Source organism: Python bivittatus, unplaced genomic scaffold, assembly GCF_059951505.1.
Source record: "Python bivittatus isolate LINGU-HERP-01145 unplaced genomic scaffold, Pbiv_v1 ctg000020_np1212, whole genome shotgun sequence".
Taxonomy (NCBI): domain Eukaryota; kingdom Metazoa; phylum Chordata; class Lepidosauria; order Squamata; family Pythonidae; genus Python; species Python bivittatus.
The window spans coordinates 62,869,826-62,999,196 of NW_028277030.1; the positions used below are offsets into that span (position 1 = coordinate 62,869,826).

At 38.0% G+C, this 129,371-nt stretch overlaps 3 protein-coding genes and 1 pseudogene across 9 annotated transcripts; 3 read left to right on the plus strand and 1 right to left on the minus strand.

Moving 5' to 3' along the window:
* The first annotated feature begins 12,072 nt into the window (after positions 1 to 12,072).
* On the plus strand, positions 12,073 to 50,772 carry DCBLD1 (discoidin, CUB and LCCL domain containing 1). 3 transcript variants are annotated; one of them, XM_025169330.2, is made up of 15 exons: positions 12,074 to 12,468; positions 22,811 to 23,023; positions 28,233 to 28,367; positions 29,160 to 29,211; positions 30,367 to 30,436; positions 32,112 to 32,245; positions 32,952 to 32,992; positions 33,498 to 33,713; positions 34,547 to 34,671; positions 37,853 to 38,000; positions 38,095 to 38,211; positions 38,990 to 39,080; positions 42,061 to 42,110; positions 43,078 to 43,197; positions 49,390 to 50,772. In XM_025169330.2, exons 1-15 carry the CDS (start codon positions 12,393 to 12,395, stop codon positions 49,887 to 49,889), a joined length of 2,088 nt encoding a protein of 695 aa, XP_025025098.1. In that variant the 5' UTR covers positions 12,074 to 12,392; the 3' UTR covers positions 49,890 to 50,772. The 3 variants fall into 3 exon arrangements, with proteins under 3 accessions (XP_025025099.1, XP_025025098.1, XP_007432511.1); XM_007432449.4 differs by having other exon boundaries at positions 12,075 to 12,468; positions 30,364 to 30,436; XM_025169331.2 differs by lacking the exon at positions 43,078 to 43,197 and having other exon boundaries at positions 12,073 to 12,468; positions 30,364 to 30,436.
* Positions 33,552 to 82,456, minus strand: GOPC (golgi associated PDZ and coiled-coil motif containing). Of its 5 annotated transcripts, XR_015795980.1 has the most exons (11): positions 81,979 to 82,456; positions 75,275 to 75,439; positions 74,201 to 74,224; positions 70,836 to 71,011; positions 68,482 to 68,647; positions 68,064 to 68,159; positions 67,430 to 67,594; positions 64,773 to 64,953; positions 63,943 to 64,154; positions 40,237 to 40,358; positions 33,552 to 33,687 (listed from the first exon to the last, which is right to left on the minus strand). XR_015795980.1 is itself a non-coding variant. In XM_088139905.1 (9 exons), the coding sequence occupies exons 1-9, from the start codon at positions 82,291 to 82,293 to the stop codon at positions 40,831 to 40,833; spliced, it is 1,311 nt and encodes a 436-aa protein (XP_087996031.1). In that variant the 5' UTR covers positions 82,294 to 82,456; the 3' UTR covers positions 40,371 to 40,830. The 5 variants fall into 5 exon arrangements, 3 of the variants coding, with proteins under 3 accessions (XP_087996031.1, XP_015744288.2, XP_087996025.1); XR_003085181.2 differs by lacking the exons at positions 33,552 to 33,687; positions 40,237 to 40,358 and adding an exon at positions 40,373 to 40,853; XM_088139905.1 differs by lacking the exons at positions 33,552 to 33,687; positions 40,237 to 40,358; positions 63,943 to 64,154 and adding an exon at positions 40,371 to 40,853.
* Positions 82,457 to 89,048: 6,592 nt separating this feature from the next.
* Positions 89,049 to 93,677, plus strand: LOC112541147 (nephrocan-like; annotated as a pseudogene).
* Positions 93,678 to 94,485: 808 nt separating this feature from the next.
* NUS1 (NUS1 dehydrodolichyl diphosphate synthase subunit) lies at positions 94,486 to 115,344 on the plus strand. The gene is made up of 5 exons (XM_025169329.2): positions 94,486 to 95,080; positions 108,291 to 108,413; positions 109,374 to 109,532; positions 113,300 to 113,399; positions 115,118 to 115,344. Exons 1-5 carry the CDS (start codon positions 94,681 to 94,683, stop codon positions 115,206 to 115,208), a joined length of 873 nt encoding a protein of 290 aa, XP_025025097.2. The 5' UTR covers positions 94,486 to 94,680; the 3' UTR covers positions 115,209 to 115,344.
* The last annotated feature ends 14,027 nt before the right edge of the window (positions 115,345 to 129,371 follow it).

Here is a 129,371-nt window from a genome sequence, read left to right on the forward strand (position 1 = left end):
TTCAGGGAGACTCACTATCACCACTACTGTTTGTCATGGTATTGATTCCTCTGTCAACAATACTGAACAAGTCAGGACATGGCTATCAAACATCAAAAACATCTGCCAGATTATCGCACCTTCTTTACATGGACAATCTGAAGCTGTATGGAAAAACACCATTTAAAATGGAATCACTGCTCAACACGATCTGAATATACAGCCAAGATATTGCAATGGAGTTTGGATTGGACAAATGTGCCACCCTTACCATCAATAGGGGAAAATAGTGAAAACTGAAGGCATCAAGATGCCCTATGGAAATAACATCAAGAGTCTGGATGAAGAAGATCACTACAAATACCTGGGTATCCTTCAAGCTGACAACATCAAGCACATTGAAGACAAGAAGAAAGTTAGTAGTAAATACACCATGAGACTGAAGAAGTTCTTAAAGTCTAAACTCAGTGGAGGAAAGACCATCAAGGCAAAACACCTGGGCAATTCCAGTCATTAGATACATAGCTGGAATAGTGGACTGGACTCAGGCAGAACTAGAAGCCCTGGATAGGAAGACCAGAAAAATAATGACAATGAATCATGCCCTTCATCCATGCAGTGATGTTGATGGACTCTACTTACCAAGGAGCATACTGTAGGTAGGCATGGAATGTTGCAAGTACACCAGACAGCTGAAGAAAAAAAAAGGGCATTGGAAGAATATCTGAAGGACAGTGAAGAAGATGCACTGAAGCTAGTACACCATGAAGGCTTACTGAATACCAAAGAGACCAAACTGGCCTATAAAAAAGACCAAATGACGAAGAGAAAAGAGACATGGCAAGGCAAAGTATTACATGGCCAGTACACAAAAAAGCTAGCAGGCAAAGCAGATAACAACAAGACCTGGCAAAGACTAAGAGTAGGGAAGTTGAAGAAAGAAACAGAGGGGCTAATTCTGGCTGCACAAGACCAAGCCTTAAGAACAAATGCATACAAAGCCAGAATCTAGAAGACAGCAACAGACAGCAAATGCTGCCTCTTCAAAGAGGCTGAAGAAACAGTGGACCACCTAGTTAGCTGCTGCAAGAGGATCACACAGACTGACTACAAACAACAGCATGACAAAGTAGCAACAGTGGTGCATTGGAATATCTGCAAGAAATACCATTTGCCTGCAAGCAAGAACTGGTAGGATCACAAAACAGACAAAGTAATAGAAAATGAAGAAGCTAAAGTGCTCTGGGACTTTAGAATTCAAATAGACAAGCACCTGCCACATAACACCCCAGACTTAACAATTGTTGATAAGAAAGACAAAAGAGTCTGGATACTGGACATTGCAATACCTGGAGACAGCAGCATAGAAGAGAAAGAACTGGAGAAAATCATAAAACATAAAGACCCGCAAATAGAAGTAGAACGACAGTGGCAAAAGAAAACAAAGATAGTACCGATAGTAATAGGTGCCTTGGGTGCAATCCCAAAGCATTTGGAGCACCATTGGAACACCATCAGCACTGACAAAATCACCATCAGTCAATCAGAAAAGGCAGCTTTACTTGGAACAGATTACATCCTGTGACAATACCTTTAACACCATCAAACAACAACATCTGCCTATGCCAGGTCCTTGGGAAGGACTTGATAAGTGGATAAAAATGCCAAATCCAGTCTAAACCTCTGGCTGACTGTGCAACCAACAATAGATTACTAAATTTATATGCCGCCTGATTCCTAGTGACTCCGGGTGGTTATGAGGTTAAAAGTGCTCATCTACCCCTCCTTGTGTCAACCCACACAAAAATCCTATCTTAAAATGGGTGATCCACAAATACTCAGGTGTACCAATCATTTATAAGTATACTGATTTTCCTTTGGCTTTCATACCATTTCCCATTAACATATCACCAACCAATGAAGAAGCACTCAATGAAGATGCAGCATGAACTAAGCGGGACTAACATTATTAGGATCGTTATCTTCTTTATGTAGCTTTATCTGTCTTCAGTCATAAATGTGTATCCTTGAAATTTTTAAAATTAATCTAGCTATGCCAAACAGATTCTAATTAGAACAGCACAAATAACAACATGTAGGGAGACACCAGGACAGAAATCACCCAAGTGAAGGGAAACCTGCAGAATTGGGTAACTGAACTGAGTCTTTTATTGCTATTCCCTGCATTTGTCAAATTAAAACAGGCAAATACAGGAAAGCTGACCAAAAAATGAATAAAAAGCCCAGTTAGGCTATGATGCTGTGACTGCAAACTGGCAGAGACAGGGACTCAAGCTGTCCTGCAGTTAGAATTAAGTTTTAAAAACACTCTGGAATCCATGTTTTCCAATTTTAATTTTACTTTTCCCTTTGGGGTTTTTGGCTCCCCTCCCCCCACCCCAAGGGTCAACAAATGGTTATTATTACTGACACTTTCATAGCATTTTCTTCTTGGTCCAAGTATAGGCTGCCTTTGCACTCAAAGGTAGTTTTCAGTCAGACTCTAGAATCCTACCACAAGATCAGAGATTCAGGTTCCTTCTTATAAAGAACAAGTGTCATCCATTGTTACAGAAATCATTTAAGAAATAATTTCTCTTGAAAACGGATACTTTCATTGACATTACATTTATGATGTCTCTTGCTATGTATGATTTCATTATGTTGAGGCCAGCTCCTTATCTATGTACTTTTAATTATTATTTAATTAAAAATTATCATAAAAATTTAGAAATATTTTATGTCATGCAAATGATCAATTTTAATAGGAAAATAACTTTCATTCATTTCTGGATGAGTTGATATTTGCTACCTATGAAAGCTCTATCTATCTATCTATCTATCTATCTATCTATCTATCTATCTATCTATCTATCTATCTATGGGATAATAGTGACACCCTGTGGTTGGTATAAACTATGACTTAGTCTCATTTCTTTGGATTTCATATTCTGTCCCTGGAAGAGGGTGGTATTGAAAGAGGTTTCAGTGGTAAGTTGCCCAAATTGACATCATTTCTACCCACGATAAATTTCTCCTATGCAAGCCCCACTGAAACAAGTGGAGCTGATTTCTGAAATGCACAAATAATTCCCCAAACCAGGGGCAATTCCTCAAACCAATGGGGAGATCAGAATTACTTGCAAGCACACATGCTCAAACACTGTATTTCCAGGTGATTCTGTCCACTGATGGAATGACACCTAATTGTAGCATGACTCCTCCTTCAACTCTATCCCGTTGTGCATTCCCTAAGCCTGCTCTAGAGGTCTTGGAGGTTGGTAGGACTCTTTGTGCCATGCCTGAAATGATATGGGGGGGGGGGGGGGGAGAAGAATAAAGGGAAATCCAACCTCAAGTGGATGTCCATTCATGTAATGTTAGGTGTTGCTTTCTCCATCTTCATCAACATTGTGAAACGTCCAGATGTCTGAGATCTTCTTGCAGAAGATTTTATCAGCATGACTACCTCAGATGATTCCTTTCACTAGGAATTCTGCTCACCCTTTCTCAACTTGTCCTGTTCTCAGCTTAGCTTTTTCTGAGGCCACTTCTCCCTAATGCAATGCTACAATCCACTTTTGTTCTGTAAACTGCTCAGCCCTTCTTCAGGCCAATCCCTTACAGTACTGTCACATTAAGGCAGAGAAAAAATACATAGTATTTATACCCAGAATCACTGAGTAATTTAACACTCTTCCTTCCATTGGTCACAAAAATAGTCACATTTTTTCCACAAATTGACACATATTAATCTCTAAGGGTAGTTTACTGTGGGTATCTACAATGTACCTTTACATCATAACATGCAACATAAATTTAGCCTCTTGAAATGTTCTCACTCCCTGAAAAATTACAGTTATCACTGTTGGGAAGAATTTCTGTGGTAAAGATTATCTAGAATGTTGTTCTTATTCCAGACATTACCTGTCTTGAGAACTGATGCACCATTTAAACAGTGGCAAAAAGATATATCCAGATTTATATGGCGGGGAAGAAACCAAGGGTTAAATACAAGATTTTCCAAGAAGCAAAGGAAAGAAGATTGGGATTATCTGATTTTAAATTGTATTTTGCTGCCTGCTGTTTGGTTTGGATTAAGGAGTGGCTGTTGTTAAGAAATAGGTGACTGTCACATGGCCTGAGGATTGGGTGCCATGGTTATTTATGGTACGATAAAGTTAAGGTACATGTAAATTTTAAAAATCATTATATCTGGAATGCCATATTATGAATATGGAATAGATACAAACCCAGGCTATGCCCAAAAATACCTTTGTTGGCCTCAGTTGAACAAGTGTTTTACAGAAAAGAAACAGCAGGTAAAGACAAATGATTAATATACAAAGATTTGCTAGTACAGGAAAACAGGGAGTTTAAGATGAAATCAAGAGAACAATTGTCTGCAGAGGAATTTAATTTTCAATGATTCTCATATGCACAAGTAAGAGAAAGCTTTAATGTAAATAAAAAATATTGGGAATAGAATATGATAAAATAGAAATTGAAAATGAATTATGTACAAATTATGAACATGTGATTGCTAAAATGTATAAATTTTGCTGAGGTTTGAAAGGGAGGAAGAGCAAGTTAAAGAATGTATGGTAAAATGGGCCAAGAATTTTGGTTATAATATTCAAATGGATCAATGGGAGAGAATGTGGTTAAAAGGTCTGAAATTCACATGGTCTTACAATTTAAAAGAAAATGTTTTAAAAATGATGTACCTTTGGTACATGACACCAGAGAATGTCTAAGATGTATAAAGGTACTTCTAATTATTGCTGGAAATGTGAAAAATATGAAGGGACATTTTATCATGCATGGTGAACTTGTGAAAAAGTGAAAAGATAATGGACACAAATACATATGGTGATGCAGAGAGTTTTAAAAAGTAACATTCAGATAAAACCGGAAGTTTTCCTATTAGGACTTAGGGACAGTCAACTAAAAAAGGCTCATGGATGATAGGTTTTATATATGGTAACTGCAGCAAGGCTATTATAATGCCCAAAGATGGAAGTCTACAGAAATAATGGAGGAATGGATTGTGAAGATGGCAGAGTTTGCAGAAACAGCTAAATTGACTTATTTGATTAAGACGGAAATTACAACTACTTTTATAAAAGACTGGAAACCCTTTATAGACTTTTTGCTGAAAATGGACAAAAATGAACTGATGATTTCGGGATTTATTGATTAAAAAGGTTTGTCTGTGGGAAGAAGGGAACCGTGTTATCTAATTTGGGAAGGTGGAAATAGTAAACGTTGTGTTTGTAACTGCTGCAAAGAAGATAGAAAGTTGCTTCTTTAGATACATTTTCTTTTGTTATCTTTCATTTTATCTTTTCCTACTTTATATTTTCTTTCTTTTCCTACTTTTTCTTTTAAGTTTCTGTAGTTTTTAAAATCTATGTAAAATCTTCTTTTAATATAAATTATTTCAGAAATGTTCCCACTTCCTGATCCCTGCCCAGTTTTACTCCAAAACACAAAGCCCTTTCCTTTCATGCCACAAAAGGAAGTAAACTGCAAGCCCCTAGTCCTGCCTCCCAGGGTGGCATAGGCCCTGACTGGAGAGTTTCTTTATTAGCACTCCTTTATGTAATCATGCCACCACCAAAGCTTGATGGTGATACAGCATCAAACTGAGGAGTGACTGATGCTTTTTCTCAAATGCCATTGTGTTTCGCAGCATCTAGCAGTCAGAAGAATACTTCCCCTATATCAAAAACTTGCACTTTTGGCTACTAAAGCAGATTCTCATAGGAAACCACCTTATGCCAAACAGATATTAAGCTACCTACAGTAGCTCAATATTATCTACATTGCTTAGCACACTATGCTTCCAGACAAGACACTTACTCAGCCTGGCCTGCTTCAAGATATTGTAGATTGAACCCAGAATCTGCTGCTACTACTCTATGGATCTTCCTTAATAAAGCAGTCCAAAGTCTTCTGTCCAACCAATCTTTATCAGCCCCATGTTCAGCCACTGAACTAGCCTACCACAAAATTTCATTTATTGGTTCATTCATTGGTTAAAATAAGAATATATGTGACCTGTGAGATCCCAAAGCATACACCTTCCATTGTGGAAAATGTGTGGTAGTTTATCTCATAAGGCTATTAATTAATTTTTCAGGTTGCTTTCAAGAATCCAGAGGTGAGGCAGAGGTTCCAAGTTCAAAATCTGATACTAAAAAACTGTCCCCAGTAAACCATTCCACCAATTTTCAATAGCCACAAGACAAAGAGAATGATAATCTCTAGTCTCCTATAATCAGATTATTTCTGTTGCTTGCAAAACAAAAAATCCCAAACTGTAAAGCACCACATATTTCAATGACATTTCCATGATGCACAGAACCATGCAATGAAGTCAGAAACTTCTCAGAATGAATAAAATACTGATTAAAGTCTTCTCCAGCTTAAAAATATGTCATGCATAATCAGTAATGATAACAGCAGATTCAATATATTGTAAGAATGCATTGTAGGACCTGCTGCTTTACTGATTTATCTTTGGTACCTTTTAAAAGACTACCCAAGTCATAGAGAATTAAGATAAAACTCTCAGCTGTCTTTTACATCAAGGATCTATGAGATAGTTATTAACTGTTGCATGACTATCAAACTGTTATTTTGGGCATGATTATTTTTCTTGATTATTATTTTTCTACATCATTTGAGAGACTCCAAAATTAGAGCTGCAGATTTACTCCTCCGTGCACACTTTTTTCATTGTGCCATAAAAACTGAAGGACCAAAATTCATAAAAAGAAAGGGAAAGAGAAGAGGACATCTAGTGAGCTATAAAGCATTTCATTATTTATTTCACTTCACTCCTGTTGTGCTTCTCAGATAGAACATCTGTAGCATTTTTATTTGACGTCCTTTGTTTTTCAGTTCTGTATGCTGCTCTTGAAAACCAAGTTTTTACAAAAGCGTAACATCACCAAATGAAATTCTGAACAATTAAAATAAAAGACAAAGTGCAAAGTCATGACTCTGAACTGCTAAAACAAAAACAAGACCAAAAAAAAAAAAAAAAGCAGCAGCCAGAGAAGTTTAAAAGTTTCTAAGCAGCAGAGATCAACCCTGATTGCTCATTGGAAGGATCGATAATGAAGCTCAAGCTCAGATATTTTGGTCACCTAATGCGAAGAGAGATCTCTTTGGAGAAGACCCTGATGCTAGGAAAGATTGAAGGCAAAAAGAGAAGAGGACGGCAGAGGATGAGATGGATAGATAGCATCACTGAAGCAATGAGCATGAAACTGAGCAAACTCAGGGAGGCAGTGAAGGACAGGAAGGCCTGGTGCAATATGGTTCATGGGGTCACGAAGAGTCGGACACGACTTAACGACTAAACAACAAAAAAGCAGCAGAGAAGTTTAAAATTAACCAATTACATGATTAAAATGCCTAGAAGAAAAAAATCTCCTGGCCTGGAGCTAAAAAGACAGAGAAGTCAGCCTCAGGCATATTTTGCTGGGACAGGCATTCCAGAGTCAGGAGACACCATAAAGAAGTCCTGTTCTTGGGTAACTTACCTGCCCTGCTTCAGTTAGGGAAGGCACCCAAGCATTACTAAATGAAAGACATTGGGGAGCTATTCCATCTTACCTTTCCCTACAGATTTATTTTTATTTTGTTTATTTATTTATTAGTGATGGGGGAAAAGAAGGAGGATGGAATGAGAGAAAAATGCAGGAGTAGTAACTGAAGGATAACAACTTCTCACAAAATCCCATGAATGAGTCGGGTTAATTGTAGACTAAAAGCTGCACCAATCATTCTAGTCCCCAAACATTTAGCAAATTTTGGAGATAGTGCAACAAAAAGGCTCGTTTATAAAACAGATAGAAAATCTACAGCAGAGAACAGCAGCAGCAGTATACGATTTATGTGAACTCTTTCTTGATAAGAGAAAAGTAACATTGTTGTGATGTTATGAATGCTTATATTCTTGATACTTGGTCAGAATGGATCTATTTAAAGTTTTTTATGTGTGGTCTTATTTGCTCTTTTAATCACTTGTAATCAGGAGTCTATGATCTTCTAGGGCAAAAGATTCCTTTCAAAAAGCCTTTTACTTTCATTTTTTATATATACCAGGCAGTTTCAACTGTAACAAATCTACTTCTGACTACTTTCTCATCTATTGTCTCCATTCCATGAATTATACTTCCACTTTTTTTCACTCTCCAATCCCTCCCAAAGAAGTTTGAAACTGACTATAAAATTCTTACTTATTAGGTTTGATATAGCCACCCACTCCAGTGGATGTTGGGAGGCAAAACATAACTTTGTTTCTGCTGACCTCCAAATGCTGAGAATGTGAAGAGAGCGCTGTGACCTGATTGGTGCTCACTTCTAGCTGATAAGTGAAGAGACATCATCCAATCAGCATCCCATTCCTGAACTAGCCGATCCTGGACCATCAAAAATCTCCTCATCCTCACCCCACACAAAAGGGAAATAAAATAAATTATAAGCAACTCCCTCCCCCATCTTTTTTTAACCCACATGACATGTGCAGTTGTCTAGTCATTAGCAAAAGAAAATCTAAGCAGTTGCTATGAGGTCCTTATGAGCTGTAACATCATCTTTCCTCCTATATTTAAAACCTCCCTACAAGCTACAAAAGTGAAAGGATAGCACATCAGCATTTGTTTGTAAGTGGACACGTTCCCCATGGCATTGTCTGCATATCCTCAAAATCTGAGATCTGCTGAAGTGAGAACAACCACAGCTCACCTTCAAACTGCTAAGGGAGGACTGGAGAGAGGAAAAGTTGACTGCTGGCAATATTCTCTACTATAACCCATGGTTTGTAAACCACAATGGCTAGGTTTATGTAACATGCTAAAATCAAAACCAAATTAATTAAATTCTGGGTAAGTCTAATGCATGAATCCATTCCAAGTTGGCCTGGAATTCCTCGTGTAACAGTTTCTGAGAAAATGCACCAAGGCTGATCTCAACAGACCTGGTACATGGCTTACTATATTCCAGCATAAGCACAGCAAACTGCTTGCCTTCCATGGATAAACCAGATGGAAATGAAATTGTCTTAGGAAATTCCTCTCTGCAAGGAATCTGTAGTCTGTTCTGTTCAGACTACAGATGACACAGTCCCCGACTAGTGGATTCCCCTGCCTCTTTTCCATTCTGGCCATGTTGGGAAAACAAACCTCAGTTGCGTTCCTTTCTGTGGGCAGGTCTTTTGAGGACTGGTGGGAAAAAAAGGCAACAGTTTCACCATACTTCTCACTTGGGCTAGAAGGGGAGAGACATTAGGGTGTGCCCCCCAGAGCACACATATTCATTTGGAACAACGGCATTTGTGCAAGGCAGAGTGAAGAGCATCAAGTGGATTGGGCTACCCTTCTTGCACCAGCAGAGAGGAAAAGTCATCACTCTTGAGGTGGAGCCAGGAAAGTCAGATGGAGGTCTAGGGGCAGGCCTGGATTGACATCACACATTCCTGCCCTTCCAAAATGGTAGGAGGCCTGTCCTCACCTTGGGGCATATAAGTCATGACTGGCCATAAGAGGTAATAGAGGTGCTGACCCAAATTCTCTAAGATAGATAGATAGATAGATAGATAGATAGATAGATAGATAGATAGATAGATAGATAGATAGATAGATATACACAAAATCTGGGAAATGCTCCAGAAGCCAAGGAGTTTTCTTCATGGCTGGCAACTGAATGTTAGATTTCTTTTGCTTTCCAGTAGATGGCACTCTAACATGCTATGGATTAGATTTGGTAATGAAAAACAAAAGTTAAAAATCCTGGATTCTTTTGATCCTTAGTTGACTTTTGCTAGTTTTTTCCCCATTACTAAGGATAAAATTGCATGTTTGCTACCCTAGAAACAAGAGTGGAAAATATATATATTTTTATATATAATTTTTATCAAGAATTTTGATTATATAGTAAAATCTAATACAAACTAAAGAAAAGACAACAGAGAAGAGTAAAAAGTGCAAGAAAAAAGAAAGTAAGATGAAAGAGAAAAATAATAATAAAAGGAAATATATAAAGAAGTGACTTCCAACCTTCATCACAAGTATAAACAAATTTATACTTTATTTATTAACTCTTCATCCCCTCTAAGATTACAAACACTTACCTCTTCATCCCATATCCCATCTCTTATCTATAAACAAATTCATAAAACATCATCTTTTCAGTCCTGGTGTCAGCAGAAAGTCTGTAAAGTTTTGCCAAAGGTAACAACTTATCTTGTTTTAACCTTGATCAAATAAACCAACTTTACATTCCTTTCTTTTACTTCTAACAATCTTAATCTTTAGTTCATTCAAATAGTATTGTATGATTTGATTTCTCTTCATTTCTTCTTTGTTCCATTGCACAGAGTTCTTCAAGACATTAAGACTCTTTTGTAAATCCAGTAGGAAAAGATTATCCAAGTCACTCTCTTGGTTTGTCATTTGTGTTTCCCTTTTAGATTTTAAAACCACAGCCAGTTTCTTTTGTAGATCCAATGAAACATCCTTTTCTAAGTCATTATCTTGGCCTGTCAGTTGTAAATCCACTTTCGATACCACCTCTATCTTGTCAGCTAAAATTTGTTCTACATCTGTCATTTCTTCAATAACTTCTTTTGGACTTTATTTATAGAGGCAGACATTATTACTGACAGCATTTATATTGTGGCTACTATATTCTGATTCCATTATTCAAAAATTTCCTTCAGTATTTTCATTGTTGGAACATTTTGCAGGTTTGTAGATCTTTCCTCTACCTAAAAACTTTAGTCCCCTCTGGTGTCCAGTTTTTGAAATCATGGAATTACTTATCTTTGTTTTGTCTTGTAAAAACCAAAATAGAATCTATTTTCCATGGGAAGCTGTTTGTTCTTTATAATTAATTCCAAAATCTTATTGTAAAAGTTTCAATATTCCAATTTTATCTGGACCCTTGGTCCATTTATAACTTTCTAAGATCAAAATCTTATTTAGCTTTTTGCTGTTTATTTCAAATTCTTTAAATTCTTAAGCTTATGCTTAAAATTTTCTTTCATTCAGGATTGAAGGCAGATTCACCCAGCATTTTCAGACTTGTCAGTCTGAAGGTCTTTAACAGTTTAGAAATAGTTAATGAACAATTTCTGAAAGTTATTAGAAAGTCAGGTTTGTGAACTTAATGTCTTCTAAAAGGCTCTGCCGTGGTTGTGAGCAAGATGGCTGGTCCCATCGTCTTCTGGTGCTCAAACTCATGGAAACCACTGTCCTGGTGTCTCCTTGTGAGGAGTAGCTGCCAGAACACATGTGGGTGATCTCCTGTCCTCTCCTTATCCAGAGAGGTTCCAAGGAACCGGTATAGTCACTAGTTCCTTAGTCTTTGCTGTTGTCGTTGTCCGCTGTCACAGAGCCATTTTCAGTTCACCATACCTCCCCCAGAAGAGTGGAGAATTATTTCTTATGTTCTTGAGACTGAGATATGGAGTTCCTGCTTATTACCATTCTCCAAATGGCTCTTAAAGAAACTCAGCTGATGGCCATCATACTTTGTGCACGAAATAAGGCATCTACCCTACATCTTTCTAAAACTATGAATATCAAGACTTGTCTGCTTGCTTTTAATAAGTACTGTACCAAGAATCTTTTTTTGCCAAAAAGGGGGTAAATTAAGAAAAGGATGTAATTTACATCAATACAGTAATTATCACTTGTAGATGATTCAGTGTTACATATATGTTCAGTAAGTACTGAAAACTCATGGAAAGGCATTTAGTACATGCTCTGTAACAGCACTGTAATATCAAACACACTGTAGTTGAACCTTGGTGAGCAAGCAGGAATAATCGCAGCATCTTCACTGGGGATAAGGAGTAAGGAGCGAGGGAGATTCCAAGGGCTTCCAGCTGGGGAAGGGTCGAGTGCCTCTCCCGCGTTCTTCTCCAACCTCCAAAGAATAGGTTACTGTTGAAAGTCTAATGTTTGATCGGCTCGCCCCCCCTCGCTTTATAACGTCACCTGTACAGCGACTACGAAGGACGCGGGAAGCGCGAGCAGGTCAGCGGCGAACGAAAAGACTACAGACGCTTCCCCCACAAGAACCGGGGGGGGGGGGGGTCGGGCTTGGCGCTAGGCTCCGCCCCTTTCCAAGGCCCAATCAGAAGAGTGGTGCTTCTTGCTTTCCCCTTCCCGGTTTCCTTTGCCCGCGGGAGGGAAGCGGTGCTAATCTGGCGCGGGAGGTAGACGCGTCTCTTTGGAGATGTCGCGTCCATAGAAGGAAAACGAGCGGCTGCGGCGCGCAAGTTCTTCTCAGGCCAGGCGCGCCAACGAGTTTTGAAAAGCGCCGGGAGAAGCGGCAGAAGCAAAGAGCGGCAGAGAGAGCGAGAAGGGCCTCCGGGTGCAGTTCCAGGGGCTATGGGCTGCAGTCGGGGCTTGGGTGCCCTCCTGTTGCTGCCCGCTTTGTTGTTCAGGAGCTCGGCGGAGAAGCTCGGTGAGTCGGAGTCGCCCCGCCGTCCTGCCTGCTGGTCTGAATGTTCGAGTCGGAAAGTTCAGCGGAGCGAGGAGTGGGGAGGTGGGGGTGGGGAGGTGTACGTGAGAGACGGGAGGTGGATGGACGCGCGCGCAGAGGCATATTCTTACGTTATACCTCTTCCTCTCTCCTCCTGTGGACCGAGCGAGTGAACGTGCACTTTACGTGACAGGTTTTCTTCTCTTTCGGAGGAAGCTCTTTTATCGTAAGAGTTCTAAAAGTTTCTAGAGCTGTTTGAAATCTGCAGCTTACTTTTATCTCAGTGCGTCTTCAGAAAGGTTGGAATGGAATGGCAGGATAAAACCGCTGCTCTGTTTTTTTTCAGTGAACAGACCTCTCTTAAAAACATTGAATTAAGGCGCAACCAAAGGCTAGAAGTTCTTGATTGAAATAATCTACAAGAGTTAGGGTTTGTGTTGTTACAATACAGTCTACAACTTTTTATCCTGTAGTTCCCACCTGCATATGTTTCTTTTTGCCTTTCTTTCACTTCAGCCTTTGTTAAAAAAAAAAGAAAAGAAAAAAAAGCTGACTTTGTGTCTATTCTGCAAATAGGTAACTGGGCCTGTAGGGTTCCTGGTCCAGCTCTTTGACCTCAAGCGTTCTGGGGGAAGGGCTTTTTAAATGGTCTTTAGTTTCCTCAATGTAATAAAGGGGGTTCTTCTTCTGTGCATGTACCACTGACCTCTTTAATGTCATCTTGTTTGCAGGGTACCTTGGTGTGTTAGAGATGGGCACATGTAGAGCTCAAAAGTGAGGTAGCCTTATTGAGGGCTGTGGGGTTGTCCTGTCTCCTAAATTCCTACCGTTTTCACATGGAACAGAAAGATTAGACAGAATGTAACTGCATTCACTTTCCAGTTTTAGGAAACCTGCACAATCATGGAAAAGGTAGAGATTCCACCTGATTGCAGAAAGAGACTAGCACAGCCAGTCTCCTTTACAACCTTCCTAAGCAATGTGGAGAAAGCTGTGAGTGGGGTGAATAGAGTCAGCATCCATGTAATCTGTAAATATCTGAATAGGACTGTGGGCCATGCTGGGATAAGATTCTGCTAGGTCTCACTCCAGCACGTGTACATAAGGCTTGACAAATACTGTGCTGAAATGAAATATTACACTGGTAATATTCACACTGGTTAATTCAAGCACATGTTACCAATGGTATTGTATCTTGTAGAAGCGGGGTCTCATTTCATAAAAAAATCATCTGCAAATCTCAGAAATCACACCTGACCTTTAAATAGCATGGTCTGTGGCATGTGAAATTTATCTTTTTAAGGAGTTTGGAATTTGTGGCTTTGATTCCTCTACCTGACATTTCAAGTTTTCTCTGCAAAATTAAATCTCAGAGTGGTTGTGGACCTGGACAATGTTTTAAGGAACATGATTTAAGACTAGCAGTTCATCAGGCAATGAGTGATCATATTTTTCTTATTCTTTATCATTAGCTGCTTGATTTTCAACTTCAAAACTAGTTTTTCTATACCATGATCTCAGAAAGTAGTCCCACTGTGAACTAGAATATACCTGTAATTTGTTTTTCTTTTAACGGAATAATCTTTCGGTAGTTATCTATAAGTTCTTCAGGTGAACTTTGCTATCTGTACATTGTGGGAATTTCCACTATCAGAACAATCAGTTGTAACTCAGATGATGGGTGGATACAGGCTACCACATGCAAGTGGCTCATTTAAATGATATTGTGGAAATGCAGTGTTCTGAAGTTGCTGAGTTTTGAAATACAGGAAAGCTCTTGTTTCCTATGGAGTTGTGAATTTCCACAATTCTAGGGGGAGGACTATCTGAATATTCTGTTAATTAAGAAGAATCAAAATATCCAGTTAATTAAACAAAAATATTGAAGTATACACAACAGATCTCTCAAAGGCTTGCCGCATATTCTTTCCTACAGCAGTTTAAAAGGGGAGAGATTCCTTCTTTTGGTTCTCCAGTCCTTCCTGATATCCCAAAATCTTTGTTTTGTCTCATACATCTAGAAAACATGGTCTTGCAAATAGGAACTCAAGTTATACTGTATTAGCTGATTTGAGTGCTTTATATTGTTTGACCCTGTTAATCCATGACAGGTTTATCCATGTATTTAGTTATAAGATTATAATTTGTGAAAGAACCATTTTGAGAAAAAAGAGAAAAATACAAAATCCACAGTTTGGTCAACACCTTCATTAGGACCTATTAGTATGCTGTAAAAAAGGGGCAAGTTTCCAAGTTCTCAGGAAGGTAGTACACAAATTATAAGAGAAAAAATTAAATGCATTTAAGAAAATAGGCCAACAGTTGTGATAAAGAGGTCTGCAACAAACACAGAATTTTGCAGACTGCATTAGTCACCAAGAATTGCAAGTATCAGATTGTATCTAGTGCAGAAAAGAAATAATAGACACATCTGCAATTTCTTAAAACCCTTGAAGGTCAGCTGTTTCTTAGACCTGTCTCTGGTTTTGGGTGACAGTAAGTCTTAATGAAAAAGTATTTTGTTTATTACACCTTTGAAAAGCTGGAAACATATGTTAGAAGGAGGAAACATATTTGTGCTACAAAGTATAGCTGCCTAAGAATGAGTAGCTGGGAGGTCAGTTGCTTCAATCTCAGATTTACTAGGAGTTCACTCAGTGGCCTTAGGCGGATCATTGCTTGTATCTCAGCTTCTTCCACATCAGCATTACATTGCATAATAATTGCCCATCATATGGGATTGTCGTAAGAGTGAGTCAGATAACGTGACTACCTTGTATGACAGTGGACAACTGCAAACATTTATCTGATGTGTGGCTTGATTTGGGGTAAAATGGAGGGTAGGCTAATGAGCAAAGATTTTTGGTTATTGGGTTTTTTATTATTTTTTAGTCCCCCCCCCCCTATTTATTTATTTATTTATTTTTGTTACAAAAAGAAGAAAAAATACATAAAAGTCATTTAACATAAAGGTGAAAAAATACAACAAAAAGAAAAACGTGTTAATATATCATTATAACAGTGAACAGTTACAATTATGCTTATCTAATACAAATATTCAAGTACATATATATTTCTAATAGAGTTATATAACAATCATGTTGAACACAAATTGGTTTTATTTGCAGATGACCTTCTTTTGTTTATTTCTAAACATCACACTATTATTCCAGCGTTGATGCAAACAGTTGATGCCTTTAGTAAAATAGCAGGCCACTCTCTTAACTGGTCCAAATCAGAATTGATGCCAGTAAGTGAAAACTTGGTTACCCATTCATTTAAGGAATATCACTTCTGTATTTGTACCAAATCTATTGAATATTTAGGTAGCTGTATACCAGAGGTTATAACTCAGTTAACAAACTGTAATATAAATAAAATATAGAGAGAGGTTTCTTCATCTATCAATAGATGAAAGTCATTAAACCTCACCCTTTGGGGAAAGGTAAACACTCTCAAAGTGAATATTATTCCCGAATTCATTTATAACTTGAGAGGAATTCCAGTTCTTATATCTGGAAAATATTTTCAGAAAATAAATTCTTTGTTTAGAAAATTTCTATGGGGTTCTTCAGTTCCGAAAATATCTTTACAGAAAATGCAATTATCAATTAATGAGGGAGGATTCAGTCTTCTGAAGCTGAAGCTATATCATCCCGCTTATCTTTTGTCAAGTATTAAGTACAGGAAGCCAACAAGTGGTGTTAATTTTCCTTCTTGGGCAACTTTGGAATATACATGTATAATACATTTGGTCAGATGGACAGTATTAGGATCAAAATATACTAAAACTCTAATATCTTTAGAAACAATTTCGTCAGTTAGAAAGCTATGGAATGTAATGTCTAATAAAAAAAGATTCGACCCTTTTTCCCATGCTAAATTGACTTTATGGAGAAACCCAACTTTAAAAATTGGGGAAAAAGATGGTGACATGGAAAAATTGGATGGAAGCAGGAATATTGACTTTGGACCAACTGATAGATGATGAAAGTGAATATTTAATGTATTCTGTGTTAAGAGATAAATATCATCTATCAGATGTAACCCAATGGCAATATCTACAGTTACAACATTTGTTAACAACCTTGTTTGGACCAGCAGAATATTCAGCTTCTGAGACACCTGAGATATTGGAACAACTTGTTAAATCCTTTAAAACTAAAAAACCTACTATTAGTTTGTATAGATATTTGTTATCAATAAATCGATTTGGTATGCAGATGTTAAGGCATGAGTGGGATAAAGGATTAGAGGTTTCTATATTGCCTAGACAATAGGAGAGTGTCTTAACTTCTATAGCAAGAGTGTCAGTGGACCTTAAACTACAACTTGTTCAACAAAAAATAATATTTAGAATTTAATGGACTCCACTATGTCTGTATAGAAAAGGATTATCATAAACAGCATTCTGTTGGAATGTAATAAGGATAATGCCTCTTTAAAGCATATGTTTTTACAATGTCCTATACTTACTAAGTTTTGGAGAAAGTAGTGGATTATATAAATATGATTGTGCGACAAAAGCTAAATTTTTCAGAGGATAATATTCTTTTGAACTGTATACTTAATATATGGAACTTGACAACCAGACAATGTAAATGGATTCTCCATGTCCTTAACTATGGCCAAAAGACTGATATTGCAGCATTGGAAAGATAAACGTATGGCCCCATTTAATCAATGGGTTGAAGACCTGATTGCACTTGCTACTTATGAGTGGATTGCCTATAGACATAGACTTTGTATGGACAAATATAATGAAATATGGGACTCATTTCTACAAAGTACAGTGGGTTAAAAAAAAGATTCTTGGTTATTATTGGTACATAGGTATAGGAAGCAAGCAAAAAGTGCTTGCTGGAAGTTAGTGGTCCTACCTAGTTTGGGCAATCCAGTTGTTCCTTCCCTTTCTTTCTCAAGAAAAGTCAGATAAAATTCAGGCAAGGAGTTGTTATTGCTATTCAGCATTGCTGTGCCTGTGAAAAGAAAAAAGGAGAGAGGCTCGAATCTAAGGAACAAAAGAGAAGAGCCATGTCAGAGTTAAGCAAGAAACAATGCCGTTCCTTGAGGCCTATTACATCTTGAATTGAAGGCTCCACCTCAGGAAAGAAAACTGGAGCTGCTTCCTGAAAAGATCTACTTAAGAATTTTAACCCCTTTTTGCTGAGAAAACCTGGAAGCCAAACTAGAGAGAACACCGTGCCTCTCAGCTGAAAAACTGGAGATGTGTTCAAGCTGCAATAAACTGCACCATTTCCTGTGAAATGCTCCTTTCTCTTGTTCCATTAGTTGAGGAAGACAAAACACAGATGCAATTTAATTCCTTGAAGGAACTTGTTTGTTGACATTAACAAATGAATGTTACACATGTACAAATCAAAGCATCCAAAAGTCTTGTGGCTTCTTAAAGACTGACCAGTTTGTAAACTTTAGTGAATCACTGTCCAATTTAAATGACGCTCAACCTCTTTCAGGTGAAGAAATGGGATTTGGTACATGAATTACTTTGTTGTATACAAAATACGTGTTCCCCTCTGGATCTTTTCTCAAAGCCAGGAATCAGTAGCAGCTGCTTGAAGGCATGGCTGCTTTGAGGCATTCCCAAGATCTTCTGGATATGGGTGTGCATGGCTAGAAGGCACTTCCACCAGGTCCCAGCAGAATGTCTTCTGGGCATGCATGTATCTGTCCAGAAGGCCTCAAAGCAGCTCTGCTTATCTTTTAATCAGCTGCGGCTGCTTTGTGTATTTTAAGGATTGATCGATGGGGGCCCCTTTGCAAATATTTTACTTTGTCAAATGATTTGCACAGTGTAAGCATTATGTTTCATTGGCATTTATATTGCTTTTGGATGAATTTCCAAAAACCATGGAACTTTTTCGACTGATGAATAATAAGTAGTAATGTTGCTGAATGAGGATGCCTTCAAGATTCTTAGATAGACAGCTCTTCTATAGCCTCACCAACATTGCATTTGAAACCTAGGGATATGTTTCTTTTTTGCCAGAGGAATCTTGGTGTTCCCTGAATGTAGACCAGCAAACTATGGATCAGAAATCTAGATATGTCACTGGTGGTAATACTTGCAAGCCCCTTCCCACTGCCACCTCTGCCCGGAGTAGCAACATTTAAGTCATAGCTTCCAACCTAATTTGGAATTCTGAAAGCATGCTGTGGGCACTTTCACCAAATGGCTACCATGAGGAGTATGGAGAGACAGCAGATGAGTGAGGTGCCTACCATCCTCTCAAGCCTCTCATGATGCTTTCTAGCACCTCAGTTTACTGTAACTTTGTCTGTTTTCCAGGCTGGTGGGCACATTATTAAACAGAACACCAGATTGTAGTCACCACCATTTTATTTTTCGAGAATGCCTCTGAAGTGTTTATGAGGACCATTGGTATTGATAAATAGGTGTTGTAAATCTGTCATAAATTAAATCATTGATAGATAGAGCTGTGAAGGATAGACTATCTAGGAAATTTGACTTTCTATAAGGGGTTCTATGATGGAATGTATCTATGAGGAGGAGAGTGATGTGGGAGATCAAGGCTATCAGGAAGGAGGGGAGGCATTCCAGCAAGGGAAAGGAGGCAAAAGACAACACCTTCCATGGGGGGGGAGCATGAAAAGAGTAAGACATTCAGGATAGCCCTCCCTAGAATCTCCCAGGTTATATCCACTAGTTGCTCTAGTATAGATTTGGTTTGGGAAGATTCTGTCTATAAGATGTAAGCAAATAAAGGAACTGTACTCGACTGGACTGTTTCATCATTGTTCTTGGGCTGGGCCTGACAGGTTCATGCTTGCTGGCATCCATTTTTCTATATACTGTACAGTAGTTCCTTGGTCTACACCTGTTTTTAATGTGTTTTAAATATTACATTATTTTGTGTTTTGTAGTCTTTTGTGACCTGCCAAGAAAGCTTCTGCTAATGGGCAATAAATTCATTAAGTGTATTTGTTAGGGTTTTGATATATTCCAAATACCATGGGAGGGTTAAAATATTGCACTAAGCCATTGTTCTAACTTGTTTGTTAAGGAAGCCATACTGATTTGAGTTATACAATATTAAGCCATAACCTGTGCTTTACAAACCATTCTGGCTTAGTTCTCATGTCATACTACACTGATACCACATTATGGCTTAGAATGATATAGGAACCCAGTGAAAGAAAGGAGAGAAGGAAGAACATGCATATTTTTTGACAGCCTTCCACTTCTGTCTTAAAAGTTTGAAGAGTTCAATTAAAAAGCAGTAAAATAAAAACAGAAGCTATTTTCCTTTTAATTCCTTTGAATTCTTGATGCACTATAATAGTTCATCAGATTTATTTTCCTGATGGCAGCTGGATTTCTCTCTGAAAGCCTTTGAGTATTGAAATGTACTCATCCTGGGCCAATACAAACTTCGTATTTTTTTCTGTGCTGTCATACTTCCTTAACAAACTTTAGTAAATATTTAGTCATTCTAGGATTGTCAAACCAGAAAGACTTGTGTGAGTTGCCCCAAATAAAAATTCTTTAACCTTCAAATCCATATTAGTCTATGTGTGTGATTTGGAATTAAATACTTAAGTAGAAACCTATGAGGTGAAGGAATTCCAGATACACATTCCCTTTGTGGCTAACATCTGATATTCTTGAGTCTTTTCTGCTCTTAATAAGAAGTGCTGGGATATATTAAGCCACACTTTTTTCCCCAAATGAAGTAATCACACTTTTGAATGGCACAGGTTAAGTTCTATTTGTGATGTGTTTTGTTTAGGGATTTGTGTTTAGATCAGGGATGAGAGTACTTATAGTTCTGTAGATACAGCTGGACTACAATTTCCATCAGCCCCAGCCAGCATAGTCACTGATAAAGAATGCTAGAAGTTAAAATTCAGCAACAACTAGACGACACAGGTTCTCTATCCTTGGTGTCATACATAAACTGATTTTACCTGGGTTAGCAGGATCCAGTTTAATAAAAAGATATATTGACATCCTTCAGCATTACTACCAGATAAAAGTTCCCAAACATAGCAGAGAGAGATGCTGACACTTTCTGGTAAACGTGTATAATTAAACTTAACAAAAACTGAGTAACAAGCAATTTCTCTAATAGATTATATACATTTGGATTGATATTAAGACAAGGAACCCATTAGTCATTGGCAGGTTCTGATTACTTCTTCCGGCTTAAAAACAAATATAGAAACATCTCTGTATATAAAGCAGGCAAACATGGTGACTTCCTGCAGAACTTCCTCTATTTTGCCCTTTAATGGTACATGGCCTTTCATTTTGGATGGTTGGGAATGGTTTGATAAGGAAAAAAGAAACTTTACAACTCTCCTGCAATGGAATTTACTCCAAGTATGCGTGGATACATTATCCTAGCTCCTATAATTTCAAGAAAAGTATAATTCCTAGAAATGCAAGGGTATTTGCTGCCAGTTTGATTTAGCAGTTGTATGTACAAAGGGAAGGGGGAGTACAGTAAAATAACTATCCTATACCCAATTTTTTTTTACTTTTTGGCTTCTTTGTAGAATTGCTTTTCAGAAACACTGTGCAAACATGTCAAAGGACCTTGTAGTTGCTATCATCCTATTTTGGAATACAAAAGAGGACCATTTGCTAATTTTAAAAAATCCTTTAAATAAATATAGGTTGAGGAGGAGTGGCTCCCTATTTAGGTCATCTGCTGTTGTTAGAATAATTTGTTTTTAAACCATTTGTTTCTTGGCAAAAATCAAAATATAAATACTGCATAGTTCCAGAGCCAGATTATGTTTTTCTGTAGATCTTCCAAATTATTGCAGTATTTCATAAAATGCCAAGTGTAAAATTCTTAGATAACCCCATTTGGTAAGATTTTGTATGTAACTTCTCTGTAGGAAAGTATTCAATATCCTCCACTTTTATCGACAATGCTAGGAGAAGGTATTTCTCCATTCTTCTTCCAAAGAATTAAACTCCTTTGACCTTATATGAACAACAACATTTCAGATTGATAACTCTCTGAATATAAATCTAGGGGGATGTGGCTTTTCACCATCCTTCATAGCATCTATGGGATTTCTAAAGCCAAAAAAGATATAAAATAGTGTATTTGGAATAGTGATAAAACCATTTTAGCAGAACAGCCTGAAGCTGTGCCAACAACAAATTTATTAAAATCTCTGCCTTGGATTCTTTTCAATGACTTCCTCCCAGGATAGTTCCATACATTGTTACTAGTCTGACTATACTTACTTAATAGTCTGCCCAACTCAAAAGATTATAGATTGTAATAACTAGTTAAAATAATAAACACTAAAATAAAATAAATCAAAGTTATAACATTACTTTCTGCAATTACGCAGCATATATTTGCAGGTGTCCCCTGTTCAGAACAGCTATAGCCCCCTATCTTTTGGTGGTCTGTCAAATTGGTGTAATGTCTTTTATATATTTTCTTTTATAAGGATTCTCATCATCTGCTAATAATATTTTAAATAGCTATATAGGTAAATGAGGTACATTTTATGTCACTTACTTTTATCTGATTCAGATCCAGATTTTACTTATAAGTGGTGAAATTTGTTTCTCAGATCATACTTAGCAAGAAACAAGGAGTATTCCAGGTGATATAAAAGTAGATCTGTAAGTCCGATTCTGCTTCTGTATTTTAAATTTTACAATTTTTTATGCATGTTGTGTTTGTAATATATTTCATATGATTTTCAATATTTTCTTTGTATTTTTATAGAGAAATAGGGAATAGTAAATATTATGTATATTATTTTGTAATAATAGTTGTTGCTGATATCATCAAGATTATTAAATTTAATATCCAGGCTATGCCCATGGGTTACAAATAAAATCATCAGTTTGATGTTCAAATGTTGTCCATTTATTGCCTGTTTTTTATTAAAAAGCATGAAATTAAATATTTATTTAAAAGCTTAAAATTAATAACTTCTACTTCATTTTTATTCTGATTAAAAAAAATTAAGAAATTTCCGTGGGCCCTAGGTACTGTGCCTGTTGTGCCTAATGGATAATTTGATCCTGTGCACACTTCTCGCTATTGTTTTTGACAACAAAGAACATTTTTCATGCAAGTGTAATAACCCCTGAACTGGTGATTCACATCTCCCTCTGTTTATAAAAAATAATTGAGAATCTGCTTTAAAAATACAGTAGACATTCAAATCTATGAGAGCAGTAAGTCGGCAGTGATATTTTAATAGAGTTTGAATGTGAAGTGCAGTGGAGGAGGTATATACCTGTTGATGTAGGCTTATTAAATCATCCATTTTGTTTTTCATTTCTTCTTTCTTCAAATAGGTGATGGATGTGGGTCTGTTGTCATCTACCAAGACAGTGGAACTCTGGCATCCAAAAACTATCCTGGGACGTATCCCAATCACACTGTCTGTGAAAAGAAAATTCAGGTACCTCATGGAAAGCAGCTGATCTTAAAAATTGGAGACTTGGACATAGAATCCCAGAAATGTGAATCTAACTATCTTATCATCTACAGTTCTACAACAGTGCACGGTATGTAAAGAGGTGATGGTACAACTGATTTGTTAAAAGACTTTAGGCATTTCCATAGTACTGTTGTCACTCCCCAAATCCTCAGAATCTTTTTCACAAAGATCTGTACTCATTCTCACTGCAGCTGCCAAGTTCTTTAGATGAGCTGTCCAAAGCTCCCACAAACTAACCAATTAAGGAGTATAAAATCATCACCCTACCATAATCTGTTCTCATCCTTATCTGCACTGTGTTTGTCCAGCAGTTGTGTGTGTGTGTGTGTTTTTAAAGCACCAGTCACTGAGGAGGGAGCTGCAGAAATGCAAGGACACTGTGATAGTCTGGTGGTTTATCAGCTACAGGGGTGAAGACGAGCCAAAGACCCAGTAAGCAGGGTGAGATGGGAGCTCTCACCAGTGCTTAGTGATTCACTTCTTCCTTTTTTTAAAGCAGCTGAAACTGCAATGGAATGTGAGAATGACCTTGGAAGACTGGGGTGGGGAGGGAAGATGCTGCCTAGGGAACAATCAGATAAAAGGGGGAGGCGCCTGCAACTGAGTAATGGGCAGAGAAAGAAAATTAGAAAGGACCCATCCTAACTGATCAGACAGTAAATAGGGACAGTGGGAGATTTGTACTTTTAGACTTGCAAGATTGATGTCAGCCCTCCTGTAAACCAGACAGGAAACATGACCAGATGAGCTTATTCTACTTGGTTGTTAGGCTACATTAGCAGAATCTTGCAAGTCTGAAAGTACAAATCTCCCGCCATTCCTTTTTACTGTCTGATCAGTTAGGGCAGGTTGTTTCTAAGTTTCTTTCTCTGCTTTCTCATTACTCAGTTGCAGGCGCCTCCCCCTTTTATCTGATTGTTCCTTAGACAACATCTCTTCCCCCTGTCTTCCAAGGTCATTCTCACGTTCCATTACAGAAACACAAAACTGAATATTCCTTTTGTTTTAGACTTATGTGGCATCTAAAAGCAATAGCATAAGTTAGAGACCATTTAGGTGATGCAAGAAATGATGATTAAAGTGTTTAGAGAAAAGGATGTGTACATGGGTACAAAAAAATAGTGCCCAAGTCGTCATAGTCACCCAACCAGCCACCCTAAGCCTAACTCTGTATTGAAAATGGAAGACATGATTTCAGAGTCCAACTACAGCAGATATGCATCATGTATATACTTGTAGAAATGCTGTAACATCCAGTAAAATGGAGCTGGTGGCTAGACTAGTCTGAAATTGATCAGTAAAATATGATGATCAGGGCAACTTGGTAGTAGACCATTATTCTGACATGATTAAATAGCCCTTATTTTATCATTGCCTTAAAGCATAGTCTTTTTCCAAATTCTGTTTTTCTTTACATAAACTACCACACAGTGATTAGTGTGACAAAACAATATAAGAGCTTTCAGTTTTATTCCAATCAAGTAGGAATGAGACTACCTTCTGAAACATAAAGGTGTTTTTATTTTGATTTATTTATTTATATTTCAAATTTGTCACCGCCCATCTCACTGCAAAGTGATTCTGGGCGGTTTACAGTAAAAAAAGATCAGTGCTTGATGGCTAAAGAAAGGTTGTAAAAGTACATGATTGTGAAGAATTAAATAGCCAAAATATGTGCTTACTTGATTTACATAATATGGAATATTGAAAAGGTTACAGAAGATTAGAATTTTCAGATTATATTTGTATCACTTCTGCCTGACTGAGATAATGGGTGGTACACTATAGAATTTGTCAAGGAGTTCTGTTCAGATAGCTGTTTTTATGCAAAGTCTTGGATTCTGTGTGCTTTTCAGATCTAAATAATTATATATTTTAACACCATTGGTTTTCACCTTATTAAAAGAGGCATAAGTAGTTACTCTTCCACTATGATAGTAAAAATATATATAATCTTTGTAACATTATAAAATAAATGTTTCTCCCCTAACAAATATGGAAAACCTATTTTTCTGCTGATATCTGACACTAATGTTGCAGAGCATTAGGCAGTTAAAATGAGGAGCATGGATAATATGATCCTTACTTAGACACTGTAGTGGTCAGTACAGAAAAAGAATTAGGGCAATTATATCATTATTGCAATGTACAGAAACATTCAAATGAATTAAGTTGCTGAAGTGTATAACTTCTTAAGAGCATGAAAATCATCGGTTGGACCATTTAATACAGTACTGTCTCCCCTGGCAGTGGTTCTCCAAGATCTTGAACAAAAGCTTTCTTCAAGTCTTGCCATCTGAGATTCATTTAAATAGAAAGACAACTTTAATTCTGGGACTTTATGCAAGTAACGTATGTCCTTTAATGCTGCATTTTAGTCTTCACTCTTCAAGAGTTCCTTCAGCTGGAGTTTGGATTCTCTGAGCTAGAGACAGTAACACTCTTCAGCTTTCCTGGAATTAGACCTGTATTATTAGTCAATCAATTTATTTATTGTTTTGACCGCTGGTCATAACAAAGACCTGTACTATTCACAGGCTTCACGCTGAATTATTGAGAACTGTTTCTTTACCTTGTATTTCTTTTTTTATGGAATTGTGAAAGGTACTTTCACTAGTACAGGCACGTCTAGTTTTTTGGTGCAGAATTTCTTTTAGAGTATCTGGAATACTGTTCGGTATGTTACTTTCAAAGAGTCATAGCCTCAGACCAGTCAACCTTAGAATGACTCAACAGTCTTAATTATACTTGAGGGCAAGACAGGTCATTGGGAAAAATAAGAGATACTAGAAGTATACCTGTGGGAAAATATCTGGAGGCAAATTTAGTCTGAAAAAGGGAGGGGGGAAAATGTTTATTTTTCTTGTAACCTTCAAAACATAAAGTAGTAATTTCCTTCCATTCCTTTTTTTTTTTTTAGTTCATTAAAGTGTTGACTTCCAGCGCATGTTGGGAATTTATTTTTATCCATTAAAGAAATTTATATAGCCGACCATCTACCAAACTCTTGTATGTACATATGCATGTGTGTACATACATTGATTGAGAACTGATAAATCAAACCGTAGATAAATAGAATCGTGAAGGACTGTCAAGCTGGGATATTTCACTGTCTCCAATATGATGTCACAATTTTCATGAAGAATCAAGGCTGCATCTGGAAGCTTCCTTGGCTCTAATGTTTAATGCTCCAGAGAATTTTATGACCAGTATTAATTTGTTTGGCTTCTCTTGATGAGTCAACAGCAGTCCTTCCCACCCTCAGTTGTTATACTTTTAGATTGTGGTGGTTATTTTTATTGTAGTAATGCCACCTAGAAGTATTCATATGAAAAGGCTGGTGGAAATGGTTTGTAATGATACAAAACACTTTGGACTACGGTGAAACATGTGTTCATGCTTCATCACATACCTCTTAACTCCTAAAGCAAGTAAGAACTTTTAAAACTGTGCACTACAATTTTTGGTGGGCTGTAATTCAGGCATTCTTCTAACATAATACAGACTTCCTTCAATCTATAGTTTATTAAAAATAAAAACTCTCAATAAAGCATAATTACATACTGTAGTGGCTCCTTAGCCTTAAGGAATCTTCAAGGTCTTACTAATTTAACAGGAGACAAGAGACAGTAATTCCTAGGTTTGTGCGAAATGTTTTGAATTCAAACCGTTTTGAATTTGAAACATCCTGTTTTGAGTTTGAAACCCTCTGTTTTAAATGTGAATTTGGTTGTTTTGATCATTTTCCAAGGGTTTTACATTCAGAGTGGGCCACTGTGAATTTCAAACCTTTAATCTTTGAACATTTTCTTTGTGGTTAAGGACATCAGATCTTACAGTAAAGGTAATTTTCTCCTCCAAGTATTTTATACAACTTTGAATAGGTTGTTCAGCTGATAGGTACACAGGTCTGGTCAACTTCCATGCTAAAATGAGGTCATATCTATGTTTCTGAAACATTTTGTTGTTAGTATTATTTCCTAGCCTATCAATTTGACTCACAATCTTTACTCCTACAGAATTCTCAGTAAGTGAAACCCACAAAAATCCTAAATTGCCTACTTTTCTGGACATTGTAATCCTCTTTAATGTTTACACATTATATAATATTTAATATGACATAAGAGAAAAAATTAAATATTTTTTTTGGATCTAGAATAATACTGTTCTACATCCCTCATATAACCTTAATTATCTTTTACAATATTGCTGTTCACCTTCCTTCATTATTTTCTGCTATCAGTAAACACCCTATCTTTTTCCCTTAATTTTTTTCATTTAATTTTTATAGTTTATTCTTATTTTTATCTCCAAATTTTTAACTCTTTTCAGTTGAGCATTTCCAATTGTTTTCACCTTGCTTTCTAACAAACATTTTATAGTGCTTTGTGGAAAGTAAATAATATTGCATTAATTATTTTAAAATATAGTTAAATAAAATGGTGAACTAAGCCAGCAAAAGCATTTCCAAATTTTCCAAAGAATTCAAAGATAAAAAGTAACAGCTTAAAATGTTTTACTTAATGAAATTGGTTCAATTATAATGACTGAATTTATCATTCAATTATAATGATTGAATTTCTCAAAATAGAGGAAGAAAATAAGGAGAAATATTACTATTCTTGTTTTTAAAAGAAATAATTAAATATTAATATATAGTTTGTAAATACTATATAGTGTTATTTATTTTTAATTAATTAATGTATTTAAAAGATTTGTAAGGCTATCTTAAAACACAACTCTGGGCGGCTCACAGCAGTAATAAAACTACAAACCATAAAATCATAAAAACAAAACTAAAACCAAGAACTAAAAAAAAAAATTACACTGCATGTAATACACTGCATTTATTACATACGTATACTGTATTATAAGAAATGTGCGCTTGGTTTTTTCTCTCTCATCCATTATGTAAAACTGCTAAAACTGTATTTTGGTTGAATCTGATGATGCTGTCTTGCTGAGAGACCATAAAAAGTCAACCAACTTTGATTGTGTGGTGTTATTTACTGTTCTTTTAAGAAAGCTATACTTTCAAAGCTACTAAACTCTGGTTGTGAACTTGAAGCTAAAATAATCTGAAATGTTAGTATCAGTGTTTCATTTTTATTGAATGCAGAGTGGCAAGAATTTAGCTATTCAACTAATTTCAAAGATTACCAACCAACTATACACATAGTAAACTAAGTTCTATGGATAAAGAATATATTCTATTCTTTGGTGTGTCTCTGTTGTATCTTTGACAAGTTTTCCAATTTTACTTGTTCTGTTTTTAGGACCTTATTGTGGCAGTGTGCCCATCCCAAAAGAAATCATCTTAGATTCACGTGAAGTAACCATTCACTTTGAGAGTGGGTCCCATGTATCCGGTAGGGGCTTTCTCCTGTCCTTCACCAGCAGTGATCATCCAGGTAAAGTGGAATACCTCAAACCAGTATGGGCAGGAATTGAGATTAGCTGTGAAGGGAACAGCGACTAACAAGCCAACCAGCCTCTGTTCCCATTCCTTAATTTTGGGGAAGCAAGGATGAGCTGAATGCTAGTGACAGAAAGAATCTTCCTCTAATGTCAGCCTCTTATTTGGCTGCCTGCTTGTCTTGTTTGTTATGGAAGTGGGAAGGTGGCCAGATTGCAGCAAGAGTGCCTTCCTCTTGCTGGCACGCCAAGCATTCTGAGCACAAGGGAGAAGCAAACAGAGAGAAAACTGCCTTTCATCTTACTATTCCAGTACATACTGGTTGCAGTCAGAAACTGATATTAGAAAAATCCGTGTGCTGGCATGAAAGAACTTGAACTATGCTCTTTTTCCTATTTGTACATAAAAATCTACCTTTTCTTGTTCTAGACTTATGACAGAGCATACAATTCTGACTAAACTAGAATTTCACACAAGTAAATTATGTAAATTCTGACCTTTGGGTTTAACGGATGACTCTTCCCCCAGATGGTTTGTTAAATTGAAGTTTTACCGTAATTATTTTTGGGAAAAAAGGTGGATTCAAGTGAAGAAATTTATAAGTAGGATAGGGAAGGGAAAAAGGATTAGGAAGGGAAAAACAAACATTGCAGGACCTCCGTGGCTATTAATTCTTCTTAAAGGACATTTTAGCTTTAATTGACTAAGTTTGTTTATATGAACGTATAAACGTAAGTTCACAAGTACACTGTATCTTCCAGATTGAGAAATAACTTTCTTTTAACAGATCTAATCACATGTCTGGAAAGAGCAAGCCACTACGCAGAGCTGGAGTATAGGTAAGTATAGGCTTAAGGACTAGACTCTCTGGCTGTCAAGTTGCATCTTGCTTGTAACATATTTATTGCTGTAACCAGATAATAGACATGACCATATGCCTGGAACCCTACTGCCAACCACAGGAATGTATTTTTCAGGAAATACTTGGAGACATCTGAATCTGCCTGTGTGATTATCTACTTGATGCTTGTCTGAGTGAGGCAGTAAAATCTTCTTGTGGGAGACTTTACATGCCAAAAGTAATGAAGGAATGCTGCAGCAGAATGCTGCACTGCCCTAATGCATAGTGTAGTGACTTGGAACGCCAAAATAAGTCAGGACTGTGCTTTTGGTGTCAAGGATGTCTGGCTCCTAACTACAGAAAGAAGTATCTTGTGCAGCAGCTTTAAAGATAATGGCACGTAAGCAAGACATTGTTTCAGAACCTGTGAGGATGGGCATTTCTTTTAGCTGGACTTGGTGCAGGCTAATGAGTCAAGCGATATGCATGTGACCACACTATTACTCAGAATGTGCATGCTTTGTTCACGCACCCAGCAGAATTGCTAGTAGAGATGAAAGAGGATTGTGGGCCATGAATCAGGCTCTCAAGAACCACCTGGCTGGTTACTTTCCTCTTTTTCTTGCCTTTTTCAAATTCATTGATGCAAGCCTCACAAATGCTAGTGGCTCTGATAGCTGCTGCTAGTGGATGCCGTGATGAAGCAGCAGCATCTTAGAGAACTGTTCACATCTGTAAAGCTACAGAAACAGTTTAACATAATTCTCAGAGCAGCTGCAAATGCTATCAAGGTCTAACCAGCCATGTTTTAAAAGCTGGACCTGGGAGGGCAGGCAGGAGAGAACTGTGGCAATGCATAGTGGATTATAAAACAGGACTTGGTACATGGCATCCAGTTCAGGTTTCACAGCAAAAAATAAAGAAAATACATTCCAGTTGCTGCTGTTGTGGGTATTTATGCTATTTCACAGATTGTTGGCTGCCCAGAGTCACTTCCAGAATCAGCTGGAATTTTGAGAGGGAAGGCCTTGATCTTACCATCATTTGTGTTTGTGCCTGTATTTATGATAAATAGTGTGTGAGTGTGTCTGTACTGCACTTCATTACTAATCCCTACTTCAAATAATGAGGCCTCTTTTTTCCCTGGCAGCAGATACTGTCCACCTGGTTGCAGAGATATAGTAGGAGATATTTCTGGGAATATAATAGAAGGCTACAGAGATGTAAGTACCCCAATGTAAGAGCAGATTGATAAGAAAAAGAAAAGTGGCAGCACCGTTTTCTAAATGTTTTTGGCTAATCAACAAAACATTTAACCTAAGCCAAAGCCAGTAGAATAAATTATTATGCAACATGGAACATATTCTGTTTTACTAAAGATCTGGAAATAGTGATATGAACAGGTGAAGATAATCTTATTAAATCAGGCTTAAAGATGAGAGGCACATAAAGCATGTTTGTTTGTTTAATTAATATATAGTTCAGACTAGATGGTTGGTACTATGCATGCCCTGATTGATAGAGCTGTTTTCCTGTTAAACTAAAAAGTCCTTCTGTTGTGATCTGTAAACTGTTTTGAAAGTTTGGTACAGTACTATATTTTGTAGGAATCTTATTGTGAATGAAGTTCAGAGAAACTGCTGTTACCCCACTAAGTAGGGCTGTGTGAATCATAAAATAGTTAATGCTCAGCGCAGGAGTCCACTAAGTATCTCCAGCAGGTGGCCATCCAGCCTTTAATAGCTTTGCATGACACTGCTTCCTCCTGTTCAGCTACTGGTCTAGTAGAAACCCTAGATCCTTCTAAGATCTTTATTGCCCAGCCAATAAGCCAGATCTCCCAAGTCCTGTATCAGAACATTTGATTTTTCCTATCCAGATGCAGAATTAGTTACATTTAAGCATCACTCAATTGCATTTAAGTTAATGCTCAGGTCTGTTGAGGTCATTTTGAATTTTGATTTTGCCCTCAAAGATATCATCTGCAAAATCTGATAAGCTGTCTCAGTTTTGGTCAGTGGAGCAAAGCAGCACTGCAAATCTAAAAACAGGGGTTCTGCCCCAATGCCTCCAGTTGATGCTTTGAATCAGACCACTTCATACGTTGTTTTGCTTTAGTGAAAATTTTTATTGCACATATGAGCAGAAGACTGTCAGCCAGCAAAACAGTCACCTAGCTACAACACTGCAGTGCCATGTAGGGTATAGCAAAAAGGTATTGCTTCACCTGAAGAGCTGCATTGATGTGGCAGTTCATTGAAACCTCAGTTGAAGCCAAGTGTACCTTTTAGGCTTTGCACAGTTTGGAGGTATGCAGAGAATTCTGTATGTTTTGATCTGGTCACTATAATAGCTGGTTGTTCCTTTATTACTCATAGTGTTCCCTTGTATGTGTGTTTATGTGGGTGTGTAGCTTTATTTAGATCAGTGCTAATTGGCGTGGGACTTCAGATGCCATTTCTTTTGATTTTATCCAAATCAGGCATAATAGACTATTTTAGGAACTAGTTCATGGTCCTCCTCCTCACCCTTTTCATTATGAGTATCTTCAGCCAAATGACCAAAGCATGTGGCATTATTCTTCCCCACCTGTATATTGAGGAAATGACACTGTTAATGATTTCTGGGCAAGGAAGGATTGCTGCATTGTAAAATATTAACCTTAGAACATATTTACCTAACAAGTAAAGTTGTTGCAATCTTTTCAGAAGGCTTTCACAAGTAATGCTGTCTCTTCTCCAATTAAATAATTTACAGAGAATTGTTACTTTCCTTTTCTATTAGACTTGATTTTTGAAAGAGTAACCTCTTTCATTGGCTAGATGGGTGCGAGTTATTTCAGTACTAAAACATAGTCATTGGTTTGTTTGTTTGTTTAATTTGTCTTTGTTACATCAGACATCCTTATTATGCAAATCTGCCATACATGCTGGAGTAATTGCAGATGAACTGGGTGGCCAGATCAATGTAGTTCAGTTGAAAGGAAAAAATCGATATCAGGGTATCTTGGCCAATGGCATCCTTTCCCAAGAGTAAGTATTGTTTTGGTGTTTGGATGATCATATGTCTTTTTAAAGCCAGGGTATAAAGTACAGCACCTTTCCTTCTCTTTCAAAGTAAGTCATGATTAAACTAGAAAGCCTAAATAACCATAATTTGATCTGCAACTAAAACCATACCTTAGCATAACAGGGAGCAATATAACCATATGCTCCCATACAGAGTTGTTTCCTTTTTTTTACACAATTGGCCTGCACCTCCCTTAGCATGAGCAACTAAACCACAAAGTCTAAAGTTAAATATTGTTCTGTTGCAATTAATGCAGACTTCCCAGTGTGCTTGCTGAATTGTTCAAAGAGAAAAGCCAATTGACCGTGGGCAAGTTTGTTCAATTTTCAGCCTATTAAATGAAGATATATGTGTCAAAATTCAGTCCTTGGTTGCCAAGGCCTGAACAGCCATGATATTAAACCTTGGTCCGTGAACCACAACTAAAATGCATTTATCACTGGGGGTCCATTGCACAACCTCAACACTACAGTTAAATAGTAATAGGCATCAGATCTGTCACCCTTACTCTAGGTCATGGAAAGAGTTCATTCCCTGAAATAGAAGTGCCAACAAACTCATACAGAAGTGAACCAAATAGCTTAGAAAGATAGATAGACAGACAACATTCACAAACACATATCTGTGACAATAGATTGTTAAAATTATGGCATTTTTTTCCCTTTACAGTGGATCTCTATCAAATAAGCGATTTATTTTTAACTCAAATGGTAAGGAATATTATTATTTTGCTTTTTTCATTCATTAAAGCTTAACTAGTTTAATTAATACTTCAAAGCTTAGTACTGTTGTCATTATAAATATTATTCAGATATTTCTCAGAACTAAATCCACTTAGTTTGCTACTGAGTAGGTATGTATAACTTTATACAGCTAAACTCTTAACAGTGTGTTTGGGTTCAACACACTTACTTTGAACACCAAATATTCTTCATTGTGTGGTTCTTGATGATGCAACTTATGAATTAGATTACCTATTATCAGAAGAATCATCATCTCTGGAAATCAAAAGCTTCAGTTGGGAAATTTATCCAGTTCTCCTACTAAATAATATACAGGTGTTTCTCATCAACAATTATGTTCAGATATTGGGTTCTACATTTGAGTAGAACATTAAAAAAGCCTAGGATAGTTGGCTTGCTGGAGAAAGCAAGTATTTCTCTGTTATAGCATGTATGATGAAAACAAAAACACACACTTTTTATAATCTTAAAGGTTGTGACAAAGCATTGAATTTAGGCGGAGGAGATGCTTTGGATGTTCGGGTGACTGCATCATCATCCTGGGATGAAATCAGTGAAGTTGGGGAGTTAGTTGAGTGGTCTCCTGAGAAGGCTTGGCTCAAAGTTCCAGGACCCTCTTGGGCAGCAAACCAGAGTAACCATCGACAGTGGCTGGAAATTGACTTGAGAGAGAAAACAAGAATTACAGGTCAGTTCAGAAGCCTCCTGTTCAGTACAGTGCTATACTCCTTTTATATGTGTGTCATGATGTTGCATGCAAGTATGAAAAGTGTGGCACAACCATTGTTTTTCAGTTTGATGAAAGTGTTGGATTCTGCCTCTGGGTCAGTTATTCATGGAACATGCTATAATTCAGTGGCCATGTTCAGACGTACAGTAAGCTACAACTAAAGAATTCTAGCTCTCTGTGGAATGAACTATACGTTGTTGCTTTGGACTCAAACTTTCTCACTTGGCTCCTGATGCAAAAGGAAGGGGCCAAATACACCGAGATGGCTATGTCTCACAAGAAGAGCCAGCTGTGATGTCTATTTACTGATCATATGGTCTTGTTTTAATTGGGTTTCCTGCAGCATGTCCACTGTGTTTAGAAATGTGTTTCTCTCAGTAACATTTTGCATCCTGAATCCTCAGACTTTTTAAGACCTATATAAACCGATCTGGTACAGATGATAAAATGCAATGGTCTTATTTCATGAGAATTGTCCCTAGCTGCTAGCCAATGCAATCCTTTACGCCATATTAATGTGGAGTTGAACTACACTTGTATATAAAATTGCTATCCAGAATGTACATATTTTCTGGTTCTTATTACTACTTGTGGCAAACCAGGCTTCTTAAATGGACACACATTTGTCTCTATCATTATTGATAGAATTGGTGGAATCAACGATAAAATATAAAGTTAACATAGTGACACATTTAAGTTTGGTCTCAATATATTAATATTATTAGAAGGAAAGTTTAGTTTCATTTTTATTAACTAATTAAAAACTGTATCCTGTTTTCTTTCATTACAAGGAATTAGAACTACTGGGTCTACTGTGCTTCATTTTAATTATTACGTTAAGACATTTGTTGTGAACTACAAAAATAACAACTCAAAATGGAAGACTTACAAAGGAATCTTGAGCAATGAAGAAAAGGTAATGCTGGGATGGAGCAGGGAATGGAAGAAGGAGTTATTAGGGTTTTCTCTCCAGTGCATCAGTCTTTTTTAATGATTTAAGCAGCAGTATTATACTCATCATGGTGAAAATCCTATTGAATGAAGTGGGCTTCAGGTAGCCTTAAGTTTGTCTGAGTCATGGGTAGCTTGTCTTATCCCTAGCACTCAAAAGATAGTGGTATACAGTAGAGCAACTAGTGAAAATATAAGGAGATTTTTTTTCCAATAGCCTGGATTGCTAATTAACAAAATCAGAGATTATGTTGACTAGATAAAACTGTAAGAAGCACAGGCCATGAAGTAACAAAGTACAGTATGCTATCTGAAGTAGTTTCTTTTTTTACAAGACCACAAAATACACTGGGCAAATAAATCTTGCCTCTTCTTTAAATGAAACCCTAGAGACAATAAACCAGAATCAATGGTTTTTAGGGAGATATATTAGCCAAAGCTTATAATTATAACTGCGACCTATTCTTAGCCAGCATAACTGCTGGCAAAGGGTTACCTGTTCTCAGCCCACAGTATTCAGAAAATTTTGTGGGAAGTGTATGCAAAACTAACTTGCACACTGGATCGCATATATGCCATCAATATGTCTAACATTATTAATGGCTTTATTATGAATCCACCAGTTTTGATTATGGCTACTGCTACACATTTTCAAATGTGTTTCTATAGTTTTGAGAGCTAGAACATTCATATTGCTCTGTTCTTTTTCCCTTTCCTGGAAGCTTTCTGATTTCTAATATAAGTGTAGTCCCAGTACATCTAGAAGACACCAGGTTGGGGAAGGTTGATCTAAAATAGTCAGTTTCCTTTTCAAGAGAAGATCTAGATTTCCACGACTCCTTTCATCTTCAAAGAAAATGGTAGACAAAACTGTCTGGTAACGCACAGTTGGAACTGGTGAAATTCATCCTTTATTAGTAAAAAGATGTTGGCTTGTACTTTTATATGCGAATCTTTTCTTGACTCTTAATATCAAAGAAATTGAATTGGATTAACTTCCTGCATCATATATATTTGTTTCAGTTGAACTTAAAGGTTTTAACTGATTTTTTTAACCATAGTCTGTTTTGTAGATGCTTAAAATGTTTTTATGTTTTTCTGTGAATGCTGGTTGTAAGATAACAGAAATGGGATCTTCTGTGAAAACTTTAGCAACATTTTTTAAAAAACAACTAAGCATTTGTTTTCAAAAATTAGTATGACATCTGGTTTCTAAATTTTGCACACTGTCTCACTTAATCTGGTGCTCTCCAGACATAAGGTATGTATAATGGGAATTCTAATGTTATAAATCAGCAGTAATCTGGTTAGGGTATAATGGCGTACTGAACATTGTTAGCTGTTCTGTTTGAAAAATATTGTTTCACATAGCAATAAAATCTCAGGAATGATTTGAATTAAAAGACACTCCTCTTCCTGGGTGTGTTAAACCTAAATTATGAGAGATAAATGAGTCTTGCCTACTACCAACCAAAGAAAGGTGACCTTTTTATATTTCCTCTAACAAATTTGATGGACTTCAATTAGGCAGTAGGGTGCTAGCAATAATGAAATAAAGATTTCTGAATAAGTGGACAAAATCTTAAACAACACACACACAAAAGTTCACACCTCTGTACCTCCCTATTTATGCATGTGCAGGGCAGGGGGTGGAGAGCGTATCTGCCATTGTAATAAAACTGTACAAACATTTAATAGTAATTTGTTTATTCAGGTGCTTTTATGTGAATTTAACAAAAAGTTAATCTGGGTGGTATTTATTTACTAAAACCTGGGGAGGGACCAGAAGAAATTGGTACTGAATGGGATGGTTTTCTCCCCACTTTCTTTCAACAGGTGGGAAAAGACCCTCCTAGATAGAATTAGTTCTTCAAATGTCTAGGTCTACAACGGCTCATAATTATCCTATGGACTTCATTACCATAAGACATAGTGATGGCCACTAACTTGGATGGCTTTAAAGGGAGACTGGATACATTCATGGGGGATAGGACTATCAAGGCTATTGGTCCTATAGATTCAGTGTTCTCTTTGGGTTGGGGGAAGCATAATTTCAAATACCATTTGCAAACAAAGGTGGATGGACTTTTGAGCACCCCAAGGTTGACCACTATGAGAAACAAAATGCTAAAATGGGCCTGGGCCTGAAGCAGTAGGGCTTTTTGTTCTTGACTTCCATCATCAATATCCAGCAGTGGCTATGCTGGATGGAGATAGAGGGGATAGCTGGAAAGCATTCATTTCAGGATGGCTTTATTTGCATGCTTGCAGTTTTTATAGCCTGTCCCAATCAGAAGACTTGGCAGATTGTAACAGAGTAAACACAGAATTCTAGGAATCAGCTAGTTTTAAAAGCTTGGTGAATAAGGCTGTTTGGGCTGCTTTTCAAAATGTCATGATGGACAGGTTATCACAGATCTCTGGGGGTAGTGCGTTCCAAAGACCTTCTCTCTGGTCCATGATCTCCTGACCTCTGATGGGGGAAACTCTTAGTAGGGTTTTTCAAGATGTTCTTATCCCAGTGATATGATATGATACAATATGTGATGTTCGCTGCCCAGAGTCACTTGATTGAGATGGGCAGCTATAGATATAATTAATATAATACAATAATAGATCTTTATAGGGGATGACCAGCACTTTAAATTGGGCCCTGGTTACTGGTAACCATTATAGGGATTTTAGAAGTTATGTTATCCTGCAGTGATGTAGTTGACCTGCCAGTAATCATGCTGTGGCATGGGAAGTAATGTTCCTCTTTTCACTGTTTAATGAAATTGACTCTTCCATCTGTCATATAGCATTATTGTGCTGACATGGCACTTTGAGGCATCCAAGTTCAGATTCTCCAATCTTATCAAGTAGGTCTTCTCTGTGCCAGAAACTACTCAAATTGCTGTTCAGCCACTCAAAAAACAAAACAAAAAACCACCCCATTTCTAGTATCATAGTCATTGTATATTTTCAGACATTGACAAAAGAGACTTGAATTGCTCAGTTTATCCTCCTTTTACAACATTTCCTTGAAGGATTAATTTGTGGAAGAAGAAACAGTCTTTTATAAATCACTTGTTCCTAACTTGTCTCTAGTATTGATTATCCTGTCTTGTGTGTGTTTAATTATTTGTTTTTCTTTCATACTGCAGGTATTCAAAGCCAACTCAAATCATGGAGATGTAGTTCGGAATAATTTTATTCCCCCTATAGTAGCTCGCTTTGTGAGAATTATTCCACAGACCTGGCACAAAAGAATAGCCCTGAAGGTGGAACTTATTGGTTGTCGTGCAGCCCAAAGTAAGCCATTTTTATCCTTACAGATTTGATAAGGAGTAGGATCTGACTGTCCCACAAAACAGGGTGTCAGCATATTGTTTCATCTGTTTTGCAGGTAACAGCTCTCTTATTCATCCACTCTGGCAGAGACCAAGTCAAAGCACAGGTGTTTCAACTAAAAAAGATGACCGCTCAATCACAGAATCTATACCTTTAATTGAAAGCAACTTAGGTATGACAGTCAGTGTAAACCTGTGTATGTGAAATGGAGGAAAAAATTTACCATCCATCCTTGGCTGTTGGGGCACAACCATTCAGAAAATGGTCACACAGTCCAGTGCCACAGGCAGGCAGTCCCCGTTGCCCCCTCTCCCAGACACACACACATTTTCCACATCTATCTGTTCTCCACACATTGGTCCAGCATTCCGCTTGTGGCTTCTGCTTCCTGAGATAGTATCAGTGAAGTTTGATAGTGCAGTAGCATATTTTTAGTAACATGTTCTCTTTTGCTTTCTTCAAAAATAAGAATGGAAATAGGAGTGGGCAGCAACCTGCTCCCATTTTCATCCTTAACACCCCCTCCAAATGGTCCAGAATCACACCATTGAAATTCTACCATTTTGGCAGCATCATTTAATCATTATGGGCTGCAATGATTCAATAATGAGCTTATTGAATAATGAGCTTACTTCAGTAAGATCCAGTTATGGAGAACAAGATATTTGGCACTTACACTAGCCATTTTTCCATCAACTTCTCTGATAATATATACAGCATTTTAAAGTCAGTATAGAATAGTGCTCTGTCAATTCTGCTTTTGGAGTAGAATAAAGAGTGCCCGCTTTAATGCCCTTCCTGGCCTCTTCAAGATATGTACTCCTCTTTACATACTAATACAATGTGATCATTAGTGTGTAGTCCAGCTCTCAAGTCAGTTTTCTAGCTTCGTTTTCAACATATTTTAAATCTTGATTTATGTTGTTTTAATTTTTTAAATTTTTTTTAAGGATTGAAACTTATGGCTATCATTATTCCAATCCTGGTGGTGTTTTTGCTGCTCCTGTTATCAGGAATTTGCATCTCTACTGCAATGCGAAAGTATGTAACTTGAATTTTTTCATTCAGAGCTGAGACACATGATCATTGTCATAGTTTGGATAGGTGGAGTCTCTTCATTATAGTGGTTCAAGAGTAATTGGTAGTTGAAGGTAATTTCATGGGAAAAAAACAGATGGTTTTATTTAATGGTTTTATACATTTGTTTCTTAAAGTATTGCATACATGATATCTCATTTAATTCCCAACAGTTTTAATTAGCTGATTAGGTTTCCACAATTCTTAGCCTCCTAGATGTGAGATTTCTCTGTTTCCTCCACTAGTGAGATCTTATTTTCTTGTCATTCATTCATGTACCGTATATACTAGTGGATAAGCCCATCTGTGGATAAGCTGACCCTTGAATTTTTAACCAAAATACCATGAAAAATGCCCCACCCGTGGATAAGCTGACCCCCCAAATTTTCGTATGTTTTAATTTTCACAATTGGCTTATCCACGGATGGCACATTTTTCATGGTATTTTGATTAAAAATTCCAGGGTTGGCTTATCCATTGGGATATACGAGATATACAGCTACTTTAAAAAAGTATTGCCGTATGTATTGTGGATAAGCTGAGCCCACTTTTTGGGGTGGATTTTGGAACCTAAAATTCTTGATTTATCTGTGAGCATATATGGTAATAAATTGCAGCTAACAGGAATGGAGGGGTTTGGAAAGAGCTGACTATATCGTTTGACAAAGTGTGCCTGCTCAGAGAGCATTCTTTCCGTACTTCATGGGCAAGCATAGCAGAAGAGTACAATCAAAGCATTGTATCAGGATGCTTTCAGGGAGCCCTGCCAGTTCATTAACTGCTAATTATTTGCATGAAGGATTAGCTCAGAATATGATAGCTTCCCTTGGTTTAGCCTTGAAAGAGGGAATCAATTTTTTTTTTAAAAAGCACTCAATCATTAAAGGAGAGATGAGGCAGAGGGAAAAATTATGTCGAGCTTTGATTTGTAATGAGGCATTGCTGTGATTCCTGAACTTAGACAGAAAGAAGCAGCCTATGAAAAATATCCTCAGGGCAGTTTTTTCCCTCCCTTTCTCTCTTTCTCACATACCACATGTGTGTGCGCACGCACACACACACACACAGAGCTATACAAGGATGCAGTTTGGTGGTTGTTAGCTGATCATGGAATACAAACCTATCTACTGTGAAACCTTGATTTAAAGTATCCCTGTTTAGCAGATTTTAGATGCAGTGGATCAAAGTTCAGTCTGGACATCCTGCTGAAATAATGGACAGATCTTCTACATCCAAAGTAGTCTAGATGAGACAGATAAATTTATATTAATTTTACCTTAATTTTCAACATTTGCAGCGGTTCATGTCCCAGATTTCCTAATGTGGTTTACATTTCTATTTGAATAATGATGCAATAACAAAAATCACTGTGATGAAATACTTTTGTATTTAATGGACTTTTGGGAGTACCCAATACCCCCTTCCTGCAAAAGGTCCATTAATGGCAAAGCTACTGTCCTGTAACTTTTAACCCTGATTTCTTTCCGAATTGTATTGTTCATTACTATAAGCCAAAAAAGTTAGTTCCACAGAGCTGCATGGAGATTGCTTTCTGAGTAAGCACATGTTCAGGCTGCTGGTGAGCAGGGAGAAATTTGCAGGCATGGACACAACCTGATTGACACACTGAGTGAGTTGACATCCTGTCAAATCATCTTACATTCCACTTTCCTGCTTGCCAAGCCAGCTAGAGTCTTAGTGATGAATGAACAGTTTAAGTCCTCTTCACCCTAGAACCTGATGAAAGGAATAGTGTTATTGGACAGGCAGATACGAAGGATAAGACCTTCCCACTTCTTATCTTGAGTAATCTTTTCAAATAAAAAGTGAGCAGGGGCATTCTGCTGTTTTCAGAGCACAGAATGATCCATTGGAACAGAAGGTCCAATGTCACATGATGCTTTTGATTGCTTCAGCCATACATAGCCCAAGTACTCATGAGATTAATTGCCTGAAAACCATAGTTACCTGTGAACCATAGTTTGAGCAGTGGCACAAATAATGATTTTGGAGGCTACATATTTTTCAGAGCAGCCTTAATTGACATAAGACATTAAACATATGACTGGGCTATCTGGCTGGTTAACAAACTAAAAAAATCTACCTTTTTATGGTGTGTATCAGAGGTTGGGAAATAGATTCATCATAATATCATCATATATATCATGTACCATATATACTGGTGATAGATAATATGTAGCACCAGACTAGAAAGCAGGAGACTGTGCGTTTTAGTCCTGCCTTAGGCACGAAAGCTGGCTGGGTGAATTTGGGCCAATCACTCTCTCTCAGCCCAACTCACCTCACAGGGTTGTTTTGGGGAAAATAGGAGGAGGAAGGAACATTAGATATGTTCACCACCTTGAGTTATTTATAAAAATAATAAAGGTGGGATAAAAAAAATTAAAAATCAGTTTTACTCAAAAGGTGCTGGAGTAGGACTGGGGTGACCCAGGTACAAATTTACACTTAGCCATGGAGGGCTACTGGCTATTTTTGAACCAGTTGTTCCATCTCTGCCCAACCTACCTGCAGAGTTGTTGTGGCAATAAAATGAAGGGAGATCTCCATTTTTAAGCCACCTTGAACTCATGAAGAAAATACTATAAATCTAACAAATAAAAAGGGAAATTGTTAGCTTCTTGATTTGTTTGTTTAATGAGGCCTTTAAATAAATAAAAATAATTTTAAGTCAGAAAACCATACCACCTGAACCTGGAAGCCTAGTGAAAATATAGCAGGAAAGCTATGTTCCTGGCTTCTAGGAAAATAACAAATCTGCCCATGATTTTTAGACTCTGATAGTACCCATGATAGTAAAACTTGGGAACACATAGGCCTGGAAATTCCGAGTTGCCTGTATATTGGAGTTTACAAAGTCACAGACTCTCTGAAAATTGAACTGAAGCAGCAAGTGCGCCATTGATCTTCTCTTTCATTACAGAAAAGGAAAGAAAGGTGCTACGTGTGGTTCATCTGACACTGGAAAACCAAGTTAGTGGCAATCTTTCATTTTTGTTATATGACAAGAAGGAAGAAAAAATGTTCCCCGTTTATCAGTAATACCCTTTGGATTCAGTAGGAGTATCCTTGACCTGTTCCTCCTTTCTCTCCCCTGCCCTGTGTGGGCCACAGCACGGTCATGTTTTATATATAGTGAGCAAATAGAGCAGGAAATTCAGAGAGGGGCCAGCACTGATTTTTCTGATCCTGCTCATCCTGTTTTTCAGCTTCCCTGACTGCTGTATTGAAATCTGTGGATAGTCTGGTTCTCATATTTGTTCCCCTGCCACTTCATAAGTTGCATGGATAACTTATGGTGCTATAGAACCACAAAGGGTTTTACAGAGCACTTTTGTGTATGACACTGCTGGTTTTTTCCAGCAGGGCCTGGCTTTGATGAGAAGCACAGCAAGCCCTAAACTCCAGAAGCACTAGGATTGTGAGGGCGCATTAAAGAGATTTAATATATTTTCTGGGCTGTAGAAGAAATAAAGTGCTACTTTCCACAGGGTTTTTGTAGAGCTAGAAACCTTGTGTATGCAAGGTGAGCTTTTGCTGTCTCCCTTTGAGAGAGAGCTCCCACATGCTATTTCTTTGCCATCTAAAAAGGAAAGTATGAACCCCCATTGCTGTAAGAGGTAAGAACACTGATTGTCCTAGTAGAATTCCATTCAAGTGTCTCTGGATTCAGTGCTTTGAGGCTTACATAGATAATTTGATATGTGCTGATGCTAGTCATGAAGATTCTGATACAAACTATAATTAACTCTGTCCAGTTGTTTTCTGAATCATTATTTTAAAGGCAATTTTATTTTACGATAATTATTTACCAAATCTACATGCTACCAATTCATAACAACTTAACAGTAAATATATTCTCTGCATGCAGTGTTTTAAATTAATTCACCTTTTGAGATTTAATATAGCTAGAATCTGAATTTCTAGGTATCTGTTCTAGGTTTCTGGAAACAAATCCAACCGCCCTTTGTCCGATATCAGTCTACAGAATTCACCATCACTTACAATAATGAAAAAGAGGCACCCAAAAAGCTAGAATTGGTCAGAAGTGAGATGGCAGGTAATTCTTTTGAAAACAGTCACTATTCCTTACACTATAATGTGCAAAAAAATTGATCTCCTGTCCTTAATTAGGGAAAGGCAGCGTAGTTCACAGGTAATTGATATATAATGACTTTCTTTCTTCAGAAAGGCTTACTTTCCTAGATGGTTTTTAAGTGCATTAAGGGGAACTTTCCTGCCCTTTGGGGGAAACTTTGTATTTTTTAAGAAGTAATGTACAGGTAGTCCTCAAGTTGTGACCATTCATTCAGCACCTGTTCAAAGTTACAGTGGCACTGAACAAATGGTAGTTACGCCCAGTCCCCAAAGTTACAGCTGTTGCAGCGCTCCCATGGTCACGTGATCAAATTTTGGGTACTTGGTAGCCACCTGCACTTACAACCCCAGGGGTGCTTCAATTCCCCCCACCGATCTTTCTGCCCTCCACCTCTGCCCTTTTGGCTGTCCTGCACTCTGCTGGCCCTGCTGGCCTACTGGCCCTTCGCCCCCACCTCAGGTTCCAAAACCTCGCAAGAAAGCTGCACACAATTTGGGCAAGGGGCAGGTGTGGCCTCAGGAAGAAGGCCTGGTGTGGCCAGCAGCTGCCTTGTGAAGGGCCAGGACAGGCTTGCTTCATCAGCAGCAACAGGAAGAAGATGGCGAAGGTCAGCTGGAGCAGCAAGGCCAGCAGGGGTGGTAGAGTGCAAGGCAGCCAAAAGGGCAGAGATGGGGGGGGGGAATAAGTGGGTGAGAAGAGTTGAAAAAGAGGCAGTCTCTTACCTTGCCAAGGCTTGGGGCTGGGAGGAACCAAACCAAGAATGGCTCGGATTGGGGTGGGTCCTTAGCTAATGACCAGTGGAATTCAGTTCATGATGAATGACGTTATGACAGGAGCCAGAGGGCAGGCTGTTTCAGGGGAAGACGCCCCCGATGCGTTATACCGGTGGCGAGTTCCAGCCCTTGGAGCTCAAGCCCAGACCCTGGTCAGCAGGCCTGCAGAGGCCCGGGCTTTCGGCTGCTGCTGCTGAATGCCAGGTCAATCAATAATTAAGCCCCCCTTATTCATGACCTTATTGGGGAGGAGCAGGCCGACCTGGCATGAATTACCAAGACCTGGCTGACCCCAGAAGGGGTGTTGCCCTTTCAGAACTGTGTCCAGCTGGGTTTAGGGTTTGGCACCAGCCGAGACCCCAGGGCAGGGGGTGTGGCAATGATCATCCAGGAATCTCTGTTGGCCTTCAGGGGCTCTGGTCCACAAGTTGATGGATGTGAGACCCTGTTCCTGAAGTTGGGCACATGGGATCAGTTGGGGTGTTGCTTTTGTACCAACCTCCCTGCTGCATAGCAACCTCCCTGCCTGAGCTGCTGGAGGCCATCTCGGGGTTGGCAGTGGAGTTCCCCAGGCTTATGGCCTTGGGGGACTTTAATCGTCCCTGGGGCCAGCCTCAGAGGTAGCTCGGGAATTCATGGCTACCATGGCAGCCGTGGGCCTATCCCAGGTCATCCATGGCCCGTTTCAGGATAGTGGTCACACTCCAGACATGGTTTTCTTGTTGGAGCAGTGGCAGCGTGATCTGGTGGGGGATTTCATATTATCCCCTCTGGCATGGTCAGACCACTCCCTGGTGGCCATCAGATTCTCCTATGCTGCCCCCTTCCACAGGGAGACGGGACCTATTCAAACGGTCCACCCCGGTGACTGATGGACCCGCAAGGGTTCCAAAGGGAGCTGGGGGTCGTTCCTGAGGCTTTGCTGCACGGTCCAGCGGAGGCCCTGGCCGCAGCCTGGAATAAGGTGGCTGGGGCCTTGGACAGGATCTCTTAGCCCATTGGCCCCGGCACTCCCTGTGGTTTACGGAGGAGTTAAGGGAGCTGAAAAGGGCTAAGAGATGCCTAGAGCGCCTCTGGCGGAAAACTAAAGATGAGTCCAACCGAACACAGGTTAGAGCTGCTATTAAGGCCTACCTAGTGGCAGTAAGGGTGGCAAAATGTCAGTATTTCTCCACTCTTATTGCATCCTCAGAGTGTCACCCAGCAGCCCTGTTCAGGGTCACTCGGTCCCTCCTGGGTAGGGAGGGCTCAGAGGACTACTTACAGGGCCGTGCAGAGGAATTTGCGGAACGCCTGACAGATAAAATCACTCAGGTCTGTTCTCAGTTGGAGCCCAAGCATGAGGCGGGTCCAGTGGAGTTGCCTGGGGAGCGTTCTTACCCAGTTATCTGGGAACAGTTTGACCCTGTTGGCCCTGAGGAAGCGGACAGGATCCTCAGGGCTGTTAGTGCGGCTACCTGTATTCTAGATCCTTGTCCCTCCTGGTTAGTTAAAGCCACCAAGGAGGTGACTTTAGGGTGGGCACTGGTGGTGGTCAATTCATCCTTGCAGGAGGGGGTGTTCCCAAAACCTTTCAAGGCGGCTTTGGTCCACATCCTCCTCAAGAAACCATCACTAGATCCCACCCTTCTGGATAATTTTTGTCCAGTCTCCCACCTTCCCTTTCTAGGAAAGGTGGTGGAAAAGGTGGTCACGCGGCAGCTTCAGAGGATCCTGGAGGAAACAGATTATCTGGACCCCTATCAGTCAGGGTTCAGGCCTGGTTATGGGACAGAAACAGCATTGGTTGCACTTTTCGATGATCTCTGGCGAGAGCAGTATGGGGATAGTGCAGCCATCCTTGCTCTTCTTGACCTCTCAGTGGCTTTCGATACCATTGACCATGGTATCCTTTTGGGTCAGGTGCAGGAGTTTGGGCTGGGTGGCACAGTACTGCGCTGGTTCGGCTCCTTTCTCCAAGGCCGGACCCAATCGGTGTTGATAGGGAGCGAGAGGTCCAACCCACGGCCCCTAGTCTGTGGGGTGCCTCAGGGTTCAGTGCTTTCGCTGCTCCTATTTAACATCTACATGTTAAATAGATGAGCATTAGATGAGATCATCCAGCACCATGGGATGAGGTACCATCAGTATGCTGATGATACCCAATTATACATCTCCATCCTGGGTGACCTAAGTGATGCTGTGGCTATCCTGTCATGGTGCCTGGAGGCTGTAGTGGCCTGGATGGAGGACAACAGGCTTCAACTGAACCCTGGTAAGATGGAGTGGCTGTGGGTATGGGGAGCCTCAAGATCTAGTAGTTTATCCTCTTTGGTTCTTGACGGGGTCGCACTACCCCAGACAGATCCTCCTGGACTCAAGACTCCTGTTTGAAGAGCAGCTGGCAGTCGTGGCTAGGAGGGCCTTTGTATAACTTTGTGTTGTGTGGCAGTTACCCCTCTTCCTCAATCAGGAGGCCCTCCACATGGTCACTCATGCCCTGGTCACCTCCCGGTTGGATTACTGCAACACACTCTACATGGGGCTACCCTTGAAGAGTATCCGGAAGCTACAGCTGGTGCAGAATGTGCCGGCGCAGACAGTTCTGAATGCCCCTAGGAGGGCACATAAAACACCACTGTTATGCGAGCTGCATTGGTTGCCAGTTTGCTTCCGGGTCCAATTCAAGGTGTTGGTCATCACCTTTAAAGCCCTTCATGGCACAGGACCAGGTTATCTGAGGAGCCGTCTCGCCCGTTATCTCAGCCTGCCCCACTCAGCCCAGCAGAAGGGGCATGCTGCAGACCCCACCAGCCACGGAATTTCGACTGGTGGGATCTAGGAAGAGGGCCCTTTCTGCTGTGGCCCCTGCTGTATGGAACAATCTACCTCCCAAGGTGCGGTGTGCCCCCCACTTTCATGGCCTTTAGGAAAGGTGTGAAATCCTGGCTATGCCAGAAGGCCTGGGGGCCAGATGGGGGCTCACATCAGTGGAAGTGGCTTGTGGGGTAATTGATTTAACCCCCTCCCCGGTCATCTTGAATGTCTTTAGTAGTTATGTATAGGGTTTGTTTTACAGTGGATTTTTATGGATTGAGTAATTTAATTATTTATGGGGTATTTTAATTGTTTCTGGGCTTTTTGATTTTTAATTGTGAGCCGCCCAGAGTCACCCATTGGGGGAGATGGGCGGCATTCAAATTTAATAATAAAAAAAATAAAATAGGTGTCAACTGAGACTGTTGTTGCTAAGCAATGTAGTCACATGACATTGCACTTTACAACCACATCGCTTAGTGACGGAAATTCCAGTCTCAATTGCTGTCGTAACTCAAGGGCTACCTGTATTGTGTTTAAAAAAACAACATTGCTAATGTGCTTGTATTAAACTGTTGCCATTGTTGGAATGTGCTGCTTTCCCCAACTACTCTCCATCACTGCTAATATAAATATTTATGAATAATTTATGAAAGCCATAATCACTCAAGAATGTTGGCTAAATGGGTTCCTTTGATGAGAGGTTAGATGATGCAGAATCTATTTGGTTCTTCTGAGGAACTTTTGACACTAAATAATTTCTATTCATGATTGAGGATTTGTTGAAATGTTCTGGATGCCAAGTTTAGTGCATTCTGTCATGGGGTTTTTCTAATTCACAGGATTTAATGCACGACATAGTGCAAAACATCTCTTGATGCATGTTTTCTTTATTAAGATACCAAAACAGCATTGGTTTTCAGTTCTTGCAGCCTAGTTTTGCAAGTGTAATTTACAACTAGATAATTGCATTCCATTGTTCCCTCCTTCCTCTGTCTACTTGGAAGATAATCACAGAGGTATGAAATATTTTAAAGGATACTTTTTTGCTACTGAAAACGTTTGCAAGTGGTAACATTAGCTGAATTTATATGAACCTATCTATAACTCTAAGAACTCTATTTCTCTTTAGAGTTAAGAGAGACTGGTCAACATTGCCTCTTTCAGATTGGCGGTGGCTTTTGTCCCTAGCTGGTGGAATATGCTCTCCCTCTCTCCCTTTCTGGCTCCCTCTGGGCCCTCAGCATTGGGTAGTTTTGTCCCTCAGATGGTGCCCTGCTCCATTTCTGAGAGTCTTGCTCCAACCTCTCCTTAAACCTGCAACCCTTCAGCTATGTAATCCTGCTGACCCTCTAAGGTTCACCAACCAATGTTGCTTTTATTAAAACCACTAACACCATCTTCAACAGCCAACACTAAATCCATCTTGGGTTACCAGCCATCACACCTCCCCAATTCTCTTCCCAGCAGACTTTGTTTTTTAAGTCTCTACCTTCTTTTTGTCAGCTCAGCAACTACCCCTCCATTCTCCTGTGATAACTTAGTTTTCCATATTTCTTTTTAATCTCTCCTACTCTTAGTTCTAAGCTATCTCTTCTATTCTTATCAGTTAAATTAAAACAAAGAGTTTGTTTGAGTGCTTGGGGGATAAGTGATAGACTCACAGGAAAGCATGGAGTCCCACAGGATATCACAAATTAATTTTGCCTTAAACTTCCCATCCCCAAATGTACAAAACAAGGCCCTTCAAAATTGGCTCAGTCTTTTACAGCAGTCATCTCCTGCAAGCCCTGGAGAATGAAAAATAAACTCATTGCCCCACACCCCAAAGTTAATAGCCTACTCTATTGTTAGTATGCCTGTGATATATTTACTTCTGTTTCAGTTTCCTCTATTGATTTATTAAAATGCAACATTTCTTTTCAGAGCTTAACTGTAATTCCTTTCTGGATAAATTTGGCAATATAATGTGCTTTTTTCCATTTCTCCTGTTGCATACAATTCATATGGCTTAAGTAATCTAGAGGCATTACCCCTGAAGCACCTAATGAAATGCCCACATACGATTTTTGACTGACTTTGTTAGTGCAGGAGTTTCCCCTGTGGCATAAGGATGGATTCAGCAAGATTTCTTAGTCATCGCGATTCCTACAATATAGGTAGTCCTTGCTTAACAATGGTAACTGGGACTGGAATTTCCATTGCTAAGTGATGCAGTTGTAAAGCATGCGGTCCCCAGTTACCATCATTAAGCGAATCACCATGGGTCATTAAGCGAGGACCTCACATGACCCTGACTTCCTGCTGGCTTCCCTATTGACTTTCTTGTGGGAAGCTGGCAGGGAAGGCCATAAATCACAATCACGTGACCACAGGGGCGCTGCGATAGCCAAAACCTGGAAGACCAGTTGTAAGTACCACTCATTCAGTGCTGTCACAAGTTTGGTTGCTAAACGAGTGGTTGTTAACCGAGGACCACCTGTGTAGCAAACTACTCAAGCATTGGTGTAAAATAATGCTGTGGTTGGCATCCATATTCAACCTGAACTGGAATTTCAAAGGTGTGCTTTTGTCTTCTGTCTAGATTATCAACAGCCTATCATGATAGGAACTGGGACAGTTACCCGACAGGGGTCTACTTTTAAACCAATGGATACAGAAGATGAGAAAAAATGCCTCTCAGAGAACAGGAACCATTACAATTGCCCACAAAGAGGAAATCACCATGATTATGCATTGCCTTTGACCAATCAGGAACCAGAATACGCCACTCCTATTATAGAGCGATGTACAGGAATTGAAAATGCTTTTTCTTCAGAGAATTGCTACAACATTCCCACTGTGTCTTCTTTCCCTTCTGGAACTTTTCCTGCCTTATGCAAGACAGATGGCAACAGTGGAGATTATCAAACACCACAAAACATTAAAGAGTACGATAAGCCTAAAATTAGTATCTTGCCCATGGTGGACTATAATACTTGCTATCAAAAGCCCCAGGCCAAATCCCTGACAAATGAAGATTATTCAACACCTAGATATGACCTCAAACCAATAAATCAGACTGTAGTGACAGTGCTGTTATAATCTAGAGTTCATGAAAAGCACAGGAAAGGATCTACGAGAAACTGATTTTGTACAAGGATACTGACATTTCTGCAGAGTGAAAGTGAGTGATATGCCACTTTTTCTTCCTTCCACCATGAGAAGCCTTCAAAAGGAAGTGTGTAAGCAGTGGATTCTCCACAGCCGAATTGTTGGTGCTCCGTTTTAATGTTGTGCAATGTGTACATACCTTTTTAATTTAAGAAAAATAACTTAAAGTACCTTTCATTTGTTGTCTCTGTGTACATGAAAACACAGTGCACTGATTTCTAGGTGGGGCAGTATTCTAAATTCAGATAGTGAAGCTAGTACTCATTCTTGGAAGTTCTTTCATATTTAGAATGGATAGTTCAGTAAAAAACATACGTATTTAAAATGTTTGCACTTCCCATACACAAAGATTCTGGACTAAGAAAAAGTGTTTTGCAATTTATGTAAACTGAGTGATAGCAGTCCTTTCTTTTTAATTTATTTTTGATAGTCATGTGGAAGATAAGGTACAGAACTTCCATGACTAAAAAACATAACTCTTCACTCCTGTAAGATTTCCATAGGCACTGCCTACATATTATCAAGTATACATCCATGATTGGTAAGTGTTAGAAAGTTTATTTTTAAATGAAAGTTTAGATTCTCAGGGAATAGAATTAGGCACAACTTCAATGGTATGTTACATTCCTGTACTCCCTCAAAATGTCACAGAATGTATAGTGCAGTTAGCATCTAAACATGAGTTGTCTATATATTTGAACCTAATCTGGCTTGTTTTCCATGCTAATGTAAGCAAAATATGCTTATTTCTTCTTTGGAAAATATGGAAAAAAATAAACTGCCTACCAAGGTTATGGAAACTGCTAAAACTAAATGAGCTGATTGCATCTTTATGATCTTCATTCTTGGGCGGGGGGGGGGGGGGGCGGTGCTTTCAAATTAGCTTTGACTCCTGGCAACTGCCTGGACTAGTCCCTGTAGTTTTCTTGGCAAGATTTCCGAAGTGGTTTGCATTGCCTCCTTCCTATGGCTGAGAGAGAGTGACTGGCCCAAGTCATACAGCTGTTTTTTTGTGCCTAAGACAGAACTAGAACTCATATTCTCCCAGTTTCTAGCCTGGTGCCTTAACCACTACACCAAACTGGCTCTCTCATTCTCTTAGGTTAGTTTTATTCTTTTAATATGTATATTTTAATAATATATATAATCTATAGTGATAGAATGAACAGAAAGCAGTATTTTCAAATCTGCTATTACAGACTAGCATATAAACCAAAGCTGCAACTCAGGGCACATACAAACGCATATTTATAAATCCCAGACCTATTTCTGAATAAATACGCAGAATGTGCTATACATTGCTTTCATGTAATAAAACCTATATTTTGTATTCAGAACTTTAGATTCTATTTCTTAGCAGCTGAAACTTAAAAAAAAAATCTATTAATCTCTAGAATTACTATCACTCAGAATAGAGACCTGCACAGAGATTCAGGTTTGAAGGGTAAAATGCAATTCAGGATGTACACATTAACACCTGTTTGGAACATCTTAAACCATATACATTTTTTCTCAAGATGATGCTACAGCTGTGGAGTGCAGCAACCTGCTTTAGGGTATCCCGAAATGGTTCTATAGAAGCTCCAATCATATTTTCCTCTTCAAATTCAGATTTCTGGTCGGCCCTGTAAATTAAGGCTGTGACTGTGTGATAGACTGAGTCAGAGACTACCATGATAATTTAGCTTAGGAGAATACAGCCCAGGGAGATCAGCTGATGTCTCAGTGTGTTGTGTGAACACTAAATTGAATAAACCATGAGTGTTTTTTTTTTTTTAATATATTATAAATTTGGTTTCTCCTTCAAACTTTTGGGGAATGTAATTTCCATAATTATCAGCTAGGATGGAGGGTTGGGGAATGTGCTACTGGATTGTACAATATTATCCATCAACAAATCTTCCCATAAAACAATAGATACTATATAAAATTTCCAGACAAAGCTAAACCATGGCACAAATCCATGAATTCAGAGCCCAGAACAATTGTAGTAAATGGATAATTCAGAGTAGATGGAAATAATATTTGATCTGCTCTAAGACATCTTCGTTCAGCTAAACTGCTTTAACGTCTGATATAGAGAATATTCTCATGGTAATCTATGTAGAGAGGTTTCATTTGTTGGCCCATCATTTATGCAGCACTTTGGAACTTTCCTCTGAAACAGTAGTATTATCTCAATAGAACTACACTGCTAATTTATCTTTCTTGCATCATTTGAGAGAACTATACAAAAATATTTCATATTCAGTTAAACCAATAGGGGTGGGGATTCAATAACTAACACCGTGGTGGAAAAACTACCCTAGTCAGGCTAGACAATACTATGTAAGTGCGCCATTAGTTTCCAAATACTGAAACGTTATCCTTTATTTCTTCCTTGGAGTACAATCCTAAAGGTTTCAGTCAGGCTTATTCCTGAATAGATGGATACACAATAGCACTGTTATTATGGACAATTATATTTATCCTGGACCACAGAATAGAAAGTGAATTGAAATAAAACTACTCATAAGGAAGTTTTAAAGCTTTTTTAAACTCTACGGTACACGGAAGAACTGAAATAAACATTCAAATGCCCCAACAACACTGAATGGTGTATGCAGGACTGTTGGATGTGTTCAAAGCTCAGCAGAATACACAAGCAGGAGCATGCCCGTTAATAACAGCGGTAGAAAAAACATAGTTTGTAACTAGCAGATTGCAGTGGTGAACAGCTTCTAGTATTCCACCTCAGCAATACAGAGTGCCACTTCAAAATGGGGTATCATCTCCAAAATTAGCTATGACCTGCTCGTGTCTGCTTTCTTGTCTGGAAACATTACTTTTTAAAAGTTAACACTTTTCTAGTTACAATACAAAGCTGAATTGAAATGGAAAGAAAAGTACTTCTGTAGTAAAATCATACTTGCATCAGTGTAACTTTTTATTATTCATACAGTTCATCTGGAAAAGACCTTGAGAATGACTATTGAGGACTAAATAGATAATCTGAGTGCTTATTTCAGCTTCCACTGGAAAAAAAAAAAGCTGTTCTCTGCTGATGCACTTCTCCGAGATGTTTGGTGATAAGAGCCCATAAATTGCTACCTAATAGGAAAGAATATGAAAGGTACCTCCTTTTAGCAGTCAGACGGCAACAGAAGCAGTAATGTTGGCAAAATTAAAAAAACAAAACATGGCAAGTGTGGTCTCTTCTGATTGTGACTGGGCAGCTAACTAGTTCTTACAAATAAGCAGTAAGAGGTAATTTGATTAAAGATTAATTGCTTGAAATCAAATCCTATGCTTCAGAACCTTTTGCTTTAAACGTTTTAGCTACATGCTTAATACTGGGCTTTGCTCTGGATTTTTTTTTTAAATGAGGCGAAGTGCATTAGCACTGGAAAATAAACGATGGACTTGCACCATGCTATAGATAAAATCTTACTCTCCCCACCCCACCCCGTTTAGGAAAAAGATCAGAACTACAGCAGAGAAGCTGAGCCTAAGCAACTGAAGAGCTACACTTGGGGACTGAGGTGAATATGCTCTGCATAGGGCTGTCCAGTACTCACCCAGAAAGAGCAGGTTTGCAGTTTGGGAGCACTCCTTGTTCCCAAGCCTTCACTGGATTTGCAATTGATTGCTATGGCAAGGAGCATGTTTGCACAATTACATCTAATGCACCAACTGTCATCCTGCCTGAGCCAGCTGGATTTAGTAACAGTTATATGTCTTGATTACAACCATCCTGACTATTGCAAGGCATTGTACGCAAGGCTGCCCTGAAAAAGCTTGCCAATATTGCAATTAGTGCAACATGAGGCACTCAGGCTGTTGACTATTACAAAGTAAAGGAAACGCAAGATGCCTTTCTGAAAGATGTGTGCTGGGTACCAATTGCCTATTGTCAGTTCAAGATACTGGCACTGTTTAAGCCTTAAACAGCTTAGAGCCTGACTACCTGTAGAACCACCTCTCTCAACTGGATGAACCTTTTGGAGACACTCCCCCTGCCAAAAGTTCATCTATCAGACATCTGGAAAAGGTCTTCTCTTGTGTCATTCCCAAGTGGTGGAATGTGCTAACCGAAGTTGCAGATTTACTGACAATGAATGTTCATATTATTTGCATATGGGAAGAGAATTTTAAGAGCGTTTGAATTAGGATGTGATAAGAAAAATTCAGAAGTTATCCAGAATTAAGCTGTGATGATTTTACATTGTTCAAAAAAGGTACAGAAGGAACATATGGATTATGTTTAGCCTAAATTGTACAAATTATCTGCCTAATCCAGCCTTTGCCAATTTGGTGATTTTCAGATCTGATAGACTCTTGTAATTCCCAGTTCACAGGGCTTTTGGCTGTGCTAGCTAGGGATTATTGGCAAGGCTTCAGATTAGGAAAGACTGATTTTTACCCCATCCTATCCTGACTGATAGATGCTTTTCACAATCTCACACTGAAGATGCTCTCATTTCTACAGTTCAAGACATTTTAAAGTGAATTAATTTCTAAATTAATTTATAAAATGCTGTAAGAATGTACATAAACATGCTTGCTAACAGAACCTTTACATATGCTACACCCAACCTGCAGTAGCTTATTCCCCCTTATATGTTAAGCTTTCCCCTAATGGGGGAAATCATAGAGCAAGCCTGAAATCACATGATTGCCACACACATTCTTTAATTCTGACTTGTACAGTCTAGATTATAAATTCAAGTGTTTTCAGAGATCTAGATTTATTCTTAACTCTGAAGAAAATGTTGCTCAAAAGAAATCTCAGAAGCATCTTTATTGCCCAGAGATAACAATACAGTCAAAACAACTCCTCTATCACAGACACCAGATGATGCAGCGACCGTGCCCATGCATAATCAAATGAGTATACTTGTCTCAAACATTTTATCTAAGAAACTACTATCATTTCAATGTAATACATACTGAAGGGTTTTTGTTGTTCTTCTTAGTAATCCACTGCATTACAAAAGCAGGCCAAATAAGAAGAAAAGAAAGCCACCACTTCGTATTAAGCTGAGGTGAAAATAACCTCCTAGCTTTGCATTACCTACAGCACAGTATAAACAGGCAGAGGGTTCCTCAAACATTTCAAACAGAAGTTTTTCCTGGCTCACCCAGAGCTGCCAGACGTTGAACCTGGGAGCTTTTGTATCCAAAAGATGTGCTGTCCCATTGAGCTGCAGACCACTGTTTGATGGTAATTTTTTTAAAGTGCATTTATGTCTTCAAAAATATGCACGTGGTAGGCTGTGAGCTTCTCAAAGGATGTATCTTTTAAGAAAATGCTGTTGCTACATTAAAGCCCAAGTTATCATATTGCTCAGTTAGCATCCAGTCAGAAACAATTATAAAGAAAGTGTATTAAAATCAGTATTCCCTTGACTGAGAATAGCAGCTTTCACACATTAAATCAGAGCTATGAAATAGGCACTGCTAAATGACAAATGTCAAGTATTTGGCATTTACACTAAATGTGGTTCAGCAATTTAGTAGCTGGCAAGAATATTGTATTCACTCAACTTTCTTTGCCAGATTACTTACTATATAGGAAATGTTTTACTGAAGAAAAGAACTATGAAATATCTGAGTTTCTGCATCTATGGTAAAATGGAATACATTTTTTATATTGCATTCAAAAATAACATGATGTTTTCTGGGGTTGGACAGATTCTAGATCATAGCTAAGCCCTACCAATTTTTTTTGTTGTTGTTGTTACCAAGGGTGGTCATTTTCTGTGACAATTCATCGAACACATTTGCACAAGTATCAGTGTGATCAACATTTTCAGTCTGCATCTGAATACTTAAAATATAACTGTTGGATACAACCCAAGTTGTTATACCTATTAGATCTGCAAAAATTAAATAAAGCTTAACTACAAACTGAAACACACACACAAGAGACTTCTCCACAAAGTAGGCCCAAAATGTTTGGTATGTTAGGGAGTAAATGTCCACTCAAGGATTGAAAATAAGTGTTTTTGCTTCACAATCTGTCAACAAAACAACTTATTCATAACAAATCTGGGCAATGCATCAAACATACTATCTTTAAATGTTTCGCAAAAATAAGCATAGCCAATACTATTATAGAAGGTGACCATAACTATTAAAATACAGCTTCTGAATAATTAACAATGAAAGAATCCTCACCACAAAAAATTAATACTACTTTAATAATTAATAATACCTAAAATGTTAGGTATGTTATTTTATTCTTCAAATTAGTAGTCATTTAAAAGTTGAGACCAATCTTCCAAGTAAGATATTCAAATTAATATTTGTAGAAAAATAGTACTATAGAATTAGGTAACCGATTATATGTTGGTGGATACAATTCTTACCAGAAATATTAATTTTAAGAAAACAAACCATATGCACTTTGATTTGTGTGGAAAGCAATGATCTAGGAAAGGTCACATTACCTTATAATTCCAAATATAATAAACAGGTCTTATTTAAGGTAGCTTTCCTGACTTATGAAACAAGCAAAGCTGTTTATCTTTCAATGAACCCATCTGTTTTTACAGACAGTTTGGTAAACATAAACATAGATAAACCAAACAGTGCAATTAAGTTTTATTGTAGGCATAAATCATATTGAGTTGAAAGCTACATAAAATATACAAATTAATTGATAGCATATGTTTTGTTCTATGTCTCTCTTACCTAGTCACTGGCATAGATGCTGAAACATATGCAGAGTAATGCAGAGTTTATCTTAAATTTCAAAGTATTTATCTGATAAATTTAAAAATATGGTATCATACTCTACTAATTCTGGAGTCTTTTACTATACTTAATCCTGGGCAAAACAAAATTGCTCTGAATTTGAAATCACATGTAATGTTTAATAACTATTTTAACTTAACCGAACAAACTAAATTAAGCTGAAGATTGTTTACTTATGCCCACTAAAAATTCAATGGGACCGACATCACTTCTAATATTGCAGTATTTGTTTTAGCCAAGCCTTCCCTTCTTCTTCCTCTATATATGACACCAAGCAATAAAAACATCTCCTTTCAAATCAGTCTTACGTCTATGTATTGAATTACTGGCCTCCTGCAGAAATCATTTCAAAAGGCAAGTAAGTTCAAAGAAAAACAGGGTTGTATCATATTTTTGTTACTGATTCAGATCCAAATCAGGTAGGCAGTTACACATGCAAAGGATCTCTGGCCAAATGGAAAAAGGAGTCACTGCATTTATGAAATTCAGTCTCCCCTCTCCTTTGGAACAGCTTACTCCAGATATCTGGACTGTCCCCTACTTACATTTTTGGAACCCATAAAAATGTGGCTCTTTAGAATGACATCTAGGGATGAGTAGAATTATGCTACCCCAAATGGTGCTACTTTGGAGTGATTGGTTACAATTGCATTAATTTTTTGCTTTTAATTTGATAATATATAGGAAGCCACTGAAAGTCTCCAGAAATGGAGTGGCATAGGAATTGCAGCAATTAAAAAAAAAAAAAAAACATTAAAAAAAAGTTACATTATAATGATGGCTTCTATTTAAGTTATTGATGCCTAAGCAACTTTCACTGCAATTAATACACTATTAACATCCAGCCTTTTCCCTATGAATTTAAAAATTCCTTTGAATTACAGAGTAAATGTAATTTAAATGTAAATGTTATAGATGAACATTGATAAATCAAAATTGAAAACCATCCAAAAGCTGCAACTGGTCCAGAATACAGCAGCACAAACAGTTCTGGGTGCTATGTGGTTCAGCCAAGGGGTACCCAAGTTGCTTCCAGTTGCTTTCCAGGTGCAATTCTTTTTTTTAAATATAATTTTATTGAAAGTAAAAATTAATATAAACTAAAATGGAAGAAAAAAGAAAAGAAAAAAGAAAAAGAGAAAAAAGAAAACTAAAGTGTAAAAAGAAAAAAAAGAAAAAGTAGAAGAATAGAAGAGAAAGAAAAAAGATATAAAGAAGTGGCTTCCAATCTTTACAGCAGTTATAATAAGTACAATTGTAAATTTACTTCTTTCTCTAAAGTTCCATCATGATTCTCTTCCTTCTATAATCCATTCTATCTAATTGTCAAAACTACAGATCATAAGTTCATTTTTTTCTATTTTACACAAAAAGTCCATAAGGGGTTTCCAGACAGCAATAAATGTAGATATTGCCTTTTCTCTAATATTTCCAGGTGCAATGCAAGGTGCTGGTTATCACCTTTAAAGCCCTACACGGCACAGGGCTAGGTAACAATGGAAATGCCTCTCCCTAAGGGTATCTGCCCATCCTACTAGGTTAGATAGGATGGGTGCAGTCTAGCTGCCCTCCCTTAGATGTTGCCATCTGATGGGACCTCGGAGGTGCACCTACTTGATGGCCACCCCAGCCCTTTGAAACAGCCTTCCACCTGAGATCAGAGGGAACCCTACCCTTTTAGCCTTCTGGAGGGCTGTGAATGCCCCACTCTTCCCCCAAGCATTGGGCTAGGATTGGGGCTGAGCTATGAGGATGTTTGGTCTGGCGCCTGGAGGGGAAGGGTACCTTTGCTTTTAACTGTGTTTTATGGATTGTTGTGAACCACCTGGAGTCTTTGTATGAAACAGGCAACCATATAAGTCCTGTAAGTAAGTAAGTAAGTAAGTAAGTAAGTAAGTAAGTAAGTAACTAACTAACTAACTAACTAACTAACCAACCATACAGACATCGGTCATTATTACTTCAGCAATGGATAAACAAGTGCAGAGTCAATAAGAAACCCAACAGATTTTCACTGCATATTTTAAATAAAAGAAATCATGGATTATATACAGTACTATTTTTACCATCAGCTACTGTGAGTACCCTATGGGCGGGAAAACAGAATACAAATCAAATCAATAAATAATAAATACCTTCATAACAATCTTTCAAGGTTTTTTTTCAAATATTATGCCTCTCCGATGCAAGAAAACATGTCTAAATCATCTAAGAATTAAGCCAAAAATAAGCACAATCTTCCAGCACCTATATAAAAAACCCATATAATCATTAAAATCAGACCAAGATCCATCACATTTTATATGTGTGTTTTCACCAAAAGTACTTCCATTTGTAAATGGAAATTTTACTAATTTTCACTTTGGATGGTAATTCCTTGTATTGCATTAGATGCCACACCGGAACTTTTCTGGCTCTTGGGAGCATCTCTGCAAGGATGTGAGAGGCTACTCTTGGAAGGGAACTCAGAGATACTTTGAAATCCTGTCCAAGCTTTGCAAATATTCACAAGGAGTACTTGCAATGGAGGAAATCTATCCCATTTGCTACCCTGTTCTGACAAAAGCCATCTATACTTAGGCTCTGCATTAACTGGAATTGGGAAATTGCATCATAAAAGGACAACCTCCAGTTTCTTTTTTCCCAGTGTAGATATTTTATGTTCTTGTTCCAAACCACTATATAAGCAGCTTTTTGAAATATTCATAAAATATTTTTAAGGATACCTAACCTCATAATATTCTATGTACTCCTAAATCATTACGGAAATAGCTTCCAGCATTTCACTTTTCTTCATTTATTCAAATTTGCTAAGTAAGTGAAGTTAACTTACTGAAATTAATGGAAAAATTATATTAAGCCTAAAGCTAAGCTACTGCAATCTAATATAACTCAGCCATTTAGTAAAAAAAAAAAAAAATGATTTGGAGCAGCTATGGTTATACCTCATCACATGAACTGAAGTACTTTTTTTTTTCATTTTATAAAAGGAAGTCTGAAGGTTGTATCAAAAGCAACCATTCCCTTCTAAACTTGCATATTAATTTATACTAATTTAGTTTACAAGAGCAAGGGGAAACTGAATGCCCAAAGTATTAAATCAATATTAATTTTCTCTTCTCTTTATAACTAACTCTTTTATGTCATCAGCTATTTTTTAAATTAGCTTTGCAGTAACACAATCACCACCTCCAGTTACTTCTTTTTAAAATGATAAACGATCCTACAGCTGTAGCTGTCAGGCAACATACTTTACCAACCATAACAACAGCAAAAATGTTAGCCAAATCAGGGAAGCCAACTGCCAGTAACTGCTGTATAATCCAGTCACCAGCTAAATAACATAACTGTCCAATAAATGTTCAGGCTCTCTTATCAAGTTAGTATAACCAGAAGGGATCCACAACAATTTGCTGCTCACATATTGAGATGCTTCAGGGACCTTCTGTGCTCCTTAGAAGGTCCCTCAAAAAACAAATTCACTATGACCCTTCATTTTCTAAGATTACAAATCAGACAACACAGAGATTTACTGCTTCATTTCCTTTCTTGAACAAATCTTATTAAAATGTGCAGGAATATCTGCTGCCCATCTCAATAAACTGAGATACATGATGGCATTAAATACAATTATAAATGAGATTCTGTTTAGTTGAACTTTCTGTCCTAATAGACTCCTGTTTCAGTTGCATACAAAACGAAATTCTAAAATGTCTGTAAATTAATTGTTCAGAGCACAGTAATGTTTCATTCAGAGACTACCAAAAATCATCTCAAACTTAGCTTAAGTTTGAACCTATTATGAAATATTACATATCTGAGATAAACATAAAATGGAAAAGTACTGTAAAATAATATATAACAAGAGTTGGATACTATCACCAAACATTTGTGACACACTGGATTGAGACATTATATGATTATACCAGAAAAAAAATGAATTCCTGTTCAAGGAAATGCCAGTACCAGATTCATCCTCACATTTTATCAAGATTTAGTGAATGATTTCAAGTATCTCAAATCTAGTTTTCTAGTGTTGCAGGACTAACAACATGTTTATCACCTATTAAAAAAATAAGAAATCACACAAAATATTTAGACAACAGCTAGAAACTAATACAATATACTTAAAGTGAAAAATACAAACATTTATCAGAAATGTATAAAACTGAAAGAATTCATATTGACTTTTCCTGAAACTCATGTAAGTTTAACTTGTAATATCCCTAGAAAGAACAAGATGAATATTTCATTTATTGCCAAAATATTGCCAAAGAATTGAGAAGCCACATCTGGTAAATTCATGTTACTCTGCTATTTTAGCAAGCCTACAGGAATTATTAAGTAGCAGTGGAATTCCTATCCATTCATAATAGCATCAGGGCAACATTTCAAAATTTTTTCTAAGTATGGACTCCTTGGTGCTCTCTGAGCTCCACAGGGACTCCACAGTTCAACCCTGAGCTACATATTTTCTATTTTATTTATCTAAGCATGTCCAGAATAACTACAGAGATTATCAAACTGATTCTCTTTCCCTGCTGTTATCTGTCATGTAATTCAGGGACTTGTTTTTAATAAATGGCAGTGTGCAAGGGAAATAAAACAGAAATGTGTTACTGAAATATTGTTATCAAAGGGAAAAAGAAAGATACAAGTCTCTCTTTTCAGATATACTAAGAACTGGCATCAAATAGAAAGACAGTTATTAAATTCAAAAGAGAGGGATACAATTTTTTCTCATGTGTTCTGCACACAAAAATGAGCTGCAGCATTATGGTTCGTGAGCTATATTCCTTTTCAGGTCCTACTGGAATTTCTTCTATAAACATTCTATCAACGTTTTGAGGAATTTGTGAATGTACCAGTGTTTAAATTGGAGAGGGTGCTCCACATACAGATTGCTTGTATTTCCTGCTGCAAAATAAAGACCATTTAGATAAAAATTAAATCCCAAAATATCACATATGCTGTAAATAGACGAGAGAGCAGATTCATATATTCTTTTCAGTCTCATTGCCTAATTGAAACTCCTGGCTTGTCTTGGAAATAGTATTCTCACTAAGATAACTTTAACAATGAGACATTCATTGGGGCAGCAATTAAAATTTACTGCAAATTAAATACAATTCCATGAGCAAGTGACTGGAATGATGCACAGAAGTTATTTTATGAGCAACATTATAAATGGCAAAATATTTGCATACAGTATTTACATTTTAAAGTTCTCTATAAACATGTATATAGTGCACCTAGAAGAGACAGATTTAACTGTGTTCTATAACACAACATTTTAAACATTGAACGTAAGGTTAACTGACATTACATTAAAGGCCTTTTTATACTTTCTCCATTTATGTACAGTCAATAGAAAAAACACTTACAAAGTTTCATGTTACATTATTTGCACTCTCAAAATACATCTTTAAATATTACATTTCAATGGCCTGCAGGGAAGTGAACTGAAAGCAGGCATGTCATGCTTTATCCTATAATTTAAAAAAATTACATGGTTTTTAACCATTTGCATACAGAGAGTGTGCATTCCAATAAGACACATATGTTTATGTTTATATGTGAGTATGTGGGTGTGTAGGTATGTATACACACATGTACCTAAACAAACACACACGCACACATACACAGCAGTACAAGAATTGAGCCAAGACAACCCCATTAATATCAACATATTCTAAAAGTGCCTTGAGCTTTCAGGTTTTAGAACATTTGGGTTTTTAAAAAAATAATACCAAAAATATAGTTCTGTGAAGTATTAGGGCTTTAACAATTTTTTTGCTAGTCCTACATGGACCTGACAAGATACAGAATATACTTGACTCTCCCTTTTTCAGAGATGGTTCATGTAAACCTCTTAACATATCATGACATGAGTCACTGATAGCATGGTGACCACTGTTTAGAAATCTGATTAGTAATTATTAATCCCCCATCATCAGAAGTAGAGAACTTCTCCAACAGCTCTACTCACACAGAATGGACAGTTAGCTTCTAACATATGACAGCAAGACTGCTGCTATAATCTTGCCTCCAGAAAGTCATGTATGATTGGGGTCGACTAGCAACTTACTTTTTATATGACTAGACACTTGGGCAATGATTACATGGCCAATTACACCACATAAACTGATGACTAGCCATTAACTGATAACATACAATGAGGCAGTACTGCTTACTATGTGCTCAATAAATTGCCTCTCTTACCACACTAAAAAGAATCATGTGAACCTACTGCTCTTGCAGAGAATTTTAGTAACAAGTTTAAATAACCTTTCTTCATGCCATTAAAAAAGTCCTCCCTCCCCAATAATCACTAAGAATACAATCAGATAGATTGTGAATAGAAACTGAATGATCAATTTGTAGTTATCTACAATATGAACAGGACAAGGTGAAATTGGGCCCTTGGAACAGCCCAGAGCTAATTTAAATGAGCTACATTTTACAAGTTTAGAAATACAGTAGAATTATGAATCTACTGGATTCCTTCAGACAAGCTAGTTCTTATATGACACTGCGCAGTGACGATAAAGTTATTGAGCAGTAAGACAAACAGCTATATGACTCCAACCTTACTCAGCTCGGATAAAATAGGCACGACTACAAGTCTTAAGGACAGACTCAAGTCAGGTAAGTCCATTTCACATTTGTGTTTTAAAAAGTAACAATAATATTCTACTTGATGCTTTAGGAAAATATTCAAATCCAGCATTGACTGGCAAGAATATTTGAAAGGAGAAATGTATATATTCAGAGCCAAATAAGATGGCTTCAGAATAAATACTTAATCATTATTTAAAATCTTACATGTGCATTTTTGTATATTATATTATTTTGTATATCATGAAGTTTTTTTTGCTGCTCACCTTCCTGCAAGGTGCATTTTAAAACCATTAGCTAAATAAGCTGAGAAAACCCCATTGAAAAGTCATATGATTCTTATATGTTAGCTGAAGACTATTTATTAGCAAATGGATGCCATTTTTGGTGTATGTGAGAGGAACCAAGCATTACACTTCTGTATCTTTCTATACTTGTGTTCATAGGAAGAATCCAAAATGAACACAAGAGAAGTCTCGGGAGGAAAATAATACTTTGGTGCTATAATTCACGGGCAACTTTTTAGAAAAGTGAAGCATTCTGCACATTTAGACTTGCTCATAATGAAGCCCTGAGGTAACCAACCAGAACACATTTTTTACAGACAATGGTAACAGTGTCTCTTTACCTTATGAACAGTCCTTCACTGTAACTTTCTGTGGCATTTATCATATAGAACAGCCCATGAAACCCATCTTAAGGGAGAAACTAGTCCCATTCAGGGGGGTTAGGCTAAGCTCTCAGAAGACTGGGCTAGTTTAGATACAGTCTCTTCAGTTTCAATTGTATTCCCCAGGTCTCCATTTTCATGGCCATCAATACTTGCTTTCTTATCAAATACTGTAAGAAAAAAAAAAACACTGTAGAATGAAAGGAGCAACTTTTTCTGACAATGATCAATGTTGCCAATATCTGGTCCAGGCACCAAATATCTAACTAAAACTGCAGAAATCCCAAGAGAAAGAGATGCACACACATACTTTAATTTTGAGATTCTACTGGGGACACACAAGGGCACTGTTGATGTTATGGCACTTGGAGAAACTGTACTGCAGTATAAATTTTAAGATTTATAATTGAAAAGGACCATCACTTTCTTTCCTGGAAAAAAAGAAAGCTTGTTTCACCTCTGAATTAAGAATCCATAATTTCAAGAATTCTGGGAAAGGGAGTATTTATTGGTATATAGAAAGAGCTAAGAACAGGAACTAGAACAGGAATGATTACTGGCAAAAGGAATTACTGACACTCTGAACCATTCTATTTGCCACTTATCAACCAAGTTGTGGTATCAAGGTGGCAAAACCCTTTCTAAAGATAGTGTAATTGGCAAATAAATTTAATGCTATGCAGAGTTCATTTTAATTAACATTTATCAAAGCAGATATACAAAAACTAGAATAATTTCATTCTGATTTAGTTGATCTTTATCTCTAGTCTTTCTTTAAGAGTCTTTACCTTGCAATGGTTTGACATCTCCACTTCCATCTTTTCTACCAGAAGCACAATTGCTACCTTCTTCCAATTCATCAAGATACAAACGATAGCGATGTCCACTCTCATCCTCATATTCTACATTTTCATCATCTGAGTCTACTTCAGGAGCAACGTACACAACTTCAAATTCAATTTCCCCTCTCTAGAATACAAAATAAAAATTATCTTGCTGCTAAAAACGGATAATCTGATATGAAAAGCAATGAGAGAAATTCTGAATAATCAGTATAACAGAATGAAGACAACTGAATTTTAGATCTTCATGTGATGAGCAAGCTACACACCCAAAAGAAATAAAATTAAAGATCCACCTCATCCGTCACCCTTCCCCTGAGGCATTGATTCTCCCCTCTTCATTTTATAACACTGAGCAATGGATCTTTAGAACCACAGAAAGTATGTAATACAATAGCAAAGAAAAAAAAAAGAATATGAAAGAACAGGTTGCAAGATGAGAAGTCTTGAAATAAATGCCTATACAGCATATTCACTAATAGAATCATCAATGGAATAAGAACTTTTTAAAAAGAAGACATTCTGGATTGTTGCTCAGCTTTAATTCTGATCTGTGGGAATACTTTCTGCGATGTGAGCAGTATGTGTGAAATTTATTTATTTATTGTAATTTTTATACTGCCCAATCCCAAGTTTCTGGGCACTATATAAACAGTATAAAAAAGATTCAATTAAATCTTAGTGTCTCAATTAAAACCTTACAACACCATAAACATACAATCATATGCCTGTTTGGAAAGTTTTTCATATTTTCTTGAAGGCCAGAAGTGAAGGGGCAAGACACGTCTCCATTGGCAGCATATTCCCTAATGGGGGCAACATTTAAGAAACCCTGCTTACTTTTCCATGTTCCTCACTCTCTACTAAGACCACATACTAAAAAACAGGACTTCAGCAGACTCTTTCTAGATGTTCTCACATGACAGAAAGAAACACATTAAGTAAGGTGATCCCTTTTATAACACATGTACAGCTTATTAAGTAATAACCAGCACTTTGCATTGGGCCTGGAAGTTTACTGATAACCAATACAGCAATCACAAAAAAAGGTATTACTTTGCAGTACTAGGTTTCCCCTGCATGAAGTTTGGGCACTGCATTTTGTATCAGCTGGAGCACCCCATAGAGCAGACTGCAGTAATCCAACTGTCTAGTAAAAATTAACTGAGCTACCATTGACAAGGCCTCCTAGTCCAAGCAGGGCCATAACCGGCATAACAGACAAACTGTGCAAAGATTATTCTACAATAGCCTTCATCTGCTTTTCCAGCAAGAGCTGCAAGTCCAGGAGGACTCTTAAGTCATGGACCAACTCCTTCTGTGAAGGCATGACCCTGCCAAGAGTAAATACTAGACCCAGATGTTTACAGACAAGCAATTCCATCTTGCTAGAGTATAATGTTCTGCTTCTGACCATCCAGTCTCATGTAATTTCCAGGTACCTGTTTAACACCTGTTTAAATATATCTGACTAGGTCTGGAGTTTATACCTGAGTCTCATCAGCACACTGATGTTACCTCACCCCAAACTGATGGATGACCTTTCCCATTAGTTTCATATAAATGTTAAATAACATGGGGGAGTGGACCAAGCCCTGAGGAACTGCACACTGGAGCAATCACATGCTTGACTGTTCCTTCTCCACTACTGACAGGAACTGTCCACAGCGCTAGGATTGGAACCATTGAAGAAAGAATACCATAGCTGATGGTATCAAATGCTGCTGAGATCTAATACAGCCAGAGGTATAAACTCCTCTCTTTCATGTCTCAACTATTGTTATCCACCAGAACAGTCAGTGCTGTTTCCATCATGTAACTGCAACCATATCTCAACTGAAAGAGTACCAGATAATTTGCTTCCTGTAGGATCCTCTGAAATTGATAATAAATGGTAATAAAATGATAATAAATACAATTTCAAGAGATTCAAAATAATCTGTTCATGTGTTATAATAAACCAGAATTTCAAAGAATTTGGATGATTATGAACAAACAAGTACAATAACACATGGACTTCAATCCTGTTCATTTGACTTATTCCATCAGAAGCAGATAAACGAACTACAAAGTTTATTTCATCTGTAGCAGGAAGGGCCTTGAAGGATAGGAGGAAGAGCTGCTACCAAGACAACAGTCAGATAAAAGGGGCTTGCGCCCAGGCCGAGAAAGTAACTTGAGAAAACATATCAGACAAGCCCCTCCCTAGTCCACACAAAGATAAAGGGAGGGAGGGGGAAGCACATTCAGACTTGAAAGATTGATGCCAGCCCTACAAGGTAGACCAGACTAAGAAACCAATGCCATGTAGGTCAGCACTACCTTTATTGTAACAGCTATAGTAACAGAATTTTGCAATTGGAGAACCATACATCAACATGCTGGCTTAGTCAAAGTAACTCAGAGTTCCTGGAAATTCTGACTTCATAGATGTGTCTAATAATAGACAATGCTCATTTTCCATAATCAGAAAACATAGTAAAGCATGACTCAAATGTTGAAACTAAAAACAAATCTTCTGGTGTCCCTATTCCAAAAGAATAGGAAAAATATGATATAGTGTATATTTGTATATTAATATTATAGTATTTATACAAAATTACCTGTTGCGAAAGAATAGTTACAGCTTCTTTGTGTTTAGCATCTCTCAGATTAACTCCATTAACTGCCAGAATGGCATCTCCAACATGCAGACCTCCACATCTATCCGCAGGCTGACCCGGATGAATTTCAGAGACTAAGATGGGAACACCATGCTCCTTTCCTCCCTATCACACCAATATTTAGTAAGTCAGAAATTTCTTCACATAAATCAGAATTCTTCATATTAAGTTTCAAAAAAATGTTGAATTTATATTGCTATCTATTCAACAAAACACACTAATTTAATAATAATATTTATTAATAACCATAATAATGCCTATCCCAGGTCCTTGAGGAGGACTCAACAGGTGGATAAAAATGCCAAATCCAGTCTAAACATCTGGCTGACTGTGCAACCAGCAATAAATATTTGCTACTCAGTATTTAATGCATAATGCAACTAGGAAAGCTTTATAGTTTTATAGTGAATTAGAAATCTTGTGGTGGTTTTAATGAGAATATTATTATTAATACGGAACATTAGATAAATAACATGGGCTAGTATAACATGAAAGAAATGCAAAAGAACATGAAAACAATTTAGAAAAAAATAATTTCTGGGAATAGTAATAAGAAAATAAATTTAAATATTACGGTAATTGAAATGCCTAGTCCTTCGTGATCTTCTTTAACCAAGAGAACTTTTCTGATTGGACCAACACCTTGACTCTTCTTTAAAGAATCTGGATTCTAATTTAGGAGTTAAAACAATATGAAAAAGTTTATGTAGGCTTTCAGGATAATTATAAAACAGCAAATAACAATTCACTATCTCCTTGCTTAGTCTGGCTTTATTTAGATATGTTCAGAATTGATACTTTTAAGAATTTAATAAGTAGTGCTCTAATTAAGTCTTCGCTTAAGAATGTGAAAGTGAGATGCCTAATTAAGACTCTCATGTATAGCAACTGTTCTAAGCCTTATCAAATTTATTGCATCAAATATATGGATATAGTCAATACGAATCACCAAAATACAAACCATATGTAAACAAAACCTAAAATCAACTTACATGCCCTGGGGGTGCTTGCATGGGTCGTTTTAGATCATTTCGACCCCGACATGCCCTGATCACAGTTTTGTGCCGGTGCAGATGGATTTCAGCTTCTAGCTGGTTCCAAAGTTTGTCATGGGCAGGTCCTTTCATATCTCTACCTAACAACTGAATTTGTTGAACCCTACATAATGAAAATAAAATATGATATATATGTTCAGCTACTCTTCCTTTTCCCTTCTTAGTATCATATTCAGACATTATCTTGTGACTAATATTACTACAATTATAGCTGCAAACACAAGGTAGGCAAAGTATAGACAGCATTAACAATAGCTTTTGTTTGAATCACATGAGCAGCAGGGAGGAGAGAGTAGGGCTTAGAATGAAGGAGTTGGCAACATTCTGTGTAGTTTTCCAACTGCTTCTCCCAAAGCGATGTACTGGGGGATTTTTTTTTTCTAGAAAGTTTTTCTCCACAGACATCAGCCTGATTCAATTCATTTTCAAACTTATTCTTTCTTTTGCCATTTTCTCTCCTAAATCAAACTTGGACCTCTAATCAATATGCTTGCGCTGAAAGACAGCTTAGAGAGATAGATGATCCTGACTTCCTTTATATAATTTATTTCCATTTATTTCATTGGAAATAAGTGGAAATAAATATATTCCATTTATTTCATTGGAAAGAATAAAAAAGATAACTGGACTATTCTACAGCCAGAATGGTACATACATATCTCAGCTCTCTTAGGGACAGCTTACAATAATGTCCTGATATTCTCCCAGCACAGATACTTTTAAAAGAAGTCGATAATTATACTAGCTGGGATTCTTATAGCAAATTCTTCCATATTCCTCATTTGATTCTCATATATGCTGATGGCAAGAGAGAGTGAGTGAGTGAGTGAGTTATTTATTTATTTATTTATTTATTTGGATTTATATGGCTGCCCAACTCAGACATGACTCTGGATGGCACACAAAAACCAGTAAACAAAGAATACAAGAGAAAAACAAACTCATACAACTAAAACAATTAAAACAATTACATAGTGATCAGAGGCTAAAATATCCCACCAAATGGGAGCTCTGCTGATCCTGACTCAAGCAGGTACCAGGAAAGAGCCAGGTCTTAACTGCCTTTCCAAAGGCTTGCAGAGTCAGGGCCAACTGTATGTTGGGTGGGAGGTTGTTCCAAAGAGCAGGGGCTGCCACAGAGAAAGCACACGTCTTGGGTCCCATAAATGACATTGTTGCAAAGAAAGGACATGGAGCATGCCCTCCTTATTACAGCATGCGTAGATACCATTAGGAAAAGACAGTCCTGTATGTGTCTAATGGCTTGTGATTTCACTGAGCCTCAATGCAGTTTTTATTTTAATATCATCCTTTGTTTTTGTTTCTTCACCGCCCAGACTTTCTTGTATAGATGGGCAACCGTATAAATTGGATAAATAAATAATAAATAAACTCAGGCCTATGTTATACAGGGCTTTATAGGTAATAACCAGAACTTTGAATTGCACTCAGAAACCAGTTAACTTGCAGAGTTAGAGGTATTAACAAAGAATGCCCGTAACTACCTGCGTTGCTGGATTCTAGATCAATTATAGCTTCTGGATGGTCTTCAAAGGCAGCCCCATGTAGACCATGTTGCATAATTCAACCAGGAGGTCACTAAGGTGTGAGTGACTATGAGCAGGGACCCCCAATCCAGGAATGGGCACAATTACAGGTAGACTCTGCTTAATGACCATTCATTTAGCGACTGTTTGAAGTTACAACAGTGCTAAAAAAGTGACTTACGACCAGTACCCAAAGTTACGACCATCGCAGCACCCCCGCAGTCACATGATTATGATCTGGGCACTTGGCAACCAACTCACACTTACGACAGTTGGAACATCCCAGGGTCACGTGATTGCCATTTGTGACCTTCCCAGCTGGCTTCCGACAAATAAAATCAATGGGGAAACTACATGATTCACTTAATGACCATGTGATTCACTTAATGAGTGCAGTGATTCACTTAATGACCAATGCAAAAAAGGTCGTAAAATCAGTTCTGGTCACGTGATGATTTGCTTAACAACTGCATCACTTAGTGACCTAAATTATGGTCCCAATTGTGGTTGTTAAGCAAGGATTACCTGTAGGACACAATACAAAATTGTCCAAAAGCCTCTGGTCACAGCTGCTACCTGCTTTTCAAGCAGGATCTGAGAGTCCAAAAGTACCCCAAATTGCAGACTGAATCTAAGTGGGGTACTGCAACTCCACTCAGAATCAAAGATGAAATATCTCCAGTTCCAGGACCTATACAAAAACAGTGCTTTAACTCCTAGTTGTGTTGTTTTTGTCAAACATACCTTCCAGCTAGTTCTTTATCTAAGTATTTGGCTGCAAGTCTAGCTCCATATACTTCTGCCTGAAGCACAGCTATGTGTCGACGAAGAGCCTCATTTTCCTTCCGGAGCAATTTCACTTCAGCTTCAAGTTGGGCTTCTTTCACCTTTTCCTTCTTGTTGGCTTCAAGTTCTTTCTCCTGGAAAAGTTAAACAAGATCCTAATGACTTTCATCACAAATTTAATAGCCTCATTCTGTAGATATGAACGTTGCTAACACATCAATGGATCTTTTTACAGAAAATTACCTATGACACTGAACTATGCACAACTGGATGCTACACTTTTAACAGCAAAAGCTCTTTCCTAAAAAAAACCAAAAAAAACCAAACAGTCGCACAGTAAAATGGTCCTTCAGCTAAAAACAAAAATATACAAGCCTCCTCAAAGAACTCAATAATCTAGCTGCCAACATCTCTGTACAACAGAAAACAATTTGGCTGAAAAAACTACAACAATAAATAGCTATAAATTTTAATCATGTGCCCCTTAAATCCTGTTATGCTATCTCATCATGGAGGGGGGAGGGATTGTTCCTGAAAGGGATGAGTGAAGGTCGCTAGGAGTACAGCACAGACAGCCAAAGCATGAAGGTCATTCTAGCTGCCCAACTAAAGGAAGTGGGCACCTACACTGGGTGGCAGAGATTCAAGAAGATGCTGGAGATTGGTGATCAGTTTAGTGGCAATGGCAAAGGCATAACTTTATACCACACAGGAGAAAGCAATAGTACCAACTCCTGTATTTTACCAAGAAAACCAAATGGTAGGCAATATAAAGTGATTGATAATATAGCAATGGATGGCATCAGACATCTAGTTGTTCACACTGCCATGCAGGAAAAGAAAATCCAAAGCTGCAAAGACAGAATTACACTGGGAACATGGAACATAAGAAGCATGAACATGAGGAAACTCAACACAGTGAAAGATCTACACACTAACATCTTAGGCATCAGTGAATTAAAATGGATTGGAATTGGACACTTTCAGTCAGAAGATCATACTGTTTACTTATGATATAAAAAACCTGAAAAACAAAGGACATGAAAAATGAAGAAGAAATAGCATTGCTTTCATAATCAGGATGAATATAGGAAAGAGAGTACTTAGGTACAATGCAGTCAATGACCAAATAATATCAATTAGATTTCGCAGACAACCCTTTAATATGACAACTATCCAAGTTACTGCTGCAAGCACTGATGCAAAAGAAGAGCAGGATAAAATTATTATTATTATTATTATTATTATTATTATTATTAATTATTATTATTAGAAGAAGAAGAAGAAGTCCAACTTTCCAGTCATTTCCAGGTCAGAAAGCTAAAGGAATTGATTGAATTGTTATAGAAATATGGCAAGCAACAGAAGAAGAATCAGTAAAGGTTCTAACCAAACTCTGCCAGCAAATCTGGGGAATGACACAGCAGGCAACAAATTGAAAGAAGTCAGTCTACATATCAATACCAAAGAAAGGAGACTTAATAGAGCCTGCCAACTATTGTACAGTATCCTTAATTTCACATGCTAGTAAAATAATGCTTAAGATCATCCAATGTAAATTAGAGCTCTCCGTGGAAAGGGAGATGCCAGATGTTCACGCTGGTTTTAGAAAAGGCTGAGGAACAAGAGACAACTTCACGGTGGACAATTGCAAAAGCCAAATAAGTTAGTATGTGCTTCGCTGATTACAGTGAATACTGATTGTATTGACCATGTCAAGGCTGGAATGTCCTTAGAAAAATGGGAATCCCAGAACATCTTGTAGTCCTCATGAGAAATCTATATGTAGGACAGGAAGCCACAGTCCAGATAGAACATGGTGAAACACTGGATCCAGGTTGGCAAAGGAGTGAGATACTGAAGTGGTGGATAGCTTCTATCTTTTAGAATCAACTATCCACAATAAAGGAACCAGCACTCAAGAAATAACATCACAAACTAAGATTTGATAGGGTAGCAATGAAGGCCTTAGAAAAAATATTCAGATGCCATGCCACTACTATACCTATAAAGATGAGAATCGTGCATGCAATGGTTTTCCTTGTGATACTCTATGGAAAATTGGACTTTGAAGGAGCAGGATATAAAGAATATTGATGCTTTTGAACTTTGGTGTTGGAGAATACTCCTGAGAATACCGTGAGTAGTCAAGAAAACAAACAAATACATCAGAGAACAAATCAATCCAGAGTTCTCACTTGAAACACAAATGACCAGGTTCCAATTATCATATTTTGGACACATTATGTGACGACCTAGCTCTCCTGAGAAGACTATAATGGTAGAAGACATGGAAGGAAAAAGAGAGGACAGCCAGGAGCAACGTAAATGGACTAAGCTACAATGGTGATGAGAATACAATTAGAAGACCTGAAGGGCCTGATTGGGGGCAAATATTCCTAGAGAAGGTCTATTTGTGCGGTCAGTAAAAGACTTGATGATACATCATTCAATCAATCATCATGTATTTTCATGTCCCAAAATAAAGCAAAGCAAAGCAAAGCAATAGTCATTAAAAGCACAATATAAAAGAGGAACAAAGATTTAGTAAGAAATCAGAGTGTTAAAGTAACATAAATTTTTTTTTAAAAGTATGTTTTGGAAAACATAAGCACTTTAAATGTCCTAATTACATTAAATTATCATATAATAAATCCAGTATCTATAAGTATATAAATATCTGACTTCTAGAAAATAAAATACATCTCAGCTTGATCTTTTATATCAACTTTGGAGATTCTCAACAACAAGCAGTATATACATACACACACATGTCCAACTGTGTAATTAGGTTTAGTCAAGAAGCTAATGTTTTTATGAAGAAAAATTACCTAGAATACCATCATCAAATAGCAAATAGAAAAAAATGACACTTCTGCATTGCAGATATTAAACACACTTCAATTACTCTTTTAAGGTTCACTGTATTTTGCACGTTTTTGAATGACACACCATGTCACAGAAACTTTTTGTTATGACGCTAAGTGCATCATGTTGTTATTGTAAGTACGCTAGATTCCTCACTGATGACCTAACTGAATGTTTAATAACTAACCAAATTTCAACTCAACTTCAATAATCCCTTCAAAATCTTCAAATTAGTCATAGCAATCAACATCAGCAATACAATCAGGCATGTTGCATGGAAGAAAGCATCCAATCTAAAAGAATGATTGAACCAACAAATAGTTGGCTAGGAAGTTGCAGAAAAGGCAAAATACGTATTTGAGATTAACTGCCATTAAATGTCAGGGCCAAAATATGCATAAAACTCCTGTGCAGTTTTGAATTTAAATACAGATGAAGGCAGCAAATGAACTTACCATATCCTCCAAAGAACAGGCAGACTTAAGATGAGAGAAAAAAAGTATCATAATTAGAAATATTGGCCGAAGTATCAAACTATGTTAGATCAAACTACAGTAGCCCAAAGCTTACAATCTAGCCATATATAAAGTCTGGTGAAAAACTGGCACAGTGGAACTCAACACACTGTTTGTCATCAGTTATAATGAGGTGGTATCAAAACAGTTATCCAAACAATTACTATCTACATCTCTCATTTCCAGAATAAAGTCTCAATCCATCAAAATAAAAGTTGTAAGAATCATTCTCAACAAATTATTTTCAACAATAGAGCAACCCTATACAATCTTTATGTAGAATGTAGTCTTTTTCTAGGTTTACATTTCTTATGCTATTAATTAGGACTGCAGCAGAAATACAAAAAATATTATCCATTATAATTAGAGATGGGCACATCCATCTCTTGCTCACTTACTCTCTGCATACAAAAATAGCAGCAGAAACAAGAAAGGCAGAACTCTTTTCCCTTCTTTTATTAGGGTTCTCTCAACAACTGCACTGCTTCTTCAAGAACCTTTAGGAAAATGGGCCAAATATGCTATGCTTGTTAACTGGGCTGCACAATATTTGAGAATAACGGGTTAGAGGCAAAGAGGGGGAAAAGTTTTTGTTACTGACATTGTTGCTGAGTTAAGGAACAGAAAGGTGTATAAGGGAAGGTAACAGAAATTCCTCTGCTGTTCAGATCTCCATTCCATGGATTGCTTATGTTACTGTACAAGCTAGTAAATAGTGGAGTTAGAAAACACTGTTGCCTTTTGTCTAGCTATTATAATATCCTGGCAGTATCGCATTATTATAAAGCTTCCCATTTTACATATTTAATTTGCACTGTGGAAAGCTATGCTGTTAAAGCAACTAGCTAAACATGTAAAAAAAAGTCTCTTAATAATGTAAAGCAGACAAACCACGTGTGTTTCACCCTGAACTTCTTAGAACAGAGAGGTAAACCCCAAAATCTGTAACACACAAAATAATTTGATTTTTTTTTTAATGTAAGAATACTTGTTCTCTTTAATAAGAATACTTACCAATTTTGCCTTTATTGCCCCTGAGTCAACATTCTGGCCAGTTTTTGCATGAAGCTGAAGCTGAATGGCATGGAGTTGCAGTAGTTGGTCATGCACTTCTTTTTCTAATACTGCTTTTTCAGCCCGAGTTTCTGTCAGTTCTGATTTCAGATCCACTAATTGTGCCTGGAACACACAATGGCACTGAATAATCTACACCATTAAATACCTACAATATTGAAAAGAAATCTGATCCTTAAAACAATACCTCCCCTGCAAGTTTTTCTAAATCATCACTATCCTAAACATTTTTTTTTTCAAATACACGAAAGTCAGATCAAATACACGAATATCAGATGGTAATTCACTTCTTAAGGTGTAAAAGGGATTCCTCAAGAAGGCAGATTTGCAATAAAACAGTATCATTTTAGAATAATTTTTTAAGTTGTGTTAAATTCACTCTATTCTAAAACTGAGTATTTCCATGATCAGCTATCATATGAATCTTCAGGCACCATTAGTATAAATTACTGTGCATAAGCACATAATATATACTTATTGATCAAGTTAGCATATTTTTCTCAGATTGCTTGTTTTATATTATAACACCACCACACTGGTCAGTTCATCATAAATAGTGTGTGCTAATTTTCTTGATTTAGAAATACCGGTTATAATTTACAAAACTCTGAATGGAAAAGATGATTTCATTATTGTATTTATTTCATTTGTTCATTTATAAAACTTTAACAACTAAATCTTTATGACAAGGATTATCATTTGTCAAAAGACAACTGTTTCTGGTTAATTTTCTGAGTATACACTAAATATACCCTAAAGATTTTTAGAATAAGAAGCAGACATAGTAATATGAGTGTTTGAACTGATCAATCAGAACTATACTGCAAGTGCAGAAGAATGTCTGTTTAAATTCTAAAAAGTCTTGGCAATATTCTGACAGTTAGAACATAGAATTCTAAGGCTGCAAATGGTAAGTTTTACTAAAACCTCTCAAGCCAATAGGTTATTTCAGCAACAAATTTGGGATTTAATTTAGTTATTTTCTATTTAAAATGTACATCGTCCAAGTCCTTGACTAAATCCTTTATATTATCTTGGTGTACATCTAGTAAACTTCAGTGTTTGAACCTAATGATATTAGGTTCAAAATTAGTACATGATCAAGTTCATAGCTTAAGCATTTTTCAAAATAGGTTATATTTCAACAGAATAGATATTGATTTACTGTTTTTAAAATATATGTCTGATATTATTCTTTCTATGATTACAATACAAGTTTATATTTTCACATAATTTATTTTTATTGGCATTTCAGATTCTAATACCATACTCATTTCCCTGCCTTTTTTTTTTTTTTTTTTTTTTAAGATTGCAGGTATGTGTACCGACTTTAACTCTGACTTTTTAGTAACAACTGAAATGGATAAATGGGGAAACTAATTTCAGGTTCACAGGGAATGTTGAACAAAATATTTACAGTTATCATCCCCAAAGAGACTAAGGCCTACCATAGTCTAAACAATGGCAACATGCTACAATTTATTATCACTTTTTAAATGTTGATTGCTCTTCTGAAGTTGTAAGAATGTAAAACAGAACTGCCTCAGAAGGATTGTATAACAATTGTGTTATAGTTGCAACTTTGGATAAATATATTGCATAAATTTATACTGTAATTAGCTATCAGGATGTCAAAATGCTGAGAAGATTTTTCTTTCAATTCTTTAACAGGACTACAGGACTGATGATCTCTAAACAAAAGATTGCCAGTCATTATAAAGACATGCATATCTTCATTGTAATGAACGAAGATTACCAAGGAAAAGGTAATCTTTCATTTTAAAATTATATTTCATTTTATCCTACCTTTCAACACAAAAAATCATATGGATTGTCAGGGAGCTACTGGGTAGCGTTTCTGGAAGTGCTTATGCCATGAAAGAAAACCAGGAAAACTTAATAGTGTTTCATTGTTTAAAAAAAATTAAGAGGTTGGCACTCACTATAAACATTTAGTGCTCATCAACACTAATACACTGCTGAAACCTCTTAATATACAATTTAAAGTCAATGTAAAATTCCTTAGACCAATAGACCCTGAATTAGAACACAAACCTATATGCTCTGGTTTTTATCCATGCACAAATTAGGTATAAGCAATAGGGAAATACATTTGAAGCTATTGATTTATCACATTTCTAGAAGTGAACAGTAGCAATAACATTTGAATAGCCATAATCAATTATTAAAATGTTTAAAACATAATTTAGCTTTGAATTCTTTATCCTAACTCACAAGCTTCTGTCACACTGAAAGATTCCACCATAACCCTTTTGCCTTTCCAGACTGCAAACAATAATAAAAATGCCCAAGCAACAATATACTGTAGAACCAAAAAGATTATACTTGAAGTAGCAGCTCCCTTTTCTATCTTTTGCTCTAACACGTCAGGGATTTCAAAGCTGGGGTGCTACGGATCCATAATGATGAAAAGTGCTAGAGAATGAAAGAGTAAAATGCTTCAATATTTTTCAACTCTAAGACAATCTGAAAGGGTCACAGTTTAACCTGAATGGCTAGAAATTCTAGGAACTAGCCCCATTACATTAGAGGCAGCTATCTGAGGATGGTGTCTTAAAATACTGACACCACAATTAGTATGAAAAAACCAGACAGCGAGGCAGAAATTTTTCAGAGAAAGGAGGAAAGTATATTTTATAAGGTATAACTTTTATTTAGTTAAAATATTCATATACTGCCTATCATGCCATGTATCTCCAGGCAGCGAACAATACTAATATATATTTTATATATTTAGAAAAACATATAAAATTAAAATATAAAAGCATAGAAAACAAGGGCCATGAGTAATGAAGCACTATTGTCATTAGAACTCTTATGCCAATGTGAATAAAAATGTTATCAACATGTATTTAAAGTGAAATAAGCCTGGTTCATGCTTTACTGGGGGGAGGGAGGGGGAAGGGTACTTTAGAGAGTGGGCGCTATGACAAAAAAGGTGTTTTCCTGGTTGATGTCTTTCCACATTCTCCATCAATTTATGCTTAGATAATATAGATAGATATCAGTTACTCTCGGCATCCCACCAACAGAAAAACTGCTAAAGGGATTATCTAACATAAGTAAAGGAAATGTTGATTGAAGGAAACTATAATAATCTCTGAGGACAAAGATTTTCATATTTTTACAATTCTATGTCTGAAGATCTGACACTGTCCATTATAGCCGCCCAGTCATACAGCATACAAGTTTAATAAATTATGATTATGATCCAAGAAAAATATTAATGTTCTAAGGGATAGCTCACTGAAAATTAAATCTGCAGTGATAGCAAGAAAGGTGTTTTTTTTTTTTCAGAAGCTGAAAATAAAATGTCTATTATTAGAATGTGAAGATATTAAAGCATCTGGAGATTTCCTTAAATTTAGTACAATGCTAAGGAAATACTTTTCAAACACTTGTGGTGAAGAAAGCAGAGAGCATGTTTATCTTACTTATAATCCAATAATCAGTCGTTAATAAAACTGGAGGGCAGTAGATATAGGACAATTTTAAAAATAATACCTCATTACAAAAAACTAAGATTGACAAGATTTAATTATGACCTTTAAATGAAAATACAGTATAAAAGGTCCCAAGTTTTATGGAGTATGGCTATTAACTTTTCTAGCAAGTTACCTAACTACATGTTAAAAAGAACCTTATAGTGTATACTAGCATATACTTTCCCAGTGTGGGGGAGCAGAATGCCCTGATACAAAACAAAGGTACAATCAACCATGCCCTTATTTATGAACTCCAGGAAAATGCTGAAAATAGTAGAAAAGCTATCTTTTAAGCTGTTTCATCTGAAACTTTTAGCCTCATAAGATAATTTAAAAACTACCATGTTATGGCCTTTCCAGATGATCCAAATATGCAATCAATGCTCAAGTGTGTGCAGCTGAAATGGTTTTAAAAGCCAAGCTAGCAAACTGGCAAAACATTTTTCTGTGGATTCTGAATGAAAAATGCATGAGCAAAATGATAGGGAAAAATAATTGTACCAGTATCATTTGGCCTGTTGGTCAGGAAATGCACTTTTTTGTGAACAATGAAACTGTCAGAGTTTTCTACCTCAATCAGGTATACATTTTTCCTAGTTTTCTTGGAATTGGAAACATTACATTTTTGAATCAGTTTCCAATGAGATAAATGTTTAACACATTTTCTGAAATGATGGCTGGATTCATTATGGTAAGACAGGTCTGCTTAACCATAGATTGTTGTGGAACCACATAGCTGAGTTCACACAATATATAAACACCATAAACTGGTGTTTCTTAAACTTTTTTCTCTTGGGACCCCTTCCCTCTTTTAAAAATTATGAAGAACCCCAAAGGAGCTTTTGTCTCTATGGGTTATATTTATCAATATTTACCATATTAAAAATTAAAATTGATGCATTTGCTGCCACTTCTCACAACTGTTTGATGGGATTTTAATATTGTATTATTTTTCAACTTAGGCTGGAAAATAATTTTGATTTTGCAGACCCCTGAGAGGGACTTGGAGGACGTCTAGGGGTCCTAAGACCACACTTTAAGAAACACTGCAATAAACTATAATTTACAAACTGCAGTAACAAGATTAGAATGAGAATGCTCAAATAAGTGAAAGAAATGGGAAGGAACAGACTATCTTCTGAGCCAGTACTAAGCCCTTAATTTTAGTTTGCCATCATCTAAGTCTTCCTAGTCCTAATTGATCTTGTTTCTCCTCTAGAGGTACCTAGAAAAAAACCAAAGTGCTTTATCAGAAGAAATAATTCTAAAAATCTACCAACATTTCTTTTAGGCATAGTTCTATCCAGGTGAAATTTTCTGAGCCACTGAGAAATTCTGCAACTGTACATTAGAATTTTTCAACTATCACTGAATGATCATACTGAAACTGATACTTTATCTCCAACATGTTGATACCAATGCCTGCTACTACTTATTATCGCTGTATTCTTATTTTTTTTTGCCTTTTGACAGTAACTATTGTTTTGTCAATAATTGTACTTATAATATGGATTTAATAACTGATTATACAGTTATAAAATTACAGTATTCTAGTGAATAAATAGCATTTTACCACTTCAACATTTCACTTTCAGACCTGATAAAATATAATATATTGCAATTACTGTAAACGTTTAGGCTTCCTTATAGAGTCTCTATGAAACTACTGCAGTAAGATTGTTATTGTACATAGTACATGTTGTTGGAAAAAACATACAAAATAAAACAAATGCATGTCTATTTATAACTGAGAAAGACATCTTATTTGAGACTGTTACTTTTCACTTTGGCACAAAGTCAATAAAGAACTAAGAAATATCTAACCTACCCACTCATACTTAAAATAGTTCAAGATTATGTCTGTTATTTCAGTACAGTATTTCTCTGTTGTAACTGAAAACAGAGAAAGATGATTTAGACTTACATTCATCCACAATTTGTACATTTCATATACCCACAGCAGAGTTTCCAATATAATTTAAGAACTTAAGAAAAAGAGATAGGTATATTCAGAAAATTGTCACATTAAAAATCTTGCTACGTTACAGTATCTTTTAAAAAAAACCAACATATTTATATATTGTTTCTGTCCATTTAGTATTTATGTCTACAAAATAACTGATTTTCAGCTCATTTTCTTTACTGCTTTTCATAATTGATGCAGTACATTAGATAGCCCCATACTTCTGCTGCCTATTTGTCTACATAAATGTTGTTTTTGCTTAGTAGTCGATTTAAGCTTGTGCTCTCTTAGGCTTGGGGACCTCAAATGGGTATTTTATCTCTATCTTCCTTTCTCCAACTTCTGCTACAGCCAATTAAATTTGGCAGGACTTAGTTTAAAGAATATATGGAGTTCTACTTGTAGCAGATTCATGTTGCACAGCATTTTAAATTAGTAATAGTCTCCAGTAGCCTAAAGTAGAGAATGTTTTCCCAATCCCTATGACCTGAGCTTTTTAACAGAATCTGATATCTTTACATGCAAAAGCACTTACTGTACCACTTGGTTGCAGGCCTTCCTACAGTGTCAGTTTCACAATACAAGCACCACATTTACAACTCTCCACAAAGATATCTACATACAGTACACACAGAGAGAGGCAGGATTTCAGTATTATCTCTTCTCTCAGTACTGTACCATATTACCTCCTAAAATATCTGACTGGCGTTAAGTTTAGCAAGTCCCTCAAAAGTATCATGACTATTTGTATATGACAAAGGTTCCACAGACTGGGCCAGAAGATAATATCCTGATTTTTATCTGATGCTTACAATTACCCCATGCTTGAGTAGGCTAAAAAGAGAGCAACTGACCCTTTGTCACTAAAACAGCTTCACAAAGTCAACACTTTAAACGTGATCACAGTGCATGACCAACCACATCATGGATTACCATGCTGGGCGAATCAGAGCAGATTTTAGATGTGTTTAACACGTGTAACATTCCGTTCCATCCCCACCTACTTAACAAATATAAGCTGCAAGTATTCCCATTTCGAAGATGAGAAAGTGAGGGGTGTGGTCAAGATTGGCTTCTTCCTATCTCCTCTAAAGGGGGACAGGCTCTTTCTGCGTCCCCTCCATCCCAGGGAACCGGCCAGGACGCGCTTTCCCCCTCAATCCTCAAAAAGTCACCTCAAGTTTGTGGTTGATCTGGGACACCGTTTGCGCCTTGTGGCAGAGCTGCGCGAAGCAGGAGCTCAGACTGGTCATCTTCTGCCTCCCCTCGTAAGTGATGTCCGCCTGGTCTGGGTCGATTTCGCCCAACAGCAAGTCCACATCCACGAACGCCTTGTCGAATTCCTTCTCCAGCACCTCCAGCCACCGGAACATCGACAGCCCGCCGCCGCCGCCACCAGGGGAGCAGGCGGAGGAGGCCGCCGCCGCCGCCGCCCCGCCGCAGGCCCCGGAGCCCGACCCCCCGCAAGAATCCACCCCCACGCCGGACATCGCTCTGCGGGTAGCGTTCCGCTCCTGCCCCACACGCTACCGCCCAACCACCGCGGGACGCGCCCGCCCTCAGCGCTGACGAGACACGGCGGCGGCGGCGGCGTTGCCCTGCCTCGAGAAGCAGGCGGAGAAGGAACGGCGGCGCCAGAAAAAAGCGACTTGCTCCCCCAGGCGCATGCGCTAAGAAAACGACTGCGCCTCTGTCACCCGGCCGGCTGATGGAGAAACCCCTTGCAGAAGATCGGCAGTCGGCTTCTTCGGCCTGCCACAACTTAGTCTAGCTTGCCAGGGCGAGAGGGCCGATCCCCCAACTCGTCGAGCGGGGGCGAGATCCTCTTCCGCCCCAACTCGAGGACCGCACGGGCGAAGCGGCTGAGTTGGGTGCTTGGAGCCTATGATGCGAGTCGGAAACCTGTTCCGTATACTAGTCAGCGGGAGGCTTCTTGGGAAGCCCACAACAAGTTGAAATTCAGCTGGCACCTAACTTCCGACTCGTTTGCAACGTGTTCTGAAGGGAGAAAAGACATGCACATTTTGGTTGTGTTCATGAGACATATTTACTTAACGAGAGTTTATTTTTTCAATTATATGAACTTGGGGGGGAGCAGAGTCTCAAGGAGGCAGGAAACTACTTCCCTATACACACTGACCAACCACAGGGGCTGATCTGCACAGCACATTAGGCAAATATTGGACTTGGCTAGTTTGTATTTCGATCCGTTGTACGAAGACAGCCTTTTTGTATTAGTGAGAGAAACAGACACTAAGCAACGGAATAGAAAACGTCTTTCCCCAAAGCTTCAAGAGTTATTTTTAAAATGTAGCTTTCCCTGGAACCTTTTTAAACCCCTGCTAATATTGAAAATAGTTAAAAAGGGGGAAATTACATTGTTTCTAGTTTTAAGGCAAGGCTAAAGTCAAGTCCAAGAGTTCATTCCCCACAAACTTGCCTAGGTAACTGTTTTCTACACCATACCTTCATGACATTGCCTTCCTCTCTTCCTTAGCCCACAGCTGATTGTCATCTTTAGCTGCTTTAAGAGAAGTTGTTTCCCCCTTTTTTCCCAATGCAGTTTTTGCTTTAGGCATGATCTAGGTTGCTTCATTGACTACGTGGCTGATGAGGCAGTCAGAGTAGGAGACTGCCCAACTTCTACTGGCCATGTTAGGGTACCGCAGGCCCCCAGATGCCCCCACTCCCTCCAGTTGCTGGAAATTGCCCTCTATGGCCTTTTTGGCTTGGGCTGCAGGAGAAACTAGACATGGGGCTTCTGCAGAAGCATCTGCCTGAAGAATGTCTAACTTGTGCCTTCCAGAGCAGTTGTCTGATCTTACCTGGGCTCCATATAAATACAAGTTCAGTTCTTTTTTGAAAGAGTGCTAGTCATGTACTGCACAGAAGGTCAATTTAAGCAAGGAAAACTGGATTCTCTGTTACTCATTCTGGATAGCTTTCTTGCTACTTCTGCCAACAAGGGTTTTCATATGAACCATACTTTATATTGTTTTATGACTTTTTGGATGGGTGAGTGCATCTTGCCTATTTCATTCCTGCTCTGTGATATTCCACTGATTATTTTGGGGTACTGCCAGACACAAGGACACACTGGAGTCACTACTATTTTCTTGCTGCACTAGTTGAGGATGAAATTTACTTGTTATAAATCATCCCTTCATCCTGTGGCTATCCTCTGTTATTAGGCCATTTTAGGACAGTGGTTTAGCACTCTTTCAAAAGAGTGGTAATGTTTCTCAAATAGCCCAGGTCCCAGTTCAGAGCACCTCCATACATGTGAGCATACTGTTGTTTTGACAACTTGTTAGGTAAACATGGTCTTCTAAGCACCCACCTATGCCTTTGCCCAACCTTGCTCCACATTAGGGAGGGTGATTGGTAGTTTTCCTGTTGGCAGATTTATTTATTAATCCAGTTTATATGGGTGCCCATCTATTCAAGAAACCTGGATGGCAAACAAGATAAGGCAGTTCTATTAAACAAAGCCGCCTGCGTAACAGGGTATTGAGGCTTAGTAAAAGCACAAAACCACTAATCACATATACCTGCACCAGAGTCCTCATGCTAACATTCTGACCTCAATGCCGGGGGAAAGAACCAGGTCTTCACAGCCTTGCAAAAGACTGGTCTCATTCCTGTGGCAGAATAGGGCTGACAATCTGGGCAGTAAATTTTATGCTGGTTCAAGGACCAGTGGATCACATTTTTAATGTGAATTTCTGATTATGCCCTAAGAAGCTGCTACTAAAAACAAAACCTGTACAACCACATGGCAGAGGAACGTCATATCTCTTTTCTGCCAGTCAGTGTACCTATGATATATCAGTCCTAGTTGCAGAGGTAGAAGTTTACCACCTTTCACAAGCAATACAGAAATGCAGCCACATACTAGAGGATGATTTTGTTGGTAAACATATAGCAAGTTAAGGACACAACTTTTTCAAAAAAAAATAGAAGGAATAGAAAGGAATTAAGGTAATAGTGCTATTGAGAAGCTGAGCTAAAATAATGGAAGCTAGATAAAGTAGTGTTATTAGTGTCCACTACTGATCCCCCAGACTAACAGAAGATACTGATGTTTACAAAGGTAAAAGTAAAAATCCCCTCCAGCTGAGTTTAACTGCTGGTGGCAACATGGCCACATCCTTACAGTGTTCTTGGTAGAAATATGGGAGCAGTTTATCATTGCCTTCTTCCAGGATTTTGTTTTTTGTTTTATATATATATATATATATATATATATATATATATATATATATATATACACACACACATACACACACACACACACACGCATACATACATACATACATACATAACAAAATCCTTTTGTTTATATATACACACACATTAAAAAAGGATATATATATTATACATATATTTAAAAAATCCTGGAAGAAGATAAAATAGTGACTGTGCTTATGATTTTACTTCAACTTTCCTTTGCTTTACAGCATCACAAGGATACAGCCCCAAACAGCCAGGTGAGCCCAAACAGCGGGGAAAGTTTCTAGAACTTGACTCCTAAGGAAGCCATGTAAAAGGGCTAATCTTATAGCCCTTTTCCCACACTCCTCTGCCCTTTGGAATGCTCACCCCAGTGCTGGGATAATTAGGAAGAAGAGAATTGATGTTTGTATTTACATTCATTGCAGAGGAACGGATTACGAGAGAGTAAGTAGGCACACAATGGGGAATACACATCAGAAGGAATCCAGCTGTTTGCTTAGAGGCAACAAAAGCCTTTAGTGTGAAACTGATTTAAAGTCTTCTCAGTTATAGGTAGTATCTGCAATCTGGCTAATTGAGGTCACGGAGCTGAGCTTGTTAACTTGGAGTTAGCACTTTTTATTTTTTATTTTTATTTATTATTAAATTTGTATGCCGCCCATCTCCCCCAATGGGTGAATCTGGGCAGCTCACAATTAAAATCAAAAACCTATAAACAATTAAAAATACCCCATAAATAATTAAGATTAATCAGTTAAAAATCAACTATAAAAACAAACACTATACATTTTTAGGGAAGTTCTGCACTGCAGAGAAAAGCAGCTCAGGAAGAAATAGCTTGTTTAAGCAATCTCTCCACTCTGCAAGGGGGAGGGAAAGAAAAAAAAAAACAGGTCAAGCACAGGACAATGCATACTAACGGACTATAATGGCAAACGTGACTGAGAGATACACTGAAGGTCGTAAATGTGGGCATTGGTTGCAAAGTTACTTTTTCATCACCACTGTAACTTTGAATGATCACTGCCTGAGTCAGTTGCTAAGCGAGGTCTACCTGTATCACATCTTCCTTCTCTGCTACTGTAGTTTTATATCATGTTTACTTGCAAGACCACATATCTCCAAATGAACCTGCCCATCCCATAAGTTCCAGCAGGCTGGGCATGCTCTGGGTCTCTTCTATAAAACAATGTAATCTGGTAGGACCCAGAAGCCTTCACTGTCATGGCATCTATCCTCAGCTTACCTTCCTCTCCTCAAGATTCAGGTAGCCCTGACCCTGCTGATGTTTTGGCCTTGAAAACCTGGCTTTCCCTCTAATCATTGGGCCAGGGTGGTGGATAAGTTTATCTGCAATGGTTGGATATGGAATAATTGTGGGCTGGCCTCAGCTGTGTCATGTTCCTAGAAGTGCAATTGTGAGTTGAGTAGTCATATAAATTGATTGACTGATTAACTGATTACATAAATAAATACATACTTTTAAACCACAGAAAAGGATACTACTGTCACCAAAAATTACTACCTGGTAGCAAATGTGTGTTACTTGGGCTGCAGAGATAGAAAAAAATATACTGTAGTGTTACTAGCACTACATACAAGTAATTCAGTTCATACTCATATATGTGTACCTAGAAATAGAGATGTGCAAAATATTCATACAGGGAAGACGATGCAGTTTTGGGTGATCCACACCCAAACCCAAACCTGCAGATTTCTGATGTTTTGATCCATGCACAGAACCCAAGAGGAGTGCTTTGTTCTAAACAGATGTGTTTTGGGTGGAGCAGAGAAAAATCTAAGGACATTGGTGGCCAAGGGGAGGCAAGAGAAAGAAAAGAAAGAAAGATGGGCACGCTGATGGGCTGTGTTGCAGTAGGATATAATTGGTGGCTAAGTAGAGGGAAGGAGGGCTCCGGTGGGGTGGGTGGGTAGAGGGCTGTCAGACTGGTAGGGCACATCATAATGGGAGCTACAGAGGGAAAGGGTTGACATGCACCAGCCATGGCCTATTCATCCATTCAGGATTCTGTTTTGTCCCAAACCCAAAATAATCAAACATTCCAGGTTTTAGTTCTGCTAAACTGTGACTGATCTCAAATCATTTGGCAGAACTATTGACATACAGTGTTTTGTTCAGGGTTTGAAACTTTTTTTTCCTTGGTTCAGCACACCCATATCCAGAAGCAATTTATATTCAAGCATGCCTTTAACTACATCCTTAAACAAATGGAGCCCTGGCTTTAATACCAGAATGGTTGTGACTTGTTTGCTGGCTGGAAGGACAACCCAGTCCTCCTAGACAGACTGTGCAAAGAAGTAGCTTTCTTTGAATGGTTTGGAATGCCTTTATATGTAGAGGGGACCAGCATTTACACATGATAAGACAACAAATTCCTTGTCATATACAGCACACATTGAAACAGCATGACATTCCCATGTAGCAAAGATTTTTATCACTCACAGGTGCAGTTCATTCAAATACCAAAGTCCAAGGACAAACCTCTGCTCAACACTTAAACAAACACACACACATACACATACATACAATATGCTGCCTTCCACTTAAATGTTCTAACTTGCCATGTATTAAACTCCTTTATATATTAACTTTCCAACACAGTTCTCCCCCCCCCCCGCACTCTATTTAATTTTGGAAGAAGAAATTTTCTCCACAGACTTCATTAAAACCATGTTGTAAGCAAGAGTCTGAACATTTAAACCTTTCTGGTGATTTGGGACCTTGAAAGCCAGTTCAATAGCTAGAAACTCCTGGGTTATGGCTGTTCATCACAAGGTGGACTTCTTTCTAGTTTATGAATAAGATGTAAGGTACAGCCTGTACTAGAGGAAGAACTGCTGGTAAAGAACAAGGGAACAGAAAATAGACAACACTTGTAACATCTTGTCCCTGGGTCTGGATGCAAAGTAGATGTTTCTGAGTGGGTGGGGCTGCCTAAATGCACAGTCCTCAGTTTCCCCACCCAAGAGAGAATGCAGTGTCTGTATTTTTCCACTTCTGGTTTGTACATATATTTCATATGTCTAAATATGGACTTGTGATTATGAGGAAATATTTACATACTGGATTTTTCTTTGAGGCAACTGTAATGAGTACAAGAGTTTGGTCAGGAATCAACAGATGATGAGGCAAAGTAGTAAATTAGCCTTTTAATATTTTTAGCTTGTTCACACAATATAGTAAGCTATTATATGGTATGTCTGCTTTTGCCTTAGTATGATGTGTGAACCCAATTTGTGGCTTCTTCAGTAAACCACATTCAAGCAAATTATATTTTGGTACAGTGTGTGAAACAGGTTGTTGGTTTCCTAACAGGAAATGCTGTGTATGTCTACTCAAAGTAAATTATTTCTATGAGGTTCACTTCCAAGGAAGTTAGTATAAATGTAAGGTCCTGAAAACAACAAAGAAGGCATGCATGTTATTTTGCACAAGACTTGCAAATTTTTAACCCTCAAAAGTAACTTTCTTGTCAATAACAAGTATTATGAGAGACCGCTTTAAAAACAGCAGACATAATTGTTTTCTTCTAAATCCTATGACTGGAAAGGTTTTCTTGATGATTTTTAACATAGGGTCATAAAACATCCAAATATTTTATAGCCCTTTATAAAATAGCTCTTTATCTTTCTTCCCAACTCATTCTGTAGTCAGTGTCACATTTAACCACAACAGGAAAGTGCAGTAATAGAACTGTTTGCTGATTAGATTCCAGGCAATAAATCAGATCAATTTTCCAGCCAGCCAAAATAAAGGTTCTTTATAATTGTTTAAACTCTTGCTGTTTGTGAAGCCTCCTAATTTTCTAACCTAGCCAAATTGAAAAATTGTCTTTTCTGCCTCCCCATCATCTCAACCACAAAAATAGAACAAGCAGTTGTATTTTTTTTTTTTTCAGATATTATGGTATAAAAGAGCAACTAGAGCCGCAGTTCATTTTGCAGATGACCCTTGCAGACATGGCTCAGCTGGATGCATTTTAGCAAAATGCAGCTGATTTATGTTTTACTTCATCTTTCCAGGGCTGGAATCCCCACCTGCCCATGAAAATGCAGCTGTGACTTGGCAAGGAGTGTGCAGTGCTACCAAGTTGGAGAAGTCCCTAAAGAGATTCCTTCAGCTATCAGGAAAATTCATATTAGCTACAGCAAGATCAGACATCTCCAGGCAGGATGGTTTCCTTACCAATGAACCTGCACATCCCAGAGGTTGACCAGGTGAAAAAGAGGACAGAGTTGTTATATGCTTAGCAGTTAAACAGAATAGAATTTTTGAGAGGAATGTTTTTATAGGCTGTCCCTCACTTGCTATAACTATGGTGTGGATGTGCCCTAGTAACTACTTTTTTCCCCTTCATCTCATAATATTGCCTTCATCTCATTCCCAGCCAATACTTATGGCAGGTCCATTTGTCCTTAACAGTTTTAATTTTAAAGTAATGTTTTTCTTCTCCTAGCACATTTTTTGCCATGGATAAAAACTAGGATGGCATTTGGCAATGTGGTTAATGACATAGTCAGGGCTGAAATCTGCAAAGGTCCTGATGGACACTTTAGCTTGCTGTTTATTTAAATTGTTTTCTTCTCCAGGCACTAGGAACTGCCCAACATGGCTATTTTCCTTGGGCTGCAAGAAAGCCTACATACCTGTCTTCCACAAAGCCATGTGCCTGCATAACGTCTGACAGCACTTTCCATAACACGTGTCAGGGCTTGTGTGAGCAGCTTATGGATGCTGGTTTAGTGGTACAGTGGTACCTCGGGTCACGAACGCTTCTGTTCATGAACAATTCAGTTTGTGACCAGCACCGTTTGCAAAATTTTGCTTCCGTTCGCGAACTCCGCATCAGGTGACGAACAGGATCCGCGGCCATTTTCCCTGCCGTGACACGTGGTCGTGGCTTCCTGTAGGCGAGGGGGACTCTCCCTCCAAACAATAACCGCCTCCCCACCCGCCTTCCTGTCCTCCACGCCAGAAGTCGCCTCAAGCAAGGTTAGTGTTCTCTCTCTTCGTACTGTACTGTACTGTACTTTGTTTCTTATTTTTGTGGTTTAAAAAAAATACATATGGTTCAGAACGGATTAACCGTATTTACACTGAACCTTATGGGAAAATTTGATTCGGGTCGCAACCAATTCGGGTCGTGACCAGAGTCGCGGAACAAATTAAGTTCATGAACCGAGGTACCACTGTATTTGGAAAATATGCTAGTTCTGTACTACACAGAAAGCTGATTTAAACTAGGAAAGAGAGCTAGTCATGTATTGCTAATTCTGTCAGTATTTGATACATCACATTTTAAAGATGCTTTGCTGACAAGTGATTTTTATTGTTTTTATTATTTTATTATTTTTAATATGTCTGAAGACTCATGCAAGAATGATACAACTATTGCTATAACTGATCTGCTTTAAGGCTTCTTGATTAGTTCTAATAAAGTTATTACCCCACTATGGATTTTGGTCATTTGAATTTAATAAGTCCCACTGAACTTGAAGGGATATACTTCTGTGTAAGCCTCTTTAGAGAATTGTGTTGCCTATTCCCACTGATTCTATACCAGTTTAGTCAAAAGTAAATTTCAGAAAATTCAATTGTATGTATTTTCAGTTACTGTATGCTTAGAAGTGTTATAAAGGTGTTCATATATTTTATAATAAGCCTCTAGAGGGCCCCAGCTTGCCATGGAACTGCAGTAGCACAACATCCCAGTTTGGCAAGATTATGCTCAGTATTTTGGTGCTCTTGCATAACTCTTTTCCATGTGAATGGGATTTGAATAAATAAATGTCCTGATAATACATGCCCATTCTGTGGAAGCAGATGATTGGTGAATTAGTTCTATATGGCTTTTGTCTTTAGATTGTTGACATTCACAAAATGCCTGCCCTTGAAGAATTTGTCCTTGTCTGCAGTGGGACAGAATCAGTAGAAATTAATACTTTCAAAGATTTGGATGCCTTGAAGATCCTGGAACACTGGAAGAATAAACTAACTCACATACCTACTTCCCTTCCAGAAAATCTTGAAATACTGAAACTTGCTGACAATTTAATAAGTGTTCTACATGAATCTGATTTTGAAGGTTTATACAAAGCAATCTGATTTTGATGTTTCCTTTTAGTACACTTTCCTCCTTTATTAGTTTACAGAGCTTGACTTTGGATGGAAATAATATGGAATCTGTCCCTGGATCATTGCATCTTCCCAACCTAAAGTATCTTAGCATGAAGAATAATAAACTGCAATCTTTTTCAAGAAGCTCGTTCACATCTCTTCATAATCTGCTTAATTTCTTAATTTAAATGGTAATCTACTGACAGATGTTCCTTCTGATCTGCTAAAAACTTTATTGCCATTGAAGCTGGAAAGGAACCAGCTGAAAGTGCTAAAATCTGGAGACGTGAAACAATCAACAAATTTGTCAAACCTCTGCCTGTCTGAAAACCAGCTTTCATCTGTTGATGGTGTGCAGCTTCTTTCAGGCTTAACAAGGCTGGAGCTACCAAAGAACGAACTCCAAACAATACCACTCAGCTTGCCAGTCACACTACAGGAAATTGATTTTACAAATAATCTGATTGGGAGTATAAAAGTACAAGAATTTCAGGATCTACAAAACCTCAACCATTTGTTCCTTGACAATAATATTGTTACCTCATTTGAAGATGGAGGACTTCAAAAATGTATACTGCTGTCTAATTTAGCATTTGAACAAAATCAGTTTAATACTATTCCACTAAAGTAAGTGACTAACAAAGGCACACAGTCTGTCAGGATTCTGGAATTAAAAAACAAAGAAGTCCACAAAACTATTTCCCAGGACTGAAAAGCAAATTTAATCAGTGCATATGCATAGCATTCAAGAGGAAAAGTATAAGGAAAAGATGGTCTTACAACTTTCCAGATGTTAACAGACACGAACTCCCATCAGCAGTAGCTGTGGGTCAGGGATCATGGTCATCATCTTATTTATATATTTTAAAAAATATTAGTTGTGCCCCTGCAAAATTATATTACAAGGTTGGGGACTGTGAAAGCCAGTTTGGTGTACTGTTTAAAATATGAGACTAGGTTTGGATAGACTAGATGCTCTGAGTGGTGTGCTCCTAGGACTATCAGTCCAATAACATTGTGCTATTCTATTTGTCCTAATTCTATTTTTATGTACATATGCGTGTGCGCGCACACATGTGCATATATGTGCAAAGGAAAAGAATACCAGAATGTTCAAACATTTCCTTTGCAATTTTGTTGTTGTTCAGTCGTTAAGTTGTGTCCAACTCTTCGTGACCCCATGAACCATATCGCACCAGGCCTTCCTGTCCTTCACTGCCTCCCTAAGTTTGCTCAGTTTCATGCTCATTGCTTCAGTGATGCTATCTAACCATCTCATCTCTGCCGCCCTCTTCTCCTTTTGCCTTCAATCTTTCCCAGCATCAGGGTCTTTTCCAAAGAGTCCTCTCTTCGCATTAGGTGACCAAAGTATCTGAGCTTGAGCTTGAGCTTCATTATCAATTTGCAATTAGAAGATGACATTGATTGAACTGTGTACTGTTCCATGAATGAAGCAGAATGAATGCAATAAAAGCATCATCTGGAAATAATTGCAGATTAAAAGCCTCCCTCAGAAATGACATTTACTAGGTGACTTTGGCACATGTTTGAACTTAAGCTTCTTGGGAAAATAATACTTCCATTGATCACTAGTTACATAGCTTGAACGTCATGGCGGAATCAGGAAATATCTGTGCAATAAACATTGTACAGTACATTTAGTATATTGTTTGTAATATAAATACTATACATTCAGTTTCAGGGTTGAAGAACTTAGTTTGCCCTCTAAAACAAAAAACTGAGCTGCCAGAGGCTGAGTTCCTGAAAACTAATTCATATTATGCCATGAAATTTTAGAAATGAAAGTACCATGGCTCAAATTACAACCTAGTTTGGTTTATAGTCCAAAAGCTCCTGTTGGCTAGGAAGCTAAGTGGGTGGCATGTCACTTACTTCTCATTGTAATGACAGGTTATTGTGTGGATAAATAGTTGGTTAGCTTAAAGGAGTTATAGAAGTGATAAACAATATTTTTCTTTTTTTCCTTCAGACTCTCAGATAGTCTAACCAGACTGGACCTAAAAGGAAATAATGTATAAAGTATTAAAGAGCAAGAATTAACACATTTAAGACATCTAAAGGTGTTAAACTGTGGAACAATAAGATCCGTTCTCGATTATAATCTCTTTAAACATTTGCCTCATCTCAGATACTTGCATCTAGATGGCAATGCATGCAACTGTACTTGTGAACTCCTCCAAACCAGAAGTATACTCACATCAAAGGCACAGAGGTCAAGGGGGGTCAGTGTACATCACCAGCAGAAAGCCAGGGTGAGAGCTGGATGTCTTCAAGAACAATCTTATTTTATTTATTTTATTTTATGTATTATATTTATATAACTGCCCACATAAAAGTGATCTTACATAAAAGTGACTCTTGCATTTGTCTGTATGTAAGAATCTTTATTCTATGGAAGAGGGAAAAGAAATAAGCAAGCATGCAAATGATGATATTTCCCATCTCAGAGTAAATATGGATGATTATGAAATAGATTAAGGGCAATCTAAGATACACTTCTGTAGGTATCTTTCCTCTAATGTGAATTTAATTCAGTCCTATTCAAGATCAGAGACTTTCCTGTTTCATTGTATGGAATCTAAATCAACTGTTCCGAAGCATAGTTGAAAGTAAGTAGTGCAGTTGTATTTAGGATCTGCTTGATTATCCTATTTGCATCAAATCAGGCTACTACAGTCTCTTTTCTAAAACTTCAGGATAATACAAAGCTAGTGCTGCACTGGTTAGTGATATTAGCAATATTCATTAAAATGTGTATAAATAATTAGTATACGAATGTGTGCATGCATCAATGGAGCACCTTTGAAGAGTATACTTTTCTAAGAAACATCTTGCTGTGCATTTATGAGATGACAAGTGATAAATAAGGATGCAAATATACAGAAGTTTGCAGTACACAAATTTTCTTATTGTTTTAATCCAGTGCATATTGACTCCTACAGTTCACGTTCACTCCTGATAAGAAATGCACCATTACAGGAGGTTTTTGTCTAATTGATTTTCCCAAGTTTGCAATCCAGTTTGAGCAAGAAGCAGATAAAGCAACCAGCCAGATATTTTGGTGTGCTGTTTAATCGATGGGCACATGGTGACCAAGCCACCGGAACTTTAACAATTCACACACGTCTGCCACTAGATGTCGCAGTAAAACATTAAATCCGTCTGTAGCCGCCGAAGGCAACCCAGGGTTTCCCTCCTCGGAGAGCCTTAGTTTCCTTTGGGGGGGCCACGTCATTTGCTCTATCGTCCCGGAAATGACATCACTCCGTCGCTTCGACCAATGAGCAGCGGCTGCGTAGGGTAAAGGGTAAAGGTCAGGACAGGCATCGAGATGGTGGCGCTACCGAAAGTTGCTGGGCAGATAAAACCGTGTCCGTGAGAGAAAGAGAGGCGAGATGGTGCTTTCCTCGCGCTGCGGCTGATCCGCCCTCAACCGCCGATCCTCGCTCTGCTCTTGTCGCGTCTCCCTCCGTCCAGTCCAATGAGCGTCGCGTACGAGCTGCTGTGGCGTTTGCTGCACGTCTTCCTCAGCGCCCAGCGCGCGCTGGTCGCCTGGGCCCGCGGCTGGTTCGGAGGTCGCAGCTCGTGGCTCAGCCGTTGGAGGCGGCGCGCGGCTTCGGCTGCCACCGCCGCCTCGCGGGCCCTTTTAGCTCCGGCGGCCGCCGCGAGCCCTTTCGCCTTTCACAAGCCGGCGGCGGCGGGGCGGAAGGTGGTGGGCAGCGGGGGTCGGTGGCGGAGGGATGTAAAATCTTTGCAGAAGATGCCGGGCCACGTGGGACTGGTCGTGACCGAGGAGGAGCAGAGCTACGCCGACGTGGCCAGCCTAGTTGTGTGGTGCATGGCGGTGGGCATCTCCTATGTCAGCGTCTACGACCACGAAGGTGAGTCGCCTGTCGTGGCTAAATTGCTCTCGCCCCTTTTCCGACGCAGCCCGTTTTACCTTTTCTCGGTAGCGAGGGCGACTTTGAAAATCCGGAAAAAGTTCTTCTGTCTAATCTGTTGATCTTAGTTATTAAATGTCATCTAACGCCACTAAGCTATGTTGAGAATAGGGAGAAGCTTTCCTACAGGGTATGTTTTCCTTGTTACATAGCATGAGCTCCCTACCAGCGGGTATAACTCATTATAGCAGAAATATTACTCTGTATATTCCCAGCACCACCCCCTCTCTTGCCACCATGTAGTTGTAGTTCAGGATTATTGGGACGGCCACAGATTCTCCATCTCTCTGGTAGGTTTAATTTTTTTTCTTCTGCTTGGTAATACATACTTAACTGATTAATCTAGATACAGTATTGATGCAAAGGATCCAGACTGAGCTATTTGTTTCAGCATCGTGATCTGAGTGTTATGCTTGATCCCAGAGTTTTTCAAACTGTTTTATGGAACCCTATGGATCTGCAAAGCACTATCAGAATGGTATTTACAGTTCATCTTCTGTTAAGCTCTCAAAGCAGAGAGATATAGATACTATATTATGTCATCCCCCCCACCCCGGTACTGGGCCTATACACATGCAAGAACTTGAGGGGTTGCATGAGAGACTAAGGGCAAAAAAAGAAAAGAAAAAAGTTAACTTGAGCACAGCAAACTTCTCTCACTAGATGAGTGAGGGTTGTTGCCAAAAGCAGCAATAGATGATGTAGTTCTGCACAGACTTAATTTCACTTTATTTGTTATTAAGATTCATGTGACTGTGTGGCTCAGGCTAACATGCTGATATGTCATACAGTGAACCAAAACAAAATCTTATTTTTCATATTTGAATGCATTATAGGTAGTCCTCGTTTAGCGACCACAATTGGGACTAGCAACTTGGTCAGTAAGTGAAGTGGTCACTAAGTGAAACCGTGACTCTGCTTACAATCTTACTTCAGTTTGCTTACAATCTTACTTCAGTTTTCTTTGCTTTACAGACCTGCAAAGGTCATAAATGCGAGGATTGGTCATAAATTTACTTTTTCATCACTGTCATAACTCTGAATGTTTGCTAAATGAGGCAGTTGCTAAATGAGGACTACCTGTAAAGATTGGGATCACATTTTATCAACAGCATTTTAATAGGATCAGTCTACAGGATGAAGTTGACACCCAGGAGAAGAAATTAAAATCCTGTTTAGTTTAAGTCATATACAGTAAAGAATACTATTGGAAAAACTCTGACAGTACAGTTATATCCAGTTTAAAATAAACTCTTCACTTTTAGGTGAAGAAAGCCAATGTTTTAACATTCAGAATTCCTATATGTATAGCACCTTTAAGATATAAATGGGCAATTAGAATCAAGGTAGAAACAAAAACCAAAATTACTAAAGTTAAAGTTAAAATTATAGCCAAAATTATTAAAGTACAGGTGAGAAAATGAAGCCTTGAACAATAGTTGAGTGTAGTGAAAATTTAATTACATAATTATACCTCTTAAATGCATAATATACTTTCTTTAATATGAGCCAACAACTTTAATCACATCTAAATAGAAAGTGATTAATCTTCTAAAGACTTAGAAAATTGCTTAATATGTTAAGGAATAATTACGTGCATATTAAAAATGGAACACTATTTAAAGAGATTACAATTGAGAAACATTTGCATTTTCTGTTTAATAAAGATATAACAGTTCTTAATTTCATTGAACTCACATTTATCTGCCAACCTCTGCCTTAAAATCTCTCTTTAATTCAACATCATAAAAGAATGTATACTAATCAGAGGTTACTTTGGCCTGAAACAAAATTCTGCCAGATTTTATTCAACCTTTTGATTAGTATACAGTTTTTCATGGTGTTGAGCTGAAAAGAGATTTTAAAGCACAGGTAACTTACTGTTGGCCTACATGTAAGAAAATCTGTAAACTATAGAATTACATCTAGGGAACATAGAAATGCTGCTTGAGAATTGTACTTTGTGGCTAGATTATTCTGCTTATGGGCCTTCCTGACTCCTGTTATCCTTGCGGCAGAACTAAAAAAGGTTTGGGAGAATGCTAGAGAACCTGAATGGGAGTTTAAATGTGAAAAAAATAATGTAATATATATTAAAAGAAAAATATTCCCCCCCCCCTTCCCCCAGTTTAGCTGTTTCTTATAGAGATGCAGGCCATGAAGGTTGGGACAATATGATTTTTCAGGAAGTTGCCTAGCTGTCTTTTAATGCTAAATAGTACATGTACATTATGTACATCCTCAGATGCCTAAGTAATTCTTTACACAAATATTCTTTAAAATATTATATAATATATAACTAAAACTAACTTAAAACTGCCTGACTGATTTTGTCTGGGCTTAGAAGCTAAGGAGGTATGAGCCTATTTATTACACAGATGAGTGGCAAAGGGTTAGACTAGGTAGTTTAGAGTCTAATATAAATTCAGTTTGTTTCATGTCAAAGCTACTCAAAGATTAAAGAATCTTAGTGATTCTTCCTACAGTTGATGAGACTGTTTTCCCATTTCTCCTTTGATCTATACAAATGTTTGTAAACACAGGAAGGTCTGTTGAAAATATTCTATACTAAAAAGGTTGAAAGCAGATTCTCCTTTACTGCAAAAGAAAGATGTAGTATCAAAAAATAAAACCAAACATTTTTGTATTAGCACTAAATCTGAATCTTACACTGTAAGTTTGAAATGAAAACAAAACTTTTATAAAAGGTACTCTAAGAAATAAGAAGGAATAACTAATTTGAGTAATAAAGTCATATGAATTTAAATCTTAGTGGATCAAGTAAACCAGAAAGTAATGTTTTTTCTTTTAAATGAAGCTATGTCAGCTTAAAATAAAGTTGACAGGTTGTTCATTTGGATCTAGCAGGCAAATTTTTAAAAACTGCACGGAGTTTTTAGCTAGCTAGAACAAAAATTCTGAAATTCAACTCATTCACTATTCAACTCATAGTGTAGTCAGAACTGAAATTGTGTATCTGCTTGTCCTACTTTGTGTGAGTGTGTGCACACACGCATGCCTTCAAGTCAGTTTTTGACTCCTGGTGACAGCCTGGACAAGTCCCTGCAGTTTCCTTGGCAAGATTTTCAGAAGTGGTTTGCCATTGCCTCCATCCTAGGACTGAGAGAGAGTGACTGGCCCATGGTTACCCAGCTGACTTTGTGGCTGAGGCCGGACTAGAACTCATGGTCTCTAGCCCAGTGCCTTAACCACTATACCCAACTGGCTGTCTTGTTCTACTTGGGTACCTTTTATACTGTAGTACAGTGGCAGCAGTTGGCATTCAATGGAATGCTGCATCATTCTTATACTATATAGATATAATTGTCATTATTTGCAGATTACCATTTTAGTTTTGAGAAAAAAGAACTTGAAGGGTACATGCCTAGCTCAACTAGAAGGCCTGTATGATTCATAATATTTTATAGTGCAATGCCACTCTGCAGCAACTATACTGGTTCAGACCAGTATAACAGTGGTTCTTACCTGTATCCAAGAATGTGTGCTTGTTTTTTGTTTCTGTTTAAAACAAAAGCCTAGGTTAGTTATCTTTAATATCTATTGCTGGGGTGGGGGTGTATAGAGAGACAGATGACAGCTCAGGATAATCAAAATAATCTGTGACAAATTACATAATGAAATTAACCTTAGAATTTGCTAGGTGGAAGCTTAACATTACATCTTATTTAGAAGTTCTGATTTGCCTGTCCCTAATAAGCCAGAAGCTGAAATTCAGAATAGAAGCTAGCTTATGATTTGTCTAAGAATAAGTCAGGTATCAGGTTTGGACCTAATGCTAAGGGTTTTTTTCTTTCTATGCTGTTGATTATTGATGCATTTTCCTTTGGTGTGAGGAACTCTGTCATAGTAACATAGTGTAATACATTAGAATGTTTGTTCTAGAAGAATAGCCAGGATTCTCCCAAATTCTGGCCTTTTTATGAATGGTGTTGTCTGTAACTAAGGCATTTTGAGTGTGTGTGTGTACCAAATAGCAACTCTTCCATCCTATGTGTTTCAGCACTTGGCTGACTTTGGCTGTGGAAGCTAAGCAGGCTTAAGCCTAGTTAGTACTCAGATGGGAGATAAGAAATGCAAGGGATGTAGGCTAATCTAGATGAGAAAACATCCTGAAAGAAAGCAGTGACAAACTATTGACATATCCTGAAAATCATCAGAAGCTGAGTTCAACTCAAATGAGATTTTAACTTCACTATATTGTGCAACTGATGAGTTTCTAATATGGAATGCAGGAGTTTGTTTATAGGTAGAAGGGAGTGATGTCCTGAATTTTGTGGTTTTTGAAGAATTTGTTTTTAAAATTCTCATGGTTCTCACCTGGTGCTCAGCTCTCACCTGTGGCTCTAAGTAGCTGTAACATGTGCAGCAGCCACACTCCAGTAAACTGTTTTGGCAGATGGGCCAAACCAGGTGAGGGTAGCCAATGGATCTTTGACTCTCAGTGAGATAGGGGATTTGCTATCTCAGCTTGCGAAGTCTGGTCCTGGCAGATTGAACGGAGGAGACTGATCAGTGGTCCAACAGTCAAGAAGACATGCCTAGCAGGCGTTGTAGAGCACAAAGAGCACGACAAGATACTTAGACGTCCTGGTCATCCACTGCAACAGGAGAGGTCTCCAGCCATAATGGTTCTCCATACCACTGGATTAAGGTCTCTTATGCCAAGAGAGTGGGACTGCCATGTGCAACGCCTGTTCCACTTAAAACTCCATCATGCACAGATTTCTGTTGTGCAATTCATCTTCATCTGCAACTCATCTGCAACTCATATCAGTCCAAACCTAATTTGTTGAGCCCTGTGGTGATGGGGCGGGGGCGGGGGGGGTGAAGCAACAAGTGGAGATGACCACTGGCAGTTGTAGTCACAAATCTGCACATGGGTGGCCCTTGGACCAGTGGTCATTCATCTCAGTACCTGGGCATCAGAGATGTCCAGCAGCATCCAGAGCAAGTGGGCAGCCTTTTTAGGATAGTGCTGCCCACCCTCGCCTGAGGGAGGGGGTTAGAAAAGGTGCTCTAAACATTGCCTGCCCCACAACATCTGGCTAACTAAGCACAGCTGGCAGAACAACTCCTTAGTGGTCAAGCATCAAGAAAAATGAATCAAAGAAAACTGATTTTTGGAGTCTGGAACAACATCTGCACCTTGCTGGATAGAGACACGGGATCAAGGCCTGAAAGTTGAACAGCACTCATAGCAGCCAAACTTCGCTGTTGTAGCATTGACATTGCTGTGCTCGGTGAGACCAGACTGACAGGTGAGTGTTCATTACAGGACGCAGCGAGTGAATATACATTCTTTTGGAAAGGGAAACCACAGACTGACAACTGGACTCACAGAGTAGGTTTTGCAATCAAAACTTCTGCTGAAGAACATCTCTACCCACTGGAATAAATGAATACATTATCAAGTTCTGCTTTCCTCTCAGCAAGTCCTGGTAAATCATCATTGTCAGCGCCTACACACCAACTCTCGTGAGTCCAGACAAAGACAAGGTTTCTACAAGTACCTGGACCGGATTATTCGAACAACCCCATCAGTGACAAACTTGTCATTCTGGGTGACTTCAATGCTAAGGTGGGGACAGACAACAACAACTGGGATGGAGTCCTCGGGAGACATGGTGTGGGAAAACTAAATAGCAGTGCCCCCCTTGCTGTCAATTTTGCTGATGACTATGTGCTCCTGGCACACAAAGACAGTGATCTATAGTTGATGCTGAACAAATTCTCAGACACTGCTATGCTCTTCAGCCTGACTATCAGCCTGAACAAGACTGAAGTACTTTACCAGCCTGTGCCAAATACCAACCCCGTAGAACCAAAAATTACTGTTGACGCCCAGCTGACAAATGTAAACAGCTTCAGATACTTGGGAAGCATCATCTCAAGCGATGGGTCTTTGGACAAAGAAATTGACTCCTGGATCAGCAAAGCCAGCCAGGCACTGCGGCATGCTAGAGTGCTCAATCAACACAACATCTGTATCTCCACAAAGCTGAAGGTCTACAGAGCTGTGGTTATCTCTTCTCTCCTATATGGATGTGAGTCCTGGACTCTGTACTGAAGGCACATCAAACAACAGAAGAAATTTCAGATACATGCTCTCCGCTCCATCCTCAGCATTCATTGGTAAGACTGTGTCTCCAATCTGGAGGTCTTGGTTTGTGTGGAGTCCACCAGCATTGAGTCCCTGATTATCAGAGCCCAGATGCAGTGGGTGGGACATGTCATCAGAATGGATGACCACCATATGCCTCTCCAGTTGCTCTATAGTGTACTGGAGTCTGGGAAGAGACCCTGAGGTCTACCACGCAAGTGCTACAAAGATGCTGTGAAGAAACATCATGCCACTTGACATCCAGCCAAGGGAACTAGAAGTTACAGCTGCTGACAGAACCTGCTGGTGAGCCCTGTGCTATGAAGCCTCCACTGGCATTGAAGACAGGCACTACCAAAAACTGATAGAAAACTGAGCAGCATCACAGAATAACACCCACAGTTACTACAACAATGGACTTCCGGTGCCACTATTATGCTAGAATCTGTGCTTCTACACTGGGACTGCAGAGCCACCTCCGTGTCCACAGATGAACTGCACAACAGCATGTCTCCTTCAAACTTGAAGGACTACCATATAATTTGAAATTCAATTAAAATTCTTAGCAATGTTTACTTGTTCCTACGCTGGTTGTGTCAAATGCTTGAATATCAAATTGTGTGAAGAAGAATCTGCTTGCACAATAGATATATTTCAGGCCTGCATGGTATTTAGACTCTCTTGACTGCAGAGCTGAATTTCACAGAAAATAATAGTTCCAAATCAGTTTCAGACATTTTGTACAACTAGATAACTGTATATGCCTGAATTCAGTTTTTGAATAGTTTCCCTGAACTATATCCCATACTGTTTGTAGGGACAACAGTTGGGGAAGTGGGGAATCTGTCATACAAATGGCCAACCAGTTGTGCAATTTGGGATGGCTATTTAGAGTATAGAATTTAGTCTTCATTGTGCCATATCACCTACTTTTGAAATACAGTCAAAAGAGTTTTAGTTTGTTAATATTCTTATGGTTAAATAAGCATTTTATTATATGTGTAGACTTGTAGGTGCAGTTAATTAAACTTCCTGGATTATGGCTACCTTTTATGTACAAAATTTCTGTACTGCCCCAGTCATAAAGACTCTGAGCAGCTTATTTAAATAAAAACATAAAATTATAAAATCTTGAACTAATCTTAAAAGAATAAGAAGATAATAAAGAAGCTTGGCCTAGAATACATGGTAACAGCAATCTCCCTGTAAATTATAATCCAAATGATTGGTAAAAGAGGATTGCTTTCACCTTCCTTCTGAATGATGACAGCAAGGGGGACATCTTTAGATTAGGGGCAAACTGTTCCAGATGGCTTGGGCAGCCACAGTGAAAGCAAGTTTCCTAGTCCCCATCCCCTTACCTTTACAGAGAGTAGGATATGCAGCATGCCATCATAATTCAAATGTGTAGGACAGATGGAGTCTGCCCACAGCAAGTTGATCACCACAATAACAAGGATCCAAGCCATGAAGAGCTTTAAAGGTGATTAGAAGCATTTTGAATGACATGTATAGGTAACAAGTCAGAGAATGAAGAAGTGCTATTCTGCTGAATCAACTTCTATTAGCATGTGGGCCATCACATTCTACATCAACTGAAGTTTCTGAATACTCTTCATAGGCAGCTCCAAGTAATCTAAGGATGAGATAATAAAGGCATGAGGGATTATAGCCAGTGCATCTGGCTCCAAGAATGCTCTCACCCAGTGTACTGGTCAAAGCTGGATGATGGTCCTCCTGGCCATGGCCTCCACTTCCTATTCCAGTAGAAGTTGTGAGTCCAAGAGAATCCTCAGATCATGGACCTGCTCCTTTAAAGGGAGTACAACCCCATCCAGATTCAAAGTCGGAGTGTTTAAGGAGTCAGATGGTTTCTGAATGAACAGTTACTCTGTCTTGCAGGGATTCAGTTAGAATTTGTTTTTACCCTAACAGCCTCCAGACTGGTCAGGATTTCTCCTGCATCTCCTCTTCAGCCTAGAATAGATATGTAAAGTTGGATATTATCAGCCTTTGAATTCTTTACTCTAGAATGGTGAATAATTTCCCCCGGTGACTTCATGCAGATGTTGAATAAGGTAGGCAAGACAACAAAGGCCTGGGGCTCCTCATATTGGAATGGCCAGGGCCTTGGTCTCTCTTTCTCCATCGCCACCAACTGGAGCTGCCTGTTTAGGAAGGAGTGGAATCACAGTACAACAGTTCCCAGTGCTTGCAGGTGGTCCAGAGGATACTATAATCAATGGTATTGAAGGCCACTGAGAGGACTAAGAAAACCAGGAGGGCTGCACTCCTCTCATCCAATTCCAGCCAGAGGTTATCTGCAAGAGTGATCAATCCAGTTTCTATCCCATGTCCATGCCTGAAACAATACAGACAAGGATCCAGATAAACTGGTTCTTTCAAGATCCTTTACAGCTGAGTCCCAAACACTTTATCTAAAATCCACCCCCAGTAGTTTCTCTAACATCATTGTTGTTTTTTTTTAATCCAACATTCCTAAAAATCAGGTAATTTATTATGAAAATTTAGGATGCAACAAAATTTAGGATGCAACAAAATTTACTTTGAAAAGTTTTATGGCATGCAGATCTTGGAGGTACTTATATTTAATTGTATATCCAAAAAAGCTACTTTAGCAATACCCATGGGTATTGTGGGATTTGGCAAACATAAAATTCATTTTGAAATGTTTCCTTTTTCAAAAGAGATGGCACATGATATAAAGTTGTTTCAGACAGAAAAGCCCTCCCCCCTTTTTTTTTTTTTAATCTCTGTGTGTCTGTCTTCAAGTCATTATTGACTCCTGGTGACTGCCTGGAAAATTCCTGCAGTTTTCTTGGCAAGATTTTGGAAGTGGCTTGCCATTGCTTTCTTCCTAGGTTGAGAGAGAATGACTGGCCCAAAGTCACATAACTGGCTTGGTGCCTAAGGCTGCATTAAAACTCATGGTCTCCCAATTTCTAGGTTAGTGTCTTGACTACTGCACCAAACTGGCTCTCACAAAAGCCCTAAATTCATATAAATCATGACCCCCATATTAAATTTCACCTTAATATTTATTATCATTTCAATCTAATTTTAGCACAATGCATTTCATTTATGGGCTAACAGGATATTCAGCTTCCATTAATAATCACTTCATATCCCCTTTTCTAGCAATGTGCATAATGTGCAAACAATATAAAGTTTCAAAGGAACTTTGGAGATCATTTAGTAAATCTCCTGCCCCCTGCATTCCTGACGGATGGCCATCCAGCTTATATTTAAATGTTTCTGGCAAAGGAGAGTCCGCTACCTCACAAGGCAGTCTGTTCCATTGTTGAACAGCTCTTACCATTAGGAAATTCTCATGTCTAGTCAAAATCTGATTCCCTGTAATTTAAGCTCATTGTATCTTCACTGAAACAAAAGTGAAGAAGTCTGCCCCATCTCTATATAGGTAGTCTTCATTGAACGACCACTCATTCAATGACCATTTGAAGTTACAATGGCGTTGAATGAGGGGACTTAAAAAGAGTCCTTGTAGTTACAGCCATCACAGCATCCCTGCAGTCACACAGTCGCGATTTGGACACATGACAACAGCACCTGGCTCACACTTACAACATCACTGCATCCTATGGCCACGTGATCACCATTTGCAGTCTTCATTGCTGGCTTCTGACAAGCAAAAATGGGGAAGCTAGGAGGAAGTCTCAAATGGCGATCACATGACTATGGGATGTTGCAACTGTGCAGGATTACCTAATGATGGCAAGTAGGTCTGCTGCAACTGCCATTGTAAGTTGGCATAGTCACATCATGTCACACTGCATTGCTTAGCAACAGAGTTGCTGGTCCCAATTATCATTGTTAAATGAGGACTATCTATATGATAATGTAGATATTTGAAGACAACTACAAGTATTCCTCACTTACTGACTGCATTTGGGACTGGCAACTCTGTTGCTAAGCGGTGCGGACTTCAAGTGTCTGTTCCGGCTATGGTCGTTAAGCAAATCACTGCAGATCATTAGGCACAATGTCACATGACAGTGACTTGCAACTTCCTGCCAGCTTCCCCATTGATTTGCTTGTTGGAAGCTGGCTGTGAAGGTTACATTGCGGGAACACTGCAATGGCCACAACTTTGAAGACTGGTTGTTTTGTTTTTCAGTGCTGTCGTAAGTTTGAATGGTCACTGAAAAAATGGTTGGTAGGCAAGGACTACCTATATCATGACTCCTCACAGTCTTGTCCAAGCTAAATTTGCTCAGTGCCTGCAGTTATCCCTCATAGGCTTTTCCTCTCCTACCTCTTATCTTCTGGGTTACTCTCCTCTGTTCATACTTCCCTTTGTCAGTGTCCATCCTAAAATGCGAAGCCCCAAACTTTATGCAATATTCTAGGTATAGCCTAGGTATATTCTAGGTATAGCCTAGGTATAGCGAGGGACAGTAACTTCTCTTGATCTTGATCATTGTGTTGATGAAGGCTAGAATTGCATATTTCCCTCTGAAGGTTCTGCTATTTCCTCCTTTGGGTTGTGTGCAAATGTGTTACTTATGTTTTCTAACCTCATTCAACTCATTTATAAAATGTAGAATGCACAAAGCCATATGGTACACAACCTGGGACTTATTTTCAGCATGATGCTAAGCCTCTGATATATATTTTGGGGTATGATTGTTCAAGCAGCTCTGTATCCATCTAATATTAATATAGTACAGCCTACTTCTTGTCATTTTCTTTATAGAATCTCATTTCGTGCTTCATTGAATGCTTTGCTGAAGTCAAGATATATTGTGTTGATTGCATTCCTCTGATCAACTGAAGTAGTTAGTCTTAACAGAAAAGAATCAGTTTGGTTTGGCATGATTGATTCTGATAAATCCATGTAGACTCTTGACAGATATTGCATTCTTTTTTTAATACTCAAAACATTTTTTTCAGAATTTTGCTGTGTATCAGTGTCAAACTGATTGATCTGTAGTTACCCAGGTCCTCTTTTGTCCCTTTCTGAAGACAGGAACAACATTTGCCCTTTTCTAATACACTGCCACTCCTGTCCTCTGTGATTCCTCAACAATTACATAGGAGGACTCTGAGATGAATCCACAGCCCCATTCAAGGCTCTTGAATATAATTGGTCTGTTTTCAAGCCTTAAACACATTCACAATAGCCAAGTGCTCCCTAATTATCTCTTTATTTATATTGGGTTGCCACACACTCCTTTTGTTAATTGTTCTGCCAAGATCCATTTGAACAAAGTTCCTTTTTTTGGGAAAAGACCAAAACAAATAGGTGTTAAAGTTCTGCCATCTCTATTTCATATATTACTGTCCTATCATCTTCTCCTAGCAGCTGGTCCACCCTTTCCTTTTTCTTTCTTTTATTACCAGCTTAGTCAAAATCCTATTTTTGTTGTTTTTTGACTTTCATAAATCTCTTTGGTGTTTTAGCTTTTCTAAAACTGCAAGGACTCGTCCAAGCAGTCACTGCAGAGTCGGTAACTTCCTTTCTGCAGATATATAGTCATCTTCTGTTTCCTATGGATGCCCCTTTTAATTCGTAGTTCAATTGAAAGCTCTCTGTGTATCCAGAACAGTATTCTTAGCTGCCCTCTCTCCTTTTCTCTCTCACTGGAATAGTTTGTGTTGCACTTCCAGTATGCTATTTTTGAGAAGATTATTGAGAACAAATAATCCTTTGTTCTGAGAATTCTGTCCATGAGATCATGCCTAGTGCTTCTTTAAACTTACTGAAGCTGGCTCTCCTGAAATCTAGTAAACATATATGATTATGTTCCATTTTCTCTTTCTGTACTATCTTGAACCCCAAGATAACTTTCACCCAAAGTTCCCACTGCTTTTATCTCTTCAATCAGTTGTTTCCTATTCGTAAAAATAGGTCTAGGAGAACTAATCCCCTTGTCTCTTCTTAATTGTCTGGAAAATTATCACTGAGGAATTTTTGGAACCTTGCAGTCTTTATCAAGTTGTTTTTCCAGCAGATGTCCAAATAGTTGAAGTTTCTCATAATTATTGTATATCTTCTCCCTTAAATTTATGTGATTTGATCTCAGAGAACATTACCAGATTTTCCACCTGGCTTGTCAGTCTATAGCACACTCCTACAATAATAACTTTGTAATTTCCTCTTCCTTGTATTCCTACTGGACCCTCATGTTCAAATGTCTGAATCTTAATCCATTAGTATACTTCCTTCACATATGCTACTCCTTCTCCCCTTTAAATCAAGACTGTTTACAATCAGGTAGTTATACAAACTACAACATATTATACATAATAAAATTGAAATTGTGGTGCTAGGAATATATACTGTAATATAAAGTACTATGTCAGTATATTAAATAAAGTTGCAAATAGCAGAGATTATCCTATTTCAGAACTTTACCTTTTTCATGTTTTTGTTTTGTTTTTGTTTAAGTTATTATCCTGTTCTTCCTTTAAGACAGAATAATACTAGTGTTAGACTGAGCTGTCTGATCATTCCTTAAAAGATACTTTTTTAAAAACAAAACTGTAATTCAAGATAAAAGAACCAAACTTACATACGCTTGTTGAAATCAGATGGACACTACTCAGTTTTGCAAAATAGATAGAAGTAATTTATAGTCTGATTCAGCATTTGAAATAACTGCATCTACAGTTAAGAAAGGTAACTACTATTTGACATGGTACCTGAAATAGCAGTTACTGAACTCAGGTTAGTTATAAACTATTGTTTGCCTGATATATATAGGAAGCATAAATGGGTTTAGATTGATGCTTGAACTGAGAGTCTGAAAGCCAGATTTTCAAACTGGAAAAATTGTATTCAAATTTCCTTAAGGTATCTAATAGAATTGACATGTATGTACCTGCAACTGAATGTTCCAATATCTACCAAACCAGCATTGTAAGAAAAAACTGATTGATTGCCCTAAAAACATTTTGTTAGATACTTAGGAAGGATTATGCATATAACTTATTCAACAAGAAAGTAAACCTACCAGTACATGTTCTCTCTCCTCTTTTTCCAAGGTATTTTCAAAAGAAATAATTCAAGGCTGATGGATGAAATTTTAAAACAGCAGCAGGAATTGTTGAATCTTGACTGTTCCAAATATACTGTGAAGTTTGCAAATCAGGAGAAAACAGATCAAGGTAAGACAGCTTTTTAAAAACCTTGTATTGTTATAGAGGACTAAACAGATATATTGAGTACACAAAACTGATCCACAAATACAGTGGTACCTCTAGTTACGAACTTAATCCGTTCTGTGACTCTGGTTGCAACTCGAGTTGGTCTCAAGTCAAGGTAAAGTTTCCCATAAGGTTCAGTGTAAATCCAGTTAATCTGTTCCGCCCTCCGAATTTGGTCGCACCACGAGGCAAATTTCCCCATAAGGTTCAATGTAAATACGGCTAATCCGCCCTCCGAATTTGGTTGCACCCCGAGGTAAATTTCCCCCATAAGGTTCAATGTAAATACGGCTAAACAGTTCTGAAACATGCATTTTATTTTTAAACCTCAAAAACCTTCCAAACGCCACAAAACACACCACAAGCCTCACCGAACGTCTCCTTGCTACCGCGATCTCGCCAACAGGAAGCCGCGACCACGTGGCAGCAGGGAAAATGGCTGCGGATCCGGTTCGTAAGTAGAGGCGAGTTCGTAAGTAGAGGTAAATTTTTGGGCCGGGAGCTGGTCGTATCTTGAAAAATTCGTAAGTAGGGGCGTTCGTAAATAGAGGTACCACTGTATTGGTTACTCAGTTTCTTCAATGGAAAATCTCCATGAGCACAAGAGGTTTTACAAATCTGGACATTCTACACAGATGAGTGGAATGAGACATAGATTTATACAAGCATGAATTAAGAAAACATTGATACTAAACTTCTATTGGATATTATTATTTTAGCAGAGTTCTGGATTTTCTACAAAGCATGCTTTTGTAGGGTCATTGAAAACAATCCCACTACTAGGAGCTTTGAGAAATTACAAAGTAATGGGGGAAATGTTACTTTAAACTGGAATATTGTAAGTGTCTACACTGAACTTAGAAAAAACTGATTTCAAGCAACTGTTTCTTTTCTACTTTCATTGTTTTGTTTTATTTTCAGCTGCAGTTTTAAATTGCCAGTCTGCACTGAATGTGCTGTCCTCAGAGGATGGAAAAACAGATATAGTAAGAGCAGCTCAGAAATTTTGCCACTTAGTAGCACAAAAGCAAAAGAAATGTACAGATCTGGATATGGATGTCTTGGAGAATTTATTAAGTAGTAAGTATTAAAGCAGAATTTATTTTTCTTGAGTACTTATTAGGAGTGGGAAATGGCTAATCTAACAACAGTAATTTTTTAAACATAATCAAACTATTTATGTCAATATTTGGATTTCATACTCACTATTCAGTCCCCACATTCTACAGGACTACTTTGTGGAAGATCTCCTTTTGAAATATGTTTTTGTATGTTCTTGCTATGTACAGCACACCTTGCCAAATATGTGCTGTATTATGTGTAGTGGTGCATAGGCTTGTGGAAGAAAATCCATTTTATTTGGAAGAGTATTCCACATTTGTCTTCAGGTTTATATACAAGGGGTGCCAAAAGGCAGACCCCATAGACAGTTTATTTTATAAATTAGATGAAATGTTCAATTGGTTGGATTTTCTTTTAAACATTATTCATTTGATGCATGACCTTCAAATATTCCTAAGCATGGTAACATTTTCTCTGGAAAAAAAAAAATTATGATTGGCCTGTTTGGCTTGACTTCTAGGAACACTATAATGCTACTCATTAAATCTGTGTGTCTCTGAGCATTTTATCTTCCATTAGTACTCAAAATTGTCTATTTAACTGCAGATGCAGGTATTTAAAAGCAGACTTCTGGATGTGGAATTTATTTGTTTTGATTAATTACTTACAAGCTAGTTGATGTTCTTTCAAAAATCCCAGTGGGATAATTGGCCCCCAGAGTTTGCTTATCCATGAATTTATTATTATTATCTCGTCATCAGCTGAGATCCCAGGGCAGGGGTGGTGATGTAGCGATTGTCATCCGGGAATCCCATACAGCTTTCAGGGGCACTGCTCCACAGGTCACCAGATGTGAGACCCTGTTTATTAAGTTTGGCTGTAGGGATCAGTTGGGATTGTTGCTGTTGTATCAGCCTCCCTGCTACACAGCAATCTCCCTGCCTGAGCTGCTTGATTCTGTTTCTGAGTTGGCAGTGGAGTTCCCCAGACTTATGGTCCTGGGAGACTTCAATCTGCCTTCTCTAAGAGTGTGGTCTGATGTGGCTCAGGAATTCATGGCCACCATGACCTCCATGGGCCTATCCTAGATCATCCAGAGCCCAAAATGGGACAGTGGCCACATACCTGATGTGATGTTCCTATCAGAGCAATAGCTATGTGATCTGAAATTGGGTGAGCTCTCAGTGTCTCCCTTGTCATGGTCAGATCACACTCTGATTACCATGAAATTCTCTTGCGCCACTGTCCACTCATTAGATTGGTCTGCCCCCAGTGACAGATGGACCCAGATGGGTTTCAGAGGGAGCTGAGGGTTGTTCCTGCTGGTCTACTGCATGACTTATCTGAAGCCTTGATCACCGCTTGGAATAGGGTTAAGGCCTACCTAGTGGCAATAAGGGTGGCGAAGGGTCAGTACTTTTCTGCTTTTGCGTCCGCAGATTGCCATCCAATGGCCCTGTTTCAGGTGACATGTGTCCTCTTGGGTAGAGGGGACTCGGAGAACCTTTTGCAGGGTTGTGTGGAATAATTTGTATAACATCTATCAGTCAAAGTTGTTTGAATTCGCTCAGAGTTGGACACTGCCCTTGTTGCAGGTTTGGAGGAGATGCCTAGAGAGGAGTCTTGCCCAGTTATCTGGGATTGGTTTGAACCTGTTGGGCCCGAGGAAGTGGACAGGGTCCTTAGGACTAAGCTCAGCCACCTGCTCTTTAGATTCATGCCCCTCCTGGCTTGTTAAAGCAGCCCAGGGGGTGTCGTGTGAGTGGGTTCTAGTGGCAGTGAACTCTTCTTTGAATGAGGAGGTTGTTCCTTTACCTCTAAAGGAGGACTTGATTCATCCCCTTCTCAAGAAGCCATCACTGGATGCCACTATACTGGACAATTTTCATCCAGTATCTAACCTCCCCTTTTTGGAGAAGGTGGTTGAGAAGGTGGTTGTGCAACAGCTTCAGAGGACCTTTGATGAACTGGATTATCTGGATCCCTTTCAGTCAGGATTCAGACCTGGGTATGGGATGGAAACGGCATTGGTTGTGCTTTTGGATGATCTTTGACGAGGGTGGGATAGGGGTTGTGCATCCATCCTTGCCATCCTTGACCTCTCTGCAGCTTTTGATAGCATCAACCATGGTATCCTTCTGGATCAGCTTAGGGGATTGGGGGTGGGCGGCACTGTGTTTTGCTGATTCATCCCACCCCCGGCCCCTACTATGTGGGGTGCTGCAGGGTTTGGTGCTCTCTCTGCTCCTATTCGACATCTATGTGAGGCCGCTGGGTGAGATCATCCGTCACCATGGGGTGAGGTATTATCAGTATGCTGATGATACCCAATTATACATCTCTGCCCCTGGCAAATTAAGTGATGCTGTGGATGTCTTATCCTAGTATCTGGAGGCTGTGAGGGTCAGAATGGGGAACAACAGGCTTCAGCTGAACCCTGTCAAGACTGGGTGGCTTTGGATTTTGGGTCCTGCCAGTTCCAGGACTATGCCATCTTTGATGCTGGATGGGGTTTTATGGCCCCAGTGAGCAATCTGGGGATCCTCCTGGACTCACGACTCCTTTTCACAGAGCAGATGGCAGTCATGGCTAAGAGGGTCTTTGCACAGCTTCATGTTGTGCACCAGTTGCACCTGTTCATGGATGCGGGGGTGGGGGCTCTCCTCACAGTCATTCATGCCTTAGTCACCTCAGATTAGATTACTGTAATGTGCTGTACATGGGATTGACCTTGAAGAGTATCCAGAAGCTTCAACTGGTACAGAATGCAATGGCATTGGCAGTTATGTGTGCTCCTAGAACAGCTCATGTTACGCTTCTTCTCCACAAGCTACATTGGTTGCCAGTCTGCTTCCAGGTCCAATTCAAGGTGCTGGTTTTTTTACCTTTAAAGCCCATCGTGGCACAGGGCCAAATTATTTGAGGGACTGCCTCTCCCTGATTACTTCTGCCCATCCCATCAGATCCAGCAAGAGAGACATGCTACAGGTCTCATCAGTCAGGGAACTATACTTGGCAGGCCCAAGGAGGCAGGCCTTCTTTGCTGTGCCACCCACCTTATGGAATATTCTCCCCCAGAAAGTGAGATAATCTTCATCCCTACTTGTTTTCCGGAAGTCCCTCAAGACCTGGCCTGGGGATCTCAGGGAACCAGTGAAGTCTTGAGGTGGCTCCTTTGCTGATCTAATCTCTCGTGTGTTTTATGCTTTTTTAAAAAAAAGTTTTAATTTGACTGCTTTTGACATATTTATTGTTTTTATATTTTTTGCTGTACACCGCCCAGCCAGTTCTTGTGAGATGGGTGGACATATAAATTTGATGGATGGATGGATAGATTTGACTACCATTTATTCTGCTGACTAGGTGTAATGGATGGCATGAGTGGGGAAGATTCTGGAATGGAAGTTCAAGGTTGTCTGGAGGGGGGAGAGACATTCCAGAGCAAGCACCTCCTCAGCCCACAACAAGAGTGTGGGAAGACGAAGAGGATGAGGCTGGCCCCTCCCTAGAGTCTCATGGGGTATATCCACTAGTTGCTTTAGCATAGGTTGAGTCTGGCAAGATTTACGTCAGGTTCAGCCCAAGAACAACAATGAGGCAATCCAATACAGTTCAGTTCCTTTATTAACTTGCACCTAATAGACAGAATCTTCTCCACTCATGCCATCCATTACACTAGGATATTTCAACTGCACGTATGAAGCACAATGGCATGGTAAAAATGTGTTATACCTCTAATAAACTGAGTAGTCTTAATGCTGCAACATTATTGTGCCCGTCTCTAGGTACTAATGGCTTTCCGGATCCTGACCTAATATTAAAGTTTGGTCCTGTGGACAGTGTCTTGGGATTTCTTCCCTGGCAAATCAGATTGACAGAGATTGTGTAAGAACGTATAATTCTTATGTATTTTGAATTGCCAGTAGATTTGACCTTGATGTTCAATCTGATAGGAATGTGTTGATATTGGTAGTGAGTTAACACAGTTCTCATTCCAATTATGTTGAAGGCTAAATAAGAAATGCCTCACGATGTGTATTAAAAATATATTGACAATTTTTCTGCTTCTACCTTTTTGTAAAGCAAGGGTGATCAAACTGCAGCTTCAATGCTTCTTGTTGTCATTCTCTCCAAATTGCAATCACTCACTAATTATCTTCACTAAATTAACAAAGATAGATGTGTTAAGCATCCTGTAGGCTTAATGTACCTGTTGTACTTTTTAACACTCCAACGTGGGAAAAAGGATTCAACCCCCTTTATAATATATCACTCCCCCTGCCATCCGACAGTCTTTAGTCACTGAAAGCATTAGGAAAAATGCTACTCCCAGCTTCAAAGATTGCAACCACTGAAAGGTGCACATTCATGGACAGTTAGTTCATGAAGGTAAAAATTAATAGATTTTTTGCTAACACATACTTTAATATTTCATTTGTACTATTCATGATCCAGTGTATGGTAATAAAAGATAGTAAAAAGTCTTGATAGTATAACGTAAGTACTATCATCTTGCTAACATTCCAGTTGTCCTGTGGAATGACTTGCTCTCTGTGACATGCCTGGTGCCAACACAGAGGCAATTTAGGAATCTTTAAGAATCCATCTTTTTATGTTTGCCCTCTCTAGCCATTAACTCCTTCTAATAGTTGCTTTTATTCTGTTTTTTATTACTATTATAAACCACTTTGGATTTTTCTGAATCATGAGAAATGGTTTGAAAATTAGGGCTCTGTAATACTCTAAATAAAGGGAAAATTATTTGCTCAAATGTGCAGGTCCTTAAATTCAGTGTGTCTTTGCTTTACATCTTACAGCAGCAGCTGCACAGAGCCAGAAAAGACATAGTTTATTTAAGACATTGCTGCATGAGCATCCCTAAATAACTCCAAATCACTTTATCCCTTTGAATCTGGATTAGGGTACCCTCTAAAAAAAAAATACATTTAATAAATAAGGTCCTTTCAGATTGGCATCCCTAACTTTTAAATATTTAAAATATTTAAACAGGTGGCAAAACTACTTAATAATGAAGTAAAGCCAACAATGTACAGAAGGACCCTGTGGTTCTTCATTTGTTGCAGAACAGCAAGTTCTAGCAGGCAATGTGGGTAATAGTAAGGTTGATAACTATGATTCATCAACATCTGGTAGGCTACAGGTATCCCATCCCTGCAGTAAATTTTTTTTTTTTCTGTTAGCGAATATCTTTCCATCATTTGAGGGAAGTAAAAAACAACAACAACTTCATGTTGAATCTGAACTCTTACATTCCGTGGAGAAAAATATTATCACCATAAGGGAGCACCTCTAACTATATAGAGTGTACTTTTGCAGATAAGTACTATAAATTGGAGAGATCTTGTAGAGTCTTATGCATTAAAACATAGATTCCTGTACAGCCAAGCAACGTGCATTTGCTAGCATGTGGGCAGAAAATATAGAATACTCTAATTTCGTATTTTACTATAAAGCGTCTACTGTGTATCATATATCACTCTGATTAATAATTCAAAACAAATTGTTAGGAAAGTGATACAAAACTTATGTATTGTATGCATTCCCAATGATACTTAGTTTTCTTTCCAATTATGTTTTCTCAGTTCTTTGCCTTCACATGTGAATATCAGCTATGATGAATTCTTCTCTGCCCTTTGTCACTATGCATCCTGTGATCAGCGTGTTGGAAAATGACCTATTGCAGAATTCTATCGGGATTTCTTTGGAAAGGACCCAAGGTCTCTGTTTACAAATACCTGTGATGCATACAAATCCAGTACATAGTCTTTTAATTTATCAAATTCAATAAAGTGTCTTATCCTTTTTAGAATTTGTATGTGTGTATACTCATAATCTATGGAAGTATGGGAAAGCAATGGTTTACTGCTCTCTAATGTATATCATAAAAGTTGTTTAAAAAAAAGTTGTTTGAAGGCTTCAGGCTTATTTTTTTCCAGTGATCAAATTCTTATTACTAGAAATATTTACATGTAATTATGAAGAAGAAAACAAAGTAGTAGCACTACAGTCATTAGAGGTAGCACATTCTCAGTTGAAGTCTCCTCATAAAAACTTCTGAAATCATACCTTATGTCTTCTTCTTTGTCAGACTTCTGCATCTGACCTTCTAAGCCCTAGAATCTAGGAACACACTGTGAACTGATTATCTGCAAACACTTATAAAAATGTGTGATAGAGTGAGGTCGGACAGAAGGAATAACTGGTATCTAAGCTGAAGATTAAATAGAACAGGACCAAAAACAGAATAGTTATATGGTTTTTGGAAGGTGGGAATGTTTTTAAATCATAGGTCAAAACACATTACAAATGAGCAATTGAACCATGGGTCTTATAACTATGGACCATTCTTTCTGTCTTGGGGAACAGGGGTTTAATTAGCATGGTGGATTGTGTGGAAGAATGGATGTGGGAATGGAGCATCCTCATGTAATGGAGTTCCATAAACTGAACTTTTTCAAATATACCATGAACAATTGGACCTCTCTGTACTGTGGTATTTTAGAATAGCGTATTAACTTCTCAGAGTGGAGGTAAGTTTTTAAAAAGGCTTGTACTTTCCTTTAAAAAAAGTATTGATTCCATTTTCAACACGAGTATCTACCTTGTTATCTTAATTTCAAAAATGAGTTAACTAATCTGGGTGAGGATGCGTGTGGTAGGAATACACTCAGTTTATGTTTGGCTACATGAACAGTAGCAACAAAAAATGAAAGTGTTAATTCACTATGTACTGGTAACTTCCAATTTTAAAATCATCAATACACTATAACATGATTATCTGCATAAATTATTGTGGCAGTTATTATGTGACAGCGTTTTAATACAACAATTCAACAAATATATGAAACTAAAATTCATTGATTGATTTGTCGGCTAACTTCCTGCAGCAACTTTGTAGTGCCGCTTGAGATATGTGGTGTGATATTTTTCTCCAAACCTCTAACTTAATCTTATATCCCTAAGTCGTCATTGCAAATTTTTAAATAGACTGTCCAGTAAATACTGAACAGTTACTTGTTTTCAACTGCATATTTTTAAGAGTAGCAAAACCATTTTTATTATAATGTTTTGGTTTAAAAGGGATCAGAAACTTAAATCTATTTTGTGAATGGCTCTTTTTGTAAATGTCTCAAACTAGTGGAGTAAAATATTCCAGATGATAATAGTATTTTTCTCCTTTTTAAATATCAAAGTGTACTTGATACATCTGTAACAAAACTATGGATTAACTGACTTAATGGTTTTTTTGAGAAAGAAGAATGCTTACTATTGTGAGCTTATGATGTAAAAGGGCATCAAGATAATATACGTATTGACTGGAATGTTAGAATCTATCTTCTACTTGAGTTGTAGGTCTCCAGTATCTACTATGGTGATCATAAACATGTGCAATATGTTTCAGGAATGCTCATGCATTCATTTCCATGAAGTCTTTCAGGAAATTGCATCTTAGTGAAGACAGGTTTTGGAATATATTCTACAGGAAATATGAGAAGTATGACATTGTATATGTAAATTAATTGAAGGACCTAGAGAGAACTGACATCTAAACTTCAGAGCTATGAGCTTAACAAAATAATTCTAGTACAAGTTACAAGAAGTATAGTAGCAAAGTTATGATTCCACTTTTTTACTTGCTAGATCTTTTCCATGCTTATCAATCTTCAGATTGCCAAAGAATAGTTTGAACAGCCACCTGCATTTTGTCCACCCTTGTGACATTCCTTGACAACAGATTACTTATATGTACCAGACTCAATACAAAATATGAAGTTAGATGTGCCAAAAACACTGTGCATATCCACAATTTATTATTTGAATGTGTGTCATTGCAGCAAACTCCAATCTCAAGTTATGTGAGAAGGTATAGTCAACGGCAGTGACATTCTGTATACGTTTGGATACTTGTAAATAATATGTAAAGCAACTTTTTATTATGAACAAATTGACTTACTGGATTTCATTACTGAGGGTAAAATAAGAACCTGTAAAGCAAATAAATTATCTTTCTACAGGCAATGCTGTTGTATGAATATATACATATGTTCTACATATAAGTCTCCCCATTGCTTATGCTTGTTTAAGATGTATAACACAGAAAGCATTCTAGAAAATAATTCTTGAAGGCTTTTTTGAAGTCACCATCCATTTAAAAAAACAATATTTCTGGATATTTACATTTTATATCAGAACTAAATTCATCTTTGGGTGGCCTGTTAATCATGTTAGCTTTGCCAGTTTCTATTTTAGTTAGCCTAGGCTTTTTAGTCAGCCCTTAAGCCTATACAGAATGGAAGAGTGAGGCAACTATGATTCTCCTGATGTTGAATGACAGCTCCTCTCAGTCCTAGCATGACCAGTGGTCAGAATGATGGTAATTTTTGCTGTAAATTTTTACGCCTAGCTTAAATTTTATAGATGTCTTATTCTGTATTTTTAATGTCCGGAAAAAATGCCTGCAGTTTTAGAATGCATGAGACTCATACATATTCTCTATTTCCCAATCAGTTAAAGAGGAAATGGAAATATTTAACCAGTGTCTGGAAGTTATGATGAGCTGGCTAGCAAACATGCTTAAACAGACAAATCTGAGAAGTTGTACCTATTGGCACACCAATCTAAGAAAAGGTGTTTCTGCAATACTAAATGGAACACAAATGTCTAAAACATCTAAGCTGCAGTTTGGTTTTATTCAATTAGGACCACTGTTATTTCTTCATAGGATCACTGTTTTCAGAATAGCTGATAGTTATGGCAAATCATCATATGAAAGTCTTTTAAAACTTCAAATCGATATACAACACTAACATGAAAAAATGCTGTTCCATGCTTGCGATGCTCCCTACTAGATTCCCTAAATTGCATTTTAGTTTGAATTATCCTTTTTCTGGAGCTACACTGGGAAGAATTAACTTTGTGTTGAAATCCGATTATAGTTACAGTTCCCATTGACTAACCTTTAAATAAAAGTTGCCATTGGAACTTTTTCATCATAGCCATGTTGCATTAGCATCAATGTTTATGAAATTTCCTAAAATACTGTTCCTTAAATGGATGTGTAAATGTCTAAAAAGATAACATTACCAATGTTATTGTAACATGGCAGTTGTATAAAAGTATGCCTCCCCTCCAACTCCAGGGTTTGTCTGAGTGCAAACCAAAACATAAAAATAGGACTTCATAAAAGTCCCTTTAATATTCTGGACAAATCAAATAACCTATAGCCAGGTTTGTGTAAGCTAAGCAAGATTTCAAATCTAAAACACAGTAAATGCAAATTTTAACAATGTAAATATTGAAGCACCCAAATATACACCAAATCTCAATATGCAGATTCCACCTATTTCTACAAATGGTACTTCATTTATATCTGGAGATCCTGAAACCTCCTGGTATTGCTGAACTACAACTTATGATATGTTATGCTACTTGGATCTACTGGGGTCTCCAAAGTCCAAAAAGATCTCATAGGGCACAGGCTCCCCTCTTATGCTATGACACAGGAATAGATTAAAGAACTTTGGATGTTACTGGACAACTGATTCATCCATTCTGATGTTCTTAGAGTTATTTGTGGTACTTGTTTGGCTTTTCTGTTAGGGTTTCTGAATATAAACTACCAGATTAAAGGGAAAAAAATTGCCATGTATTGCTTAAATTTCCAGTAAAACAGGGCTTGAATTTTACCTAAGATGTGCTTTCTTCCCATATATTCCCTCATCCAATATATGATAAAGATTTGGACTGAAAAATGGAAATGGAAAATGGAAATCTCCTTTTAAAGGAGATAGGCTCATCCTCACCATTACCCTGGATGTTAGTTTATGTTCCTCTTATCTATGGAGAATAAAGGCTGAGGGATCTTCTATTTAATCCCCACTGATCTGAACCAATTGATTTCAGTACAAAGAAGCAGATTTGGGGTAGACATCAGGAGGAATATCCTGACTTTGTAAGCTGTCAGCTAATGGAACAGGCTACCACTTGATGTGTATTCTCATTTGTTAGAGGTGTTCAAACAGAGGATGGGTGGTCATTTATCAGAGGTACTCTGGTGGATCATCTACTGAGTCGGTGGTTGCAGTAGATGACCTCTGTGGTCTCTTCCAATGCTGTGATTCTAATTTTGGAGATTAATGGGGAATGAATACAAGCAATGTCAAACCCAAGGCCCCAAAAGTACTTTAAGACCCTGGAATTTCTCATAGGATGTACACACAAACCCAGATTTGTTCTCATGTAGTGGTATTCCCAGTTTTGAGGAACACCAAACATTTCCAAGCTATTTGGAGAGAAGACAAGAGAATTCCATGCATTTTAACTATTCATAAACAAAACAAAACGAAAACCTGGCCGGTATGCAAATCCAACTATTTCAAAAAGCAAGGCAAACCTACCTCTCTAACTTTTTGAACCCTAGCCATCTATTTCCTCACTCGCCTCCTCTTGCTATTGGCAAGTTAGCAATTTCCTAACACAATGATTAGATTAATTTTGTCATAGCCTGTAGGAATCTCAGTTCTTAGAAATACATACATTACCAAGAATGTCATATCAAAGCATTCCAAATATTTTTGCTAACATTTTTCTCCAGACTTTCCAGCCACCAAAAGTACTCTATCTCTGTCCCTCCTTCTCAGTTTGGTGTAGTAGTTAAGGCACCAGGCTAGAAACCTGGAGGCCGAGTTCTACTCCCACCTTAGGCACAAAACCATCTAGGTGACCTTGGGCCAGTAACTCTCAGCTCTAGGAAGGAGGCAATGGCAAACCACTTCTGAAAATCTTGTCAAGAAAACTGCAGGGACTTGTCAACACTGCAGGAGTGAACACGGACTTGAAGGGTCTCTCTCTCTCTCTCTCTCTCTCTCTCTCTCTCTCTCTCTCTCTCTGCACACATACACATAATCACATTTAATTCTCTGTGTGCCAGAAATTGTGTATTAAAACAGGTATACAGTAAGCACCTAAGTTTGTAGAAGTATCAAATCTTACAGCAGTGATACTATTTTTTTAAAAAAGCTGTCTAAATCCAGAAGGGTTCGTAGAATGAAAAATCCTAAATAGGAATATGCTACAAGATCCACTTCCACACTTCTACACCTCCACTTAAAATAAGCAAGAATAAGGAGGATCAGAACTTTGACTGCTTATAATTTACAGCCAAATATATACTGAATTTTAGAACTTACCATTTTCCTTTACAATTTAAGTTTTTTTAATTTTCTCTTTCTAACAAAAGATAGAGCATTAACTGGCTGCTGGAATCAGGAGCATATTCCTGAAATACATAACATTCCTGGGCTCTACCCAAGGTTATTAGAATGAACTAGTGTTCACAATGGGATTTCTTCTTGCTCTCCTTTCCTGCACATGTCCAATCTTACAGAGTACAGGTAGTCCTTGTGTTATGACAGCAGTTGGGACTGGAATTGCTGTCACTTAGCGATGCAATCATAAAGTACAATGTCACATGACTGCATCACTTAGCAATGGCAATTCCAGCAGTCCTAGTTGCCATTGTTAAGCAAGAACCACTTGGGTCATTAAGCAAGGACCTCACATGACCATGACTTCTGACTTTCTGCCAGCTCCCCCATTGACTTTGCTTGTGGGAAGCCGACAGGGAACATCAAAACTCGCAATCATGTGACTACAGGGACACTGCAATGGCTGGAACTCCAAGGACCTGTCATAAGTCCCCCTTGTTCAGCACCATCACAAGTTTGAACGGTTGCTGAATGAGTGACCATGACCTGAGAACCACCTGTAGATTGAAGATTTATGTGAGGAACTGATGGGGATTATGTTGTATACTCTGGAGATAAATATTTTTGGCCAGAACACAACATAGTTTTTATTTCACATAGATTTGGAAGCATAGGCCACTTGGCTTTTTTTTTTTTAATGTAATCTTTATTTTTTAAATAAAACAATCATTAATCTTGCTTTGCGACTTGTTTATGAAATAAATTGCATTCATATACAAGGGACTTCCAATTTATTACAATTAGACTGAGATCTTGGCCAAAGATCTGAGAAGCCATAATTCCCAGTGAACTTACAGTTTGATGCACCAATTTTGGGGAGTAACCATGGGTTTTCCTAGTTCCCTTTGCTTATCATCCTTACCATGCTTCCTCACGCTGCATTTTTCTTTCTTGAATATAACAGAAACCAAAAAAAGGAGACATCTTATGTATTCTTCTGTTTAATAAGGCTCATTATTAAGCATCTGGGAGTTGCTAGTAGTTCTTTACCCAGTTGGATCACACAATTCCTTCACTAGTCAGAAGTTGCTCATGATCAAGCACCAAGAGAACCAACATTACAGCATTACATGGGAAGTTAATTTACTGAAAACAGAAAACTATAGGCTTTACTAACAGTACAGATTTTTTTTTAAAAAAAGGTAGGAAGTTTTATGGATGATGAGTATATCTGAACTGAATGTACTGGGGCCAGTTTCTGAAAATCATTTTGAAAACTCTAAAAACAAAAATAATTAGGCATTAAATAAGGCCAGGATTCAAAGAACAATAGCATAGTATTTCCCTGAATGGATGGATTTTCTTTTAGAAATTGGGAAAGGGTTTCAATCCCTTAGAAGCTTTGTGAAATGAAGTAGAGAAGAGAAATTATGCTAGTTCCCATGCCACATCTCATATAATCCCCAAGGTTCCCCAAACTTTCATAAGCAAATTTGGGAGGCACAAGAAAGTCAGAGTCAGTCAAACAGGTCTCCCATCTCTGTTAGTGGAACTGGAAAATCTCTCCCCATCCCTTATGAATGATTGTTATTCATGGAGTTGCATTGTGGTCACAGATTGGAATAATTTAAAGTTTTGTATTAGAATTTACAAAATATCAATGGAAATACATAACACTTCTGATTAAATTAGAGGGAAAAAATAACATGGAGCAGTAAAATGCAAATAGTAGAGTGCTGAAAACATAAACTACTTAAGACTAAATACATTATAAAAACTACTTTGGAAAGGTGTAAAAGAAAAAAAATTGATTTGCAAAGAGAGGATACTAGGAGTTTCCCTTGCTTTGAGAAGGGGAACCAAAGTCAATGTTTTGTCCAGCTAACCATCTATACAATCTCTCTACTGTAAAATATTGTAGGGCCTTTAGGCTAGCATGTTTTAACCTGCTGTTTTCAGCCTTAGTGGAAGGAACAAGCCAATGTTTGGGAGCAACTGAAACCTATATGTTGCTATACTGCCAGTTTTATGTTGAATTTCATCACCTTTATTTAACTGTACTTCTAAGTAGTTTCCCTGGCAGAACCAGGCTGCTCTTTCATGATCATGATGCTGTCCACTGACAAATTTTGTTTCAGAGTTTATATTATTAGGAAGCAGTGAAGCATGATTGGAAACAAATGATAAAATTTGCCAATTCTATTTAATATTTTATGTTATTTTATATTGCTCTGTTTACAACTGGGTTTTTCTTTTATACCACTGCAAAATATCCTTCTCTATATGGTGGGGAGAAATTCTGAAAAATGAGATAATTAAGACCCGAATGCAAACAATACCAAAGAGAAACTAAAATGGGAGATCCCTGAGGAAACTGATGTAACCGTATAAAGAGCTCTCTGATCAACTGAGAAAGAAAAAAGACAAGTTTAAAACGAATGGAAAACAAAAGCAGGATATTAGAAAATAGCCTGAATCTATAAGAATGAAGTCAGGAAGATATTGCTCAGAATGGGCTGAGGCTTGCAATGAATGCCAAAAAGAGCAAAAAGTTAAAAATTAAAAAAAAAATTCTGGGCAGCAAACAATTCTAAAACAATACAAACAATACAAACATAAATATATTTATTTATTTTATTTTATTTATTTATTGGATTTCTCTCCCGCCCGTCTCCCCTACAATAGGGGACTCTGGGCAGGTTACAAAGACATTAAAACTATAAATATATATAAAATACATACCATATGTACAATTAAAACAATACTAGAGACAGAAAAATCCAAGAAGATGGAAATACAGCAGCTGAGAAAATCATAATAATTATCAATATAGCCAAGAGGCAGGGCCCTTAACACATTCATATGTATGATATGATCCAGATCTAGAAGCTGATGGAAGGAGGAGAACAGAGGGAGAGGCTAGACTAGAATTACAGGAAACTGTTGCTCTAGCACTGAGAAAATATGGATTTATATAGTTGGAGGTACTAGCAACCAGGACTGACTTATGATTCAGTATATGAAACAACTACTTGGAGTGACACACCGAGTGTGAGTGGATTGCTTTTTTAAAGCGGCTTCACTTTTAGCTTAATGGGATGTGTAAAGTCATTTACTGTAGTTTGCAAGTGATGAAATCTTTATAAAGAACAACTTTATACGTTGTGCTAAGTGAAAGTAAACCACACTGTAGGTTAGCATTATATGTGAAAAAGTGTAATTTTAAAAAAGAAGCTAATCTGAAACTGCTTAACTAAAATCCAGCACTTTAGATATTATAAAACAGTAATGAACAACATTACTGTTGCTTTTTTAAAGCAATCCACTCGCACTCAGTGAGTGTGGATTGCTTACAACAAATGTGGCTTACAATATCCAACTACAAAATTAAAACAGTTAAAAATATGACTTAATGCATCTGTTTTATCATAATCTTGCCCATCAAAACTGCAAAGCACAATGATTTCAGCCTTGCCTCTTCTACTATATCATCACTTGCAGCTCTTTGAGGCTGAACAAATTACAAAAAAAAGGGTGATCCAATTTTAAAGAAACATGGCTGCTTTGTTTGATTTGACATGAGAATGTTTCTAGAATGTAAACTTCATGAAAATTATGACAGATATTTCTTGTCTAACTACTCATCAGGACAAATAGTTTGTGGATTAGACCAAGCGTTCTTGACAGGAAAATCTGATGCAGAAAGAACACATATAAATAGACTAATTACATAGCAGAGAATTGCTAACACATTATTTTCTCTTCAATTATCCAATTATCTGATGAATGCTCACTTTGCAAAGTAACATGCACACCACCTGTTGTTTATAGCAAGACAATGGTACTTTATGTGACTTGAAAAAAATAATTGCAATGGGGCTTAGTTTTGATATGGTTGGAGTTATTTAAAGTGAGATATCCACAGGTATGAAAACTTTCAATCTGATGGGGGGGAGGGGAGGGTGGCAAAGTTGTATTAGGGTTACCATCTTTTTCCTTGATGCTTCTTCTGTTCCTTTAAGAAAGGTTTGCAGCAAGAATTATGTTGGTAAAGATCTTGCTGCTGGCTTCCATACCAGTCATTCATGACAGAAGTCTCCTTTCAGAATATTTTGTTGTTAATGTGTGGCAACTTTGGGGTCCACTATGGAATATTCAGGTGGATGTAAAGGCTCTCTTACTGGGGCCTGGATGTAACCATTTTCAATAACTCAGTGAATCAAATTACAGCTTTGTAAGATAAGTCAATTCAATAATCAAAGTTTGCTCTACCATTTGCTAACATGATTTGACTGCCACAAATGGCAGATACCTGAGGGCAGTGGTAGCTGTCCACCTTGGCCCTTCCACAACCGGTTACACAAGAGTAACATTCCTGGCAGGGTGGAGGGGCTCTCTAATACTGATGAACTACAACTGGTCTAAATTACTTGGATGAATCATCTTAGATAGTGCATCCCAGTTATATAAAGTATGGACTACTGCCATGAGATAGATATCACTTCAGAGAGAGTGAGGAAATATGTTTGCCAAAAGAATGTTGAATTTGATCAGAAAAAGAAATAAAATGCACAGGTGTAGAATGCTGAATCTTGGAATTGTAGTTGAATGAAAGATGAATATGAGTCAATAGTATGATATGCTTTCCAGACCAGATCTTACAAAAACTTTAAACAAATTGTAATAGGTTCAAAGAGATGAGGATGATCAGGGCAGGTGTGTTAGATGTGCTCTTTATGCACATGTGACACACATAAAAAGGGGTGGAGTTTCAATTGCACCATTGTGGCTGCCACCTTGACTCTTTTTTATCTTAACCCTTTAGACCAGTGACTGGAAAAGTGGAGGGAATTAGGATTTTTACCTCTGAGATAAAATAATTAGGAGAAAAGATCATACATTTCAAGAGTATCACACAGAACCTGTTTTCAGTTCATCTCAGAGGGCAAGACATGGAATTGAAGTTACAGGGAAGTACATTCCAGTTAAATGGCAAAAAAAACCAACAACAACCCAAACTTCCTAATGCTAAGAGTGTTTTGACAGTTGGATTAACGATGTAGGGATATGGTGAACTTTCTTCATGAATCTGTTCAAGCAGAGGATGAAGAGAACTTTACCAAAGGTGCTCTAGTTTAAATTCATAAATGTAGCAAGTCTCATATCCTCTGACAATTTTATGATTCTATAAACTCCCAACAGTCTCAGAGAGGACTGCTAGTCGTAAGGAATGCTAACAGGAGTAGTCCAGGGACAGATAGAAGCCACAGGTTGCCCCTAGCTACCTTAGAGTAGATGCCCATCCTCAATGCTTTATCTTTTGGGAACCCATATCTTAAGACCAAGGGATGAGGAACTAGACAATCCATGGCATTGTGGATTATGCCTGTACTTCCTTCTAGCCTCCTACAAAATGTTTAAACCAGTTCTGTGCAAATTTAATGGTTTATCTTGGTATCTCTGTATCTTTCTGATATCTGTCTTTTTCATGCCACCTGTTGCTCTGATAGCAAAAATGTTTTTAAATCAGCCTGTGTATTATTCCCAGATTAGAAAGGGAGGAAGAGAGGGAGGAAGATCACAAGAGATTACTGGATGAAATGTTGAAAGTTTCTTAACCAACTTTTCCTGCTAATCTCCTAAGGAATGCTGTCCTAAGTGTCACAACCATAAACTGGGCTTCCCAACAGAGGTGTCAAAACTTGCTTATGCCTACCCTGTTGCAGGTATTGATTATTCTGCTGTTTAAACGTGAGTATTTGGCAACCACAAGCTTTCATGGCTTTATCTCCTGTATTAGAATAAGAGAACAGATTTATCTCAAATTGGCCAGCAGGTGGTGCACAAAGGTTTCAAAAACTGATTGGTAACCCTTAATTGAGAGTTACTGGCTTTGGGATTCTCATTCAGGAAATTGCATGTTGAGTGTATCTTTCCTTAAGGTAAATTTATTCCCTTTTATTTTATCTTCCTTCTTAATACACCTCCTTTACTGGTACAGATGAGTGGTACAGACTCAGAAGGTGTAATAAATGAAGCTTCCTGCGGAAGATGTTCATTTGCTGGATAGTTGTTAGCTTATAGGTTACTGCTGAAAGCAATGGAATTTTCTTGGAAGAAATAAAACTGCAGCGAGGCAGAGAACTACCCCGCTCCTCTGCTTCAGTGTTACATAATACAGCGTAGCAAAACTACCACGGATCTGGTTTTAAAATATTTCTTTAATGCCCCTAGGTAGAATTATTGATTTTAAAATTCCATCTTAATAGAAAGTTTTTATTACCATATATCTGTGATAAAATATCTGCATAAAGCTTTAAAAAGCTTTAAAAAAAACCCAGAATTTCTAAAAGCATACATTCACGCCACATGCAAGAGTAGAATTGTAACTGCAATCATTCATCAACAATCGTAGCAGGGAGGCACCCAGGAAACAGTCCAACACCCACTTTGAATATTCTAATTGAGATACCCATTCCAAATATCTCAGTAAATGGATCATTGAGCAGTGACTAATAACACTGACCTAATAGCACTCTGAGATGTGTATTTGTATGTATTGTTGGGATGTACACCTGACAATTCCTTTTTCTGAAGTGTGTACAATTATATTTACATTTAGCTAATCTAGTTTATCTCATAGATTAATTTGTGAGAAATCAGATTTTTGGAGAGAAGATGAAATGGCCAATTTATAACTGCAAATTATAAATGTTAGTTTAAAAAATCGGGATTTTAACAATTGCAAAACAAACAAACAACCCCCCAAAACCTTCTGTTAGTTTAAAACCAGATGTTAATTTTACAAAGTCAGGAAACTAGAAGTGGTATGCTTTACAGATTACCCTCCATGCACCCACACTACTCCTTGGAAGAGTATATGTAGTTGGTTTGCAATCTTATTATTTAGCAACATCAGTTTGCCTTCCACCAGGACAACCTCTATACCAAAAGGTTAATGGAAGCTAAAACCAATGGAACAGGGATAGGGAAGTGCACATGATTCAGTCCCCACCTCCTCAAAGAAGCCAAATGCCATCAGAGGTGAAGCTCAGGAAGAGTTCATCTCCTGATATCATCTGTTCTTCAGAAGGAAGCTACGGGGAAAGCCCAGCCCAATCAAAGCAGGGCAGGCCTTGCACACTCCTGTGAGAATATCTGCAGGGATGGATTTCAAGGTATGTGGGAATGACCTTGGGAGACAGGAGGAAGAGCCATAGACCAGACAACCGGCATACAAAAGATATCCAAGGGGGGGGGGCATGGGAAGCATTTCAGAAGGGACCCTCCCTAGTTTTCCAGAGAGTAAAAGGAGAGGAGGGGAGAAATACTTTCAGACTTGCAAGATTCTGTTAATGTAACCTTACAATAAAGATAGAGCTAGTACTCATGGTTGTGCTTCTTGTCTGGACTACCTCGAAGGGCTAACAAATCTTGGATGCCCTGCATTTTCCTCTTTGGGAATATGTGGGTGGCCAGTTGGGGAACTTCCACTGGCTGCTTATATTTTCTGCTAGGTTGTACCATCCCCCTTCAAAAAAAAGCAATGGGGTGGCAAAGATAGAGCTGTGCTTGGGGGTACACCAGTGAGGTTCTGAAACACAGCTCTTAAAAATAAAAGAATCATAGAAATGTAACGTATAAGGACTGGAAGACCAGCCATCTGCCTAGTGCAGGAATCCAGTACTACAGCAAAAGCCGTGCTGTGTGTCAGCCAAACTAAGAAATCAATGCCATATTGGGACTGCTTTTATAGTAACAGAATCTTGCAAGTCTGAATGTACTTCCTCCCTTCCTCCCCCTATCTTTGGGTAAACTACAAAGGTGCTTTTCTGAGACATTTTCTTATGTTATTTTCTTGGCCTGGGCTCAAGATCCACTTATCTGACTGTTGCCTTGGTAATGGCTTTTCCTCCTGTCTTTCAAGGCCATTCCCTCTGCCCTCTACACCATGCTGCATCTTCCATCTGCAGGGAAGGCCTGGATGGCTGAAATATTGGTACACTTGCAGGTACTCCTGTTGTAGTACCTGAAAAAGTAGTTTTCAGTAGAGGTAGTCCCCGGGTTAAAAACACCTGGTTTCAGGACGACCCACAGTTAAGAATGGAGCCTATTGTAGCAAAATTTGAGTTAAATACACAATGGTTTGAGTAATTAATTAATTAAATTTAATTTCTATAGCTGCCCATCTCAGCCAAATGTCTCTGGGAGGCGAACAATTCTAAAACAATTAAAAAATAAATATATACAGCAGATGAGAAAATTGTCATAATTTTTATTATGATAATTTTATAATTATAATTATTTATAATTACACAATACTACTTATACAGTATTATACAATAACACTGTTCTGGCTTACATACAAATTTGACTTAAGGACAGATCTTGGGAAGAGAACTCATTCTTAAACTGGGGACTCCTGTAATCTCAGTTGCACTCTGTCTCCCTCCCTTTTGGGGGAAATGTAGTGTAGCTGAAATAGCTACTTTTACAAGGCCTCCAACTATGGTACTGGAGCTTTTGAGGGATAAAGCCTGCTAGCTGAAAGTTCTCCACCCCACATTAGATCTCATCCTTTGAGGATACTCTACTGATGATTTTAAAGTAGCCCTTCTCAGAGAAAGGA

Excerpts from the sequence above, each read along its gene's own strand:
- DCBLD1 (XM_007432449.4), top strand. The coding sequence starts at position 12,393 with ATGGGCTGCAGTCGGGGCTTGGGTGCCCTCCTGTTGCTGCCCGCTTTG. Across the intron at positions 32,246-32,951 it reads AATGGCATCCTTTCCCAAGA|TGGATCTCTATCAAATAAGC; the intron begins GTAAGTATTGTT and ends TTCCCTTTACAG. Across the intron at positions 42,111-43,077 it reads ATCTGACACTGGAAAACCAA|GTTTCTGGAAACAAATCCAA; the intron begins GTTAGTGGCAAT and ends TATCTGTTCTAG.
- GOPC (XM_015888802.3), bottom strand. The coding sequence starts at position 82,293 with ATGTCCGGCGTGGGGGTGGATTCTTGCGGGGGGTCGGGCTCCGGGGCC. Across the intron at positions 71,012-74,200 it reads CCTGTTCTTTGGAGGATATG|GAGAAAGAACTTGAAGCCAA; the intron begins GTAAGTTCATTT and ends TAACTTTTCCAG. Across the intron at positions 68,648-70,835 it reads GATAAAGAACTAGCTGGAAG|GGTTCAACAAATTCAGTTGT; the intron begins GTATGTTTGACA and ends TTCATTATGTAG.
- NUS1 (XM_025169329.2), top strand. The coding sequence starts at position 94,681 with ATGAGCGTCGCGTACGAGCTGCTGTGGCGTTTGCTGCACGTCTTCCTC. Across the intron at positions 109,533-113,299 it reads CTTGGAGAATTTATTAAGTA|GTACTAATGGCTTTCCGGAT; the intron begins GTAAGTATTAAA and ends GCCCGTCTCTAG. Across the intron at positions 113,400-115,117 it reads ATCAGATTGACAGAGATTGT|TTCTTTGCCTTCACATGTGA; the intron begins GTAAGAACGTAT and ends ATGTTTTCTCAG.